Below are 144,179 nucleotides of genomic sequence, written 5' to 3'. Positions count from 1 at the left end.
TCTTCTTGGAGTCACTGCGAGTCCTGTAGGGTTTGGTCACTAAGTAAAGAACCTCCTCCATCTTCTGTGGAGGGGGGAAACCTGCAGTTCAGCACACCCAAGCACCTTTCCAGGTGACAGAAAAGTTGTGGAGAAAAGAATACAGTAGGAAAAATGAATAAAATGGGAGTTTCTGGTAATTAAATGAACAAAGGAAAAAAACCCAGAATTTGTCATTTTGGTCCTGTTAACTTCAATTTTTGTCAGGTACGGGTTGCTTCAATAGGCAAGTTCCTTGCTATGTAGCTTGTATCTAAAAACTCCCAATCAGCTGGCTCCCACAGGCCTGGAGTGCAGAAATCCTGGAGAAATGTAAGAAATCCCAAAGAAATCCAGTCAGACAGGGCTCCTGGTTGAAAAAAAATGAAGATGTCAAAGAAGACAGGGTGTTTCCAAGCCCAGGAGAGCCACAGCAGACCTTTCACTTGAATGCAATCTCTGGGCCTTGTGATGGTAAGACATGTATGTAACAAGGCATGTGTTCCATCAGCATGTTGTCCAAATTAAGTTCTTTCACCCACTGTGCAAGAGGCCAATCCACACACAGAGTCAGGTATTTGATTTATTTACAGTTCTGCACTGGAAGGGGTGCTGGCTGGCAAATCGACTATCAAAACACTTCACTACTTATACATTTTAGCAAAGGCATTAATGTTCCTTGGCTACAAGTTACATAGTTCTCCTATTACTTAGTATTCTATTTTTTATTGGTTAAGTTTAAGTGAGTCCCTCTCTTCTTGCGCTAATAAGACCACACGCTCAGTCTTTCCCTTCCTTTGAGTCAGGGGGCCGTGAGGGTTATGATGTCCCTCTGCCAGAATTACCTTTCACCCAGCTGGAGCTGATTTCAGCATAGTTGCTGAGTTGGCTTTGTTAGTTTCCTTCTTATCATGGGAGTTCTGCCAAACCTCCTTGTGGCCTGTAAATTCTGCATTCTTTGTACCCACTATCAGCGGGACATTCTTCTTCCCAAGGTTTTTTAACACCACCCCCTCCCCACCAAGTCTGAGAACACTAAAGCACACCAAGCCCTATAGTTTAACAAGGCAGTTCTTCCAACAAGTAATTTATCTTTCTAATATTTTATGCTGATTTTGGCTGATGTGGGGTTAATTTTCTTCACAATGGCTGGCATGGGGCTGTGTTTTGGATTTGTGGTGAACACAGGGTTGATGACATAGAGATGTTTTTGTTATTGCTGAGCAGGGCTTACACAGAGCCAAGGCCTTTTCTGATTTTTGTGCAGCTGGGGAGGGGGCTGGGGGTGCTTGGGAGGAGACACAGCCAGGACAGGTGACCCAAACTGACCAAAGGGACATTCCAGACCATGTGGCATCATGGATAGAAGGCAGGGGAAGAAGGAGGAATGGGGCCAATGTTTGCAGTGATGGCGTTTGTCTTCCCAAGCCACCGTTAGGTGTGATGGGGCCCTGCTCTCCTGGAGATGGCTGAACACCCACTCGCCCAGGGGAAGCACTGAATTCATTCCTTGCTTTGCTTGTGTGCCTGGCTTTTGCTTTCCCTATGGAACTGTCTATCTCAGCTCGTGAGTCTTCTACCTTTTATCCTTCCGATCTCTCCGCGATCCCACTGCCGGGGGAATAGGGGAACGAGCGAGCGGTGTCCGGGAGCACGGCCAGCACGGGCTACGGGCGGGCCCACGAAACTCCGCTGGCTGGCCGGGGGCGCCACACCGGGCACGCTGGGGCGAGGAGTTCCGACTGGGCGCCGCCTCCAGGCCAGGCCGGGATCACGAACTACATTTCCCATCGCGCCCCGCGGCGCGGCAGAGGCGATAAAAGGGGGTGGCAGCGCAGGTGTCAGGCCGGAGGGTAGGTGCGGGCGGCAGGTTCGGGTCGGGTGGGGACCGGTGTTCCCGAGGCCTCATGAAGCCGCAGGAGCCGCCGGAGAGCGGTCCCGCCACCGCGCTGGAGGCGCTGAAGCAGCGGGCGTGCGAGAGCGTGGATCTAAACGCGGCGCGTCTGGGTGCGCTGAGCCGCGACATCTGGAGCCGTCCCGAGCTGGCGTACGCGGAGCACCAGGCGCACGACGCCCTGACCCGCTTCTTCTCCGGCGGGGACCTGCCCGGCGCCGCCTGGGCCGTGCAGCCGCGCTACAAGCTGGGCACAGCTTTTCGCGCCGACTGGGGCACGGCGGCCCCACAGGACCCGCTCCGCGTCGCCTTCCTGTGCGAGTACGACGCGCTGCCCGGGCTCGGACACGCCTGCGGCCACAACCTCATCGCCGAGGTGGGAGCCGCCGCCGCGCTGGCGCTGAAGGCCGCCCTGGAGAGCCTGGCGGAGCCCGTGGCCGTGCAGGTGAGGGCCCTGCCGGGAGAGCGGTGGCGAACTCTCCCTGACAGCCCCTGACTGACTCTGTGCGTTTGTGCTGCAGATCACGGTGCTGGGGACGCCCGCGGAAGAGCAAGGAGGAGGCAAAATAGACCTGATTAAGGCTGGAGCGTTCGATGGCCTGGATGTGGTTTTCATGGCGCACCCCTCGCAAGAAAACGCGGCTTACTTGCCCGACGTGGCCGAGCATGAGTGAGTGGGGGGGTTCAGGTGGAAAGAGGTGGTTTGTTACTAGCCTTTTGTCCCCTTCCTGAGAAGGGAACCTGCTTTAGCAGTGGCTGAACCCAGAACCTTGCAGGTGCCCTTCAGACAAAGGTATTTGCTGTCAGCTAAGGAGCCAGGTTACTGTTAGGGAATGGCACTCTGAGCCATTCTTTCAAACTGCTGTGTTCAGCCTAGTGCTCAAATCCCTGACTGCTCTGAGATAATCTTCCATGTATCCCAAAAATCTGTTATTTGTTCTGATGTTTCTAGGCGTTTCTGTTAAACATGCTTGTGATTATGCCATCTGTTAAAGTAGAATTTAAAGATGCAGCTGCAGGGTCTCAAGGGTCATAGTTCTGTGCTTTCCTGGGTGCCAGCCATGTGGTCCACTGTGCATTTTAATCAGTTTGGAAGGTGTTTCAGGCTTGCCTTCCTCCTTTTGAAAAGAACTGGCCAGTTTAGCCTGACCGAAGTTTGGATTTGTAGTAACTTCCACGCTAAATTTAGTCATGGCCATGTTATGTGTATTAACTCTCACATCAACTTTTTGGTTTTGATCCAAAGTAGTTCCTGTCTTTCCTTCGTGTTCGTCCCCAGTGTAAGGATGGACAACAGTCCTACCCTCACACAGCTGCCTTTTTTGCCAGCCATGTAACTCTTTGAAAATTATACCTTGTCTTCTTCTGATTAGCCCTGATGTTCATGGACAGCACTGGCTCACTTGTACTTTGAGTCACTTGACTTGTCTTAAAGTACACCTTGCTGGATGTGCATCCCCAGAATTGTATACAGTACATGAGGTGCAATTTCTGTAGATCTTACTCAGCTGATGCAGGGACCGTAGTGTTTCCTTATAATTTTGGAGACAGCTGGCCCTTTTGGGACTTCATCTTCAGTCATCTTCAAGCAATCAACTCTTAGGCAAATGCTTGGTCTTTAAGTACATTATTTTTTTTGAATACTTTGGAGCTTCATTCTTTTCTTGCTCTACCAGTCTGCAAGGCCATGTTGTTCTTCCTTTGGTGTTACAAACATCTGTTTCCATAGTGTCCCAGCAGTAGTCTACCAGCAGGTTTTGTTCCTACGTTTTATGTGTTATGTGATTCCTGATCCCAGGGTCTTACCTTGCAGAGACCCTGCTAGTAAACTCCCTCCACTGCAACAGTTTTTTCAAGTATTACATTTGGCTGTCTCAGACTAAATTCTGAATTATTTAAATAACTAATTTTCCATTCATTTATGACTTGGTGTACTGGGAACTGTTTTCAGCTTGTTGTGCTACCATCCAGCTTTGATATGGTTGATTTTACTGACCACTTTGCTTTTACTAGGGCTGTTTCCAGTGGATAATTTGCTTCTGTTACTGCCAAGTGGAATGGTAAAACAGACGGGGTTAATCTTCATTACCTGGCCAGTTCTCTGCTATATTCTTTTGTCATTTTTCTAAAGAGTCTTAACTGGTTATTGTAATCTCCTTCAAGACTTAGCCCAACTTGCATTTACTTTACCTTAAGACTATATTTATAATCTTCAAGATGTAGTTTTCAATGGTAGTTTTGTCTTTCTGCTTGCAATAACCTTTTGAGTTTGATACAGTAAGATTTGGAAATCTCTCTTCAGAGATCAAGATCTGCAGTAGGATGCAAGTCCTAGATAGCCTTTAAACCTTCGAATGTGGAGGAGGCGCGTGGAATTGAAGTGCTGAGTGAAACAATATCTCCAAAAGCCTGAAATACTGAGTTTGTCATGTTTTATGTAATTATGAGGTTTCAAAGGTAGAAAGACAGTTTTTCTAATTTGTAATTGATCTTTGGTTGTTTGCAGGGAGTTTAAGGACTGGTGATCTCTAAGTTGCTAGTATTGCTGTGTCTGCAATTCTGAAAGCTGGCTCGTGCCTGAAATAAGATTAACACTAGTGAATACATGCCAAAGTTTGCTGATTCTTACTCACTTGCCCTTCACTTAATCAGCCTATTTATTGTTGGTCAAACAGGATCTACATTCTTTTGCTGGTATTCTTAAACTGGCTTAGGGTGTTCTGCAAAATCTCTTGCGTTTTCCTGAGCATCTCTGACATTTGTGTAGCAAAAGAAGTACAAGTAAAGGAATGCTGAAATAACTTTTTTTTAATAAGAAACACATGTTTCTTGTGGAAAAAAACATTGCAGCATGACTTTTTGCTGTACTTTGCCTTCTTTCCATTTTTTTGAGAATTTCCAGGGATCTTTGCGAGTTGATTTGAAGGGCTGCAGTCTAATACTTGGGATATTAATGGACAAGTTCCTTGTATTTCTTAATGATAATAAATTTTAAATGAAACTCAGTCTAGGGAATGGGTTCTATGATTGTCTTGGAAGATCAGTGGAGATGGAAAAAGGCATGTTTAATTTGGATTGCAGCAGTAGTAAGAGATGTTTCCTGTTGCAACAGTACACTGCATTGTCTCTCTCTTTACCATCCAGAATTTAAGTGCTGGTGTTAACTTGAAGCTGTGGCATGGTTGTGAGCACAAGAGGTCACTTCAGGATAACTGGTTAAGTTGGCCTTTGTGCCAACTTAAGGTACAAGTGCCAACTTGGAGGTACAAGTGAGTTAGTCTGGTCATAGCTGGATAAATGGTTGTAAAACTTGACTTTTGTTATTTAGACACGAGTTGTATGTGATCGTACATGCTTTTGCTATTTTACATACTGTACACATTTTATTTGATGAGAATTAGGACACTCAGATTCTAATCCTGAATCAGAGAAAAGGGTTTGTTATCCTCTGAGAAGAGTGTTAGTAACTTTAAGTCTCATAACAGTCAGGTAGTATAAAAAAAGCATTGGAGAAATTTAATTAGTATATGAGACGTGTACTCTTCAGGAAAAGGCTACATAATGGTATATTACCAGTAACTCCCTTGCCTGACTGGCTCTTGGTATCATTACATTTTGTTGGTTTCCTAGAAATCTTTCAGCGTTTTTCTGCAAAGATAGTTTAACTATATAACAGTCTAGTGCAAGGTAATTGTTTGGTGTTATGCTGCACAAAATTTAAATAACATACATTTGTGTGAACAAAAGGAACTTTTTTATTTCAAAGATTTTTTTTTTCACTGAATGAGAAACAAATAAGCAATGCCTTTTATTTCCTAGCGTGACTGTGAAATACTATGGAAAAGCTTCTCATGCTGCTGCTTATCCTTGGGAAGGAGTTAATGCATTAGATGCTGCTGTTCTTGCGTACAACAATCTGTCTGTTTTAAGACAGCAAATGAAACCGACCTGGAGAGTTCATGGTGAGATCTTCATTAAACCTAATGTCCAGCAAGTAAGAGTTTAGGCCGTTGAAGTACTAACATAGAATATCACACATTCCAAAGTATTGCACTAAAGCACTAAATTAGTATGGTCACTTCAAATATTATGAAACAGCACCATTTCATTTAAATGGTGTGTCTGCAGTCTTTAAAATCATGTCAGTGTCCAGAACTAACTGCTGAAAATAGGCTGAAAGGTCAGATTTGAAAAGGGACTCCGATGCCCAGGTGAAGGCTAGACAAAGTTTAAGTCTTGAAGTTGCAGTTCAGAAAGAAAGAAAAAAGTTCTAAGTTTATTTTGGTACATGATCTTCAACTCCTTAGTATATATGTGGATTTGCAAGGGTGTAAGATTAAATGCTTCCAAACAGTGAAGTACTACTTACTGCATCGCTTTTTTGGTAGATATTCCATTAATTAGATGGCATTTATTGGCAAGGTCTCGTGGTCTGCAATGAAATCTATTTGGCGAGGTACAAAAAAGGTGATGGCAGAAGATTATAGTTCTGATTAGTAGCCCAATCAACTAGATGTTCACTGGATTCTAATATTTAATATCTAGTAGGTTTGGGATTAGAAAGGCCATTTTGCAGTAAGACATTAACTATTAAGCTTGGCTCATACTCCTTCAAGGTCATGCATTTCTATCTGTAAAGTGAGAACGGTTCAAAAGGTGAGATGAAGCTGCCCTTTAGCTATAAATCCAGGTTTCCTTATTACACCCAACACAACTTTTTCCAAGTTGAAATTAAGAAACTTGGTTCTTAATCCAGTTCTACAGGACTTTTGAATGTAGAGCTGTTTATTTGGAATACTTGTTATGAGCTAAAAAACCTTCCAGAAGTTCTGAGCTAATCATTATGTGTCTTGGCTGCTTGTGCTGTATATAATACAAGTATGTGTTTCTCTCCAGGATATCTGGATGGAGTCCTAATCCTTTTGACTGTAGATGAAGCTGTTTGCAGTTCTGCTGTGCAGCATGCCCAAGTGAATTTCAGACAGCAGGCACAGCCTCTGTGTGCTATTTCTCTGTAGAAAACAAGGCACATAACTAAGAGTTTTGGTGTCTGCAACCCATGTGTTGCAGGTTTAAGGTTGAAGATGCCTAAGTCTTCTGTTGAATCTAAGCCTAAACCCCTAAATACTGCTTTCTTCATAGTTTATAAAGGCTACATGGGTAATATTGGCAAAAAATCCAAGTATCTAAGCAAGCCTTCTAGAGGTTATGTTTCCTGAACAGCAGCACAACTGAAATTACTGTGTTGATAAAACTGCTGTCATAAACCTGGTTTTCAATGTGGAAATATTTAAAATACTTCTGGGAAAGGACAAGCAGCCAGAATGAGATTTAATTTTAGGAATGCTTTCTTTACAACATTGTGTAGGAGATCTCATGTTGTAGACTTGCAGTATAATCAGTGGCTGAATTAAGTGATCCTAAAATAGTAGTGTTAACCCACTAACAAAAGCTGAAATAATTTCCATTGCTTGAAGTCTGGAATTTCTAACCAATGTTTCATGTACTGAAATATTGTTGTCCTGAGTTTATCTGAGATTTTGCTGTTATCTTTCTTCCCTGCTTATGAATGGAGTATATGTTGCCCCCTTGAAAAACAGGAATGTAGATTTTTTTTTTCCTGCTCAAGAAGTTGTATTAAACAGTTTGTAAAAAAAAAGTTTCCATCCAGAAGGGCAAATTGGGTGCTACTAATAGTGTGCAGGCAGCCTACTTTTAATCTAGGTCTGCTGTCCAGTCCATATTGCAGTTGTATTGAAATTTAACTGTAGACCTACTCAGACTCTCTCCAGTTCCATTTACAATTGTGCTGGACAGGACAAGTGAAAGCTGTTTATTCATGAAGCTGCTTGTTCTGAGAAAGCTTGTTATGGGTATGTGTCGTGCAAATTTGCATGAATACTCACTGCTTCCTTTCCTGTGATGTCTATGTCTCTCATCTGAGCTGTTCCTATTGTTACGGACAAATACTGATACTGGATTAATTCATTACTTTGTTTTTTATTTTGACTGTATTTGAGATTGGAGGTGAAGTTCATAATCTTAATAGGTTTTCTGCACCAAAAGTAAAGTTTTGTTGTCCATTTGCATCCCATAGATACTGTCTCTTCAGGCCTCAGTGACACATATCAGTAACTTCTGCAATATTTCCATTTAAGGTGGAAGTTTCTCAGGTACTACAGAAAACAAATCTAATTCCACATACAAGAATTTGAGTGTAGGAAGCCAGGGAAACAGCCTGTTGGAAGCATCTAGCTGTTAGTGCAATGAAATCTAATGTACAGCTGGGGATCCACAATGTTTTCTTGTCGAAATAGCTAAATATTATTGTCTTTTATGGTAATGTCTTTGATACCATAATGGTAAAAGATGTAGTCAATCACACTTTTCCTTGAGGGAGCACTTTCAACTCAAACTGCACTTGTGAATAAAGCTGCATGTATTATACATTCCAATATTTCTGAAGAATTAATATGAGCAATCTAATTAACTGTGCACTACAATACACACATTATTCCAGTATGGCTGAGAAATGCAATTTACTCAGCTTTTCTTCAAGCTTGCAAAGTAAGTGGGAAACATTCTAATTGAGGAAATGTTTAAAAGTTGGAGTCCAAGTTAGCCCTTACAGCATTTCTTTTTTCTTGTTAGCAGACAGATTGCTTTATGACTCCAATGCATTGAATTTTAGGGGATTAATTAGAAATGCTAGTTTGGCTTGACTCTGGGATTTAAAACAGATGTCTAACCAAAGAATGCTGTGAGATTGTGCTGAAAGACATGTACATTTTCCACTTAATCTGACATGATGAAGAAACTTTGTCCACATACTGCATTTTTTACATTCTTTGTATTTCATGCTCAGCTGATATTTTGTTGGTTTTGTTTATGTATTTATAGTTCTTGACTGGGGAATTTCATGACAGGGCTGAAGATCAAGCAATTGCATTTAACACTGACAACATGACTTTTCCCCTTCTGCAGGTGTAATAAAAAATGGTGGTGTGAAGCCTAACATCATTCCTTCTTACACTGAACTGGAGTTTTACTTGCGTGCTCCTTCAAGGAAAGAGCTTTCTGTTCTGACAGAGAAGGTTGAGAACTGCTTCAAATCTGCAGCACTGGCCACAGGGTGCAAGGTAAGAATATATTCGTTGTCATGTGTTTCTGTTACCCAGACCAGAACAGGAAATCAAAGTTTATGTTATTTGCCTGCATAGTGTTTAGCCGAAGTAAAACTAAATTACTGAGATACTTTTTGCTGTTCCGTTGCTTTGTGGCCTGAAAGAAAGCTTTGGTTTATAAATAGAATGCCAGAGAATCCTAGAAGAATCTGTGTTGGGAGAGACCTCTGGAGGTCATCTGGTCTAGTTCTCTGTTCAGAGCAGGACCTCTTAGAGCAGGTTGCTGAGTGCCATGTGGACTTTTGAGTACTTCCAAGGATGAAATTCTACCACCTCTCTCAACAAGTGCTCTACCCGCCTCCTGGTGAACAAGTACTTTCCTAATGTTTGCTGCAATTACATGAGCACTGGAACCGGTTGCCTGCAGAGGTTGCAGTGTTTCCATCTTTGGAGATATTCAAAAGCTGGCTCAGTATGGTTCTGGGCAACCAGCTCTAGGTGACCCTGACTGAGCAGGGGAACTGGACAAGATGACCTCTTGTAGGGGCTTTCCCACATCAACCACTCTGTGATTCTGTTGTATCCAGTGAGAATTTCCTTTGTTGTTTCTTGTTGCATCACTTTGACATCTGAGAAGTTGGGTTCTGCCTTGTCTGTACCCTTTCCATCAGGTAACTCTAGACCAGCAGTAAGATGCCCTGCTAACCTTCTGTTCTGTGGAGGCTCAGCAGATCAAGTTCTTCCAGCCTGTCCTTGTACGTCATGTTCTCCACTTAATCATTCTGGCGGCCTTCCCCTGGCCTAGCTCCAGTCTTGATTTAAGGAGAAACAAAACAAACACAGATGTTTTTTGAACAAAAAAAACCAGATGTGGTCTCACAGGGGTTGTCTACATCAGTTATAAAAATACTAAAACACTAATGGCACCAGTCTTGGTTGCAGATGAGTGCTACAAGTAACAGGAAGCAATGTGGTATTTTCTGCCACTGGTTGTAAACACTCGGAGCTTGTATGTGTTGTGTCATCTGAGCCGGACATGTTGTCATGCAAAGCTAGGTTCGGTCATGCACTATCTGCTTTTAAGTGAGTTCCATCTTGTATGCTGGATGTTTACAATCACCTTGTGATTCATGAGCCTGGGTATGAGTCCTAGGAGGATTTATTTGCTGTGTAATCCCTCTGGGAACTTGAGGATAGGATGGTCTGAGGAGTGTGTAGTTTTCAAGGACCTCCTCTTGGCCCTTCAAGAGGATGTGACCTTTAGCTCTGGTTCAGTGAGCTGGAACATCCCTCTGTTTCAGTGACACTTAAAAAATGATAGCTCCCAGTCTGCATTTTTACTTCTCTTACTCTGCATCCTTCGATGCCTCCTGCCTGATCCCATGTACATACAATTTCTCTAAGTGCCCTGTAATTTCTTTTTGTTTTGCTGTGGGTGATGCTTCTATCCTACAGATAGTGCTGCTAGGCTCAGAGACCTGGGAGGCTTGATGGCAAACCTCACCTGTAGAAACAAGCAAAACAGGTATTGGGTCTTCTGTCTGTTTTTTTCCCATATTCTTGGTCATTAGGTCCATTGCCCCATTAAATAGCAGGCTCATGTAGCAACCAAATGTGAAAAACTGAGTGATTTTTCAATAAGCATTCTCATTTCTTTTGCTTTTAGTAAATGGAAGTGTGTCTCTTCTAGCTGGTTCAAGCAATATGATTACCTTGTTTTGTGTTGCTAAAATAGATAGTTCTACTTGCTCTGTTAATTACAGGCTTATAACTAATTCAGCTGTAAAAAAAATGTATGTGATCATCAAAACAAATAGGTTCAGGGTATGTCAATATTAGCATGTCACTTTTATAGTCTATTTGAGGCATTAGATGTTGTTTTCCTACCATGTCCCCTTCCCTAGATCTAGAAAATGGTTTCAGAAAGTGCAATTTATGCAGAATGAAAGTTAAGATCTCTTTTGAAATTTGACATTGATAGGTTTTTTTCATGTGTTTTCAAATTTCTTACTTGTGTGAAGCCATTTCATGAATGGGGCTGTAATTATTGGAAGCATTCTAAGAAAAGGTAAAATACAGTTTGATAAAAGCCTACATTTACTTCTATGTAGTTTAGTAGTACCTGCAGGCAAAAGACACTGTTACAGGAAATACTTGTTTTCTGGTTTTGGAGAACATTTTGAAATCCTTGCTTCTGGAATTTCTCTGTCTTGTTGAAACTGAACAGAACACCAGCTGTGTTTTGATCAAGGATAATATTTGGCAGAATGTTGTATTTTTGAAAGAAACTTAGCATTTATGTCTGTTTTTCCTTGGGTTTGAAGTCTGGATATGGAGGGGTTTTTTTTGGCCTTCAGATTGTTTACATTGAACTGGTTTACACTGGCAAAAAACTTAAAATAATTTGGGGTTTTTGTCTAGGTGGAAATAAAAGGTGGTGAAAATGATTACTACAATGTGCTTCCAAATAAGAGCCTGCAGAAAATTTACAAGGAGAATGGAAAGAAGCTTGGAATAGATTTTATATCAGAAGATGCTGTCTTGAATGGTTTGTCAGGTAACTCCACCTGCATTTTCCTTGTGACTTAAGCTTAGGTTGATCAACCTTCAAGTGTATAAAATAACAAAATAGAGCTAAGTTAAACACAGTTTGGTCAGAAGAAAAAGCCAAATTACAAAGCTGAAGCTCTGTAAAAGCTGGCCTGTGTTTCTGTATTTGTTGTAGAAGCTAAGAACAGGTAAGAAAAGCAGTAAACACCTATTGATAATTGTTCTGAAAGTATTTCAAGTAATAAACAGTTTGGTTTGGGGAAAGGACAGAAAGCTAAGAGCAGTATTTCTGAGAACATCAGGATGTGTAATAAATTGTCTGATTCTGTGGCTTTAAAATACAGAATCCTGGATTGCTATGAATAGGGATGAGACTTTGTTTTTAGACCTTGTTTAGTAATATTTTCCAAGCTTACATATAAACAAGTCTACCAGAATCTAACAATTATTTTAGAGGCAGTTTTTGGAGAGATTTATAAATGGAAGTTTAAGCATCTCACTCACCCTAATTAATCTTTTCATTAACAGGTAATTAATTACATGCCTCTAATTTTAGTTCGTGAGTTCAATAGATTAGTTTTCCAAAGGGTGCTCTTCAAGTAGGTGTTCTCTTCTGGGTCTTGACTATGTCTCAAATGATTTAACTTTTTTGATCTCAGAGCTATAACAGAAATGGGAATTCTTGAATGCTTAGGTGGGTTTCTTGTTATCCTTAACGCTTTTTTTCAGACTCTTCCTACAGGAGCTCTGTTCAAGTCTCAACTTCTGCTCATACTTTTAGCCTTAACTACTGATCTTAATTGTATTTATGAACATTTTTACTCCATTCACGCTAAAGGTTTTTCTCTTAGAAGGAAAATACTGTTCTGAGTAGAAAGTTACTAGTTTGATTGTGGTACTTATCTTCTCTATATTAAATGCAGATTATCTTCGGAGTTTGGACAAACTTGGTGTTTAGGAACAGCTCTCCAACCTTTTTTTTGTGGGTAGGGGAACCATTGTATCTAATGGTATTCTTGGTATCTAATGGTAATGGATTTTTTCCCATTGCTTACTTCCCCTCCAAATTTAACACTGGTTCATTGTCTTGTGTTTAAAACCAAATTATAGCTAAAGGCAGATTTTTTCCTTCTTTCTTCAGTGTAATACAAATAAGATTTACTACTTTGCTCATTTAGCCAAAGATAGGGGCTGAGGAACCTTAAAATGTTTACTGTAGTGCAACTTTCTGGAGCTCTGCTAGTTGGTTCCTCCAAACCATTGTAATAAGGATGATCACGAATTTTGGTGATCTTGCATTTATTCAGAGGACTTGAAGTGAACTTTGCACAGACACCCAGTTGCAATAGGGCTTTCATATGTAAGTTACATGATATGCTAAATGTTAACTATTAACTTGCTTAAACCAACATTCCCTGTATGGCTGTCCTGTCTTTGAATTGCATGTCAGATGTCAAAATGTGCTTGAGCAATTGCTTTTTTATCTCGCACTGCAGCAGGTTTTACTGAATTTTCTTTCCACAGCTTCTCCTCTGAATATTTGCAGTGGGAATTCAGGAGAGATAACACAGCACAGTCTCCAGAGCCATAGGAGTGGAACTTTGTATGCTACCCTTTTCTGGGGGGGTTGAGTATTTTGTGTCGTCTTTTTCAAGACCTCTATTTCTGTTTAGTTTTCATGTGGTTTTCAATGTTTTCTTTTAGGATATCAGTTTCTTCTGTTGAAAGGGAAGGAAGATAGCTCAGTTGCTTCTCCATGTCTGTGCAGCAGAACAGTCGTTAAGAGATGAGCGTACTCGCTGCCACCTCTGCATGGGTATTAGTGTCGGTCTGCTCCCAGGTATCGCTCTAGGCAGATAAGCATCACCAAGGCTTCCTTGAGTACAGCAAATCACACGACTCTGGGTGTGCCCCACACAGCTCTGCTCGCTGGGCACATAGCCAGGGTGGTGTGACATAATGTGAAACTGAGCTAGCTTGGACCAGGTGCCAGCACCTGTTTCTCCTTCCACTGGTCGTAGGGTGGCTTTACTACAGGATATCCATAATCTCCTAAAGCAGATGGCTTAGTTAAACATGCCTTACTTGAGGCACCCACACATGTGATAACTTAGTCTGCTCAAAATTTAGTATTCATGAGGTTCATTGGCTTCCTGTACACAAGACTGATACAGAAAATCTTAAGAAGGTCTAGTATTTTTATAGGTGGTTTTGAAAATTCCACTTTTGAAGCTTGGGACTGTATCTAAACATTTCTTGGAATCATGTTTGTGGTAATACTGACTGCATTAAATATTCAGTGATTGAAGAGGCTTCAGGATATATTTTTAAGAGGCTGAAACTCCAATATCTCTCTGTTGAAGATAGTGCAGGATTATGTGTATTGCATTGATAACTGCAATTATTGATGCTTCTAGAAGGAATCCCAATCTGTACGTGTCTAGCAAGCATACAATTTCAGATGTTTGTATGGAAACCATTGGAACACCTGATGTTCTAAACATACCTCTATGTTATTCCCCTAAAGGATGTAACATTTTTTCTGATAGAGGAGAAGATTTAGCTGTCACCTTTTTATTAAAAGCTGTGTGGATTTTGCCTCTCCATATTACTAGAAAGTACCCAATTTAAATCCCTTCTATTCAGCAAAAATAACATGTTGACTGGTAGTGCATTGAATATGGATATAAATTTAGGAGGAATGACGTGACCGAGAGCTATGATGGAGTGAAATTTCTAATGTTTTGTTTGCTGAGTGAGAGTAGGGAAAAGGGCAACACAGTTTGCAGCAGTTCATGTATTGGGACTTAGTAAGGCAGGTCTAGAACCCTTGGTTTAGTCTGGAGTATGCACAACTACTGGTTTGTCGGTCCAGGTTGAGCAAAGAATGAATCAGTAGTGCAGACTACTGGAAATTAAATTAACTTGTTGCTGTGCCAAGAGTTGGATTTTCTTCAAATGCATCCTGAATTTATGGGAAGAGATGTTTTTGAACAAGCTTTGCTGTTTCCATTATCTGTAAGCAAAGTAAATAGCAAACTCTTGTCCTTATAACGTAGGCTCTGTGGACTCACTTTCACTACCTATAGGCTTCCAAATAAAATCTGTATTCTTCAATCATTTAATTATTAAATCTTAAGGCATTAGCAATATCTTCTCATCATGAAGTATCACTATATAGAGGCTATCTGATGTGCTTCAATTAATTTTAAATCTCTGGAACAGTCATTTTATACACCATTGCTAAAGAAACCAATTCTTGAATCTCTGGCCCCAAAAAGTTAAGTGAGATCTTAGTGCATCATCCCTATTTTTCCCTGCTACAAAACAATGCTTACTCTGGTATCTGGATTTCACAGTAACTGGTATGTTGATTTCCCCAGCTCCGAAATGTCATTTTAACAAATAATGAGGGGATTGCTTGTTTGGGTGAAAAAAAAGGCACTTGGGATGTAGTTGTAAACTCTTGGACGATTTACTATGAAAAATCTTCTACTTTGGGATGGTATCATTAAGTAGATAAGGCTGTGAGATAGGTGCTAGATAACATACTGAAAGTGATAGGCATGAAGGAATCATCATTAAAATCTGCAGTATTGGTATCAGATGTTTGTCTGCAAAGCCCTAGCATTTTGTCTGGAGTTTAGTTCTGATTTTATTTCAGGGGTGCTTGTGCCATTAGGATTTCCATAACTGAGAATAATCAAAACATATGGGGGAAAAAACTGCTGCCCTCAGTCTGTTTTTGTTTCAAGATGAGTAGTTTCTACTTCAGTGCCCTACAGAATGCTGAATATTTGCATATTGGTGAGAAGTAGGAATTGTTGGGCCTAGTTCTAAGGGCTCTAACAGGGTAATAGCTGAACTGCCTGAAACTCCCAAGGTTTGCAGCTTTCCTGTTTCTGAATTAACAGTTTACTATCAGGAGATGCTTGATAAAAAATGAGCAGTAAAAGGAATAGGAACATGCTGATACATCTTCCTTGCAGTCCAGTAACTGATCATTGATCAGAAGTGCACTGGAGAGCAGCACCTGAAGATGGTTAGTTAGGGAAAACACCTTGGTGACAGGAGATATTTGTATGGGTAATGACTCATTAGGATTGTTTTTATTCTAGTATTTGGGGCAAAGGATATTCCATTTTAGATATGGGCTGGAAAGAATCCCTATCATGCATTTTCTTACAGCATTCAAAACTGCATAACGCTTTTTCATTAAGAAAATCTCTATGCTGTTCTAGGTTCCACGGACTTTGGAAATGTCACATTTGTGGTCCCTGGGCTTCATCCTTATTTTTATATTGGCTCTGATGCACTGAATCATACTGAGCAGTACACAGAAGCTGCAGGTGAGTGGAAGTGAAAAGGGTTAGGGGTTTATATTTGGAATCCTTAAGCATTGTATAGACTGCTTGCTGACTGCTTACTACAGCAAATATAGAAATTAGAAATATTTCAAATTACAGAGAATTAAAACTTTCCCAAGTTTCATTGGTATTGAAAGCTACTGCATAGTAAATGTTTAAAAGTCTTAAGTTCTAGATCTGAAACTGGCTGCATGTGAATACCTTATAGAAACAAGGTTGCTTTTGTCAAGCATGATGTGGTCTGAGCTGAGTACAGACCCTGAAATAATTAACATTAATAGTAGAGTTGCAGAAAATGCTGACAATGTAGAATTTTTGTGTTGGTGTTTAAGATTACATGTATATGGGTATTATGACCACTCCTCATACTAAGAGCCTGATTTGATAGTACTATGTAGACAAAAGAAATTAGAAGGATTCTCCATAACAGCATATTCAGAAGAATTTCTAAATGTGAGCCAAAAGATAGAAGTCATTTTAACTCCTAAAACACAATACTTTGGAAACGTAATAGTGCTACCTTATAAAGCTCCACGTTTTCTACAGAGCGCAATGTGAACACTCACTTTCCTGTTCTCTTAGTTGTTTATATCAGTAGCAGAAAATTAAGTACTCGCAAGTGAAAAAAATGTTTTGAGGCATGGGAAAATCGGTATACTTCATGCAAGTTGATGTCTATGAAAATGTTCTTGCAGCTGAAACTTACAGATCTTATTTTATAAAATATGTCTTACGCAGAAAGCAAGTGTTTTAAACATTGGTAATCCAACCTGAAATTCCTCTTACTTCTTTTTGTGCAGGGTCACAGACTGCTCAGTTCTATGCCTTGCGCACAGCAAAAGCTTTGGCAATGACAGCACTGGATGTCATTTTCAAGCCAGGTCTGTTAGAAGAAGTCAGGGAAGACTTTAGAGAAGTGAAGCTGAAAGAAGAGGAGCAAGTAAATCCAGTAGAACCTAAAAAAGGATCTGGTGTCGGTGTAGGAGCATGTGCATCACACTAAACTTCATTAAAACTTTCTCAGTAGGACTGACTTAATGGAAATGCTGTATTTAAATCCCAGTAGGGGCTGAGCAAATACATAGCTGAAGAAATGATATTTTTATTTTATTTGGACTTTAGGAGAAGCAAATAGTATAATTGCTCTCAAAAATGTGCAATTTCATCTAGCTGTAATGTTTGTATTCAATATGGTGATGAATTTCATACAGAGATCTGAAATATGTTGTCTTTAATTAGCAGTGTTGTGTTGAATAAATTATAGTGATTAGATCCCTTGTCAGTGATTTGCTATTTAGTGCTATAGTAATATTCCTTATAAAGGAAGTATGGCAGTTTTCTGTTCTAAAATAAGCACTTTTCATTCAGTGATCATACGCTGAATCTGATCTGTGAAGCTTTTATGAAATTTCTGGTCAGTCACTTTTCTTGGCACAAGATGGAGATTTAAAACATGAGCTGGTTTCACTGGAGAGAAGGGGCTATGTTTGGAAATATACCTGGTTTTGATAATAGTAGCTTCTAGAAATGGAAGAGAACTGTTTTTGGAAATGAAATCTGTAAAGCTTGATTGTCCTGAAATGCACTGATTTTCTTCCTAAAAAATTTTGGAGGTGTTGTGGAGCAGTTATGGATCACAAAATTGGGAAGCAACTAAATGTTTATTTGTTTAAATTAACACATTTAAACTACTGTGGCAGAAATTCTGCTCTGAGGCAATACAGGTGTCCACATGAGGTGTTGCATTAGTGTAATTGGTCTGAAGGAGGTGTATAAATTTAGCTAAACCAGTGGAAATCTTTGTCACAAAGCTCCAAGTGTGGTGCCATGAAGCAGTAAGTGGTTGCGTGCAAGCCCCTCTAGTAAGCTCAGAGGAGCTTGCAGTGAGGATTGCTGGTGCAGTAACTGCCTTCTTTAACCTGTTTGTTCCCATGTCCTAAGCAGCAGATCTGTTAAGTCTTGCCAGTTGTCCTTTCTGTGTGTTGCATGGTTAGTCCATTTAATCCTTGGTTTTTTGCTTCCCAGAGACATTAATACTGCAATTTTCTTGAGGTGGTGTTCTGTGTGCCCAGAGGTATTAGGATGTCTTCTAATTCACTGGTTAAAGATCTCGTGAGTACACAGAAAATAAGTCAGTGGACAGATGGAGAGAGAAAGCAACTTGGTGATTAATGTTTTCCTAAGCACAGGTATTACTGTAAGCTTCAGAAAGGAAGGCAGGCAGGAAGTCAGAGTAACTGACTTTCAAAAACCTTTTTTTTTTTTAACGGTGTCTAAATTGTAAACTCTAAAATTCTATTCAGAATTTATAGTCTGTTGAGTTCTTCACTTTAATTTTACACCAGCGTCCTTGCTTTCATTAGCAAGTTCTCCTGGATGGATGCATGAAAGAGATGAAGGTGGGACTCTGAGCGATAGGTATGTCCAGGATAGTAAGTTGAATAATAAATCCAGCTGAAATTTGTTCTAATATTTGTCAAAGGAACTTTGTCCTTAACTTTTAATTTACAGTCTGCCTTGCCAGTTCTTGGACACAATTGCAATTCATTAATATCTCCTGGGTTAACAGGCTAGTGCATTGATTTCCTTAGCGCATATGAGTTTTTATTTCTTCCTGCATGAACTGCTTAACTCATTGCTTTGCTGTTTTTAAGATGGAGTGTTTGGATCCCACATAGATAGCACATGCTGTGGTGTTGTGTTTCCTACAAGCTGATGTACATTAGAGGCTTCTCAGTTCTCTTTGTCCAGACTTCTTGGTGGCATCATATCCAAGATCAGTTAATTAAACTTCTCTGAACTAAAACCATATCTTCATTTTGTTGTAATCATTGCTGGAATTAAAATGGGGTTGAAATACTGATTAAAGATGAGTTGATATTAATAAAGGAATTTAATTGCGATTGAATTTTCTTTGCTTAATATTGGGATGCTGCATGGTTTTATTCGAGTAGCATGTTTGAGTTTTTTTCTTTTTTCCTCCTAGTTATGATTATGTAAGATCAAGGGTGTTTTAAGCTTTCCATTTTGGTCTGCATTTGTGAGGGTTAATGCCTTTCAAACACAGTATTTAATGTTAGTCTTTATAATCTTAGGGCTGTTTTAACTGTTAAAACATGCTGGAATTGATAGAATAGTAGGAATGTGAGCTTGTGAGTGATCTCTGAAGGACCTCTGTTAGGCTAAAGCTAGTCTAGCCTTCAGTTTGAAGTGGGATTATTGCCAACACGTGGTCAAGGTAGTCTTGGCTTCATTTGCCAAATCCTTGAATCCTCATTCAGTCTTCTTTCTCAACTCCCCATGTGAGCTAATTCCAGTTTGTCTCAGAATGTTCCTTCTTGAACTAAAGAAGTTTGGGAATTAACCTTGCGATTTTGCTAGCACAGTGATACTACGGATGGGAGAAGCTTGGTTCCTGTGGGAATAAAACTTTGATTTTCAGTCATTTGTGCTCATAAATCACATGCACATGAAAATATCTGGCATGCTTTTTAAGTTGCCCTAACTGCAGTCTTCCCCAAGCTGTTTGTAATTTAAGAATATTGGAATATTTGTCAGGAATAGTATTATAAGTAATTAATCAAAATGTGGAGGTGATGAACTGTAATGGCTGAAATTATTCTGAACAGCTGATGGCAAGTCACAGCTGTGAAAAGATGAGGTGATTATGTCCAGATGTTTTGAAGAACTTAAAGCCTCTGCCCACCTACCAAGTTACTGTGTTTCCTTATTTAGTATCTGTCTTAGAACCTGAGTAAAAGATAGACGTGGTTTAAAGCAAAACAAAAAATGAAACATGAAATGTGATGGGTTTATTTTTTATGAAAATATTTGGAGGAGAGAACTTGCAACCTGCTGTGTTCCTGGTGTAGAAGAGCCCAGCAGCCTTTCTTCAAGCCGTAAGTGGGAAGAAGTTTAATGTTCTTGTCAATCTTATTTCTATAATCGTTTCCCCCCACTGTGAGTGCTCTGTACCTGCTCCCGTTGCAATCACAAGGACCAGAACTGTGTTCCTCTGAGGAAGAGTCACGACGCAAAAGCTGTCGAACTCTAGTATTCATTGAATGATCTCATAACTTGTTAACAGCATTCCTTGAAACATACATTTATTTAGAGCAAAATGTTTAGGAATAAATAATTTTGAAATAAAGAAAAAGTCAGTCTACATTATTTCCTTTTTACCCCTGAGATCTGCAATTTCCTTGTCCTGCAGATAGCAGCCTTCCACAGAGCCGTTGTCCACCAGACTCTTTCATTGGCTGCTGCTGCCCCCCACATTTTGTTCTTACTACAGAGCAAAAGTGAATCCTGCATAAGTGTTCTTACCCAAACTCTGCTAAGCCAAAGTTGGATAAGATTGCTGCTGATTTAGATTCCTCTAGGCACTAATGGTAGCCAAAAGTATCTGGCAAATGTCCTGAGGATTTTTCTCAAGCTACAACTGCATCTAATGTCCTTATTTAAAAATAAAGTGAGAAGCCAAATGCTTCAGTCCTAATGAAGCCCACATGGTTGAGGACAGTGTAAAAATATGGTGCTATTGTTTATGATAGCTCTAGAGTTTCAGAGAATCACAGAATAGTCTGGGTTGGAAGGGAGCTTAGAAGACCCTTTAGTTCTTCATGCCTTCTCACTACTCACAGAATCATATAATTTCTTTTCCTACTCCAGCCTGGCCCTGAACACTCTCAGGGGTGGGGTATTTGCAGCTTCTCAATTGCAGACTGAAGTTTGCCTCCTTGCTGCTTCACCCTATCAATAATTATCATCATCCTTAAAGGCCATCAAAGGCTTCAGCCTCCAAATCTAGAACCTAGCTAGATGTGCTCACAGATGGAACCTGTGTCTATCCACAATACACACAGACCTGCCCTCTGTAAATAGCCTCATTCCAGGCTGGGCTTTGGGTTAATCTCAAAGAAATTGCAGATTATTACCCAAAGCAAGAGGACCGAGGACTGTAATGTACACAAGTCTGAGATAAAAAGCTTAGCGTCATCATCGTGGTGATCTGGAGTATGCATGAGGCTTCTTATCAGAGCCTGCCTGTGAAACCCTGGGCCTCTCCAGCCCTACCAGATTTAAGGACATTTGGTATTCATCTGGATCAGGTCCTGAGCAAAAAGGTCTTACATACATGTATAAACTCATGGAGATCATGCTTTTGAAGGTAGAAAACACGTAATGCTGTACAAACGCGAAGTTTTATTGTGACTTGGGGTGTTTCTAGAAATAAACAAAAGCAGACAAACCTCTCTGCTTTCCTTAAGTGGAAAGGAGCAGAGTGTCAATGACTGGATACAAAACCCATACAGTGAAAGGTTAAAAGCTAAAAAGTGTGTATGTAAATATGTTTAATGAGTACAGTTGCTGATAGCAAATACTGACTGTATATGACATATCCTGTAGTTATAGAATACATGTATATACACATTTATATAAGACTGGAAAGGCACTAGAGTTTCTCAGATAAAACACAAGTAAATTAACCGTGTAAATCCAAACACTGAGGTTGGGGTATCAGTTTAGGGAGTTGTGCTGAAAGGGAAATTCTGAAAAATTGTATGGGAAGTTAGAAACCAGGTTCCCACTGAAAGCCAGAAGTCCAGCTCCCCTTTGTATCTTCAAAATCTCCCTTAATATACTGATCAGATGCCAAATAATGTATGTAGTATGAGATTAATGAGTCTATAAAGGAATGTACTGTACTGCAGCAAACTACAGAACATTAAGCTTCTTATGGAGCTGAAAAGCTTACTATAAAATCTGGCACTCCTGTTCATGCTATTCTCAAATTGTAGGAATAAATGGGTTCTTGCAATACTGAGAATCTAAGTACATTCCTGTGCAAGTTTGCCCAAGAAATCTTGGAGCTATTTGTGGGGAAAGGTGCCATCAGAATAAGGGGTAAGGTAGGGTGGGCAAACCTGGTGGTCAACCTTTCATCTGCTTTTGCCAGAGTGACCTTTTTACTTTCATTTGACTGAAATGTTTACAGGTTTTAAGAAAAAAAAAAAAAAAAGGCATTTTTTTAATCTCTTTAAAAAACTTACAGGAGAATAATATGATATGAAGGGGACTTGATAGAATGAAGGTATGATAGTATATGTGCATGTGAAAAAAAAACCTATGTAGAAATTAGTAGAACTATCTTATGAGTGGGTGTGTCTTTCAATGATTTTTAGCTTTTGTGGTTTTACTGCCTTACCTATGGAGTGTAGCTGTGAGATGAGTGTAGGTAGTTTTTCAGGTACAATTTTAGCAGTTGTAAGAAAAACTGAGTATGTTTATGTAACATTTATTTACATAGGAAATAAAAACAACAACCAGCAGTGTTCAAACAACTGCAATGACTGTGTCACATGCCTAATGGTAGAGTGACAGAACAGGTAGGCCAGGGCAGGTGTCATGTGAGAAGATTCACTCTCCTTTTGGAGTCACAACTGCTTTGGTCTGATGCTCAGATCAGCCCCACCTGTAAAACACAACAGTATCTGCTGTGCAGGCAGTAGTGAATTCTGCAACTGTGTGCAAAAGCGTGTGTGTGTTTAAAGTCCTGTGAATGCAAACCCTCAGGTAGCTTTGTGGACATAGGTGTATAACATGGCAGCAGAACAACTGAATGATCACAATTCTGAGACACCTTTGGTGCTGCTGGTGTTGTAAAGGCCCCTGATTCCATTCAACTGATTCTTGTTTTCCTGAACTATTTTATCACTTCTGCGTGACAGATTCTGCCTTTTCCATATGGAGTATTCACACTGAGTGGCTGCTCTGCAGACAGTGTTGGAGAGTTGGGACTTAAGTCAGTGCCAACTGCCCCCAGCTCCAGCTGTGTCCCCTTGCTCTGCCTTGGAAGGTGCTGAGCCTTCTCTGAGGCATGGTGGGCTGCAGGATGCTGGGGGACAATGCAGCATGAAAGCAGATCCTGTTAGTTGTACCTGTGTCTGCAGCGGAGCTGCTGTCTTATGGCGGAAGCTGTTTTCTTACTTAATTCCAAAGGTTTTGGCATGGTGTCTCTTGTGAAGTCCTTGCTACTGCTTCGTCAGCTGTTGAGCACCTTTCTATTATGCTTTTACTACAAACAGATGTACCTGGATTTTCCTGGAAGCGAGTACAACTACTACTGGCATTGCAGGCTGCAACAGGTTTTCAGGCTTATACAGACTGGTAATGCCCAGACTATATCAGAGGAAAAAGGATTCTCCTGAAATAGTTTGGGTTTTTTTTTTTTTTTTGTAGACAATGGACTGTCTTCACTGGATCATTTTGTAGAGAAACCTGTTCCCAGGAAACTCAAGAGCAAAACTACCAGTGACCCAAATAAGCAGATCCAAGGAGAACTCCTGTGTTTCCCAGAGGATTTGGTTAGCATTGCAGGAAGTCTGGCTTTTGTTCATTCCTTATTAAATGTACATTGCAACTCATATTTTTAAAACTTAGTCAAAACAGTTTGGAAATATTTCCATTATTTAAATACTATTAAGAAAAGCACAAGTCTGAAGGTATTGCTATGTGGACCTGTCAGTGCAGTACTGCTAATGAGTCATGGATTAAGCTGTGAAATCAAGATGTAGCCATCAATAACCTTGCCAAAGCGTTTTCCAGTACTGTGTAGTTTGTGTTTGTAATTAACATTTCTGACCTCATTCTGCAAACATGCAAGTATTTGCATATTCTTGTATTTATTGGTATTGAATGTGGTCAGTCTGCTGAATTGAGAGATGTATGCATGCACTCAGGTGCTCAGAGAATTAGGATTTCTGGGGTACAAAATGGAGGATGCACCATATATAAGCAATTGGAAATTATAGTCACTTGTTAAAATAGTTTACAGTGGCCTGTGAGGCACAAGAAGGAACATAGCACATCTTTAAATAAGTATAAAATTTTAGATTGTATATCCTACATTTTGCTGACATGTGAAACTTCCACAATTATTTATGCCACAGATGAGTTGCCTCTGATAAAAAAAAAATTAAATCCTGCAAAAAAATCAATCTTCCTTCCAATTAAAACAATTCTCTATTTTCTTTCTGTTAGCCTGTGAGACTGTACTTTCATTTAATGTCACAATGCTCTGTGACTACAGAAGTTGTGAATCTTTACGAAAAAATGGACCAGTATATCAAATTAAATAGAATGTATGCCCCAGGGAATATTATCCTGGAGTACTTGTCAATGGCATGGGTGTCGATCCGCATGCTGACGTATCTCTGGTTTTTCCTCCTGGCCGAGCCCCTCTCCGAGCCCAGCGCCAGCTGCACCATCATCCGGTCCTGTTTGTCCCCGTTCTCGGACATGAAGTGCCCCAGCTCGTTCACGTCCCCGTCGTTGTAGCTGCCGTCCACCATCATGGCCCGGGGCTGAGGTAGGCTGCACGCACAGGCAGGCTGCGGGCACAGACGGGGCAGCAAGGGTTTGAGCTGTGTCCACATAGTCACAGACATCCCTCTCCTCCTTCCATCCCACAGAGGAGGGGAAAGGCCTGGGGAATTCAGGCTGCTGGGATGCAAAAGGGAGAGCGAGAGGGTGGAGCTGCACAGCAGCTTTTTCCATCTCCACTACCATGTCTGCAAAGCACAGGTGCAGTCAGGGAGAGAGCAGGGCTGTCTGTGGAAAAGCTCCTTTGGCTTAGGCACAGGTATCAGGGTGTAAATAAATGTTGGACCTGCACCTTGCAGCTGAGAAAATCAGAGAGGAGGACAGAGGGAAACCACAAGAAGGAATGTACGAAGCCTGCCCCATTTGGAGAGACCTTAGGCTGAAATTTTAGTTCAAATTTAATGTAACAAGGGCAAAATGAGAAAATTGGGACCATTGTATAAGTTTAGATTGTGCATAGACAAAAGTGGGGGATATTTGTCATGTCACCTGAAACTCAAAATGCAGAATCCAACTGATTCTATCCACACGTTTTAATCTTCAGTATAAAAAACTATTTAAAGGTAAAATCCTAAAACCTATGCCATCTATCCAGGTATACTATATACATCTATACCTAGAGGGAGTTAGGGTGCTCAGACTCCAAAGAAAGAGCAGTGAGCTTGGCGTGGGCTTTGTGTCACAAAGCTTTGTAACCTGGAATGCCTCACTGCTGGTGTCTTTTTGCATGCACTGTGTTCTCCCCAGGCAGCTGAGAGCAGCACACTGCAGTTGCAAAGCTTTGAACATTTCCAGACTTTTGCCACACCTTTTCCCAGGGGCAATAAAATGACATTGCAGATAAAAAACCTCACCTTCTCCCGCAGTTTCCTCTCCTTCCGCTCTTGCACCGTTGTCAGGTAATTCACAGCCGCGTATTCCAACACCGAGAGGAACACAAACACAAAACTGACCCACAGGTAAATATCCACTGCTTTGATGTAGGAAACACGAGGCATGGAGGCATTCACCCCAGTGATGATCGTGGACATGGTCAGCACGGTGGTTATCCCTGGGAATACACCAGCAGAAGAGACCATAAGACACTTTCAAACCAGGCTCCTCATCACAAATATAGCAGTGGTTACGATTTCCTGACGTCTGAATTTATCTTGCAGTATCTTTTTCACATTTGGGTAATGGGTTTCACTGTCTAAGGAGGGTCCAAGCAGCCCTGATTTGTAACTGGGGTTTTCTTGTCTGTTTGGTGAGCACAGCTTTAATTCTGTTCACAGGGTGTTGCTAGTCTGGTTCCTCACCACACCACCAACCTCCTACCCCCTGGCCAGGCAGCAGCACTTTGACCCTGTGCTGGCTGCACCCCATTCCAGGCGCAGGACAGTCCCTGCAGGAGTACAAGTACATGGATTTGAACTCAGTGATCCTTATGGACCCCTTCCAACTCAAGACGTTCTATGACTCTATGATTCTGAGTGTCTCAGCTTCTAGTTCCACCCCTCTGCAGCATGGACACAAGCAAAGCTGCTGCTTTCACTGTTTTCCCCCGTGTCTTCTCTATGCTGGACTTCTCCTGGGAAGTCCTCCTTCATGGGAAGTCACAGAAGTCCCCAGTTGACTCTCACACCTGCTCTGTGCCTTCACTGGAGCAAAATCAGGGAATAATGGTGCCCCACTAGGCAGTGCTGTCCCATCTTACACACACAATGGGCACATGAGGAAGGGCAGGAGCCCCTGTAGTTCAGCGTTACCCCGGCTCTGAGAGAGCCTCTCCATGGCCCTCTCATTTCAGGGGCTAATTATGTCACATTAGTGATTACTTTGGGAGTTGAAATTATGTATATAAGCACAAAGGACTGAATTCACAGGAGTACCAAGGTGCTAAAAATACTGCTAAGGCAGTGCCTGCATCTTCTAAAAAGCCATGGCCCCCATCTTTTAATGATGTCTCGAGGCAATGGGTGCTGTTTCATGTTTTCAGACATGAAAAACTACCCTACTGCTGTCTCTATTATGTCTGTCTATAATCTCTCCACTGAAGAATAAGATTTTAAGAATAAATAAAATCCTGAGGCGTGTTGCCTGGAATAAGAGGAAGCAAGCTTGAGCTCAGAATCTGCAAAAAAACAAACAGCACTTTGCTGAGGGCAAAGCATCCACTTTAGAAGAAGATTTACATCCGTATCACAGTTCTGCTCCTATGGTGACTCCTGTGACATATGGCTTCATCTCTCTGAAAGATGCTGCAAAAGGGGAAGCTGAATCCCTCAGATTGCAGTGCAAACTCATTTAACAAGTAAAACTGCACGGCACGGTTCAACTGTGTTACCTCCACCCTGCCTCCTCTAGCAAAACTCAATAAGCTGAAATTTTGTCAGGGCTGCTGATACTGATTTTCACCTTCTCACTCACTGAAGTCTCTGAAGGATACTGACACCTTGGCTACACACGTGCCCTGTCTCTGTTTAGAGCAATAAAAGCAGGTGGGACATTTGCTCTCTGATTCATTCCAGGTGCATCTTGTGCAAACACGGAAAGCAACTCTCTTGGCACTGCAGAGTATGTGGAGAGTTTGTATCATGAGGGGACACATGCCCTGTTCCTGGGGCACACGTGTGTGGCATAGCTGATTTCCGTGCCTCAAGGCAGTGTGGGGGCAGTGCATGGCACCGGGGATTTCATCTTGATGGTCAAGGCTGTGGTTGCAGCCTTTGTCTCTCAGGTCTCCTGACTACAAGATTGTTTTTACCTAACGGGACTCTGGCAGGAACTGCTCGTCGGTCGATCCAGAAGGACACCCAGGACAACATGACCATGAGAGTGGCAGGGAAGTAGGTTTGAAGCAGGAAGAAGAAGATGTGTCGGCGTAAAGTGAAGTTTATATAGAGGCGATTGTACCACCCTGTGAAACAGAGAGAATGAAAAAGAGAAGTTACACCAACATCAGACTACTTTCAGATAGGGTGATACTGCATCAGGGGGAGAGTGACTAATTTTCTTTTATGAAAACAGTTAATGGCCGCAGATCATTGCGATTTACAGAAACAACTCCTTACTGAGCCAGCTATCAAAGTCAAAGCATCTCTCGGGCTGGTATCTTCCAGAAAATATAACCTATGCAATCAGAGACTTTAATTCAAGTTAAGACTTGGTGTGATCTTGAAGAGGGATTGTCTTTCCAGACTACATGACCACTAAGATGGAAGTGTGTGGCAGGGACAGCCAACTTGGTATAGAAAAGAGGCAGGTCTGATGGGACACAGAGAGAACCTGTGGACAATCCTCCACAGCCAAGGTCAAGAGTTTGCACCCCCTTCTTCCCCCAGTGCACTCTCTGGCAGGTGCTCTGGTTGCCCACCTGTGCTGCTGTAAAAGGCAAGCTTTGTGGTGGTGTGAAACTCCTGAATCAGGAACTGGGACAGCGATATCCTCTCATCTGTTTTTAGGGAATCATTCCCATTCTTCCAGTAGAGCATAAGGTCATCTTCAGTGTAGGCATCTAGGGAAGCAGAACAAACTCAGGATAGTGCACTAAGAGAGCTGCTACCACCCCCACAGCCCAGGGTGTGCCCAGACAGCCCTCCTGGCTACCTCAGAGCTGCCAGCTGAAAAGGTCTCAGATTCCTGAATGCCACCCACCTAGGTGGTGTATGGCTGTGGCAAGGAGTGGACTAGCTCATTGTCACAGCTCTCAGGCCTGAGGCCTTGTATGTTTTGTAAACCCTCCTGTTTCTCTAACCGTAGTTTCACACATGCAATATGTGTGTCAAGCAACCCACCACATCAGAACTTGAAAAACTATCTCTTGCAAACTCTTAAAATAAGAAGTAAAGAAAAGGAGCCTTAGCAGAAAGTACCTGCTTGGGGTGACAAGAGGAACAAACTATCAGTGGTCTGAGGCATGCAGGGGGAAAAACTCTTGGGTAAACTTTCCGCCTGTGATATACACATGAACATTACTTAGTTTTTTAATACATGTGGAAGTAACAGTAATGTTAATCCTTTCAGATGAGTTTAGTAGCAGCTCCTTTCAGACAGGGAGAAAAAAATCACATATAAATGTATTAAAACAGAATTAAGACTGCCATTTCTTATTGCAAGCTTAAGAAGGAGAAGAAAATGACTAGAAAAAGGCAAAAGTTTAAAATGCTGCTATATGAAATCTGGCCAATTCATATGTGCACCATACTTGGGACTAAGGGTATAAGCTGGGTTTATCTCAAATAGGACTAAGAAGCATAAGAGGAAGGCAATTAATGTCACCACCGCATTGTGTTTCTACGCCATGGATGAGCAGAAGGTGCCTGTGAAGGGCGTACGGCCATTTATCCTTGTGTTTGAGGGCACCTGGGCAAACAGGTGCTGTTGGAGACTGCTGACCTGCAGGCAAGTTGCCCAGGGGTGGGGTGACAGTGGGGCAGCCTGGCTGGCATTCAGGGCCACTGGCAAGACAGTGCTCACAGCTGGTTTTTAAAAACACTTACTGCAAGCACCATCTAATTCTAGTGAAAAAATAAAGGCAGGGAGCTTTCCTCAGTGTTGAAGACTGATGACTTTGTTAGAGCTCCCGTGAATGTAGCAGCAGTTTAACTATTGGTATAATTAATTATTGATATAATTAATTATTGGTATAACTGTCAGAGACTGAAATATTTTATGACTTAAACATTTTCTTAAAGGACTTTTAAAACTGTATTGCAAAAGCTGCAGAGAAGACTCCCACACCCTGAATGGGGCCCTGACAGAGGCCTGACACTGCTCGCTGATGAAGATAAGATAAAGTAACAACTCAGGGCTGGGGACATTCACTGAGCACAGGCTTAACACCTCCAAGATGAGGACCACAGCCCCAGGGCTATCAGCTGCCAGGCTCTCACAGACCCTCGAACCAAGGCGTGGAGGGAGGAGACGCTCTGGGTATGTGGGAAAAGCCTGTGGTCAGAGGTGCCGTGACTGCCCATCCTCCACTGTGCAGAGGAGCCCAGCTGAGGGGTCCTCACCAGGGGGGGAAGCTTATCCACAACAGAAGGGGGTGACATGGCTCATCACAGGGGCCCCCCTCAAAGGGGGCACCAGACCCTGCACCAGAGCACCAGAGATGATGCAACAGACCCTCAGTGTTGCAAGGGACAGTGTCAAGCTGGCCCCTGTAAGAAAGACACGTGGGCGTTCCCACCTGGCCCAAAGTGTATATTAGTCCACGGAATTCTGCACTCTGGTGTGTGGTGGTGTGTGGTGGTGTGGCCATAGTGGCAACAGGGGATCCTCATCCCCAGCAGACCGGATGGAGGAGAGCAACAAGAAGTCGTTGGGACCCTCGGATGGGTGATCTACTTCCACCTACCCCCTGTCATCTCTCCCTGTTCCCCCACCCCCACATGTACACTTCTTTTTTCTATTTCTTTCTTTCTTTTCTCTTCTCTTCCCTTCTCTTTGCCTCTCTACTATTAAATAAAATACGTCAATTTTTTGGCAACAACATCTAACCTCATTTGGTTTGAATCTTGCTTCTGGGGATATTTTGAACCTTCTAAGTTATTTCCGGTTTATGCACAGAGACTTAGCTTGCTTTGCTTTTCTGGGTTTAAACCGGATTGTAACAATAACACAGTTTGGGTGCCCGTGGGGTGCAGCCCTTTGCTCCCCTACACCTCCACTTTACTTACAGCTTTCAATCTCCAGGGAACACGTCTGTGTGTCCAGGGGAAAGCGACTAAAATCCATGTTGCACATTGCTGTTACTGTAACTCTAGGAACAATAAGAATCACTCAGTTAAAAACTTGTCTCCCTATGTGACTGAAAAATACTAAAGCTGTGAGTTTGGCCTTTTGTTAAACTGCTACAGCCAGTACCAGTCAACTGAAGATAAATTCCTTCTATTCAGCTAAAGCCATTCCACTTCAGGTAAAGCATTTCTTCCTCTCAGCAAACTATTGTTAAAAAAGATGACTAGAAAGGTAGGCCATTACAAATTGCTACTAGATGAGGAAAGTATTGGAGAAGAAAATGGGGAAGGGCAAAAAGAACACTTTTCCCCCTGACAATCAGCAAATATATCTCTGCAGACATCTGTCCTTAAACAGATGCTTTGTATGATAAAATAATTTCCATTTATCAAAGCCATCGTAGTGCCATGAGAGACACAGGTAATTTCCTTGCACGCCGCGAATTTCCAGGTGCTCGGTGGGAGCCTGGTGATCACACGTGGGAATCAGCCACCAGAGGGCACAGGCAGTGCCTTGAGTCAGGGCTGGAGCTGGAATGCAACAGCGACCACCGAAATGTTCTGGCCCATCAGTCAAAATCTCCGGCCTTGCTGTAGTCTGATTATCACATTTTTAATAGCATGATTTGGTGTTTGAACTGGAAACATCCATAAATCTTTACTCGACTAGTTTGGACTCTAGAGAAGTAAATGAAAATAAAAGTATAAATCATAATGGGGAAAGAATTAATAAGTTATGGAAAGGTTAGTGGTAGAGAGACATCTGTCACATAATGATAAAAACACAATGCCATCCCTTATGTTAGCAGTCCTTCTGCACGAGTGCATTTCATCTGCTCTTACTTTCCTGCCCTTGAGTGAAAGTGCTTGGCTCAGATAGAAGTTTAGGTGCCAGTGAGGTCTACAGTGGTTTCTGAGATGAGAAAACAATGTCTGGCAAAGAGCCCTAAAGAGGCAGACACCAAGGAAAAATGCAAACTGCAGGCAGAGGCATTCAGCAAGGCACCCAGGCAGTAATGACCTGTTCACTCTTATGGGGGCCTTCATCCTTCCCCAGCATTCACGAAGCACTGCAACCTGCACTTGCTGCTGAATAAAATACTGAAACTCTGCCAATTTGCTATTGAAGACAGTCACCACCATTTTGTAACAGGCAATTGTTTAAGCACAAGACTGTGCAGGATCTGTGTAGTCTGATGTTCTCCTGTTCTCATCTTCTTTTGATAACCATAAATGCTTGCAATGCAGATGATTGGCAGCTAAATGAGTGTGTAGGCATGCATGCTATAGCTGAACATTATGTCATATTATTGTCCTTTTTAATTGTACTCAGGACCTGACCAAACTTTGCAAAGGCCTAAAGAATACTTGAACTTTGTCTAATTTGCTGAGTGAAGAAAGAGCTTTGATAATGAGATGGCAGCCACTGTCCAGGCTATGAATTCAAATGAACTGTAAGATAAAAATATCAAATAACAAAAGAATGCTTGTCAAACAGATTCCCCCTAGGGAATCAAGAATTTCTTTGCTTGACTTTTTTTGTAGAATCATAAAACACCTTGGCAGGCTGAGAAGTTACCCCCTCACCTTGTGGCAGGCTCAGCTTCACCTCTGCCGCTACCAACATTCCCTAAAGACCTCTACAGCCTTCACAAGCAGTGTATTCTGAAACTTTCTCATTAGTTAAATCTATGAGTCTTGCTGATACTGACCTCCTATCAGACAGGTTTTCCTTCTTTTTGTCCTTCAGAATATATTATCTATCATCTGATGCTTTGTTTGTTTATCAGATATCTTGTTATTTCATTGCTGTGGAAGTGATGTTGACATTCTTGCATCAGAATATTGTACAGAAATTTCCACTCTAATAGGTTTTTGTGGGTTCTTTGACAATGTTTGTTTTCTAACTGGATGGAGCTGCAGCCAAGTAAAACAGAAGCACAGATTTAATTTTCTTTTGTAGAATGGCAAATCATGCTTGATTGTCTGGAATAGAGTTAATTTTTTTTCACAGTAGCTAGTGTGGGAATATATGTTGGATTTGTCCAGAAAACAGTGTTAATAACACAGGGATATTTTCATCAATGCTGAGCAGAGCTGGTGCATCATCAAGCCCTTTTCTGCTTCTTACCTCACTCCAACAGGGAGGAGGCTGAGGGTGCACAGGGAGTTTGGAGGGGACAGCTGATCCCAACTGACCAAAAGGACATTCCACAGCATATGGCATCATGCTCAGCATATGAAATGCGGGAAGAAGAAGGAAGGGGTGGAAGTTTGGAATAAAGGCATTTGCACTCCCAAGTTACTGTTACGAGTGATGGAGCCCTGCTTTTCTGGGGGTGGCTGAACACCTGCCTGCCCTTGGGAAACAGTGAATGAATTCCTTGATTTGCTTTGCCTGTGCGTGGGGCTTTTGCTTTACCTAATTATCTGCCTTTATCTCAACCCATGAGGCTTGTTTGCCTTTTACCATTCCAATTCTGTTCTCCCTCCCACCAGGAGGGAGTGAGCCAGCAGTTACATGGGGCTTAGTTGCCAGCTGGGGTTAAGTCAAGACACAGATGCTTCTCACATAGGATCTCCAAGCATGAAAGTGTTACTTATCAGAAATAAAAAAAATCCCAGTTTCAGACCTATGTCAGCAGATGAACTATTTGGAAAATAAGGGAGAAAGCCAGGGCTGGGACCACCTCTCAAGCCAGAGGACAAAATAATGTTTACCAAAAATGTCTCCTGCAAGGAGCTATAATGGATTTTACATGAAAGGTGAGCAAAACGCAGGAAGAGCCAAACCAAGAGTTTGGGCTGCTCTAACCATCACAGGAGTCACCAGAAGCTATATAGCTTTGCTTTGAAACTTGTCACTTTACATGCTGAAGGATGTTCCCCCTGTTTTTTTGCTTATCATAAAGTGGCACTCAGTATAATTTGTACTTCATCATTATTGCTTTCAGGCAATAATTTCAATTGCTCATTTTGCTAGGTCCAGAGACTTGGCTGTGTAGTGAAGTGGATAACTACAGCTGCCCTGGACTTCTCTTTATTATCAGACACTGCCCTTTTACTGAGAATGTGCCCTGCCTCTTCAGCAGTGTTCTGAGGGGATTGCAGCCTGCTGGCCCCTGCTGAGCTGCTCCGAGGTTCTGCCATGACTGACTGCAGCTTTCCAACAGGAACAGGGGCTGGCCATGCTCACGAGATAAAGGGACACTGGTGGAACCAGCAACACTGGCACAGAAATGTCTTTCTGCAACAGGCACTTAAATGTACTCACACAGGCACTCAGATGTCTGTGGATAGTCAGCACATTAATTCTTTTTTATGCTTTTCTTTTTAATATGAAGTCATGCAAAAAACACAATACAGGAATCAATTAAACCACTTTCTCTTTCCACTAATAGCTTGCATCGACCGAATGCAGCTTTACCTGAGGCTATAAAGTACCTTCCCATCTGGCTGGACCCGCAGCATGACATTGTCTGTGGTGGTGTCGTGGATGAAGGAACGCTTCGAGTGGACAAAGAACATGTCAGGGACCCAGATCTTCTTCACCAATCTGCCGTCAAAGGTCATGCTTTGGTTGTTGGTGCTGGGGAAGGACAGCCTCTCATCTTTCCAGTAGTGCCTCAGATAAAGCGTCATGGTGAAGTCCTGCAGCAAACAGGTTTCTGTCACAACTTACACCTTATCAGCTTAGCAGTGATTGCTCCTCTCTGGGACAAACCGTGAACTGTGAAGCACTTCTCCTGAGGGTACATCCACTCCCCGAGCTGCAAGGGGCATCACCAGCTGCAGCCTGTTTACTCATCAGGTCAGACAGATTTACTGGGTTCAGACACAACTCACTTCTCAAGCTTAAGCTTAATTCAGAATAAATAACTCTGTCACTGATGTCTTTTCCTTTAAAAAGCAAGTAATGATCTTGCTAAGCACCATGGCTTTTTTCTATAAAAAAACTCTGCATGAGTTAAAAAGAATTGATTCTGAAAATATAAAATCTTCATTATTATTTTGCTATCAGCCAAAATTGATCCTGAATTTTGTTAACCCAAGGCCATCTAGTGGTTTTCCCATGTTGCTGAGTGTTGCAACATGACATTAGAGGAACAGGGACACTATACGAAAGCCAAGGGAACTAATTCAAAATTGTAATGTTTGTTTAAAAAAAAACAAGAATGGTTTTTTTGTTTGGGTTTTGTTTTTTTCATGGTTTGTTTTGGGGGCTTGGGTTTTTTCTTTAACTTCTATGTCCTCTATGTTAGTTCTTGCACTTTGCTTTCAATTCCCAAAGCTTTTTAGGGGCCCTCTTGACCTTCACAAGCTTTCTCCTCAACCAGGACACGTGAAAGCTCAGGATACCCATGACTATCTGTTGGGGTGCCAAGAGCACTGGAGTCAGCTGAAGGGGTTCCCAGTTCTAGGGAGAATGCTCACCCCTGATGTCGGATGACAGCAGATGTCCCAGCCCACTCGAGCTGAAATAGCTGCAGTGAGAGGAGCCTGACATGACACCAGTGTGCCTGCCAAACACCAGCTGTGCTGCCACACAGCCCTGCTCCTGGCTCAGGCATGGGAGGAGGTCCAGTGCAGGCTCTTTAACCCTCTGTCTGTTAATGAGGAGCACCAAGAATTTGGGGCTTCCCATGAAACCTTCAGAGCTATTTGATAATTTTGTTGAAAAGTCGAAACATTTTAAATAATATTCTGTATTGGGGAGTGATTTTTTCTCTTCCAAAGCAAAACCTGAGTTACTGAGAGACTCTTTGAGTCATAAAATAATAGAATGGTTTGGATTGGAAAAGTGCTCTCAAAGACCATTTTGTTCCAAGCCCCCCACCATGGGTAGAGATATCTTCCACTAAACCAAGTTGCTCAAAGCCCTCTCCAGCCTGACCTTGAGTGGGATGGGGCATCCACAACTTCTCTGGGCAGTCGGTTCCAGTGCCTCACCATGCTCTGTGTAAAGAATGTCCCCCTTATAGCTGATTGAAAACTACGATCCTTCAGTTTAAAGCCACTCCCCTTTTCCCTTGGGAGGTGTCTGGCCACTGACCACCCTAGAACATGTCCAAAGTGACATTATGTCACTTTAAGTGCCTTAAAACTAACCCATTCATAGGTCTCCTCAGAGCTTTTAAGTATGTTATCACTATTCAAGAAAATATAGAAACCTAAATCCTTTGAGACAGTATTGGCAGTGTTTTATCATTTTGTCCTAGAGAAGAGAAAGGGTCAGATTTCTCCCTTCTGCTTCAAGGGACATGAAATGGTAGCATGAGGTCAATAGAAGTAACTGTTGGCAGATTGAGATCAAACCTGAACCTGCCTTTGGAGGCTATGGGGTATTTGTCCTTGGGAGTATTCAAACCCCACGGACACAAACCCAGGTAGCCTGAAGAGTTTTGTTCTCCAGAGGTCCCATCTGTGACTCTTACCATGTCCACCTCAGAAATGCTGTCCAGACTTTCAACTTGGACATCCACCCCAACAGGAATTGCAGGGCCTAGGGAAAAAAAAAAAAAGCATTGTCAAAGTACAAACCTAGTGAGATAAAGTAATCCTCTCACTTTACTATCTTACAGATAGAAATAGATGCTCAATCTGAAATAGAAACAACAGCAAACCAATAGAAAGTATAAATGATTGGAATTCACAACAAAAACATCCTAATAACAATTGAAGTCAGTAATAAGACTGACCTAGTAATAACCTTCTCTTTTTATTGTGTCATCCTACATGTGTCCCTTCAAAATTTACAAGCAATTTTAATTGTTTTTAGCTCTAATGCCTGGGTCCAGGACTGGTGAGACAGATTACTGCAAGAGGATCCATTCACAGGGCGAGCAGTGGGAGGAATTGTAAGGGAATGTGGGAGATTTTCCCTCACTTCTGCTCCCCTTGCAGGCTAATAACATCCATGAGAGCTACTATGTGTATTTGAATTTTACAAGGCTCAGCGCTCAGCTGTGGAAAAGAAAGGGTGACAAGAGGGGATCCATTGCAGGACACAGGCATGTACCACTGAGGCTCCTGAGGGGAAGGATCCAACTGTGACCCCAGGTAATAGGCATTCTGAACTATTTTCCCTCCTCCAGGCTTTGACTAGTCCCTCGTATACCTCTGGCAATTACAGTCCAGGAGAGCTGTCAAGTGAAATAATGCTCACATTAGTGAACTGCTATGAAACTGAAATGTTTTTAAATTAATTGAACATGCTGGTATTTGCTATATTGAGCATTTAGCGATAAAATCTTCTTTCATCAGAGTATATAATGGTATCCTGGATTTGAATGACCATCTGTCAGCCAGAAAGGGTAGATAAATTACAACATTCTCTAATCCGATGGGCTGAAAGAAAACGTGTTCCCATGTTCTCCTTCATCCATTTCCCTGAAAGCTTAGGTTGCTCTAGCACACAGCCACAAAACTGTGAGCAAGCATTAATACAGGCAGTCAAAATATTTTCTTTTGGGTTATAAATGAAGTAAGTATGGTACATCATTTGATTATGCACACGCATGGCCATAGTAAGACAAAATTCTTAGAATTTCCCCCATCATTCAGGAATAAACATAAGGTGTATTTGTAGATTTTTATCAGAAGAAAGTGTCACTGTACACCAGGAATATTACATTGCCTGTTAATCACGTTTCCATGCCTTTGACTATTATTTTTGCTCATCCAGAAGGCAATTTCATTGCACCTCTATTCCCCTGAGTATGCCATGAATTCACAACTCAAAATAACAGAAATCTGCTTCTTCACTGCTGTACATGTTACAGTATAAAGAAGTGACAGTGTAAAACAGGAACAGTGACAAATGTGCACATTTCATACCTCCAAAACCCGGTCTCATGCTGAAGTCATGGTCATCTATTCGCAGCAGCTGCTCTGACTTCGTCAGGGGAGATTTGGTGATGTCAGGGCTTCGTTTCAAGATTGGGCTACCAGGAGGAGAGAAACACAGGCATGAGCCCTGAGCAGTGCCTGCGAGGAATATGTGCTCGTTTCACTCCATTTACTCTCAGAACATCCCCCCTTAGACCATGACCCTGTGATTGTGGCAGTGGTTGGCAGCATGTCATTTAAAACTGATTCCTGCACTCAGCATACAGCTTTGGCACCTGTGATAATTTTAGCACTGAGAAAACCTTTGTTTGGTAACTTTTTGTCCCTGTAAAATTCTCTCTGCATACATCAGTTTGGGGACAGTCATTAAAAAATGTGGGCTGGAGGAATAGCATGTGTGGGTAAGTGGAGAGGGGCAGGCATTCCTGACATTGAGTTATGATAGAGTGTGAGGCCAGGAATTAGGGAAACAATATATCAAATAAGCTACTGGCTGTTGCCCAGGAACAAAATGGAGACAGTCTGGGAAACAGGCCAGGAGGCAGGCCATCCCCTAACTTGGGATAAAATGATTAGCTTCTGTCCCAGATTTCCATCAAGGATAAAAAGGAGCCTTACAGACCTGAGAGGTCTCTGAGCGTTAAAGAGCCTGGGAGGGTAATTCCAGAAGCTGTTGGTGTTGCACCAAGTGCTGGACAGAGGAGGCTCTGATCCCCTTCCACATCCAAAATGCAAACTGCTGTTCAGGGCCCCAGTGCTTCGGCTGGGATGGTGGTGGCAGCAGCTCCTTGGTTGCTCCCTTGTGTAAGGGAAGCCTTTGCTGCCCTCAGAGGCAGCTGCACGCCAGCCACTTGAGTGGCAGGAGGGCACCAAAAAAGGAGGAAATGTTTTGCTGGTTCTTGACTTTAGAAAAGATGGCACACTCAGAGAGGCACTCATCTGAATATACGCAAGACAAGTAAGAAATAGATTAAAGGAAAACAGGTTGACAAAGAAACTTGATGAGGAATAAGTTCCTGAGATAAAGTTTCTCCTAAACGAGACTGCTTAGCTATGCTGTACTACTCACAGACTTGTGGTTAGCTTTATCTGGACTACAAAGTATCTTAGAAAGATGCTTAGTCTGAGTTCAATAATTTCTACAAGAGGTGAATTTTCTACTTCCATCAGTGGGTTCTAGTCATGAATTATCCCTCAGGCATTTTAAAAGGTGGGCCCTGCTTCTGCTTTAGGTTTAATTCAGCCTCTGAAAGACCTGTGAGTGCACATTAGGGAAGGTTTATGCCTGTCCAAGACAGAGGAGCAACGTTAGCAGGCCACTGGCAAAGCAAACATTTGTGAGCTGGTTTGACTGTGCTCAGAAAGGTGCTTTCTCCCTGCCAGTGGCAGTGGGAGGGACAAGTGGCACGATGGAGAGCCCATGGAGCAGGCTCAGCTCTGCAGAAGGGATTCTTGGAAGGGAGGCACCCACTCCCACAAAACCGCACTTCAGTGCCACATGAAGCCTGAGGGGGTGTGGCAAATGGCCATGGCATCACACCTCAGCCCCATGAGGGTGTCAGCCAGCGGGGCTTCCCCTGGGGCCTGCTGGATCCCGCTAATGGCATGACCAATGCCTAAAGACTACTGGCTTGTCCAAGTGGTGCCCCCTTCCCCTGCCCAGCCCAGCCGCGGGTGTGTGGCTGACAGGCCTGGGCCAGCAGCAGCCTCCTGCGGGTTCTGCTTACCTGCCTTGCTTCTGCACCTCACCGTGGGCTTCCCGTCTCTGCCGCTGCAGCCGGCTGCATGGAAACAGTGGGAAAAGGGAGAGCTGAGACAGGTGGACAGGTGGGAGAGGATGTCAGGAGGGATGCAGCGAATCCCTGCAGCATTGCCTTCTGTCACACATGAGAAATGGTGCTTACCTTTTTTTTGCCCTTTCGCCAAAGGCCAGTGTTAGGCTGGGCATGGCAGAGGGTGGGGAGGGTGGGGATGCCTGGGCTCACGGCAGGGTCAGGGCAAAAAGAGGGGAACCATGATTTTTGTAAGACGGGGTGCCCCTGTTTTTGACTGTCTGGCAAAATATCCAGGCAGGCAGCTCAGGTCCCACCTGCCCAGCTATGTTGGCAACACCAGGAGTTTTGGACACACGATGAGCTGCCATGGGGCCTCTGGTGGTGGGGGGCACAGCCATTACACCTACAGACCAGAGTCAGCCAGGTATGTTCATGAGAAGAAAATATTTTCAAATTATTTCAGGGGGAAAAAAAAGAAAAAAAATCTGTGAAAATTGTTTCTGTCTTCATACCATCTCCCAGCTGGCTGTCAAGAAAGGTCTTCTCAGGTCTTTGGCCAATATTTTATTTAATCATTAAAGGCAAGAATATTGCTTCTGGCAATGGAAGTGCTAGCTTGAGCAAAAGTAACATTTCAAACATTTAACAGTTCTAAATCATCTTTAACTAAAAGTAAAAAAATTAGCTTCTCTCTGTAATAAATGCTAGCTCAAATCAGCTAATGAGGCTTTTGCCCATTAGCGTGCGTTTCAAATCCCTCTGTAGAGATTTACAGTGGCAAAACTCCTTTTGCAGTAATGGTAGTCAGCCTCTGAGCACCATCATCCCTTTGGTGCGCAGTGGAGGAACCCCAGGCCTTGTGGGACAGCTCCTTTCTGGGCTGGGAACACTCCAAAAGCCGATAGTATCAGAGGGGAATTCATCTTGCTACTGCCACAGAGAAGCAGACAACCAGGCCAGGAATGGGCATGTGGGGCTGTAGCATTGACTCACCCTGAGGTGAAGCACTGGATGAGGAGGATTGTTTTTTCCAGAATCTGCTGTGTGCTTCCGGATGGAAGGCTGGGAATAAATGCACAGGCAGACCAGTGTTTGGGGGAGTCTTTGGCCATGCAGCACCACTGCCATTACAAGAAGCAGCTTCTGTGGCACTGCTTGGACCTGGGCATCACACAGAAAAACACTTGCAAATGCAAAATGCCCTTTCTGGAGTCTTCTGCCTTGTTCTACACCCTTGCTGATATGTCTCATTGCTGCCTGCTTCTCATCTGGCTGTCAGGAAGTAATTTCTCGTGTTTTGGGGATAAGCAGATTCTGCCAACAAGCTGACCGATTTACATGACTTTAAAGTGCCCTAGTAAACTCCTGGCTGTTCAGGAATAATGCTGGTATTCGAACAGGGATGAAGCAGGCCATGTTCTTGCAATTTCTAATTTTCATTTATTTTTTAGGTCTTATCTAATGTTCCATAGTGGCTCTGTCCCTATTCTGCTTGTCAAGAGAGACTTCAAGTCATGGCCATCAAGGATTCATGGCCAAATCATCCCCACCCTCTTCACTCAGCAATCCTCGGTGCTTCTTTTTATTTCCTCCAAGTGTTTCTCCATCTCCTGTAAAACGAACTTTATTTCCTTGTCACAAACAAGTACAAAGTGTCCCCCATGCTCTATCCACTGCAGGGTACCATGTTCATTAGAGCTTTGGTTCGAGTATTTAGTATTTCTTTTTGCCAGTCCTGTTCCCCTTGTCACAGCTCTGTGGCAGCAAAAGATTTTTACCTGTTACCCAGTTACTGCAATTTGAAGCCCCATTTCTTTCTACTCAATAAATATCTTTTCTGCTCTGGTTCCTGGGCAGTCCTCTGCTGGCTCAGTGATCAATGGCAGCTCCATCATGGGACCCCATTACCCTGCCTGTCTGGGCTGTGGATCGATGGAAAGCTGCTGTGGCTTCCCCTTGCATGTCTGCTGTCCCTGGGTGTTTGCGCTGACAGCCGCACCTGGGAGATTCAGCCCAGACATTGCACACAGATTGCTCATCACGACCTGCTGTGAGTGTCACTCCTGCCTTCACTGGGGTGACAGGCTGTCTTTAAAACTCAACCATCATTCCTGAGGTAAAATATACTGAATAATGAACAATCCTTTTCTCCCCCCCTACAATGTCAATATTTATCTCCTAGCCATTACAATGCCAAAAGGCATTTCATGTCTCATGAAGCTCACAGAGATGCTTTGTGAAAAAGCAACAACTGGAGCAGAGTGGCATTTATTCACAGTGCTCCCTGTGCATTGCTAGAATAGCTCTAGGGGCCCTGATGGCAGCTGGGGTGATGCAAGCTCTTCAAAGTCATTGTTATTGCCCCAGATCTACCCACTGAGGATCTTGAGATGCCTCTGCCTCAAAGTCTGAGGCTTGCTGGGGCTGGGAGGCAGCGAGGTGGCTGAAGCTTAGGAAAGCTGGGGAAGAAAATCAGCCAACCTAGATTTTGGTCACTACTGCTACAGACACAAGACAAAAAGCAGTTACTCTTTTTGTATTTTAAAGCATGATACTTCCTATGGCTCCTACAGTCACTCCAACACAGCAAAAAGGTTTGCACGGTTAGGGTTAACAGTGTCTGATTTTCAGAAGAAACAGCCCAACCATGACATCTGAAAGTCCCAGCAGGCATTTCCAAATGCCCAGCTTCACAGGACATGTGCCAGAGGAATGTCAGGTCCACACTTGCAATGTGCACCAGAAACCCCCCAGTATTCTTCGTCTTTGAAATAAGAGCTTTTGAAAGGAACCAAAACAAATGTGCGAGAGGTCATTACCCATTGTAGCATTTTAGTTTGCAATTACTTCTGGAACATGCATTTCCCACCTATAAACTGTACTCTCTTTTCTCTATGGAAGGCAATGCATCAGTAGTAGATAGCAACCTATTTTACACTCTTAGTAGGATAACCTAATTATGACTGAGAACATTTCTTCCTTGAGGAGTTAAATCAAGATACAGTTTCAGTTCTTCAGGAAAAAGCAAGAACTAATGTATTTTCCTCAAGAGAAAAATGAAAGCTGCTGAAGTACTGCAGCCAGATTCATACAGTTTTCCTGGGTCCAAGGGGTGACATCCTTGAGGAACACTGCTGCTGGGTTTGGCAGAATGATCTAATGCTAACATTATTATTATCAGATTTCTTTAAATTCTGGAACAGTCTGCTCTCTCCATCCTGTTTGGTGTTCTTAGATCTGCAGGGAAGACCTCAGACCAGAGAAGAGATGTCAGAACAGATCCTGACTCTGGAAATACTGCTGAGATGTGACTGTGGCAAAATCTTTGTCACTTTGTACAAAGTGTCATCAACAATATTTTAGCAGGGGGATGTAGCTGCAACTCACCCCAAACCTCCTACCCTGAGCAGAAGTGCCTGCCTCCCCAGGAAGCCTGGCAGCAGCTTTTGGGGCTGAGCCACTCAGGGGGCCCTCTTCCTTTCTGCTTATCTCATGCTTGGGAGATACCCCCAGCCCTTCTCTGGGGCAGAGACTGTGGAATTCCCATCACCACACTCTGAGACCACCACATACTTAAATTTTGTCAGATATGAGCTCTGCAGCTCATTCTGTACTGAGCTGTGGCTGATCCACAGCCTCCCTTACCACTGAGGCAAGGCAACAGGGGATATGGAGCTTGCTGGTCCAGTTTTCAGCAGGACTTTTAACTGGAAAGTAATGAAAGTGATGGGACTCCCTCATCCCTGCCAGCTGTGCCATGGCACTCAGCTCTGGGCCCCCCATCCCTGTGTGAGCTTGTGCTGTGCCTCCCGTCCTGCACCTGCTGTGCTGTACAGACCTCATGCCATGATGGACAGGCAAATGCCAGTGATGCCATGATGATTTTTTTTTCCTTTCCTTTTATACCCCTTTTATACCTTTTTATAACTTCTGTATTCTTAGTGGGTTTTTTGCCAACATTCTTAGACTTGTTTGTCAAGCTAAGAGATGAAACATTTTAGAAGCTTAGTAGTTAAAGATCAGTGTGCCCCAGACACCAAGGTCATCTCCAGAACACATTTTATAAACTAAGATAGAACCATCCAGGGGAAGGTTCCTTAGAGAAGAGGGCTCATTCGAGCCTCTCATTAGAGAATCTTTGATAGATATGCTAATTAGTAAAACCTATAATGTTATACCAGATTTTTGTAGAGTGGGCATTGCAGTGTGCATTGCGGTGTGCCTTTCGATGCATTCAACCTGGATGTAGTGCACCTAATGATCCTTAAAATAAATACAAAGGTAAAATCCCTTTTCCCTTCTAACCGTGTTTGACTCTTGATTATAAGACCAAGAAAAAGCACCACCAGCACCCGTGTTCTCCTTGGTCTTCCCATCAAATTACACCTGGGCAAGGCAGAAGAGGGCAGCAGAGGCAGTACAAGTCCCTGCAGGGAGCAAAGACTTGGCAGGATGGACATGGGATTGGCAAAGATGTATTGGTACTATAAAGATCTGTGAGAAGAGTAAAAATCTTATTAAATACCTATTAAGTGCCTTCATATTTGACTAAGCTTTGCTTCTCCCTGTTTTATGCTTCTCCCATTAGTGACTGGGGTTCATACCACATCAGCATCCTGTTAAAGGCCAAAACCACACAGAGGAGTGCTGGGTTAGGGAATGGGGGAGGGGTAAAAAGGAGCTGGTGAATGCTGGTGGATAGGTGTTGCAGCAGGTCCAGTCCTGAGCCCAGAGAAGAGCTTTGAAGGGGGAGGAAAAGTGAGGCAGCTAAATGGGAAGAAAACCCACTTAGCACCTGAGGGAGAAAGAGCAATCTTGAAATGTGAGGAAGCTGCTCTTACCTGGTGATAAGCACTTCACCAGACATGATCCACTGTGTAACACAGGGATAATGTAGGATAGAAACCCACTGATTTGTACTCAAATTGAGAGCCTTGCAAAGCTGCGAGCTGTAAACCAGACTCTAAGTACTGAGGAAAATTTATCATGAAATGTATTTTTTTTGGCATTTGTCAAGCGCTTGTTTGTTTGTAATTATGTTGGGCCATATGTCCTTATTAGTAGTAGGTTTAAAGATGGTGAAGAAAGGTGATAAATTGCTATTATAAGCTGTTAAATATATGAAAAGAAAGGGGGAAATGGCACTATTTTTGATGTTCACATCACAAAGTCTGAGAAACAGTGGGATTCAGAGCTCTTCTACCATCTTTTTTTTTTCTGAGTGATACAGAAAATTCAATGAGAACCCCATTTTGATCCTTTACGACTTGAATACAGGTCAGTCTCAGAATTCAAAATACGCAGAGGCAGGATATATATACACCCTTTAAAAGTTGCACTTCTTTTGTTCTTTGCCTGAACATAAGCACTGACTAAAGAAAAAAGGGGAACATACGTACACATATTGATTATTCACAGAAAAGTTGTGCCACCTGAGGTCTTGACACTGTACATGATATTGCAAAAATGAAAGTGCCCTATGGTGCAGGAATTGCATCCAGTGCGTGGGTGTGTGTTGAGTTTTGTGTTACATATGTTGAAAGGAAGAGTTGGAGGAAGCAGAAGGTCCATCCTGCCAGCTGGGAGGAGGCAGGCATGGTGCCAGGGCTCAGCCAAGTGAAAAAGAGAAACAGATGAAGGGAAGGGAAAACTAATGGGGGCAATGCATAACGTGCTGAAAGGTTTCATGTCTGACCCAGTCACAGAAGAAAAGCTGACTTGCAAGCAGACATCAGCACACTGCAGATCAGGGAAGGGCATTTTAAAGAGTATTTAGGTTGTTGGAGGTATTTAAGTCAACAGAGGCTGATGGCACTTCCCCAGGAGCACTGGGAGTACCAGCTGCTACAGACTCTGAGCTGTAAGACATCACCTCCAAGGACTCCTTAGAGATGGGTGATGCCCCTGGGAGAGCATGAGGGTGAAAAAAACCACCTGGTTTTAAGGACGGTACAGAAGAAGGAAGTCAGAGTTTTGAGATCTGAAAATAAATTGTGACAAACTCAAGTGATCCGTTGGTCTGCCTCTCCCCCAGGGAATAATGAGATTATAAAGATCAGTCAATGAGAATCTTTGCAATAATTGGCGTCAAACCAGTCTAATGTCCTGTCTGACAGTGTAACTGGCTGCCTTTGTGTAAGCAGGAGGAAAAGTAGATTTGAGTGAGGTTTTTAATATTTCATTACTAAACAACGGAAATAGGGTTAAGATGAAACTGTGACTTTGAACATGGTTGAAATGTAATTAATGTAATGCTATTAATTTGCTGCTGAGAGACATTAACATTTCACAGGTTTCATCCTGGAAAGAGCTGCTCAATATTTTCAATAATAAGACAGATGACAGAACTATTAAACTCAGACATGAGGGGATGCTTGAAAGAGAAACAGGCATTTGGGGATCTAGGGTCAAGATTCACAGCCACCGCAACATGTTGGAGAAAAGATCTGGTGTCAATACGATGGATTGCAGTAAAAGATAATACTAAGAACTGTGTGGAATATGGAGAAATAGTTGCATAAATGATGAATGGGGAATAACTAGCTAAAAAAAAGTAGAATTGTAATAGAACAGAACAGAAAAAGCAGAATTGTAACAATTCTGTTGTTGGGGCAATGTTAAGAAATACTCATATTGACACAGGATCAGAGATAGATTTAAAGTAAATGGATTGAACAGTAACAAGTCAACAGGCTTTTACCTAGAAGAAAGCCAAGTAAGAAACTGTTGAACCAATTGTCATTGGTGTCACAGGAGTGGAAGGTGACAGCTTTCCACTTCTTTGGAACTCTAAAAAGCTACCAACTGTTCCACTGGACTAATTAGCTACAAAGATAGTAAAACCACCAAAAGTAGACACCAGATAAACATAGAATGTACTGAAGAAGAGCGAGAAGCAGTTTGACTTTTCTTGAAGGATATTACGCACTTTAGAACCATGGAATCATTAAGTTTGGAAAAGACCTTTAAAATCATAAAGTCCAACCATCAACCTGGGACCACCACCACATTCACCATTAAACCATGTCCTCAAATGCCACATCCACATGTTTTTTGAACATTTCCAGGAGCTGTGACTCTACCACTTCCCTGGGAAGCCTGTTTCAATGCTTTACAACCGTTGCCCTGAAAATATTTTTTCCAAATATCTGATCTAAACCTCTCCTGGTGCAACTTGAGGCCACTCCTCTTGCCCTGCCACTTGTTACCTAAGAGAAGAGACTGGCGCCCACCTCACTACAATCTCCTTGCAGGCAGTTGTTGTAAATATAATGGCCTTTTCTAAAAAGTTAGTGACCTTGTAGACAAGAGTGATCGAGACAACACATTGTACCTCAAATTCCAAGAGTGTTGACAGGTTCTTCTTGTAAAGAAGTCAATCAGTCAGAAAGAAGCTCCCCACATGTGAATGGTTACAAAACAGGATACAAGAAGAGGAGTAATGGAGAGTTTTTACCATGAAGATAGTTTCTCATTGTAGTCCCATTACACCTATGATGGAATCACTGTTGTTCAATAGCTTTATAAATTATTTTGGATAAAAGAGTAATTACTGGAAATAATACTTACTGAGGATATGTAACTGTTCAAGGTAGTTAAAATCAGAACTATGGGTCAAGAATTGCAGCAGAATCTCATGATGCCAAGCAACTTCAGAAAAATTCAGTGCTAGCAAATTCAGAAAAGTGTACATTGATTTCTACTCTGCATTTTTAATTTTTTCCAGTGTGCTTTCAGAAATGATGTTCAAATAGTGATGGCCTCCAAACCAACTCTCAGTGCTGAGGAAGAAGGTATCAGCGTCATTGTGGAATTTTTTGGTAAACATCAGCTTAAAGATGCACAATGCTCAAGAGGACAAACGGATGGCTCAGCATTATGGGGAATAGAGCAGCAAACCAGACAGAAGGCATTTCAGTGCTGTTAGCAACACCATGGCATGTCCACATCTCGCATATCCAATGTCCATAGCTGGAAAAAAATAGAAGAGTAAGAGAAGAGCTCTTGGAGGTGGAGAAGACTTCCAGGCAGCCTGAGCAGGGGTCTCAGAGTGGGAAAGGAGAAGGCAGCCAAGTGATATGGTGCAAGCATGCAAATTCAGGAGTGGTTTGGTGCAGGTGAACAGGAATCTGTCACTCAAGACTTTCCACAATGCATAGCAAGGAGAAGAAATTCGAAAGAAAGTAGATGAACATGGCATGTCATCATGCTGCGAAATTCACTCTGAAAGCTGAGAGTGCTTTCACACAAGTGAGTTTGGAAGGTGACTGAGCATTTTTTAGAAGAAAAACCATCACCATTTTAGACGTGAACTCAACATTGGAATGAAAAAATCAATTTATAGGCACTCAGGAGGGAAGAAACTACCTTGCAGCATCTTTGGATTGGTTTGGGGTTGGTTTTTTTTATAGCTGGGCTGCACACAGCCTGTTACGTCTCCTCACACCAGCTCATAAAACACATTGCAGTAATGGTGGGCCAGAAGATAACATGAAGTTGCTGATCCTCAGCAAGTTCAATGTTGCCTGGAGCTTCTATCACGAGGGGCCAAGTAAAGTTGCAGAGTACTTGGGTGTATGAACATAGCTACAGAAGTACCAGTAGAGACTGTTCTGCCATGAACAACATGATTAAAGATAGGAAGCTGTGTGATGCATAGACCCAAAGTAAGTTCTAGAAGGGATGAAAGGAGGCTGGTGATTATGACGAAAGTAGAAAATACAGCTTTCAAAGCATCATCAGTTGCTATGAGAAGCAGAGGGGAGACACTTCTGGCTGGTCCAAGAAAAGGTGTAATGCACAATTGAAATTTCTTGAAAGAACAACAGGGGTGAAAAGGCAAATGAGAGAAATAGCCAAGCAACAACAAAAAATAAGCTAATGTATAACAAGACAAAGAAGAGAAAGATGAGGAGCCCTGTTGCACAGAAGAAAAGGGTTTGAAGTAAGCCACAAAGTAGTATGAAGTTAAAAGCAACAGGGAATATCTTGGCAGATCTGTGTGACAAGGGCAAGAGATGTGGCTAGGGACAAGAAAAAAATGAGGCAGGTGAAGCAGAGGGCAGAGGGCAGAGAAAGGAACAGGGAAAAAAAAGAGAAACAGCTTACTGAAGAAGAGGAGAAACCTTGAAAGAGGGGAAAAAAAAGAATGAAGGAGATGAAGATAAAAGGAGGAAAGGGAAAGGGAAGTTACCGACTGGGGAGATGGAGAGATACCAGTTGCTCTGGCCTGAAGCCCACACTGGGTCTTTTGCTCTCCTGAGACCCAGCACTGCTGGAGCAAATGGTGTCCAGACACAACTCAAACTGATCCTGAAAAGCCATGTCTTGAGAGCTGAGGGCTCACTGGATCTGGCTCACCACTGATAATGTGGCAATGCCTTCAACAGGCATTTTACAGGCTCACTGTGCACTCCAGAAGTCTCATCTAAAGACAGCTTGCATCAGTAAGATTTGTTTATGCAACTAAATGCTGTCAATATGAAACCTGAAGATATAAAAGAAAACTCTAAGAGAAGAGAACAGCACAAGGACTGCTAGAAGGTAAAGGAAGAAGTCCTGTTAGGGATGAATTTGTAAGGCCAGAAGAAGCATTAGGAGGGCAGGAAGATGGGAGCTGCCTGTGTGTAGGGGACATCCTCAGGGAAGGTACCAGGATAGCCACATGTGACTTGCAAACCACAGACAGCTCACACACAGAGGAGCTGACAACACAGAAGCCCTACCCAAATTCAAGAAGAGAAGGGAAAGTAACTTTAATGTTGAAAATGTTCATTATGATGCAGGGTGGCTCCTATTGCTTAGTAAGAGTGTCACTAATTGTAATAGCATTTGAAAACATCATAAAGAGAAAGGTCTTTGGCCATGAGAGAGACACTGTGATAACAAGACCAAGGCTTATTGTAGAGGATCTCATTCAACTACTGTAAAAGGTAGCTCTTACAAACAGAAACATGGACAGGGTGCTCTTAAGGAGAAGAAAATGGATTACTATTTGGGGACAAGAGTGAGGCAAAATTATTACAACATGGTCAGGGAATGGTAGGGACATGACTGACAACAGGAAGCAAGTCTCTTAGGTAAGATTAAGCGTACATGACCTGTATATCTTTTACAGTGAAATCTCTTCTGCTGAGAGCTGGTTGTCTGAAAGGTGATTGTAATGCTGTCCAGGGAGATTTTAGTGTTAAAAGAGGGTTTTTTTTCCCCCCCAGCAGTTAGCTCTGGCAGAACAACATGGCTCAGCTCCAAGACAGTTCTTTTCCTATCGCTCATCCTCTCTAGCAGATTCTGCAAGTCTAATTAGCAACACAGGCTTTGGCCCTTTTGTTGGCACAGAGATGCTGTGACTTTCAGTGAGCCTTTACATCATTCTAGTGACCCCCCTGCAGCCTGGTGGCTTTGTAAGAGCCTGAGCAGTTGGCAAAACAGCAGACAGCTCTCTTGCCAGTGCTCTGGAACTCATCTCCTTCCTGTAGGAGTTTTGGCACTCTGAATCTAGCAGGCATAAAAAGCCTTGCAGTCCCTGCAGGTTTTGCACACGGCTGACTGCAAACTGTGAACAGGTCTGCAAGGTGAGAAAGGTTTTCTTTTTATATTGCTGCTCTTTGAAGTGAAATTCCTTTGAGGTGATTTGTCCTGGAGATTAGCAAAAATAAGTAGTTGAGTCTTTGACTGGCACACAGACATTTTTACAGTGAATTACAGTATTGGAGGGCTCTGTAGTAAGTCCCATGCAATAAAGCTATCTACTATGCTGCTTTCACTGTGACTGTCTGCATACGTTGACCTAGACTGATTTGCCATTTTCTTGTCACACTATGTCCTAAAGCTTCAGCGGCTTTATTTAAGAAATTATCTGGAACCTTTCTCAAAATTCCTGTCATGCAAACCCAGTCCTCTTAAGACTGTGGTGCATGCATGAACTCTTGGGGAAAAGCTTGCCTGTCTGCTTACTCTTCTTCACAGCTTTTGTGTCTCATGCTAGAATGGGGTACCTGCAGTGACAAAAATTGTGACAGAGAAGGTGTCTGACCCTGCAGCTCCCCATATATTCCATTCACCATGTCTCTAGAATGTGAAGGCTGTGGATGTGAGCTCAGCTGGATCTGAGCAGGTGAAAAGATCTGGAGCTGAAACTGCAGATCCAGTGGTGAGTTTTAATTTGAAAGCAGAGTTCAGAGCAAGTGAGTCTCCTTGGAAGAAACTAACACACTGTCCAAAGAAACAAGATAAAAGCCTATGTATTCCTCCATCAGCTGCACCATGAGAATCAGGAGCAAATCTGGAAATGTCTGTCAGGGACAGCAGGATGCTGGCAGCCCACCCAGTGTGGCAGGTCTTTACAGCAGGTGCCTCTGCTATGTGCCAACACCGGTAGCTGGCACTGAGCCCTGGCAGTAGGACAAAAGGATGATTTTGTGGTCCTGAAGGGATTTTGGGGGCTAGGGAAGGCATGGGTGCAAACCAAGCCATCCTGAGCATCCTGTGATGGCGTGGAGCCAGCCTTTTCCACTTCAAATAGATTTTCCCATCAATCTCCACTGAGGCCTCTGTCTTTCTTCAGAAGGAAAAGGCTACAGCGAAAGGATGGATTTCCATCCTGGTCCTTACCACAAGCCTTATGCAGCAAGAGATAAGAGTGTTCAGAGAGGAGTAAAGAGGTCAATTACTCTAACTTCTGCTCCTGCATAAAGGCTGTTCAGACCTGGGTGTTGAAGGGAGGGGGAAAGAGAGTCAAACTCAAAATGTTCAGGAGCAATGTTTTCTGCAAGTTTTCTTGATGTTACATAGCATCTTCCATTGGTCTGTTTTGAATCCAGGATCTAACTCTGTGACAGAAAAAGGTGTGGACATTAACTGAAGTACTAAGGAATCATGCCTACTTCAAAACTGTTTTATATTACCAGCATCTTAACATATAAGGGACCTCCCCATGAGGGCAAAGAGGCTTGGCTGTACCTCTGAGATGAGGTGTCCTGCCTTACACAGATGCCTGGTAATGCTGGGCAGGCATGAGCTCCCACTGGGAGATCCTGACTGCAGTCCCAGAAGGTCAGGGGGATTACCTCTGCATAGAGCACCTACAGGAGGGCTGTACAAATACTGCACCTTGTCCTGATGTCAATCCTGAAAAAGCAGTGAAGGGACAGAGGAAAACAAGCAAATGGCTGAATCAAAGCTTGGGAAACATCCCGCACTGAGAAATGTAAGAAGTCTTATCTCCTGAATGTATGTAAGCAGAGATGAATGGGGGCTTGATCCACCTGCAAGTACCTTGATGGAGAGGAGACAAGATACCATAGAACAGGACCAAATGAATGGAAGCCAGAGTTAAAAAATACTTGCAGTCCCATTTGGAGTTTGACATTGAAGGTTAGGGGTTTGGTACAGAAGGGTTTGTTGTTTGTGCTTGGGAGGAAATCCTAAGGTCCTGTGGTCATCCTATGGATGGCCATAATCATCTTTTTTTACCTTACATGGGTGTCTCACAGGCTGTCCTGTGACAGGGCAAAGTGGGCACTGTACTGGGCACCAGGCTGCTGATGGACAACCCTACAGCCACAGGCCAGCTTTGTTCCTCTCTCCCCATCAGCTCTCCTCAACATCACTGTGCCCTACTGAGGAAGAAATGGGCCAGAAGTGACCTCCCAGGCCAGCGTGGGCATGCTGGGAGGGCAGTGAAGCTAGCCCCCCACAGCCACACCACCTCAGGGCTTTCTGGTGGGCTCATCCTGGAACAATTACACCTTATATACAAAGTATGGGTGAAGAGTGCATTTACTGAATAAGTATTTCTTTTCCATTTTCACACATTTTTACACTATTCTGCTTTGGTTTGTTATATTGTCACTTCATTGCACTGACACTTAAGCATTTAGTGCAGTGTAGAGCTTTCCTTAAAGATGATAAACAAGAACAAGGCTGTGTGTGCACATTTCTCTCGTCTGGATGCTTGCAAGCTCACACGGTGGTACCTTGCTTCTCACCCCTTTAATCTGTTACAGCCAGCACATCACCTCTACTGTCACTGTCATGAAGCTTCAGCAAAAAGAGGGATTTTGTGCCTGTCTTGCACCCATACTGCCTCTGGTAATGCATCCCCTGGGGGCTGGTCATGAAGAGAGCACTGCATCCATTTTTCCAGTTATACCTTCATGGAGGTGGTGTCACTGCTAAAGCCACTTCCTACGTATGAAATGGTTCATGGACGCCCAAGTGCCAACCAGGACACTGCAGTCACTCTGTAACGTGCCCCTCACCTGCTGCAAGGGGCTGTAGGAAAACAGAAAGGCACAGCACTTTCCATCCTTTCCACCTTTTAGTTACCTTTTCTGAAGGCTAATAGGAGTGGTCTGAATTCCTCAGGACTGTGACATTCCTGCATTTCCATCCCTATACACTTTACAGTACTGATGATGATACTGAGCCTTTACAGAACAGCACTGTAGCCAAGCAGAGACAACACAGGTTCAGTCCGTCACAAGCAGAAGTACACAGCATTTAAACAAAATTAAATGTGTCAGCTATATTCTTACAAAAAAAGAAAAAAGAAAAAAAAAAGAAAAAGAAAAAAAAGAGTATTTTTCCTCCAGGTGTACGTTGTTTTGTGCCTGAACATAAAAATCCTCACACAAAGTTCCAAATATTTCCCAAACAGAATATAAATAATCAGAACTCAGTTGTAGCAAAAACCCTTCCTCAACTCAAATCCTCCTAAAATGGCTGTCTACAAGATAGTGAGAGCGCAATATCACATAGTCTTTTTGTAAGAGAGAGATAGACAAAGAGAAGAACAGACAACATTTTAAATAATTTTAGCATCTTAATTCAATACACTGAATGCTCTTTCTGTTTCTTCTGATAAGTGACCATAGCCTTGCTTAGAGACCTTAACTTTTTCCTCTCAAGAGCTCTATAAAAAAATTACATGGGAACAATAAAACAGATTCTGAATGTTTCCATCTGAGCTCTCAAGTCCATCTAATCTTCAATCCAACAATTCTCATGGACCTAAATTTCATCTTCAATTTCATGTAAATATTATACCACATTTTAACTACCATAAATATAAATACTTCTTTTTTTGTACCCTTTCAAGCTTTGAGACACTTCAGAAACCTATTTTTTGAAAGAAGCTGTGATTTTCACTGCAGAAAATGCATTAAAACTTACTCATTGGCAAAAGAAACAACAGAAAATATTTTTGCCTGAGAGATCACAGTATGCAAATGAAATCTCAAATTAACTGTTAGTCATTTTATCGTCACCCTAAACATTACATTTGTCCAAACTGTAGCTACTTGAGTGGAAAAAAATTAGACTTACCTTCCTTTTTTGTATACCTCATGTATTTCTCTTCCTTGTCGGTGTGTTCTGCATTCAGTGGATAAAATCCATCCCCACAGCAGGAGGAAGATGCTAAAATGCATTTTATGGACAGTCAACATGTTACCTGAAGGTCCTGTATCCAGAAATAGTCCATACAAGAAAAAGAAAACCTAAATGTAGATCCTGTTTCTCTTTTTAAGACATTATCGGTCTGATCGTTATTGGAAGGATGTTTACTCATACAAAAAATCATCCTGCAGTATTTAATCTGGACAGTGGGGAAAGCAATTTCCACTAAACCTATAAATCCTTCTACGTCAGATGGCAGGGATTTTCTAGCAGTGTTGAATTCACGTATTCTCAGACAACAATTATTTTTAGTCCAAACAGGCTATTTTATTAATTGGTTTAAATGGAACCCTATTCAGATATCTGTGGCACATATATATATATATATATATTTCTGCCTTGTTAAGTGAAGTAGTGCATTTGGTCAAGCAGGTGTCACTGGTAATTCTTTCATCACCAAACTTATCTGTGTGGCAGTAATGTTTGTTACAAGCATTGCAATAAATTGAAAAGTACTAATAAACATATATCAGTTTCCAGAAAAAAATAATGTTTACTTAGCTCTACAAGCGTCATTTGATCCTGTGTGTTCTTCTACATTACTTTAGTATAGAGTGGTGCTGTGGCCAGAGTGGTTGGTGCTTTCACAACTTGGGCTCTGCTGAGCACCTTCTCTGGAAAGTATCCAGTGTTCACAGGAACAGGGAAAGACAGAATGGGGGAGATGGCTCTGCCCTCTGCTTAGGGATGTTTGGAGAGATCCTGCCAAAATCAAGCGGCAAACACCCACCAGAGCTGCAGGAAAACTTGGGGGTGTCAGGTCTCATGTGGCTGACAAGATGCTCATTTGTGGTAAAGAAAAGACAGCGTGGGCAGAAATATGAGTGGTTGAGTCAGCCACATTGCCCATCAGTTTGGAGCTCACACCCTCCCCGCATGACCCACAGCTCCGTGTTTATCCTCCTTCTCCTCTGTGCCTCTCCCCAAAGCCTCACAGCTCTGGTTCCTACTTGTGCCTTACGGAGACCTCGCCCGTGCTCTGCTGACACCACCAGCCTTGTCCTGTCCCTCTGCTGACAAGGCTCTTCTTCCTCTGCCTGTTACCCATGGATTTCTATTTCAGAGCAGTTTGCAGGTCACCCATCTCTTTCTACAAACCCTGGGGAGCAGATCTCTACCTGGTCTAAGCTGCTGTGGCTTTATTGACTTCGGTGAGCCTTTACACTGCCTTGGGATCCACGGGAATGACACACTGAAAGGCACTAACATTGCATTCAATCAATGAAGATTCAGCTCCATGATTTGCGGGGATAAAACATTTCCTACACCAACTCACACAGGTTTCAAGAGATGGGCAATCAGTCACTGGCAGTTTGTTGAGCTGACTGATCAATGCTGCTGCTCAAAGAAGTTGTGCCCATTTAACTTTGAAAATTACCTATATTCCATTTACACTGATTCACATATCCTTCTCAAAAAAGCACCAAAATAACTGTTCTTTTCATCTGTGGGAATATTAGATATACTCTTCTCAGTCTTTGCAATAATTGATATAAATATATTTTTGATTTATACACATATTTTAAAAATATTAGTCCCTTTCTTATGCACCAGAGGAGCAATGGGGACTGACAAGCAATGGATAGCTATGAATTCACTTAATTCCCCTAGAACAGCTGGAGGTGCCTTGGTACACACGAGAGGAGGGAAACAATTCTTTCACTAACAGAGGGAATTTGCTAAAGGAATATATTGAGAAGGCAAACAAATGTGTTCAATTTCCCTTTTTTTGGATGGTTGTTCATAGAAAAGTTCAAATATGAGCAATTCATAGAAAAATCATGGAACAAATCATCAGACAACTTCTAAACTCATTAAAGAAAATGTCTAGATGAAGAATAGACATGGGCTCATGAAGAATAAACATGTGGAAGAAACTTCTTTCCCTGACAGGCCAGCAGGCTTCAGAGCTAGGGGAGAAGGAGTAGATTTAGATAAGCTTTCAACACCGTCTCACACAGCACTCTCATAAGCAAGACAGAGGAGCATGCTCTTGCTGAAATATCTGTAGGACTGATGCAAAACATTGCAAGCTTTAGCCCAGTTTATCTTGCTGTACCTCAAGAGCAGCCATCCATGACTCACTCCTAGCACGAAAGGGGTAACACATTTTGCAAATGATCTGCCAAGGAAGCTGCAAACCACCTGGGTGGTAACCCAAAGGGAAGGCTGGAAAATGTAGGAATGGCACGGTGTATGTCTCCAGGTATGTAAAGTCACTTCAAACAGAAAAATACTCTGCTCCAAATGGCCATGGCATACAGAACAAAAAGTAGCTGTGAGATCAATAAGGGAAAAATGAGGTAAAAATGAGGTTAGATAATAGATTAGATACTAGGAATATTTTCTAACAATAAGGACAGGGAAGCGTTGCAGCAGATTATATAGAAAGAGTTTGCAATTGCCATCATAGAAATGATAGAATTAAGACAGATATAGTGGATCTTGTCTTAGGACCAAAGGTTAGACTACATTACTTCCCAAGGTCACTTCCAGCACTATTTCTTTCTGGTTTTCCCAGAGGAAAACCGATGGAATGCTCGCATACCAGAAGCAGAAAGAATGTAAAAGTTCAGACATCCAGGAACGAGAAAAGAGATGGCCAAGTGCCTTATATATGAAAAATAAGACAGAAAAATTGAACAAAAGAACTTTTAAAAAGTTTGTCCTCCGGTTTTGCTTAATCTTGATCGTGAGCAGATGGAGAATTAATTTTGCCTGTGTTCTCCATGAGTATGCCTAGAGATTAAAGATACAGCACTATTTTCATTCAGTAGATAAAACCCCCTGGATACCAAATATGAAAAGAATGAATACTTTGCAGTACTTTTAACAAGTTCATCTGGTTTTATATTTTGTGGGCTAGCTGTGAGCTGACTCCTCAAATGACTTTACTATTTATCTTATCAGCTGTTAGATTTGGTGGGAAGATACGTGGCAAAATATCTGCATTTTGAGTTATTATTTGGTTTTATTTGATTTGGTAATTCCTTGGCATTTAATTTCTTGTTGACCCATTAAATGAGTGTTCACAAATATAAAATTTAACATACACTCTGCTTTCCAGATACCCAACTAGTAATAACGTAAGTACTAACTTTCCACTGACATCTGACGTTCACCAGATCTCAGAGCAAATTTTAAAATGGAAAAGCTACAATACTGTTGACTTTCCTAACTTTAACACCAGTTCTATGGATAGGAGACAGCCATTCAAATGTGAAATGATTGCATCAAATCCCTCAAAGCCAGCCAGCAGCTGATTCAGCAATAGACCAAGAAGTGGGCATGGACTGTAGCCATGAAGTTAACTGAGCAATGTTGAGTTTTGCAGTAGGAAAGGCTAGCTAATACCTTTTTATAGCAGAAGCCATCTTTCCTGGAATGCTTTAGTGCTTGAAGACAGATACTAGACCTGCTTGGGTCAGAGTAGGAGCTGAATGCAACTGATAATCCACAAGAAAAATATAAAAGCATCTCAAACAGATGAAACAAATGATCCTGAACAGGAAAGGTGAAAGAAGTTCTTGAGTAAGTAGCAATGAATAAGGTATAAAGTTGCATTGGAGGGCAGTCCCCAGCAGCTGCCCTCACTTAGAGCAGCTTGATCTCCCTGCAGGAATGCCACTCCCAGCTCCTGTTCAGCTCAGGGCCTGCTCAACATCTGCCCCCTGGTGATGCTTTCCCGGCTCCAGGACTTTATCACTTTGATCAGTGTGTTCCTCAGAGTTCAACAGGGTCTTGGGCTTTTACTTAGTTACTGAGGCATAGAAATACAGGTTTCCCAGACTGTTTAGGACTTTAATCCTGGATTTCCTGGATTTTCATTAACAAATGGTAATAAGAAATGTCACAAAAATAAACTTTTCATTCACTTTGGCCCAACCAAATTATTATAATTTGTTAAATACACACTTTTTCCATTTGATCTCAGAAGAGTAAATTATTTGTCCAGTTCTATTTATAACCTATCCATCTCCAAAATTAGAACATAATCAGAAGAATAAATTGAGACATATTTTTTTGCCTTTGAGTCAACCATATACTGAGATGCTGATCTTGTCAGGAGCAGAAATCCAGTCTGGAGAACAGTCACACAAGCCACCAGACACCACAGGAACCCAGGAGTACTTTCAGTGCCTTCAGGGCAAGGCACGATGCAGTGAAAGTGTCTGACACAACAATATCTCCAGTCAAATCACAACCCAGCCTTCTCTTGTTTAACTAACTACCCAAAGCTTCAAATAGTGCAGTAATACACAGACACCCTGTAAATACTCCTGGAGCTATAATCAAGCTACAGCACACACACATAAAAGAGCCCATAGGATTTACACGTTCCAACCTCTTCCTAGCAGGTGTCTGCCTTTATCTAAAAGCTGTTGATGCAAGCACGGACAACTGCGTCACTGTATCCCTGGTGTGATTTACATTTGCAGGAGCTGGAGGAGCACAAGAGTTCCCGTGTAACAGATGAGGTGCTGCTTGATTTCTGGAAAGTTATTTCCCCTCTACAGCTCTGCTTCTTTCTGATATGGTACTCTGTGCTCCAAGACACAATGGTGAGACAATAGTTTTTCACTTCTTTAGTGTCTTCTATCATGGGTGTTGTCAGAGACTTTACAAATCTGGCCTAATATGAAGTTAGCGGGGGTTTCTGCATCCATTACTTATGTTGTTTCTAAGAAGTATACTTCCATTCTTGGGGACATTCACAGGAGATCCATGCTCATTCTCTGTAAGGTGAAATATGCCAACTGGATCCCTCATGTTTATTGGATTATAGGACCATATCCAAGGAGAATGTTAGTACAGATGAGGAATAAAATTTGAGCCCATTGGGGATAAGTGTCATTTCCACTGAGTTTCACTCTGGTGGTGTCAGCAGAGCTGGTGGCTGTTCCTAGCTCTTGTAGCTCTGCTCTTTGTATGACTCTAAATCAAACTCTCCAGGAAGCTGAGAGAATGAGAGAAGTGTGAAGATATGTATTTACACCAGAATGGTTAAAGCTAAAGAAGCCCACACAGAAAAGGAAAGAAGACAGTATTGTCTCTGCGGGCACAAGAGGCAAATACACCCTTTTCCAGGCTGTAGCAAGATGTGCTGTGATTGTGGAGAGCAGAGGTAGGGAGCAACTGGCTGGAGCAGGGCAGAGAAAATGTCCTAACAGGAAGATTTTAGTTTTCAGTGTTAAAGATCATCATATGATCTGGCAAAAGTGTGCACCAGGGTGGGAATCACATCACTTTATACTGGCCAAGGTTTTCACTACAAATAGCTTTTGCACTTTGTTATCACATTTGTTTTCATGCCCCTGCTCCTCTCTGCTGTCTCTTGCACCCCTTGCTTACAACATCACATCAGAGCAGATTCACAGGCTTTTGGTGACAAACCCTGGAACTTCTCCAAGCAGTGATGAGGACATCGGTGGATGAACCAATGAAAGACTCAATAAATCATAAACGCTAATGAATAATTAGATTTCTGTGCAACTTGAATGGCAAGGAGGAGCAAGCGCCAATGAACCTGTGACCCCAAGCCTTCTTATCACAGAATAAAAATCAGATAGAGACAAGGCAGTGTACATGGGCCTCTAAGCCGCTATAAATCCCTAAATGGATTGTGCACTGCATGAGAGAAAAGGGAAATAGGCCAAGCCCGCATTGAGCAGAAACCTGAATGGCTACAGCAAACAATGTGCCTAAGTGAATTGCACTGCTTGGGGACTAATGCATTGAGCTGCTGTTCCTCCCTGCCGAAATGAATAACAATGCCACAACACCCCAACGAGGCACGTCTTTAATTCCACTCTCCTTTCATTACAGCTCTTCCCTCAGGGTTGTCTTTCTCCACCAATGTGTCTTTTCGCCCGACACGATGTGTCTCTGTGCCCGTGGAGGCGTTTTTGGGTTTGCCAGTGCCTCTCCGTGGCCCTGCACTCTGTCTGAGGGATTATGTGCGTTGCGTGCTGAGCTGTGTCCTTTTGTTTCAGCCCCTTCTGCAGTTCCCCGGAGCTGCCTTAGCTGGATTAGACGGCTTTGTGTGTGCTTGGCCGTGGGGCACCTGACCTTTTGTGTGGAGGTTCTGCTACCAAAACTGAAGAAAAGATAAAAAAAAAAAAAAAAAAAAGTGAAAGATAAATGAGAGACAAAAAGACACTTTCAGAAGTATACTTTGCTGTTAGCAGTTTAACAGGGTTGAATTAAAATATTGAAACCACGTACCAGTGCCTGGTGCAGCCTGGTGGAAAGGATTTTTGTCTGCTCCTAGCAGATATACTAGGAAAGGCAGACGTGGGATGCTACGGATGTCAAGGATTCCCCTGATGCTCCCCAGTACCTAATCCCCAGAGCACACAGCACTCATTTACTAAGAGGGACTGCTCCCTTAAAGGGAGTTCTGTTGGAAGGCCCAGAACTAAAAAATTTTAAAGCATTCAGACTGGATCGAAGTTATGCTCTGGACATTGTAGACAGGGACTATTTTCACTCCAACTCCTAGATTCTGGTCCTTAGTCCTCTTATCCAGCCCATGCCATTCCACTTTTTTGTATATAGTAAATTTCTTACACATACAACCCTAGCTAAAAAGGGTTTCCCAGTTTCCTCTACTGTTCTCACAGCTCATCCGTAGCACCCCATGGGAAATTCCAGCACCAATATGCTAAGGGCCTCTGCCTGTCGACCAAGAAATTGTTCCAAATGTTTTTCAAAAAACAGCAACAAAATGGAAGAAAAAACAAAGGCGAAGAGTCTGAAATTCTTACGCACAAACACTGAGATTCCAGCAGGACCATCGCAAGGTAAAAGCTGACATGGGTATGAGTAACATCTACAGAACTGTCAACAGCAATTCAGAGAAGGCAGTAGTGCTTAATAAAAGAGCTGTTCTGCCAATATTCAGAGGGGATTAAAGGAACAACTGGACTAATTACAGCCCTCAGCCTGACAAAATATTGGAAAGGCTGACATGGCATTCAATAAATGAAGAGTTAGTGAATAATTTGATTAATGTCAATTAGCATGGCTTTAAAGAAAAATAGATCTTTCCAAGTTAATTCTTTTTTGATTAATTTAAAATGTGTTTGCCAGAGGAAATGGAGCTATGTGGTGTGCTTCTATAAGGCATTTAATGTTGTAGCACATGGCATTTTTATTAAGGGACTGCTACATTTCAGTACCAAGATAAAATATGGAAAATATTTTAAAACTGGATAAACTCCCCCATATTGAGTATGACTGTAAATGGCAAATCTTCATCAGGTAATGCAATTATCTCCCCAAAGAGACTGGTTCTTTATCCTATGCTGTTCTTGAATTCAGGAATAAAACACAGACTGCTTCCTGAATAAGCATGCAATGGCACAAAGCAGATCAGAAAAACTGAAGGATAACTTGACAAGGAGTAAATGAAATACCATAGGGGAAGGCCCAGAAACTACTAGTGTCATTTGACTACAGCTTGCTACAAAACTGTTTCCTTTGTAGATACTAGACTGTATCTAACAGTCAAGAATGTGCCTCATAATTTTAGGATAAGGAGGAGAAATTCTAGACACCAATGGAGAGTTTTCTTGGAAAACAAGCTGACCTTACTGTAGCAAAAAAAAAAAAAAGAAAAGAAAAAAAAAAAAAGAGGAAAAAGAAATAGCAGGGACAGAGTTTGCTAGCTTTTGTGTTTCAAAAAGGAATATTGTAAGAGTATGAAGTATGAAGCTTAAATTTCCTCTTTTGGTGTTGAAACAAACTGGGCAAGTATTGAAAGTGAGAGTTCTCTATCCATCAAGCTAAAGATTTATTCAAATAGCTTTATTAATTTTATTACAAGATCCAGTGCCTGGAAGACCACAGAACACAAATTTGAAATAGAATTTTTTTTCACCATAGCCATGAAGTTAGTTTCACTATACATGTATTTATTAACTAAAGATAGTATGATTTTCTAGGGGATTTGGACTAATACTCAGACAGGGATAAATACGAGGAAGTCCAATACTAGGACCATAACAAAGAGATGATTAGATGATCAAATAATGAGCCAGGCTGAGAACCATCAACTATTGGCACCAGATAAGTGATAAATTTGAACAGTGCTTTTGAAAGACAAATTTGTTTGGATGTGACAACCTTTGCTAAATTTGGCAGTGAATTAACTTCAGAGGGCAGGATGTTATAACAGTTAAGCTTTACAAAATGATTGGCCAAAAAGAATTTCCTAAATGAATAATAGGCTATAACAGTTTGTATTTTTTAAAATAAAGACAAAAAAAGTCACAATATTCTCCCTTGATAGATGTATTCTGAGGCACATGGTGGTTGTCAGCTAGCTCCTTCTGTCCATCTGGTGGACCCACCTGCCAGTCCCAAATGGTGTCTGGCCATTGCACACAGGACTCACACAGCTCATACGTGGCTGCAGAGTCAATGACATGATTAATGTCAGCAAGTCTCACCTTTCTAGTCTTGTTTTGTTCTGATGGAGTCTCGTATGAGGAATGCCCATGGGCAACCTGTCCTATGGCTTCCTGCATATTTTCCCTCACTGGAGTCACTGCAGTTTAGTTTTGGCACGAAGAAATCCAGTAGGTTTTGTTTTCCTCTGTGAATATGCTGCAGCATCTCCAGCTCTGTCAGTTCTGAGATATTTCAATTTTGCACTAACATTGAATCATGACTGCAGGCTGGGGCAACTCTAACAACAATATTCCCTGAATTTCTGTGTGGAAACAATATTAGCTGGCATTTAGATATACTGAAGCTCTGTGAATTATACATGGTCATTTGGAAAATTACTGGTTGGGTCCTTTCCTTCTGCTACTGATCTTCACTGTAACAATGATGCCTCAAAGCAACAGTAAAAACGAAACTGAACAGGTAGTATGAGCTGCACTGAAACAAACCAGGAAGAGAACAACAAACAGGAGCCACTAATTCACATGCAATTCTGCAATTTCAGCGGCAACCTCTAAAAGCTGCTAGGTGGGTATCACAAATAAACTTGCCTGACACAGCTTCACCAGCATGGCTGGTGCTGTTCACTGCCTCTGGATCTCAGACTCCTGCAGTCCTTCCAGGTCTTCAGATCTGTGGTTAAACAGAAATGCCTCAGCAGACATTTCAGACAATGTCTCCCTTTAGCCCGTTGCCCAGAAGCGTAACCCCACTGGTGCTCATTTGCTCTGTCCTCCAGGTTTATGGAGATGAACTGGAGTTCTTTTAGACCATTTCCTCAACCAAAAAATTCCCTGTCAAAAATTCTTGTACAGGATACATCTAGGATTTCCGTATGTTTTTTAAATTTTATTGAAATTGGAACAATTGACTTTTTAATTGTCTCTCAGGATCTCAATTTAGCAAAATGCTCATTTGCTCAGTTTGTCTTACTGCTGTTGTTAGTGTCTTTATAGAAATAGTGGGCTGAATACAGTGAAACGTTTTGTGTTTCTCCACCAGATTAGCTTCTGCCTCCTGTCTGCAGATACCATATGGTGTAATATGGGAAGAGACAAGACTGTAATTAGTAGACCATTAGTCTGATTGCAATATTTAACTGAAATAAAATGCTAGTAAGAGGTCTTGTTCTGCAGACATTGACTGCAAGTGTGCAGGAATCAACAGATGATTGTGTAGTGTAGAAATCACTGCCACTGGCAAATGACCAAGCTTAGAATGTAAAGATTCTTGTCAGAGCATCCTGCTTTCCCTCTGCAGAGTGAGGGAGTTCATGACTTTTAGTCCTGTCGTTTCCCAAACTGCATGGTCAGTAACAACTGTTATTTGTCAAGTCTTAGTGGCATAATAGATTTGTGTTTGGAATAGAGGTTTTATAAATTTTGGTCTTCATATAATTTACAATCTTTTATTAGCATCATTTTGATGTTCCTTTTGCAGCACAAATTATCATTGATCTCTTGAGATGTAATTGAAGGTTTTGATAGGCTCTTTTCACATCAAAGTCTTAAAGCAGTTTTCCTTTATTGGATGTGAGACAACTGGCCTTGGTATCTGGCTTCTTGCTCTACCAAGAAATTGTCTGGGATCCAGACTTATTATTAACACAACCACTGTCTGGAGATGATGTATTTATCCCATGCCATGGGTTTAATTTTTTCTTGTGGTTTGCAAAAATATTTGAATTAAGTATTTACTGTTCAGTATGAACTGAGCCTTAAGAGGAAGTCCTGATGTTAGTGTGTCTTTTCTGATGACCATACACTGGTGAACTGGCCTATTTTCCTGTACAACCTACTAAAAAGTTTTGATGGTACTTTATGGTCTCCAGCCTGAAAGATCCAATTAGATCAGGCTTCTCAGAACCCTGTACAGTTGAATTTTTTGTACCTCCAAGGGTGAAGTTTCTACAGCCTCTCTAAACAGCTTTCTCTTTGTACCTTGCTGCAGCTTGTCACTATTGCCACTTGCCTTCTGCTGAGCATCGCTGAGAACAGGTCTACACCTCACAGAAAGCAGATCAGCCATATCAGCCCCCAGCCTGTATCCGTGCTCAGGGCTATCCTTCCCTGAGTGCAGGACCCTGCATTTGCCTTCGATGAATTTCAGATGACTCCTCTCTCCACCCCATTGGGGTCCTTCTGAAGGGCTGCACAGCCCTCTGGGTTATCAGCCACTCCTCCAGCTTTGTGTCATCAGTGAACTTGCTGAGGAGGAATCTGCCCCTTCATGCAAGTCATCGATGAACAAGTTAACTCAGCAGGGTCAACGATGCCTGGACCTGCTGTGAAGCAGAAGCTGCATAGGAAAAAGAGTGCCAGATGTTGAAAATAAAGGTGTACAGTGTTGAGCTTGTAATGTGTTAGGTGAGCTGTGTTACAGAAAAATCCAGTCCTTTTATTTTTTACCTTTTCCACATCATTTCACCATTGTTTCCTCTTTCCCCCTTCCAAACCAGGTCAATCCCAGTTATATGAATCCATGCATGTACCACTAAAGCCATTGTGTGGAGGCCATTGAAAAGAGTCACTGAAGTATATGAGCAAGCATAAGGCGCATCACCAGGAGGACCAGGGCACAAAAGATCTATTAGAAAGGTCTCAGCAGCTCACTGAGGTGGAATAGATAGAAGAGGCAGTCTTTATCTTAGTGGTTTTATTTCCAGATAAAATAGAGAAAACTGGATGTACACTTCGCTGCAAGCACACTAGCAAATGGCAGACTTTAAAAAGGATTATTCAGACCATAGAAGAGGAAAAACACAAACATAATTAGTACAGTTTTTGCTATGACAATTTTGGTTTCTCAAGTCATCGATTTCTGCACATATTTCCTCTTCCACGCATTTATTCCCTTTAGCTTCTCATAGCTAGCACATTCCCTTTCTAGTTCAGTTTCTTGCTCTCATTTCTTGACACATCCAAGCCAAGGTAAGCAGAAGTGAACAAGCCACAGCAGTTGCAGGACAGCTCAGCCCTGAGCAGCTGCCTGTCCCCAGGACTTGTGTCCACATCAGGGCTGCCCCACTTCTGCCACCAGTGCCATTTGCTTGTGTCACATCTGGGGACTGATCTAGGGAATGAGACAGGGTGGGGGTGAGCCTTACACCCAGCACTGCCCAGACAGATCAAGTCCTGTAGTGTCAGTCAGGGGAACAGAATCATCTGCATTTTTTCTTTCCACTGCAGTACAGAGACATGGAGGTTAGGGAAAAGAAAGGGACAAATTTTGCTGTCATTCACTCTATTCTTTCACGTGCTTTTCCATCTGGAATACCAACTTGGAATTTTTTCTTTGCCAGAGACTCCAACATTGCAATAGGCAGCTGCGTCAGGAGGCAGCACCGACTACGGCCGGGTCTCTGCCTCTTGGAGCATAACGTGGGCAGTGGGGCTGGCAGGGACATGGGAAGCAGCGGGAGCAGAGCGACAGCCAGGCGGCAGTGGTTGGGGCTGCGGGGCTGAGCGGCGGAGGCAGGCAGCCCGGCGGGCAGCGGCGCAAGCAGGCGGCAGCGCGGGCAGGCAGCATCGCTGCAGGCAGGCTTCCACCTGCTGGCCACCAGCGGTTCCACAGCTGCTTTTCCGCGCTGCCTGACGCCACGGATCCCAGCAGATGGGGGCCTCGCAGGAATGACCGCACAGTGAAGCCATCATGGCCCAAGGGCCAGGGTGGGTCAGCGAAGAAGTCTTTGTCATGCAGTTTGGTGTATCAGGGTGCAGTCATGCACCTTTGTCATGCAGTTTGGTGTATGCTGTATTACCCCAGCATGAAAGAGGCTGTAAAGAGATGTGTATTTGTATCTGGAAGGAAATGACACCTTCCTGATAGCCTCTGGCCAAGGCAGAGGATTGGAAAGGATGCTTACTGCCCAGGGTGGGGGAAGCGTCAAAAAAAAAATCCAGATTGCCATAGTCCACACTCGCTCCAATGTGCGGGTAACTGGAGGCTTCAGGAGAGCCAGCTGAGCAGCTTCCATGGGTGGTAAAACTCACCCAGAGATGCAACAAACCAGAATAAAATAGATCTATCTCTCCTTCCTCACTCCCTCTCCAAAAGGCATCACTCTCTAGCTATGGAAAGATGCTTAGCATTAGTAGGTTTGTTTATGGCTTTGATTTAAATGACAGTTTTTCCTTCATTGAACTCTCGGGCACCTGAAAATGGGCTCTGATTTCTTAGGCTAAATCCTTCCCACTCCCTCTCTGGCAACAGCAAATTTGTTGTCAGAGGTTTGATACTAATAGCATTTGAATGGTTTACGTTTAAAGGAAAATAAGGTCATTATTCCAGAGAGAAATCCAGAGCTAATAGAAGGAGAGATAGTGGTTTGAGATGCTCTGGGCAAGGACCCAAAAAGCAGACTATTAGCATGTGGAGTAGCAAGTTTATGGCTTTGCAGGACAGTGTGCTGTTGTCAGCCCAGAAACAGTCCAGGAAAATCAGAAATCTCCAGGAATGCAATCTGTGGTATGGAGGAACACAATGGATGAGGTTTGTGCTGAATATATAAAGCATGACATGTACAGGAATACATCATACCCTTCCCATGATTGTCATCAGTGGTCAGTGCAGGGTGTCCTATGCTACCACCCAGAGTTGAGCTCTGAGAATGCTGCTTTTCCAATATTAAAAAAAAAAAAAAAAAAAAAAAAGAGAGAGAGAGAGAGAGAGAGAGAAACCATCTTCCCCTCTACAATAAAATGTTTCTTTTCAATATTTGTCCTTGAAAGCTTTTCAAACTTTTTCCTTCTGATGACTTCCTTCATTTCCCTAGCTTCTCAGCAAAGGCTGAGCAAAGAAACTAAATAAATCCAGAAAAATACAGAGCAGACATATCTAAAGCAGCGTGTTTTGAGACAGAAAATGTTGGTGAACTTTTCTTTAAGATTTTTAAAACTGCAAAACTCAAGATTATATTGAGATTTCTAAAAAAAGGTTGTCTGTTTTTTTGTCTTTTTCTAGTGCTGGAGGTTGTTATTAATCTGTACATGCTTTTTGCACATGGATTCTGAATCTCTTATTGGAGCTTATCTCTTCATTTTACACTAAAGACATTGTCCAGAGTGCCAGACCCAAAAAAGCCATTAACAATCTTCAGACTGGCATCCCTTTAACAGTGACTTCTTTCATAGACCAGACAAAGTATTAGAAACCATTCAGCATTTTTGAGAGATGAGTAAGATGATCTAATGGGGCTGTTTCATCTCTGATGCCAACAGTTGGATGTTTTCATCTCGTTGCTCACTTTGTATTGGTGTCACAAATTTTCTCTCAGCTATAAATGTGGCCTGTAATTTCCATTACAGCACATGCAGAGTTGTCCATGAGTAAAAAGTAGGTGGATTTTGCCTTGTGCTGAGAAGCATAAAGCTGCTCAGAGACTTTACTGGTAAAAAGCAGTGTATGAAAAAGGCTCAGAGAGGGGCTGTTGACCATTTTCTCTGCTCATGTTAGTACCCAACCCGCATTGCTTGCATGGCAGCCTGCTGGGAAGCCTCCTTTGCACACCCAGGTACTATCAGCTGACAGACCTTTGGTAGTCAGGGACTTCTGGACATGTATTCCCTGGGCAGCAGCCCCGTGGTGTTTCTCTCCACCCCTCTCGTCTGCACAGCGTGTAGCTTAAGCTGCAGAGAAGTTTGGGGGTGCTGCTGGCTGGGCTGTTGCGTTGGAAGTACCCCAATGGAGGTGCTCCTGTCCTCCCATCCTCAGGATCTGGGAAGCCTCAGGGGCAACATCATGCTCCTAGACAGGAGAACAGGGCTCTTCCAGGTCCCCCTAACACAAGTGTACATGAACAACAAAAACTCTAAGGAGCCATTTAAACAGAAATCAGTAGAGTTCAGCCTCGCTCACGTGTACCCCGCTCTGGCCATGCCAATCAGCTGCAAATTCAATCATCTGCCATGCCTCTTTTGAAGTCTCTGCCTATGACAGTATCTCTGCCACCAGCCTCTCTCACTGTTTGAAGTCCTTTGGCTGCACAGAACTTACTTTGTTCTCACACTTCTTACAGATTTAATCTGCTTTCCGCAGCTTGGCATCACTGCAGAAACGCAAGGTGAAACAGAAAAGAGATGAAAGAATACCCCAGGATCTGAGAGATCCCATTTAATCTGCTGAGTATCCATGCTGCTGGGGAGATATGAGTCTCCTTTGCCTTCTCCTATTCACGTGTCACAAGTTGTGGAGCTTCTCCTGCTTCATGTACATTTATTTTGGGTAAGTCAGTGTTCCATAGAAGATAAAATGCTCAAGTAATATGGAATAATTCTTGCTTTAAGACATTATTGTCAAATTCCTCAGATCATCAGTAAATTAGTAGGAAGATTCTTATCAGATAATGAATAAAACTAGATGTAGTAAATAACCAGACCTCACAGGTACAAATCACCTGCCTGCATGTGAAGCAGTTTTATTGTATCCATACCTTAGGTCACAGGGTAACTATAGTGATTTTTAACTGGTAATTTTTGACACTATTTATCGGTATTCCAGGGGATTTAGCTTTTCAGTGAGTTTAGTTTTTGGTCCCATGACTTTGGGAGACTATCTCAGACCCTCTGCTGGGGTGGGTGCAAGCACCTCTGCAAGTTCCCCCTGCAAGGGTGACACTAGCACAAGCCTGGAAAGAAGGTGACACCTACAGAGTAGCCGAGGAACCAGCACCTAAGGCCTCCTCTCAGGGAATGTCTTAAGGGAGGGAGAGGAAAATCAGCGAGTCAGTGGAATGCCTTGCTTCCTTGCAAGTGGAAATAAAGGTCCCGGGAGCCTCCTGATGGCGAGGAGGGTGAAAATCTCTGTGTGTGCATCCACCACATCATCGGCTGCCTGGATCTGGGCAGCTGCACAGTCCCCTGCCAACACCCCTGCTGCTTAAGCTGCCTTTGACCTCCTGCTTTTCACAGCCCATCTCACAGCCTGGTACAGCTGCACCCCTGCTCCTTGCACCTTCCCAGGGCGACTCCTTTAACACAAGCACCCATCAGACAGCCCCAAACACCCGTGGCTGAGGTCAGGGAACCTTCATCATCCCTCCAGCTGTGAGAGCCCTGGTGTGCCCCACAAGGCCATCTTCTGCATCCCTGGGGCTCCAGGTCCACACCTTGCCCTACTCCTGCCTCACACCACCTCCTCTGCCACATCTGCGTCACCAGGCCATGGTGTAACATATTGTACTCTTTAGGAAACAAGCTCAGCGCTCCTGGAATTAGAATCTGAGTGACACTGGCTGAATCATAACCTTTAAAAAAATAGCAGGTTTGGTTTTTTGGGGGTTTTTTTTGTCTGTTTTTCCTGCAGTGGAACAAAGCCGGATTTAAAGGTCTGCTGTGGGTGGATGATTGCAACCCTTGATCCCCAGCCAGAAGCATTACATTACATAAAGAGTTTTTTCTTCATTAGGAATTAATCTGTGCTAACCAACTGTCAGCTGCTGGTAACGACTGTTTATTAACATGCTGCCCTCCCCAGACTAGGGGCATTTAACTGACTTATTACATTAGATGTAATATGAAAATGCACTTATCCATATCCCAGGCATTCACGTGGCACAGCTTTCCGCCTGTCTGCCCGCGCGTGTGCTGGTGCAGGGGAGCGAGGGCAGCCGGGCAGGGCAGGGCAGGGCAGGGCAGGGCCTCAGCCATCCTCCTGCCTCCCTGCTGCCTGGCTGCAGGGTGTAACCTCAGCTCACCAGCAGCTGAGCTGATAAAAGAGACTTGTCTGTGAAAGTCCTGCTTTGGATTATACTGGGAGCATTATTTGCCTCCATGGCAGGAACCAAAGTTTGCAGCAATGCTGTAGGCATGGAAAAGCCCTTCTATGCATTTATGGAACGCACGAGTTCATTGGTGGTTAAGTCATTGGTTTATTCTGCCTGGTGGGAGTTTTTTGAATGTTCAAAACTAGTCACTTCTGGGCTACAGGTAATCTTAACAGGTATTATGGAAAAGCTGGGGATGTTGCTCATGTACACACCAAAAAAAAAAAAAAAAAAAAAAAAAAAAGTCAAATTCCAGTCTCAAATCATGCCACTTCTTCTTTTGCAGAAGGAAATGGTGGATGCAAGCAGGACTTGTATGCCTTGATAGCAATAGGACAAGGAGAAACAGTTTTAAACTAAGAGACAGTAGTTTTAGATTAGACATTAGGAAGAAATTCTTTCCTGTGAGGGTGGTGAGGCACTGGAGCAGGTTGCCCAGAGAAGTTGTGAATGCCCCAACCCTGGAGATGTTCAAGGCCAGGTTGGATGGGGCTTTGAGTGATCTGGTCTAGTGGAAGGTGTCCCTGCCCGTGACAGGGGAGTTGGAACTAAATGATCTTTAAGGTCTCTTGCAACCCAGACCATTCTACAACTGAAGTAAGGCTGTTGTAAGATTTTTCTGTAAACAACTCAGGGGACTCTGAGGAGGATCTCAGACAAAGTGGAGGTCACTTAGTCCAGGGAAGTGAAGAGCAGAGGAAACATGGGATATATCAGCACAAATTTAGGTACATAAACTTTCCTTCATACCCACAGGGCATAACAGACCTGGCAAGGGAGATTCAGCTGGGCTACCGGTGAATACTTCCTAATTTTGAGGCTGGTTAATCACTGGTAGAAGCTCCCTGGTGAGGCTGTGGCATTGCAGGTTTTTAAGAGAAGCCTGCACAAGCACCTGCCAGAAGTGGTTTGAATGTGGTCAATGATGCCTCCAGGCACAGGAGCATCAGCTGCCTGGTCCTCCCCACAGCCCTGTTTGGCCTGACTGTTGTGGCAGCACTTGGCATGGCAGCCTTGTCCTGGTGGTGGGGACGTGCCCCAAGACTATCATTCCTTGGCCAGAAAGGTGTTGGTGCTGGAGCTGTGCTGAGCCTTGCTGTGCTGTGCCTGAGGACCTGGCACACACTGAGCCCTAGTGCCATGTGTGTGTGCTCTGCCCAAGCACTCAGGGAACCCAGCTCAGCAGCTTCACCCTCCTTATACTTCCTGACCCTTGACAAAAATTTTTCAGCCTCTTTCTCTCTTCAGCTTGTTTCTGGGTCATTGCTGATCTCCTCTCACAGCCTTATGGAGAGCAGAAACAAGGATCAGGGTAGATACGAGGAGACAGTTGAAGGGGTGTCTGTTTGGCATGTGAAGCCTTTGACTCCATCACCTGCTCTACTGACAGCAGAAGCTCATGAGGCTGGGATGAGAGATGAATGAGGTCCTTGAGGTGTTTAGGGACCTCCAGATTCAGGGAGGCAGCTGGGAAATGGCACCAGGGGCAGTTTAACACCACAGTGCTGAGCCTGGACAGGAAGCTGAGCCTGGAGGCTCATGAGAAATGAACATCATGGCATTCTGCTCCATACAGGCTGAGCCAGGGCCCAAAGACATGCTTTAGAGTGGACATGAAGCTTTGGGGCAGCCTCCGTACTGGAAATGGATGTGCCTGGAAGCAACTGTGAGCATTTTAGAGCTTAGGTGGCAGCTTAGCAGCCATGGGATGGAGAGACTGAGGAATGAAACTCTGGGTCTAAGGTTCATCCTGCGTGTCTGCTTCAGTCCTGGGTGCAGTCCTGGGCAGCCCACAGGTGTTTCTCCTGTGGGAAGCCTCCTGGACCTGCACCCACCATGCAGCTGGGCCATGACACCTCTCCACCATTGTGTGTCATGCATCCGCACAGCCTTGACTGAGACCCTGAAGTGAGGGTAAGACGCAGACTTCAGACTTTCTGAGGCTGCTTCCTTCTCCGTGAAATCAAACAAATTTTAATTTTTATTATTTTACCAAGCTGTTTTACCACTTCCCAATTAAATAGCTTCAGCTAATTGGATTCATATAGTAAGGAAACCTTACAGAGTTTGTATTTGTGAAGCCTTGATGGTTCCTTCCCTTGGCAGAACACCAGCACAAAGGTGTTTTGCACTGGAGTTGTTAGTCACTTGTTTTTATGACTTTTGTCACCAGCTGAGACGTGGGAAGAATACTGACATTCTGTAATATTTACGTCAGCTGCCAAAGAACTGAGGAGGAGAAAGCACAAATATTACAGCTGTGATTAAAGAAAAGCTGGAGAACCAAGGAGCAGCTAATGGCTTGGCAAAAATACTGCCTTTGGCACAGTCACAAAAATACTTTCATTTTGGGGGGAGGACTTTTTTCCTCTTCTTGCCTCTTTTGCTACTTTTTCCTCTTTTTTAAGGAAGCCATGTCCTGCTAAGCACTGCTGCATTTGCAGGAGGGTGGGTAAGAGATGTGGAGTGCCCTTCAGTGGGAGGCTGAGTGTGGGGAAGGGAAAGCTGATGGGCAGCATTGTTCCTGGACAGCATCACCAGACAGCTCCAGGCATTCCTGTACAGGTTAATGTGGTACAGAATCGCACAGAGCTGCTGCCCCAACCTTACTCTGTGAGTGGTGGTGAAGGCTTATGGCAGCTCAGCAAGTGCCATTTCCATTTAGCAGCTCAGTTCAAAATCGAGTTGCATCTCCTGCATAATTTAGGACATAGAGTGCCCAAGAGCCTGGGACAGACCCCCTGACCCCCAGTAATCAGCAGGGCCTCCCATTTCAGTAATTTCATTTGCTTTCTGTGCCATACACCAGCCCTTCTCCAAACAAAGGAGCCCTTTGAAGCAAGAGCTCCTCCTCCTCTTCCTCTCCTAGGTCACCACTGGGATGAAAGGAAAGTCTGATGTGGGAGGAATCTGACAGGAAGATCCTGCAAACAGACACCACCTTTTCAGACCGAGCACCAGCCTCCCTCATGGATGAAGAGAGAGCCCCCACCTCAGCCCCAGAATAAGAGAAACACTTCTTTCAGTGTGCCACCCTGGGAGCACCTCAGAGACCTTTGGGGCAGGGGCACGCTGATCCCATAAAGAAAGTATCTCACAGAGGCACAGAACATGGACCAAGTCCTGAGGAAAACTCCTTTGTCACCTTGCCCGGGGTGGCAGTTTGCATCCACGGCACCATCATGGATGGTGGCTGTGGTTAGGGTGATGACCACCTAGGTGGTTAGTGTCTCCAGGTCTGGCCAAGCAGGAGTTTCCTTTCTTCCTCAGAGAGCCTTACAAAGTGCCCCCCAACACCACACTTGAGCACCCAGAAATATGTGTTAGATGTCAAGGCCTCTATCTGGTGCAAATGATAGGATCTTTCTCCTATGCAGCTCCCTGGAGAGCATCTTGTGTCCCTGCCCAACAGGTGAATAATTCTGCCTTTCCTGTTTTGTGGAACAGCAGCTCTCCTGAAATTCCAGACACAAAATGAGCAGGTTTTTTACTTGGATACTGCTGCAATTACAATCTGTGCAGAGCACTGAAGGTCTCCTCCCATCTGTACCTATAAAAATGTGGTCATTATGCACCTTAATAAGAAAGCTTTAAAATTCCATGGTTGAAATGAATTTGGACCCTAATAGAAATCCAGATAAAATGGAAAGAGCCAGGAGGCTAGAGAGTTTTACAGCTCTAATGTTCTGTCCCTTTTCCCAAAATATATTTGTTCAAGTAATTCAAACTGTCGTTACAATTAACTTGTCCTTTCATTTCTCTCTCTGAATTCCCTCTAAGCTAAACACACAATTTTCTTCTATAAATCTGTGTGACAAGTAGAGCAGTAAAATCTTTCCTTCTTTTTTTTTCCACATCATTTATATGCATTTTGCATGGGTTGAGTTGCCAGGCATTTCTCCTAAGCTAATTTCTATGGTTGCAAGTGCACATATCCACACTTAGAGACCCCTAAAAGACTTGTGGAATAAGTCCAATTTGGACAACTGGCCAAAAGGAGTCTTCAGCATTTTCTCCAAGGGACGAAATCTTAAAAATCAGGTGTTGTATTATCTGCTAAGGGCTTTGCTTCTTGCTCTGGGCAGTGGGCAATTCAGGGCTGTCCTGATTCCTGGCTGCCTTGCAAATGGAGTGCTGGGGCACACATTCTTGATGTAGCCCCTATCTCTTTAGTGCTGCAGGATGAGCTGGGGGGGAGGGGGGGGACACCTGGGAGCTGTGCATGTCTGTCTGTGTTGGTGTGGAGGGGACTCTGCCCATGGCTACCACAGGCACGTGGCACCTGTGTGAAACCCTGACCAAGGACCAGCTAAAAATACACACGGCCAGAACGGAACCCAAACCTCTGGCCAAAATAGCTACACCACCTGCACTGCACCACCTCTCATGACTACCCTATGGCTGGTGGGGATCCCACCCCTTCTGGCAGAATATAACCTTTCCATGCCCAAATCAAGGAGAGGCACATGATGATGTGTGATTCCCAGGCACCAAGTGCCTTGGGAAAATTGGATCCCCTCACCTTTGCCTCCACAGCAGGCTCTGCTCAGCCTGGTGGTCACTCCTGTACTTCCACAAGAGCTGGATGCCAAGAGTGGCACCTTTCCCCTGCTTGAGCACAATTTCCCTTCTCTCTTCATCTGAAATGATAATTCCTCTGACCAGGAAAGTAATGACCCTGATACATTATTTCAAATGTCATTTTTGCAAAGTAATTAATCAGCTTAATGTGGGACTGGATTACATTTTAATTTTAATAGTGCTAAATTCTTGCTTTTTTAAAATAAATTTTCCTGCTCTTTACATTTTAGCAGGGCAGTATCTCACTTAGTTAGGCTGTACCTTGCTGTAATCTCTTCACTGTGGAAACTTGACAGACAATAACCATTATTCAGTGGTTCGGGCATCAGCCTCACCCATGCACATTTATTTTTGTTCCATAAGTTGGCATTAGGGATAATAGCTGAGATCTGGTAGCTGGGACCTCAGAGCAGTTTTATCTTCCATTGGGAAGTGTGGAGACAATGTTTTCAAAGGCACACAGCAGGAACTAAATGAAAAGTTCTCATTTGTAGTCAAATGGAGATTGAGATATATACCTGTCACTTGATCTTTTGAAAATGTGCCATCAATTGTAAAGCAATTACTAAACTTTCTTCAGTGTGGGTTGCAGTTTTCACAAAAGGTCTCCATAGCTTATAACTGTGATTAACAGCTCCCTTTTCCCGAAGAGCTTTGCATACTTCAAAGTACTCACACGCTTCCACTACATTCCTTCCACCTTTTGAAATGTTTTTCACTTGAAATCAATTACAAATGAGGTGTTTATTCAAATCCTTTGCCCCTGGATATCAACTCATAGATAACAGATTTCCAAACAGAATTAAAATCACATTTTAAAGTTCACACCATGAAATGAACTCTTTTCCACTCTTTCCATCTGTTATTTTATTACCAGGTTTGATTACAACAACCAGCACAGTGGATTGTACCCATTGCACAAGTTTAGCCTCAGCATTGCTTGCATCCTTCTCAACACTTCCTTTTTCAGAAAAAAAAAGGTAAGAGAACCCATATTTTTTGCCAATACCTCACTTCTTGGCCCTTGGCTGACAATAAGAGCTTTTCTCCATTCAATGTAGTAAGTTTTCTGGGCATAATAAATGGTAGTTTACATACAATATATTACAATTTCCCATATGGACACTATTTAATGTAGGTACATATCCCAGTGTCTTCCTTTGTTATAGATTATGCCTGCATACACATTATACATCTGTGCACATAGATATATAGTTACTTTTTCTCAAAGACATGATTTGGTCAGAAGTAAAAGTAAAATGGAGACAGACCTAGAATGAGCAGAGCTGGCGTTTTCTCTCGTTCCAATTGGACCAGGTTGTGCAGAGAAGGCATTTTCATCAGTGACCTCAATTTGCCCAAATCTCCTGTGCACTTCTGAAAATCCTGTCCTTCAGTAGGTTCATTGTCCATCTGCTCAGTGCCTCCCAGGATTGGGTTGTATCCATCAAACAGCATTCAGAGCCCAGCTTCAGGCACTCCCTCTCAAAACGTTGGTTGGATCTGGCAACTGGAAGTTAGACAGTGCTCATGGAGTCTCTTGTAATCCAGGTGAAATCAAAGGTGAAATACATTGTCAATACCATACTTCAAATGTTTGTTCTAGCTTCATGCCTAGCCACTCTTCTCTGAATAAACAGAAAAATACAATTCATAATGCTGACTGAAGGAGAACTCTTGGCTTTATTTGCATCTATACTTTTCATTTTAATTAATAGTAAGCTTAAGTAGTGCCTAAGATAGAGGAGGGGTTTTTTTTGTTCTAGTGGAAAAATACCCTCTTGATAGTTTTATAGGCTGATAAAAGCAGACATCAATATCAGTTATGTACACATGCAAATAAAATAACAGTAAGGTATCCTCTCCAAAAGATGCTTATTAGGCTTTAAAACTACAGGGAATACTAGTACAAAGATGGTCGGACCTAAAGGATGTCTTTGCCATCACATAACTTCTAAGGGAACAGGAGGTGTAATAAAAAGAAATGGCAAAGTAAAGCACTAGGACTTCCTGGGTTTTGTGTGCCAGGAGGCATTATTCATCAACAGCCCTCACTTTTTGGCTATTTGTCTACATTTATCCCTGGTTTAATGTCATTATAATGCAGGGGAGTTGTAATAGCATCATAAGGCAGGAGAGATACCTGCTTTCTGCCAGCTGGACTGGTTCAGAGGATGCATTTAAGAACTCACTGATAAGTAATACAAAATTGGATTCCCACTGGATAACCTGCTCAGAAATCATAAGCATGCCCCCCCCACATGCTAACTAAGCACATTAAGCCCCTCGGCACCTTATGAGGTAGGTAAATCCTAGTGCTCCTCGCTTTCTAGATGGAGGAGCTGAGGCACTGAGAGGTTAAATGGCATGTGCCATGGGTAATGCCGAAAGACTGGCAAAACAGGGGAGCACAGGAACCAAGTTTCTCACTCCCTGAACTTTCTGGTGACTTCATAGTGCAGTTCTGCTTCCTTTCCCCAGCAAAGGTCCCTCTGCTGCACTGTTCTGCTGCCAGCTGGGACATTGGCTCCTGTTTTACACTCAAAACTGCTAATGCTGAAGAACACACTTATGCCCAGGCTTTAACATCTCAAAAAATGAGTGATCTATTTCTTTCATATTTTTTGTGTTTTTCTTGTAGTGATCTCTGCCTGCCAACGTGAGAAGTATCCATGTTTCAGCTGCAGGAGCAATGAGTGGTAAATGCACTGAGCTGGTGGTGGCTCAGGAGACAGTGACAGGCTGGGCAATCCTGCCCCTCATATACTGTCCTTCCTCTTCTTGCCAGCAATTTCAGGGCTGTGTTTCCTTACTTCCATGACCAGACGGAACTCCATTCATGTCAGTTATTAACATGGCTGATTAAAGGGAAACGTAGTTGTTAATTTTAGCTTCTCTCATCAATTTTGTTTCCACTAAATAGGTGCCATCATCAGCTTGACTTAGGCAGTAATATTTGAGGCACAAGGGAAAATCTGGGTATTGTTGACAGCCAAGAGTTGACATTTCTCTGCCACCTTCTACGTCCCCTGAGATTTAGGATGTAAGAATTCCTGCTATGGTTAAGAAGAAAATTTAATGTGCCAACAAATACTTACAGTTACATCAGCATTCTTTGTTTGTTTTTTCTTTATTCTAACCTCAGTCCTGGCACTTCAAGCTCAGCCCCCACTGCTCAGTTTCAGCTTGGTAAACAAGTGTTTTGATGTACATAATCTCCACGACAGCCAAAAACTCATGGTGTTTTCTTAAAATAAGGAGCACACAAACTTGAGCATCACTGTCTTGTTGGTGTTGTGCTTCTACATTTGGGTTTTGCTGTCAGCATTGTTAGCAAAGAGAAGGGAGATATCACAGGATAGGAAAAGAACTGCCAAGCACGTAAATTTGTTACAATGCTGTGCATTGCAGCTTCAAAGGACTTACACAGACCTTGGACCAACAGTATTACTCTTGGCCATTTAATCTCTGACATGCCTCTGTTTCTGCAGAGAGGTTCTGGCAGACATATATCCCTTTTGATCCCAAATGCCTGAACAGAAGGGCATTGTGTTGACTGGGAGAGGCACATTGGGATGTGCAGTTTGTCTGTGGACTGCACTTTGTAATCTAGAAAAAAAGCCTGCTGACTCAAACATACCACCTGTGCTCTGTAACCAGCCCAGCTGATCCTGGCCAGTCAGCTGTCCTAATGGTACTGATGAAGGTCCTATCCAGAGAGAAAGCAGAATCCGTACCCTTAAAGGTGGTGTTCTTCAGAAAACAATGGAAAAAAAATTACATTTGTATGCCAAAGAAAAAACAAAAGAATTTGCTCAAAAGCAGAGATTTTGTAAAAGGAAATGCTCATTCAGTTTCCTTACAGGAGCTGCACTGTCCAGACCTCCCCATGCAAGTTGCATTTATTTAATTCCTTACAGCTCACATGAGCACTGTCTTTGGTTGTCCATTGCACAGCAGGCACCACCAGCGTGGCCAGCCCCAAACGAGCATCCAGCACATTTGGGTGTATGGTGGACACGTATTTTCATGTATGAGAAATGGCATGTGTCATAAAGCAAACGGGAGCAGGGGTGTGGGTTGGAAATCAACCAGCACAGCACCTTCCTCCATGAGGTCTGTGCATGGAATTGCCTTCTGGAGGATGTGTCCTCCCCTTTACCCTTTGAAGAAGCAATAAAATAATCAGGTTTCTGGCTTTGTGTCCAGATTAGACAAAAAAAATACCAACAAAAGAGTGTTTTGTAGCCATCTTCTGATTCAGTCACTGCTGTGCCAGCATGCTTAGCTAAAGACAGACCAATATATCAAATTAAAAACTATGTAGGTGCCTGGGAATATTAATCTTGAATATTTATCAATTGCATGAGTGTTCTGGATGATGCGCAAGCCCACATAGCCCCTCAGGCCTCTCTTCCTTGATGAATTAGATTCATTGCTCATAGCTAAATGCACAACCACCTTTTCTGGTTTTTCTTCTTCTGGTACCATCTGGTTTCTTGTATATCCTGCCAGGCTGTTGGCATCAGATTCACTGTAGTTTCCATCCAGCATCATAGTTTTCGAGTGAGGTATTCCACATGAACATGAAAACTAGGGACATAAGCAAGAAATACAGCTGAATATTGGAAAAACATGTCAGCAACAGAAATTATGCCTTTCTATTAACAGACAGATGTAAACAGTGGAGTTCAAAATTTTGATTGAGATATTTTAAATTTCTCTTTGAACAAAAAAGTCACTTTTTTTTTCTTGTTTTCAAAAGGAAGAAACAGGGTTTATCTCCACTGCTTGGACGAGCAGCTTCAGAAAAGATTAGAACAATGCTTTAGCAGACATATAGTCTAAGCAAAAGATTTTCTTAGCTAGCTGTTGTTCAGGCTTACTGTCTTGAGGTTCCTTATTTTGCATTCTTTGCTTTTATAAATATTCATGGACAAGATGCAGTTTAATCTGTGGAAATGGCTTATCCAGTACATGTTATGGGAAGAAAAGGGCCAAGTTCTGGTTTCACAGATACACGTTTTCTTCATAAATCTGATTTTAAACCAAGCAGAGGACCAGCTAAAAGCATAATGTAAAATCCCAGCTCTGTTGGAGCTAACATCAAAACTTTCATTGGCTTCAGCAGCACTAGCATGCATCCCACAAAAAAATCCAATGAATACATATAGAATTTTGAATGGGAAATGCAGTCTTCTATCATTCAAAACCTTCAAAACCTTTTCCTGTCCCAGCAATATCGATTATGTATTTATGCACAATGAAAATGGACTCCAAAACCTCCTTTCTGTTAGGAGCTCCTGCCTCTGATTTCCCACAGACCAATTTCCTCACCTAGTAATACTTTGCACCCTCCACCAACTTTGTTGTGTGAGTTTTCCAAGAACTTGTTTTCAAGGATATGTTCAGCTAAAGCAAATGTCTATATCTGAATATACATATATGTGTGTGTGTGTGTGTGTGTGTGTGTAAAAATGTATATAACATCAATATGTAATATTCAGGATGCCATTGGAAGACACTACAGTCAAGGCTTTTCCTTCAAATTATTTAAACAACAGATCACATTGCTTATTGAAAACCTTAAAATCAACTTAAGGATTGTTTTCTATGTTCTTGACATAACCAAAAGATTTGGTATCAGCAGGTTATGTTCAGAAAAACATGACAAGTTAGTAGCCCACTTACTTTACTTTTTTTGAGCACTCCGTGAGTACAACTGAACACCAATTGGATTTTAAGACATATTTTATTCTAAGCACACACACTTAAAAAACCACACACCCCAAAACCAACATAACCAAACCAAAACAGAACAAAACCAGAGTGAAGCTCCCCAAAAAGGACTGTCATGATTTAATCCCAGCTGGCATCTAAGCATCATGCAGTCACTCACTCAACCCACCCTCTCCCCTGAACTCCGGAGGGTTGTGGAGAAGAATCAGAAGTAAAACTTGTAGATTGAGATAAGAACAGTTTAATAACTGAAATGTGTTCTGTGGAATATCCCTTTGGCTAGTTTGGGTCACCTGTTCTGGTCATGTTCCCTCCCAACTTTTTTTATTTGCCTCCTCACTGGCAGAGCATAAGACACAAAAACATCCTTGACACAGGACAAACACAACTTAGCAACAACATCAGTGTGTTACATTATCCTCACACTGAATTCAAAACACAGCACTGTACCAGCTACTGAAAAGACACTAATTCTATGCCAGCCAAAACCAGAATAATACCAAACAACAAAAAAACCACAGGGAAGAGTTACACATCAGGTTCTTTATCATGAACTGACAGGTCCAGGAGATGGTGGCTGACCGTGAGGGACAGCAGTTGCAATAACAAGCTAATTGCTGCAGGACTCAGCAGAGAAAGCAATTCTGCAGATTTACTGTCAGCCCCCAGGTCAAATTACAGTTCCCATGGCTTCATGCACACGATGACAGCCACCTCTATGGACAGGAGAGCCTGACAAGCTAGAAACCCACCTCCACAGATCCTAAAATTACGCTCATCCTCACATAGGCACGTACCCATGGAGGTGCACTACATAATTTCACCCTGCAGAAATTTTAGCCTATGTCTACAGCAATAATTCAAAGACTGCCAAAGAGCCTCTTTGGGCATAGGAATGCAGCTGACACTACATTTAGAGTGTCAGAAATGTCTCTGGCCTGAATTTTGTCCAGCCCAGCTGATGCCTTAGGATTTCAGCTTTTATATTTTTCATATCCTGTAATTCCTTAGTGTATAATTCTAAACTCCATGTAGCCTGTTAGCTACAGTTCTCCCATTTTGGTCAGACAAAACAATTTCTCTCTAAGTCTAAAACTCAAGGACACCTTACTGTCTCAGGCCCTGAGATATGTAAACAAAAGTGAGTTGGGGGGAAGCAAACCTGGGGTAAATGACTTCATTACCTGAAGCTGTAATTGGAGGATTAACCCCCAATATGCAAATGGACCAAACTTATAAAAGTGAAAACCTGTGACCTCTTGTTCATTTTGGGTGTAGCCCCTGTACACCCTGACTGCCCTAACGTACCTGAAAGCCCTTCAATAAATATAACTGCTTTTCACTCTCTTAATTTTGTCTAGCCTCTGTAGCCTTACGTAGTCCCAACAAGGCATCATAGCAAGCTCTGAAAAATTTCCAGGTATGGGCTGGGAATAAGCATAGGGCCACAGACCTTTTGACACAGGCATTTCACAGCAGCTCCTGTTACCTTGAGGAAGAGAAGGCTTCGTTTTAGACACTGCATCCCTTTGTCCCTGGCACACTGAATTTCTTAATGTAGACATAACACAGCTCTTCTCTGGGTAGCCTTACATGTTTGTTCTGGACTTTTTAGATCTTTCATAGGGGAGTAGCACTGGCTGACAAGATCTACATTTACTGTGAGAAATGTGTCTTCTGCTTCTTCAAGAGCTTCCTCCTCAAATAATGCTCTTTATTATCTCTGTTCCCATTTCCCTACTGAGGAATAATATCATCACACACTGAAGACTGGGTACAATATTTTCCCTGTTGTAGTAAAAAGGCATTTGCTGAATATAGAATTCAGTGTACAAAACTCAGTAAAGGGCAGATTTATGATATAAATAACAAATTACACCATCACTGGATGTGGGAAAACATTCCAGAAAACTTAGCAGAAAATTAACAAACCCTCTCAAGTTCATTTCATCCCTCTAGTAGAGTTAAAAACAAAGGAGAAGAGTTTTCATCTTTAAAAAAAACCATACAGGTTTATTCTAGGCAAGTCAAACCTAGCAAGGATGTTTCTTGTTATTTCCCATGACATGTCAAGACACTGTATTCTTTGGACTTGGGAAGCCTGAGCATGGCTGGCTAAAATGCCACAGATCACTGCTCACATGCAGCAAGTCAGACACACTGGAGTCACTGTGCTTGCATAGAGCATCTCTGCCTTGTGTTGCAGAGAATTGCTGGGCCCCAGGTGGGGACTAGGAAGGGCGTAGATAAATTAAGAATCTCAGGACCTGTTCAAGTAGCTTTCCAGAATCATAATGCTGTTGAGAAGGCCTTGAAGAGAGGCAAAATTTCATCACATAAGTCTGGTAAATTTATCCAGTTGTTTTTTTAAGTATATCTAATGATATTCTTTTACAGTATGTCAACTGGGAAAGGTGCTGGGATGTTATGTGGCTTGTGCTGCTCTTCAAGAAAGTCATAGGAAGAAGAGGAAGGGAAGAGAAGGACATGCAAAACCAAAAGAGTAGTTCAGAGAGGGAAATAGCATGCTTAAATTGTATCAAAGATGATGTCTGCATTGGCATTTCCAACAAGCTTGTACAAATTTCTCCAGGAGTCAAAGACAGTAGGTTACCAATATTACCAGTAGACTGATGTGGTGCGTTCCTACTGGGAAGAAAGAAACTGTAAAACATGGTGATGTCCTGGGTGCATGGGGACTGAAAAAATTTGGTCCCAAGCCTTAGTGTTAAAAAGGAGAGGGTGCTTTGTGTAATCACAAAGAAGAAGGGCTTATAGGTCTGTAAGATACTTCAGGCTGGAAAGGACTTCAGGGGATCTCTAGTCCTATGTCCTGCTCCCAGCAGGGCCAAGCTGCTCAGGACTGTCTCTGGTCAGGTCTTGAAACACTCTAGGGATGCAGGATAAGACCTTTCATGGTACATTAAAAAGTACAAGCATAAGCTTGGCTGAGCATTGTTTGTGCTTGATAATGGGTAACACCTCCACTATTACATCCATTAAATCCAGTTTCCAGAGTAAAGCTGCCTATAGAGAGAGGAAATTAATTTGCTCCAAATAACCCCTTTAGCTTACTAAACAGGAATCGTGGCAGCTGCAGGGAAGATTTTCTACTTTCCCGTCTTGCCATTCCCTTGCAGTTCCAGGCTGCACTCTTTTCCAGTTCAGATCACACTCTCCTTTCTGATGTTTCTATGAAGATCCATAAGATCGAATCCTGTTTTTCTGTGTTAGTAATTCAGCCTGAGGTGGAGCAGTCTAAACAGACCCAATTACACACATGGTTGTCAGTGTTTTCCCATTAACAGACAGTCAATATAAAGACCAGATCAGCTGTAAGGAAAAAAAAGGAATAAATGGATGAACAAAAGTTTTTCTCACCCTCTCCTGCAGTTTCCTCTCCTTCCGCTCTTGCACCGTTGTCAGGTAATTCACAGCCGCATATTCCAGCACCGAGAGGAACACAAACACAAAACTGACCCACAGGTAAATATCTACTGCTTTGATGTAGGAAACACGAGGCATGGAGGCATTCACCCCAGTGATGATCGTGGACATGGTCAGCACGGTGGTTATCCCTGAAAGGAACCAAGAGAAAGAAATGTTATTGACTGATACAGTCCATAAAGTTTTTTTGTTTTCAGAAAAGCAGAAATTACAGTCTACATGATGATCTAAAAGATGTTCAATATGAAATAAATGTGCATTAAGTACCTGTTCTGCCAGTGCAGAACTGCTCCCCTGCCTACATTTTTGTGCTCATGATGGGTTGAGTTTTGAGGAGTAATGGAGCAGTCAACATTTTGCATTTAACAAACAGCATTTAACTCCTTCCTTAACCTCGAGGGTTTAAACACAATGCTGTTAAAACACATTTTTAACACACCTAATCCTAAGGTCAGGTCTGCTAAGACCAGTGGAGACAAGGACTCCTGTTTCCTAGCTGTACCAATCTGTGTTACAGCTTCATTTTTAAGACCACAGCACTTTCTGTCCTGAGCTACAGAAAAGTGAGGAAGACAGCTTAGTGATGAATGACTTAAAGTGCAAGTTATACATTATATTAATCATCAGATAATACCACCATTTGCTTGCACAATATCTTTAACCATCAAAATGAACAGTTCCCTTTCCTGCCAAAACTTTGATGTTCAAAGTTTTCACACAGCCATGGCTTGTTGCAGCTGTTCTCACCCAAAGAGACTCTGGCAGGAACTGCTCGTCGGTCGATCCAGAAGGATACCCAGGACAACATGACCATGAGAGTGGCAGGGAAGTAGGTTTGGAGCAAGAAGAAAAAGATGTGTCGACGTAAAGTGAAATTTATATAGAGTCGATTGTACCAACCTTTGAGAGAGGAGGAAAGCCAGAATCAGTGAGAACAGCCTGGACAGTAGGCACAGAGACAAGATCTTTCTTTTGTTCTTTTATTTTTAAGACTAGTAAAACAAGAAACTGAACTTTCAAACAGACTCTGAAGACTACATTTCAGTGACATAATCTCTCACAAGCAGTTAATGCAGCATTAGGTTTAGCAATAGTAGGAAATCGGAAAAGGTCAATACCCGTGCTACTGTAGAAAGCCAGTCTTGATGTGGTGTGGAATTTTTGTATCAAAAACTGAGATAAAGAAATTTTTTCATCAGTTTTCAGAGATTCATTGCCATTTTTCCAATATAGCATCAGATCTTCATCAGTGTAAGCATCTTAGGAAAAGAAGAAATACAATGTTCAACAAAAGTTAATACATCCAGTCTTTGGCATGAAGTAATGGCACAAATAAGTTTGCCAACAGCAAGGGAGTTCAAAAGATCTTCTCATATAATGTACCATGACAACAACAAAAATCCAGGTCATCCTGATTCAAGAAAACAAATCCTCTTTTCGCTCATCATTGAAATGACAGCTAGAATGGCACTCCTCTGAACATCACAGACCAAAAATAGATAATAGCTCAGGAAATAATCATGGGTAAAACACCTTAATTTAGAGGAAGGAGGAAGCATGGACACTTCAAACTATCTTAGAATGATAAAAGCAAAGAGGACAGGTGAGAAGCAAGAGCCCAGAAATATGTTAAAACTGTAAAGAAAAACTTAGAGAATTTGTACACTAACAGGAACAGGGAATGAGAAGAGGGTTATCAAGATGGTCAGGGACTGGAGCACATGGCTTAAGACAAGAGGCTGGGGGAGCAGGGCTTGTTCTCTTGGGAGAAGAGCAGTCTGTGGTGGGGTCCTGTCATGCAGAAGGCGGCAGAAGCCTTTTCCCAGACACTTTGACAAAATGGCGAATGAAAGGACGAGAGGCAAGGGATGCAAGTCTCAGCAAAGGATTGTTCCCAATTAAGTAAAAGGAAACATTTTCAGGATCAGGGCTGTCAAATATTTGAGCAAGTTGCAGAGAAAAGTTGTGGATACAGCCCCAAGCAACCCATCATAAAGAGCTCCCTGCTCTTAGGAGAGTATTTGGGCAGCTGATCTCAAGGTCAATGAAAATTATCCTCTGATTCTGATTCTGGCTTTTTGCAGAGGAACATTCAGTTAACAGCTGGAAGGACCTCAAAACAACTGGATACTAGTCTTGCCATACAATGGAGAAAGTCTACAAAAACCCTTACTGTTCACATTACTTTCTCCACAGAAAAACTCCTTCCCAAAGAAGTTGAGCCCAGATCACAGTGTTTGCAGAATCAGGATTATGACATAGGACACTTTCCTTGCAAATTCCTGTCTTGCAGCATAAGGGCTAGATACACAATACTGCTGAGTCAATAGAAGGACTCCTAGTAACTGATGAACTATTTTTTCAGGCTCTAAAACAGACAGTATTCTGAAATGTGTCCAGTGGAATGTCTGTGCAGCCAGCCATGGAGCACATCTAGCTACAAACACAGATACAACATACAGCTTTCCAGCTCCAGAGAACATGTCTGAGAGTCCAGGGGGAAGCGGCTGAAGTCCATGTTGCACATTGCTGTCACTGTGACCCTAGAAATTGAAAACGAGAAAAGCTGGTTTCTATGAGGAGCAATCAAGCAAGAATGTTATTGCAGATAATTATTCTGCAGCTTTAAAGCCAGCAATCATGCACGACGTAAGCAAAAAATCCACAGGAAAATGCCTACCAATTCTCCAAGTTCAAACCAGAGGGATTATACACAGAAACTCCAAAGAAAAATATAATATCTAGCCAGGAATTAAAGTGCTGTCTTGGGCATTACTGTTATACTAATATCAGTACAGATATTTCCACTATGTTTAATATCCAACTATTTGCCTACCAGACTACAATGTAAAGTAACTTCACCATTTACATTTGAAGATTCCCTTATGTGCAGTTTGATTAAGGTTTCCTCATTTTCCCTATTGCTCAGTTCGCTCCATAGTCACCCCCAGAATGACCCAAGCCTGAGGAATATGACCACCCTTATTGCAAGCCACAAAATTCCTCCAGTACATACATGATTAAGGCAAAAGCAGTTTCTTACAGCACTCAATAAACCCTTTTAATCTGAGGGGTGTATTTCCGGGACAGGGGTTGTAAAATGGGTGCAGCTGGTTTTCAGCAAGTGAGATTTGCTTCTGTTAAGTTTGTGTCTTAGCTAAAGAGCTGCAGCAATCACAGCTCTGGTTTTTAAACTAGTCCAGTTGTGCACAACCTTACATAAGAAATTTTCCAGTGGATCAGTGAACTTTCTCTTGCAGACAGATTTGCAGTGGAGCTCTCGATTTAGGAGGGGCAAATCAGCTGTGACTCATCATTTCAGAGGACAACTTATGTTGGCTGTGAACATTTTCTGGATTCTTGCAGATGTCGATGAAGAACTTTTCCTCTGTTCCAGGGAGTGTGATCCAAATCCTACCCTGACCTACGCACTCATCACCTCTGAAAGGCACATGCTGTTCATTTTGACTATAAACCAGAGCAAAATTTTGCCATATTTGCAAAATTTAAAGAATGTTTTTGGGGATACACTCCAGAAGGTATCCTGCAAAAATGACCTCCCCTAACTGTGTGTAGCATTTAAGCATTGTATAACTCAGTCTCATTAAAATGTGTTATTTTCTTTCCTTGGCATCGCCTGTGGCACAACCTGTGGTCAATAACAGTTTGTTAGTCAGGGACAGCACAGAAACTTGCCTCATCAATATGATATTCCTCAATTAGAGTGCAGTGTCCAGGTGGCTTTTAATGCCCAAGGCACAAAACAGGAATGAAATGTTCCTCAGTCCAGTGTTAATCCCATGCAGACATCTCAAGATATCTGAGGGCATTTCCAGCGCCACAGGACACTCATGTTTTTTCAGCTGGATATTGTTCTGAGTGCTCTAAAGCATCACCAGGCTCAAATGCTATTGAGATTTTCTTTCTCCTTGGATTTTACGTATCAAATGATCAATTTGAGTCTTGTGCAATCAGCTGTTGCTTACTTACAGACTTGTCTCTTTTGGGTAACATTAAAAAGTCACATCACCTCCTCAACAGATCACAGAATCAAACTTTATAGACAACCTTTCCTAGTTTTTGAAAATCATTTTACCATAGCTGAAGTGAATAAGTTCCAGAAAGATCCTAGAACAGAAATCCTTGGCTACAAAACATTCAAAGGTCACTGTACACTTAGAGCATGCTTTCTGTCCTGAGGAAATATCCTTTTGTTTGGGCTCTTGAGCTTTTCTCCTCTGGCACTGTGTTTTTCTCTGCTTCTCTTTTTTCATTCATCTGAAGGAAATTAAATCTGCAGGGATGCTGATGTGAGCAGCCATAAAGGTAGCCTGGTTAGAAGGAAAAACTACTGAGCAAAAAACCTGTCTGCTGAAAAATATGGGCAGAGGTCTGCCAAGCCTACCAGCCTGGGAACAAGACAAATCCTTGAGAAGCACAGCCAGCCTCTTTGACATGCAGATAGGGTACCTAGAAACTGGAGACATCCTGAAATAACATCAATAACTGCCAAAAAAAGTGATTTTAAAGGCAATTGATTGTCAGAAAAGGTAGGAAATTACATTGAAAATAAAAAAGGGTCTGAGAGAGCAGAAAACCTCATTATCTATTGACCATCACAGGTGAAAACCAGAAATTACCAGCATCTACTGCCTGTTCAAAGTGGTGGCATCCTACACCCTCTTATCTCTCTGGATATAAGGAGGATATAATTTTTATCCAAAATGAAGCCTTCCTCTGAGAACTTCCCATACTACACATACTTTTCTGTTCCTTAGAAGGTTGAATTCAGTGCATGAACTTTCTACCATCTCTTGGACACCCACCAAGGACACCTGGCTGGCTCCACACCCTATGACTCAGAGCATCTCTGAAATGAGATTCTGCTGTCTCACTGGTCCCCTCTGAGCCCACTTTGGAGTCTGTTTCAGTTTTCCCTTCCATCTGTTGGATGATTTGTATCACTTGGTGGTATCTCTATGCACCCACACAAGCAACCTGTCCTAAGTGTACCTGAGGGTATATTGTGGACGAGTTGCTCCACCAATGCTAAGTAACCTGTAACAGTGTATAACCTGGTTAGTTAATGGCTGTTGCCACATAATTGATGGATGCTAAATTATTAACTGCTAATAGTAATTTGCAATAGCATGATACGTATATATAGTCACTTTATTAATCACAGGCATAGTTGCCAGTGGTGATTTTGTGGTAGTTTACTGGCTAGTGGTGATTTCTGTGGTATTTTTGATAATCTGTAATAAGGTAGAGAAGTTTAGAGGATTAAGTCTCCGTGTCCTTGTGTATTACAGAATCCTGCAAATCCACAGTCATGGTCTGGGTATACCTGCAGGATGGATAACTGTCCAGGTTATGACAGATATCCCTCAGGATTCTTCTGGCCAACAAATCTACTAGAAAACCAGGATGTCTTTAATACTGCCATTTCAGCTTCAATAAACTTAAACGCTTACATCAACAGGAAAGCACCACAACTACAAAAAAAAAAAAAAAAAAAAAATTCTAGACAAACAAGAAGGAAAATAGGATAATTATAGAGGTCACCATCTGGTACATCAGCAGCTTCCAGTTTAATCACACACTGACCCTGGGATGAACACTCCAGCTTGACTAAGCCCTGCACTGACTGCAAAGAGTTGGGGCCATGCTTCCCCCTGGCTTCCCCCAGCATGGTTTCTCAGAGTTTCCTGCAAAGCATTTTGCACTGGACATTGTGGAAACAGAGCACCAGCAGCAGGAGTAGCAGGATTGGCAGTAGCAATCCTGGTGATCACCAAAGTCAAGCCTAGAGCAAAACTGGCAGCAAAGCCCCAGGGGATGCTCAGGGGCAGCAGGGCTGCTCCCTCACCTCATGCTGTAGAGGACGTGCCCATCAGGGAACACTCGCAGCATGATGTTGTCTGTGGTGGTATCATGAATGAAGGATCTCTTGGAATGCACGAAGAAGACATCAGGGACCCAGATCTTCTTCACCAGCCTGCCGTCGAAGGTCCTGCTCTTGTTATTGGTGCTGGAAAATGAGAGACGCTCATCCTTCCAGTAGTGCCTTAAGTACAAGGTCATAGTGAAATCCTTCAAAAAAGGGAAGAGAACAAAGAAAAGGAAGAGAGGGGTCTGTCAGTGCTGGACTCTACAACTAGAACACATCAGAAAGAAAACTCACTCCCAGCAGATAGATGAAATCTCTCCACTCTCAGCTCCTGATTCTTTCCTAGGTCAATGCTCTCTGGGAATAGATTTTCCTGACAAAATAATTTCAGCCAAAACAAAGCATAACTAACTAACGAATTTATTACAGTACGCAGCAATGTTCAGTCCCAAATGGGATATAAATATGCCCCAACAGAAGCAATGCCCTGCAGAAATCATTCTTCAATTCTGGCAAAATTATCTTACAGAACTATGGTAGCAAAAATATGGTCAAGAGGAAAAAATTGAAAGTTAGCTTAATGCTCAGGCTAAACACTAAACAATTTATCCCCAAAAGGACTAAATTGTTGCAAACACCAACCAAGCGAGGGAACTGTGTTTCCTGCCATATAAGTGTGTAAATAAAGTTGCCTTTTAAGCTTGTTGATGGGGCAGGAACTTCAGTCACATAAACAAAAACATCTGTTTGTTGATCCCAACCTGGCAGCTCCTGCTTTTAGAGCTGAATCCACTCTCATGCTGAGAGATCAAATACACTTCTTTTCTTTAGATTCCCAATAAAGCAAGTGGTTGTGGGAGCTGCAGCCGCCAAGCCCAAGCAGGCAGCAACACAAGCCAGGGTCTCTCCCTAACCATGTGGCAACCACTTTCTCAAACCACAACTGATCAGTTTGGTGACAGTGACAATCAGTTACCCTGACTCTGCTTCAAAGGGCTGTTTCACCACTGCCTTGCATTGCCAGGAGGTTTTTCATTAATTTGTCAAAGAAGGCTTTAGTGCCAGTCCTCACCTTGCAGCCCTGCACAGTACAGAGCTGGCCAGACACCCACCTCTCTGACCATGGCAGAGACTGGCCCGGGGGACACTTCTGCTCACCCACCTGCAGGTCCCCAGACTGGTCCCAGGCTCCCTTCACTGCTCATCCCAGGGATGCTGCCAGCTCCTGTTTCCTACTGTACACTGGACACCTTCCCCTTACATATATAGTCCCAAAGAAACACTTTCAGCAACCACAGCCACTGACAGAGCTTAGGTTGCAACCTGGCTAGAAGAGTAAGCCTCAGGGGCCAGACATCAAACTCATCAGTTTGACTAGGGCTGGGAAAAAGGAAACCAAGGAAGAGGCACAGTTGCTGCTTTCTTAGGAGACAGGGCAAGTTATGGTAGAAGTCAAAAAAGGAGTAAAGAAGAGCCTGGCTATTCAGGGTTACCAGTTGCTTGGCCATGACATGAGATAGAGGGGCACGGGACTCCAGGAGAGGAGGACCATTCTCATGGTTTAACCCCAGCCAGCAACTCAGTACAACACCGACACTTGCTTACTCCTCCCTCCCCCCACCTCCAGCTGATGGGTTGGGGAATAGACTCAGAAGAAGCTGGATTGAGATAAAAACAGTTTAATAATTAAAATAAAGTAAATATTAATAAGAATAGTAATGAAAAGGAAGATAAAAAGAGAGAGAGGGGCAAAACTCCAGAAAAACAAATGATGCACAAGACAATTGCTGACAGATGTCCAGCCTGTCCCCCAGCAGCGATTGGCCCCTCCCAGCCAATCTCTCTCCCAGTTCATACTCTGGACATGACATTCTATAGTGGGGAATATCCCTTTGGCCAGTTCAGGTCAGCTCTCCTGGCCATGCTCCCTCACAGCTTCTTGTGCCCCTCCTCACTGGCAGAGCATGAGACACTGAAAAGTCCTGACTCAGAGTAAGCACTACTGAGCCACAACCAAAGCATCTGTGTGTTACCAACATGATTCTCATATTAAATCCAAAACACAGCACTGGACCTGCTACTAAGAAGAAAATTAGCTCTGTTCCGGCCAAAACCAGGACAGCTGTAAAATGCCTCTGGGCAGCTCCATCATCAGAGCACAGGGAAACAGGAACCATCAGCCAGGCACTCTCAGCATGGCTTACAGCTGCTGGAGAGGAAGGGAAAGAGACTGTCTAAAGGCACAACATGGGAAGGAGCCCACTGCTTTCCAGGTCACCCCTTTCCCCATCCTACCATACAGGAGCTTTTCATCTTTCACCTTCAGCCCCTTTCTCTCTCCAAACAGCCAACGCAGTGGCCTCTGCAATGGCCAGCTCTCCTCTCTCTCCAGTGGCCAACATAGTGCACCAAATGCTGCAAACACAGAGCCAAAGTGGCAGCTGACAACAGCTTCTAAGTATAAAATCCAACTTAAGGAGTCTTTTTCATGGCATGACTCAAAAGAGGCAGTGTGCTGATGGCTTGTTCCTTTCTGACCAGCACACACACTATTTAAAAGCAAGAAAAGGGGTTTACTTCAGCACTCACAAATAGGAAAGTCCCTTGGAAAACAAGGTTTTACAACAAACTGGGAGAACGATAGTACCTGCCAGAGGCACAGCCAATGAGTCTACACAAGTACCTCGACTTCGGCAGCACATTTCATGTTTGTTCCATGCTCCAGGCAGCCTCAAGAGCATGCCCCACCACTGCACACAGCACAGCCCATCCACATCAACCAGACAGGCACCAGTTTTAAACTCACACGCTTTAAACAGCCCCTGGCTGCTCTCATTGGCACGCACAGTCTTGCAGATACAGTGGGTTGTGGTTGGTGATGCTCTTCTTTGGGGCACCAGCTGCCTGCTCAAGCAGTGATAGGTAAGGACTGCCCAGCCAAGAATACCTGATTTGCAGGGCCACTTCAGAGCAGTTTGAAACAAGCCCTGCCTGCAATGGGAAGACAAAGAGGGCACCTTGTTGCAGGCACAGCCAGCCCTGGTCCCCTGGCCAGGCAGACAGCTTACTGCCCACTCTCCTCCCTGCAAACACACATGCTGGGACAGTCTGTTGGAAAAACATACCAACATAACTCAGACCGACCTGGGACAACATTCTTCTACCCCAAACACATGTCAGCAACTGCTCTAGAAAGTACTTGAGCTGGGAAAACAGGAACTATCAACAGCTAAGGGAGAGAACTGACCTCAAAGACTTCTGACGGGCAAGATTTTTGTTGAATCCTGACAGAAAGCACTGTGAGTTATTTACTTGTGCTAATTAGGCCTCTTTGCTGCTCTGACATTATCTTGATATACTGGAGCCCCAGTTCTCCTCCTGGCAGCCATTTCCTATACTGACAGCTCCCTCCCACACACCTCACTGCATGCATACCCCCAAACCCTTTCTTTCAATATCCAGGCATGCGAACTCCCTGGTTTTAATCACACAACACAGAATAGTTTGGGTTGGAAAGAACGTTTAAAGGTCATCTAAACCAAGCCCTCCAAAATGGGATGAAGATGTAACTGTAGCATAGTAAAAAACACTCAACCTAAAGCTCTTCCTCTATCTTTACGTTTTGTCTAGACCACAAAATGTGCACAAGAACAGGGAGGAAAAGGCACAAAGAGGGAGGAGCCAAGAAGCTTCCTCTTCTCCTCTGTGTTCCCCTTTCCACTTCTCTTTCAAGTGTTTTTATTACATTTCCTACAATTAAAAAAAAAAATCACCATGAAACAACCCAAAACCAAACAGTGAAATGTGTGTGAGCACTCATGTTATGTCATGAATGGTTCCCTAAGGAAGAAAACTCCTGCAGCAAGTGCAGCTTATGTGAATTTTACCATATAGCTTCAAACCTTCACATGCAGCTGCTTATATTTTAGTTGTGACAGATCTTTCATAGCATTGATTATTCTCCCATTCAAGGTCCCTTTTCCCTTCATGCTTTTTATCTTTATCTGGAGATACAGAGGTAAGACTTTGATCACCTGGTTTTATTAAGTCTTTGGCTCTGAATATCAGCCTCTTTGAATTTCAGAGGTGCTGCTAGTACTTTCATCTGACCAATGATTACAAGCCCACAGATTTCAAGTCAGAAGGTCTTTTTATGACTAGAAGTAATTGAGGCTTAGAAGAGGATTACATACCATGTCAACCTCAGAAATGCTGTCCAAGCTTTCAACTTGCACATCCACCCCAACAGGAATCGCAGGGCCTGAAAGAGAATGAGATTTAGATATGTAAATAAATGTTCTCTCACATCATCTGCATTTAATTAGCACTTCTAAGGTGACATGCAAACATTTCTGAGCTAATGTTGTACGTTTCTGTCAATGGTTCTTCATGAGGGGGCTGGGGAAAGAGTCAGTGAATAATCATGTAAGGGCCCTTTCGAAACATTGAATTATCTTCCCCTTGGCATATGCTGCAATGTTGACACTTTGCCAGTTAATCCAGAGCTTGGATGAAACATTTGCATATGTTTTTAAAAACTAAGCCATCCCACCTTAAATTTTAGGCCTTTTTGAACAAATTTAGCCCCAAGGACAGGGGACTCAGATGAAGAAATGGCAAGCAATGAGCTCTTCCTTGGAGGTTTCTCATTTTTACCAACAAGACAAGTCACATTAATCTCTCAAGAGCCCATCATCATTTTGATTCATGTTACTCACTGATGATATCACTAGTTTTCCACAATAGTTTTAAACTTAGCAGCCAGAGAGTTCACAAAGAGTAAATAAGCAGAAAACATCCCATAATGAATGCCCACTCCTCTATTACTAGAAGCCCTGTATCAAAACTTTGTTGTAGACTGCTGCTCATTAATGGCCAGGATCTGTTCAGACGACTCAAGATTCCTGTAGTGTGTTTTCATGCAGCTTTTCCCAAATTCTGGTGGTAGGCGCCTCCTGAGACATGCACACCAAGCACGACCCAGCGGGGCAGCTCAGCAGGAACTGCTGAGGAGCAGTGCAGGTGGATTCAGTGTTGCCTGGTGGTCTCAGTGTGTGGCAGTGGGTCTCACAGGACTCACACCAATGACCCTGCCCGGGTCGTGTCTCCAGCCTGGGCACTGTCAGTGAGTGTGACCATGCCAAAGGAAGCAGAAGCTCTGAAGACGTGTCTGGGACTTGACCAGCAGAAATTAATTTTCCAAGGACCATAGTAGCCTCCATGAAGATATGCAAAGACTTTTAGCAGCTAGATTTTGAACCTGCTTAGCAGTCAGATAATACGTAAGATGCACCACAGTCCCTTTGTGGACTCAGACCCATATTTGCAGTGCCACAAACAGCAGGGCCTGCTGCATGCACATATTTAGCTAGAGTAGCATCTTCCTCGAGACTATATTGAAGCTCTGAATACACCACAAGCCTAACCAGAGAGCAGAAATGCTGCTGAGAGAGCAGCACACTTTTGCAAGCTGATATCCATCCTGCTCCTGTACCTGCAGCAGCACGTACAGACTCCCACACATCTTCAGGGCTTTTGAACACAGCCTTATGTTTGCCTCTGCTGGGGGAGAAAGAAGCACCAACTCAGCCTCAGTAGGGAAAGGCTGATCCCCATGCCCTTGAGACAAGATATGACCAACCCCACAGCAGGTTTGCCAGGGCTTTGATAAGCCAGCCTCACCTGATTCCAGCAGAGCACACTGTCCCCTTCCCACGTGCCCAGCTCCAGCCTGTTATGCCCACAGTGTCTGTCAGCAGCTGTGCTGGGAACAGGTACCTCGAAGCAAGCCCTGTGGAGCAGGACCAGGCTCCTCAGAATGACCAATTCCAGTCTGAGTGACTGTTGCCCCCAGCAGTGAAGCTTTAACAGGGCTAACCCAGCACTCTGAGATGACTCCCAGATGCTTACAAGCACCTACATGACACATTCAGATGCACGGCTCTGCGCTACGTACTTTAAAAAAACTGCCAGCAAACATTTGCAACTGAGAGAAAGAATTTTTCTATGACATTTCTCTTGCTCAGTAAAACATGCTTTGTTTTATTGGGCTTTTTTTTTTAAACAAGATAGCAAAAAGCACTGTATCTGTGGTGACGAGACATTTTGATGTGCAGTACAATCAACAGAGAAACAACACAAGCCTGCTGATGGCAATATCCTGTTGGTAGCCAATTAGACTTGTTTTGCTCAGATACCTTGTGAAGTCATACATGGTAGTCAAGAAGAGCTTGAGCAATAATTCAAATACTTATCTATTTCCTTAATGCATTCAAGTACCTAATAGCTCTTCAGTGTGGTCATGCCAGTGACACTGATCTTGGGCCTGTGCTACAGCGAGGCTCGATGCTCAGAGAAGTCTCTTCAGAAAGGTTCCACAGCCCAGCACAATCCACTTCAGGGCAGGCCCAAGGCTGCCCTCAGCACTGCCCTGTCTGGCAGCAGAGAAAGCATGTGTGACTAACATTACCATTGCCACATCCAGCTGGGGACATCGCAGCCATACCCCCCGCAGACGTGCCGTGGCAGGCAGGGCACTAATGGAGGAGAATCGAGGTCTCTGCCAGGATGGCCTCACACTGCAATCAGGCTGTGCCAGACGAGGATGGCAGCAGCTGGCCGTGGTACTTCCCACCACATCTCCCTGGTGGGAGCTGAGGAACACATGGTGGGCTGCCCCCCACAGCTCCCAGACTGCAAGAGAGACTCTCTGTGTATGGATCCTTAATTTAGCCTTGATTCAGGAAATCAACACCCACCCATACTCTATTTACTGCTGCGATTTCTATGCTTCTCTGAACACTAATCACAGATTTAAAAATACCCAAAAAACAAACAACTAAAAACCAAACCCATAAACATAAGAACACTGCCAAGCTGGTATTTGTCCCGCCCTCCTATTCCTTCCCTATCTGCTCTTGAAGATAAAATACTATGTCCATGTTCTTTTCTTTGTTCATGTTCCTGCATCAAACACTCAATAACCAGAAGTTATCTCATTGCAAGGACAAAGCCTAAGGTTCAGTTTGGGGCTGACACAAAGCTTTGTTAACCCCAAAATAAAGGGTGTTCTTTGTTAAGGTGGATGGTCTGGAAAGCCCTTGAGAGAAGAGGTCCTAGGCTGGATTAGGTGTCTTTTCGGCAGCTGATCACAAATTTGGGGGGGATGATAAAATAGTGATTGTAATAGAGAGAGGGAGAAATTATTTGAACATTGGACTCAAATGTTTAGTACTTAATACAGAAATGTAAAGATGAGACTGCAAAACCAATTTATCAGCAGAAATATTTACTCTGTCTTTTTTTGGGCAAACTCCTACTACAATCAGCTGGAGTAATCACTACTTTTTCCTTCTCCCTGCTCCTCTTTCAGCACCTGGGGCTGAGGCAATGAGAGAGCACACAAATAGGATATGTTGAGACACCACGACCCTTTGGAGGAGGTTTAGACAAGAAGATGGACCGAGCAGGGAAGGGTGAGTGAAGGGCCAGTGGGGACAGCCTGTGAGGTAGTGACAGGAATCAAATGATCACCAAGTCCTGCTCTCAGCGATGAGCATAACTGATAATGATAATTGTGAATTCACTCGGCCCATCACTCTACAAAACTTCAAGCAAGATGTGGTTTTGCAGAAGCACTTGATGCAAGCAACACTGAAAGTGCATACAGCTTCTGAGGCAAAACAGAAGCCCTGTCTAGAAATTACCTCTTTAAACCACAGAAACAAACCCTGTGTTTCCTTGAAGGTCACGTTGGCTACAGCACATACCATTGAATTAAATGGCTGTTGATCACTCAGAGAGAAATATCAGGAGATCTTTGGTCTCACTAACCCATGGAGTCAATTAGGAACTCCCAGCTTTTTTAATCCTGTCCCTCTGGCAACTAAACTGTTGAACCACAGAGGCTCTGGGTGTTTTGCCAAAATCCTCATCAAATGCCACTAGGGATGAACAAAAAGAAAAAAAAAACCTCTGTATTGAGAGGGAGCAGGGTATGATGAGGGTGTGAATGTGTACAAACAAGAACAGCTGAGATGGCATATGACAAACTGAACTGGTAGACAGAACAATTAACTTAGATTACAGCATTAGATACAAAATAGCCCTCATCAACCAGCCTTTCTTTGTCATAAGCAATATTTTATCATTATTCACTTTTTCTTCAGAAAGAGGAAATACAGAAGGATCATCCTAGAGAAATAGAAGCAACAAAAGACTCGAACACTTTAACACCGGAGAGATCTCAAAGCTCAGGCTCCTCTCTAAGATGTTCACTGCTGGACAGGCAGCTAAGTGGATCCATGTGAAAGCTGGGGATATGGCTGACAAAAGGAAGCAGTGCTGCTTTGCTCAAAGACTGCAGTCCAGCAGAGTTTTTCAGATCACAGTTTAGAGTCTCTGAAAAATATCAGCCAAATTCATGGAATTATCTGAATTAAACAAGTATTTACGGTACAAGGTCTAGAGATAACTTGTATAGCCTTCAACTGAAACATTTCTTCCAGAAACAGCAAACATGTCAACATCCTTTATCCCCATCACTGTCTACAGCAATATCTTGTAGAACACAAATCCTAATTCAACAGGACCGATAAAGTCAGGAAACAAACCCTGGACTCTTAAGGCTTCATAGAAGTCACAGGATTCTCTACAACACAGAAATGAACCCACCAATAAACACAGCACAGTGACAACTTCCAACAAACTCAAGACACTTGCACCATCATTAGCAAATTTGACAATTTAAAAATTGGAAATGGAAAATAGGAGATTTTCCTTTTGATGGAGATATTTATATTTGTGTGTTGAGGGAGGATTTAAGTGACCTGAAGCACAAACTGGGGCTGATGGGAGGGAGAGCACTGCTTTCTCTCTTTTATTGGGCAGTATCTGTTAGCCCCACAATTTCTGCATGGGATTTACATGCAACATGATGGAGCATCCTTGCACCTTCTCACCATAAAGGTACTGCCTTCTGAAACTAGCCTCAGCTCAAACTTTGATGTTAAAAAGATACTCAGGAACCAGCCTGTCAAGGTCCTTGTGGCTTCAAATATTCATTCCTTTGCCAAGCTCACAAACTGGTGTGCTGACAATCAGTGGCTCCCTTATTTCCCTTTCCCTTGCAGCAAACTGCTCTGTCTTGAGACCTGCTCTTCAGTGAAAGCCATTACCCATTCAGCCTAGGTCCTGCACACAGAAAAGATGGTGTTCAGAATACCTTTAGAGAAGACCCACCTCGCATCTGCATTCAGTGGTTGTACAAGGAGAAGAGATGTACCCAAAAAGCCTCCGTTTTGGGTGGGTTCTGTCATGAAGAAGACTTTGTGGCTTGTTTCATATTGCAGAAACTCCTGTTTGAGTATCAAACTGCCCCAGATAGAATGGGATGTCTGGCCTGTGGCTAACCTCTCCAGGGAACCCAGGAGGTTTCCACAAGTCCTGTGCAGGAATGACTTCAGAGAAAGTCCAGCATTAAAGCCTGTTACATCCCAGTGTGTCTCCACACCTGAAAACACCCACCAGTGAGCAGCATGAAAGCTTCAAAGGGTGAGTCAGTTCCCAGTCAGAACTGGGCACAAACATGGTTTCTATTTCTGACCACTGGAGCAGGCTTTGGAAGATAGGGACGAGTGTGCTACCATGAAGATGCCTGGAGTCAGTTTTCCACTCCAGCTGTGAGAATAAAGCTTTGTGACGTCTCTGATTTTTCTCTTTGGCAGTGCTTTCAAAGGCATGTTTGTTTCTCTCTGAGACAGTGTCTCAGTCCACTCATCTATCTTGGAAGGAGGGAGGCCCTGATATAAAAATATCTACATGGGAAACAAGCAGGTTTGAGATTTCCTTCCTGATGAGTATCTCATGCACACCCAGAGAGACTGCAAACATCCGTAAGAGATCCATCCCATGTCTGCAAGAAGCAAAACAGCTTTCAATGTATCTTCATTTATGTGTGTGTGTGTATATTTACTTTTTAATGAATGTATATCTGATTGGGACCTCTTAGGTGTGGGCAGCTTCCAGGCAGAGATGACCAGGACGTGCTCATCACCTGCCTCATGCCTGCAGAGCTTCGTGTCTCTGCATCTCACCAACAGCTGTTCATCAGCAGAGAAGCAAGTTCTATTCCAGTTCTTGATACAAACACTCAGTGAACTGCTCGTGCTTTATTCACCCCACTGTTCACCCATCCTGGCAAAAGCACTGCCCAGAAAGGGCAGTGAGAACCAGCTGACGTTAAGCTACTAGGCTATGAGCAAATATAATACAAGTAAAGCATTAGGCTGGTCCTCAATAAAGAAGATACAGCTATTTTAAGTATCAACTAAAGCTGCTTATTCACAGGCTCCCTGTAAAATACGAGATGTCATAAATGAAATGCTTAAAATGGGTGTTTAAGGAAGGCAGGAAAACAAACATTTACATAATCTTTAAATATTAATAATAGTAAATAATACCTGAACATCTGCTAGCTAGAACAAGGTCACTGACATGGAGATAACTCCCTAAGGGTCAAAACCCCTGCAGTCTCTTTTAGCTTAGGGAGGCTCTTTGACCATCAGCAAAGCAAAAGAACTTTGTCATTGCCTCTGTACCCAATTGCCTGTCTCTAATGGGCTGAGGGCAGGCAAGACAACCATGCTTATTGGGCTGTTAATAACACAACTTACACAACATTTGTTTGCTCACTTGCTCTTTACAAAAATACTTTTTCTTGAAAAACCCTTCACCTTTCTCTAACATTGGGTTTTTTTTCTCCATTTCACCTTGCATAACCTGAGCCTTCTCTGCCCAGTGGTCACAGCTATGTTGGGCTGGCAGCTTGCTGACTGTCATCTGCAGACCAGCAATAGTCACTGTGGCCACCATAAAGCAGCCCATACCCCTGTCCCCTTTTTAGCTTAAGGTGAAGTTGCAGGCAGGCCCACCAAGCTTGGGAACCATCATCATCACAGTACTGGGTTTCTTTTAGTGTTAATACCACTCACAATTTACTTAGGGTATTATTTAAATTTTCTAGAACTGAGGTGCCTTTCCCACCTGCAAGGTAACATCACAGGCCCATTGCAATGCCACAGAGCTGGAATCACAATTAGACCAGAGAGGGTCTTAGGGCAGCAACCCATCACAGCCACATGTATCCCACAGCCTTCTCTTCTCCACTTCCACATTACAAAAGCCTTTTTATCCTCCACAGGTCAGATTACATCAATTTGACTGACATTGCCGCAACAAAAAGCTGGAAGCACTCATGGTCCATAGCAAATCACTGTGACTGCCTGACGAATAACATTACAGACAGAAATATGAGGATCACCTCCTACCAGACTTTTGTTTCCTTTCCTTTATGTTTTTTTCCATCAGGCTTATCATCTGTCACTAAAACCACACCGTGCAGTTCTGCAGCTGAGCAAGAACCTGTAGCACCTGCTAGGTCCGTGTGTCTGAGTCAGGCTTTCCAAGGCTGGAGCCTCAACAAAGCTGTTTCCATGCTTTGCTGCTTCTCACATGCAATTTTAGTACACCTTTGTCCCAAGAATCTCTGCAAGTTAAGGAGGTTTTAAGCAAATTTTTTTTTTTAATGATGAATTTCCATTATAAAAAAGGGAACCTTCTCAGCAAAGCCTCTTAGGATATTTCTCAATTTTATAGACATTTTTCCAAATTTTGGCTCTAAAAGAATCTTGATGCCGTGATGGGAGGTAGCATGGGAAAACAACGCATAAGAGAGATTAAAATACAGTTCCATTAACACTAGAGGAATGACTGTGTAATTCAGCATGTCTGTTTGCTGTGACCTGTGCTCAAATGTGTTCTTCAAGGACTCTGTGACACTGACGAAAATAGTTAAATTCAGATCTGTTTCCAGAAATACAATGCAGTGGCGCCACTAGGCATCAAACCATCAGCACAACAAAACAAAACCCCACAGCTTCCCCCCAAAACAGGTATGATGGCCTGGCATACATCCAGTTAGGGGGAAAAAAGTTAAAAAATCACCATGGCCCCCCAGCTGTCTCCAACTGAGTCAAGGTAAGGAGTCCAAATATTCTCCCAGAGAAGCCCTATCATCCCACCCATCAGACCAGCACGTCTTTTGTCCAGAGGACAGATCAGCTGCAGAGGGGACAGATCAGCACTTCTAGTTTTTCCATATCAGGCACTCAGGAGTCAACAGCCAAGCTCCAAAAATTGAGGTTGGCTGGAAAAAAAAAAAAAAAAAAAAAAGATCTGAAAACCTAGGACAGCATCCTCTGAGCTTATAGCAGGGGAGGACATACTTGGGATTTAGGGTGGCTTGTGCACTTCGGTGAATTCACACTTTTCCAGCCTATTCATAAAGGAGCCCAGTGCCTCCAGGGCCAGCTCCCAAACCTCATCCCTGAGCCTCAGCTGCACCCAGGGCTCTGTGTGTTCCCACTAGCCCCAGGGAGATCTGCCTATGCTGCACCTAGAGGCCAATTTAGGGCAGACCCTTCAACCCTACAAGTAGCAGATCAAGGTTACCACTGATTAGCAAAAACTTACCTCCAATGGTCAGGCTGGACTACAACTTGCTAGTAAATAACATTGTGGGGGCAGGAAACACTGGTGATGACAGGTTTTGAACTCTGGAGTTTGAAAATATATATATATATAAATTGTGAGCAGGGGTCAGCGCTGTGCTCTCAGAATGGCACATGTGCACTGAGGGGCAAAAAACATCTTTTCAGCCATGCCAGGAACGGGCAGGTCTGAGAAGCTCTGTTCTACGGACCAGGTGCAAAGGGCACAACACTCGTGTGTCCCACTGGGCAGGGAGAGGTAGCACTTCACCCTAGATGGCCAAGTGACAAAGGATACAGCATTAGTCCTTCAAGGAAAACTATAGCAAACGCTGTCCTTAGCTCTGGAAGGGCTTGGTGATTGATCTAATCAGAAAAGGGGTTGTCATACTGGTATTCCAGCAGTTTTTGTTCAGGTACGCTCATCTCTGCAGTAGTGAATCTAGAAAGGTCAGGCAAGCACATTCCTGTAACTGGGTGTGACCGAAGGCAGAAGTGAAGGTGGCAGAGGTCTTCCCTCCCACTCTTTTATTCACTTATGAGCATTTGAGACAAGATTTTTTCTGGACAAAAGTATTCCATTTTCTCCTAGCAATGATGGGCTGTGATTCACCCAGTGAGTTCTTTACTCTGCAATTTAATCCCATCAGCTGAAAAGCTCATTGCAACTTCACAACCACAAGTGAATATTAAAACCTGCAGCTTGCTCCTCTTCTCATTAGAGTGAAACACTTACTGGGAGGGTCCATCCTCAGCTCGGGGGAATGCCAGCCAAAACCAGAGCCAACTGCAGTAACAGGAAGGAATGTAGGAACTGTACAGAGCGCAGAGGGCAATGAGAATGAGTATGAGGCCTCTCTGAATTGGCACCAAGTCTGTTTCCTTCACACTGATGCATCTGGACAGAGGTTGGTTTGTTTGTTTTAATTAGATTGTTAATTGGATAATTAGATTATTCTTAATTAGATTAGCATAAAATCAAGAGAACCATTTTATTCTCACCTCCAAAGGCCGGCCTCATGGTGAAATCATGTTCGTCGATTTTGAGAAGCTGCTCTGTCTTTCCTTTCCAGGCTTTGGTCAAGTCCTCATTCTTCTTAGAGATGTGGCTGCAAAAGACAGCAATAGCATTGTTCTGAGGTTTCTGTGCCCAAGTGCCACAAGTACCAGCCCGATTTCGGAGCTACAGGAGCAGCAGCCTTGCAGGCACCGTCCCAGGGACTGTGGGGAGACTGCCAGCACCAAAACACAGACACAGCGCTGCCTTCCCCCAGCATTAGTTCAGACCTTTGTACCCCACAGGCAGCCCTGCTGCCTCTGTCCCCCGCCAAGGACATGGGGCTCACTCTGCTCCAGACACCAAGGCTCCCAGGGAGGCACAAGGCAGAGAGCACAGCATCTCACGGGGGAGCTGGATGCAGCGAATGTCGCAGCTCAGAGCAAGCAGCAGTAGAAGCAGCTGGCTGCTCCGTGTTACCTGGCCAGGATTTGGCCAGGTACCAAGGCAACATTGTCATGAGAAAGCTCTTTTCAATGGTGGTCACGCAATGTCATGCACTGCTTGGAAACTGCCCCACAAACTTCAATTCAGTGCTGGCAGTTTGTGTGGACAGAGGGTCTTCTGGCTTTCAGCAACAACAAAACCACCCATTCCTCCCCACAACAGCAGGAAGAGAAGAGTTTTATCTAAAGAAGCCTTCAGTCCTTCACTTTTCTGAATATTAAGGTAGGAAAAATTCTTACTTTTTATTTGAGATACAATATGATGAGTGGGAGAAGGATGACAACATACCCCTGAGAACAGTGCAAGATAGTCACTAAAATCACGTAAGGGGATAACTAACCAGCAGGCAAACATACTGCATGCACTTCTGGAAGAAAATCCAGATCAGCATCCCTGGCTTTTCTCCAGTGGTGCAGAATGGAAGACTTGGACTGTTAAGGTTCCTCAATCCCTTTGTGCTCTGGACATAAGATCTGATGAAATTATAAATACTGCCACAATTAGCTGATTTCCAGTAACTCACTAAAAATAATTATGATAAATAGAAAGAACTTTATACAAAAGGGTTCAGGTTCCTTTTCCTGTATGGAAGAAATATTACTGAAAATAAAGAACAGAAAATCTTGGAGGAAAAATAGAGAGACTACTTAGGCTTAAAGTATTGGTCAAAAATTCAGAACTTATAAAACAATCACACCTCTCATAGGTGTGGGTATGGAAAGGGGTTCTTAGCTTCATTAAAATATAAAGCACGATAAGTATGAGCCAAAGGGAGCATAAATCACAAATTAGATGAAAAGTTTCCCATCAGAGCACTCATTTCAAGAAAGAAATGATGAAACCTAAAGGGTGTGGATAGCTGCTGCTAACATAAATAATCCTATTCCTTATAAAAAGGAGGTGAAAAGGAAGCAACAGAATTTTAAAATAATTATATCAAATAGATGTTTTGAAGGAATATAACCCCTTGTACCCCAGGGCACATGCTACATAGGAAAAGTTGGATCTCCCTCAGGTGACTTTGGGCTCCTGTTTCACTCGGGATGTCAGGGCTTCTCCCCTCGCCGGCTGTGAGAAAGAGCCAGCCGGAGCAAGTGCCCGGACAAAGCTGCATTAATGGTTACCTAAACGCAGGGGTGTAAAACCAAGCACAGCCATTAATGGGAATGGTTGGAGGCAAAAGTTTAGCTTTTAACTGCTTGCTGCAGGGGGGAAGCTTTGTTTTGCTGCAGAGGTTACGGCTGCTGCCAAAGCGCTCCGCTTCACCATCCACAGCGCAGCCTCTGCGCCCGAAAAGCTGCAAGTCGGGAAGAAGGATCTGCCTGTGTCTGCTTGACTTTAATTATCAGGGAAAAGCCAAAGTACCCGTGAATGTTCAACCAAGTCTCTCTCCTCAAAGAAGGGGGTAAAAAAAATCTAATTAAAATCCGCTAAAACATTGGATTGCACATTGTATGAGGAATTAGTATGGAAAACCCTGGCAGTGTTATCTTGTAAATCAATGGCTCAGCCTCACTGAAATGCTACATTTTGATCAATTCTTTAAAAATCATCAAATGGCAAAGAGCACACAGGAGAGCTGCTGAAAACAGTCTGTGGCTGCAGAGGCTTCAGCGGGATGGTTGGGGACACAGACACTGTTCTAGGAAGAAAAGAGGTTTTCAGGCACATCCTGAGCCAGGGGTTGCATTTAATAACCATCATTTAATCATCAGTTTGTGCCCAATCCTTCAGGTATTATGACGGCCGATTCAGATTTTATAGAAAGAGCTCTGTCAGCCCCTTTTAAATCAATTTAATCCATTTAAAAAGTTTTTATGTTGAGATATTTTTAATGACAGGAAGTCTACACAGCCTTTAAAGTTTATTACTACTTTTGTCTATTTAATCCAATTCAAGACCAAGTTTGTTTGAAAAAAAAAATCTTTATAACACAGCTTTTATAACAGCTGATGTTTGACATCAGCTCTGCTGTATCTTCTGCTCTCCTCTGGCAGGCACCCCGTGCCAGCCCCACTGCTGTTTAGCATTGGGAGCATCTCATTACCTGCAGCAAAGGTGACACCAGCTGCTAATGCTCTTGCAGAGCAAAGGATGCTCTGAACACTGCTGCCTGCCGGGTGCCTTTACTGACAATCTGATCACCAGTATCTCATAAATCCTCCCTGATGTACTTATGGTCTTTAGCATTTCTGATTATAGATTTGTCAGGGTTTCTTTCAGCTTTATGCACACTCTGCAATTCACCACTATTCATTTAAATCCACCCATCTCCCTTTGTCTTTTTTTGCCACATTTTTCATATATAATTTTATTGCTGTTTAGATTTCATTCAAGGGGCATGAATTTGATAAATCTGACTTCTGTGAAGAATTGTTTCTGTTCAAAGAGGAGAGAACTTTTTTAACCAACAATGCTGTTACAGTTCTAGAGCCCTTGGTTTCGTGCACCATTTGTATATCTTGCACATCAGCAAGAACACCCTCAGCTTCATACAAACAAGTATCACTGATACCCTTCAAACAGTTTCTCAATATAAGTGGCAGAGACTCTACACCCTGGAAAATGTGAAAAACTACTGTCAAAGTACAAAGCTGAGAGCTGCTACTTGATGAGCACACACCAATTTCCTACACAAAGCCTGGGCTCTCCAGAGCGTAACATGAAGCAGTGTCGGGCAACAGTCAGGGCAGTGATGCACAGAGGCAGCTGTTTCTTTATGTTATACCTCAATGTGTAGGAGGAGAGATGTGTTAGCAGTGAGGGGGGGATGCAGGAGTAAGAGAAAATTAAATGCAAGGCAGTTTCTAATCAAGCAAGGATTATGCATTCAGCATGCTGAGCGAGGCACCACTCACTGAAAAAATAATGTACTACAATTTATTAACACAAACCACTGCAAGTAATTAAGGATGCACAGGCAACCCTTAACCTGGCATTTGTTAATTTGTGTTCCTAACCTGACTTTCCCCATGTTCCTTTCCCACTTAGGCACAGGCTCAACAACTCCTCTGCAGAACGGTGGCAGAGAGCTGCCCCAGAACCTGCAGGACCAGCCACCCCAAGCTCCCAGAGCTCCGTGAGGAAGGACCTCTGCACCAGGGGAACCTCTGTGCAATGCCCACGTAAGAAACTACAGCACTGAAGGGGTTCTGCACCTGCACAACCCAAGCTATCTTCTTCAAGTCAGTATAAAGGTCTTTAGACCAGGCTGATTTATCACCTTAGTGGACACAAAATATCAAACTTACCAAATGTACATTCCCAAACACAGGAATAAATTTTCTTGAATAAGAAAAGTTTACAGTAAAATTTACTCTATTTCTTACGGTAAGTCAGCAAGAGAAATACTAGGCAGAAAATGTGATGAAATCATTTAAAAGATCATTCTTTTAATTTCTCTTACATGATTAGGAAAACAGCCTAGGAACTAGTTTTAGTTTCCTTTTACTAGAACAGTCCACTATTCATTGTTGGTTTAGGGACAACAAAATTTTTTCTACATAACTAAAAATTAAAATATTAATGACACTGCTCCATACACTTCTTTTTGTTGCAACATTGCAGAATTCTCTGAATTTAAAATGTAATTCGCATTTGACAATCCCTAAAATCTGATTTTATAAAATTTTAAATAACTACATTGCATAGGAATTGTAGGGGGGGGTGTGCGTGTATATATCTCTATATCTGGCATATAGTTCCTCAGGTCCTACCTAGATGGAAAATTGTTCATTAATCATTACATCACAGAAAACGAAATAGTATTGTTATTCTTTACAGTATTTTTATAAAAATAATTTTAGCAGTGCTTCGACTGCCACAGTCACAGCTCATGAAAATATCGGCACTGTAAAAACTGTAAATTATTTTCACCATATTCAAATAAAGTACAAAACTTTTAACCCAGGGAATAGCTCTACTTCAGGGTAAATTAATATTTAAAGAAGGATTTATACTCTTTTGTTACTTCAAAGCACATGATCTCTACTACACAGAAAAAAGGTTTGCAAGGAAGTGCTAGTGTTCAATCCCCCGCATTCCTCAGAATACAGACTTTGAAATATTTTCAGAGTTCAGTGAAAGATTTCACTCAATAATTGAGATTCTGTGAACATCAGTGGTAAAACTTCAGTAGACTTTAGGATTTCAGGGTCAGGCCCAGGCTGTTTCAGCTTTTTAACATTTACGTCACTAAAAGCATATGCCACTGTATTTTTTCAATACGTAGTGTAAACCTGATAGCATATTATGTTTTCTTTGCTTCCAATTACATCATATTTCTTTTCAAAACATTCAAGTAACACTGCTCCCTATAAAAGTGTTGAGTGATAAACCAAGAAATTCACAAAAATAAATGAAAATATGAAAGTTTACTGCCATAGTAAACCACTTAATAAGATGGATTAACCCAATTTTATTTTTGAGCCCTTCAAACAATGAATAGTCTTGCAAGATACAATTGCCACTGGATGACATAACCACAAAACAGGATAACATACTTTGGACTGTCTGACAGGTTTGGAAGATTATCTGTTCTAATGTAAACCTCTGGACAAATCTCAGCAGCAGTAAATCTAATAAACTTTACTAAGACCTTTAACTCTTTCTTGTGCTTTCACTTAACTTTTTTTTAAAGCTTCCATGTATTTCTTCAAAATATATTTCTAATTTTACAATCCCTGGGTAACTTCCAGGATTTATTTTGTTATTAATTACCACAATGTGTGCAAACCAACATCCCCATCTCAAATTATCAGAGCATAATGGGCAATTCCAAGTGAATGTAAGTAACACAGACATTCCAGCAAGCAGGTAAATAACCTGCCCCTGAAACAGCGCTGAAACATTAAACAGTACGCACATTTGAACACCTCTGTTAACTGCAACTCCTCTGAATTCTCTCAGTAATTTGCATTTATGGCTAAGAATAATTTTACCACAATCCGTGCTGAAGTAGTCAACTTCTCTGCTAAACCTGCCTCGCTCACAGTTAATCAAGGTTAGCATTAGAAGTGTCCACTTACAGATAAAACTGATTATACTACCAGACACTGCTATAAAGACATTACCTATAAAGCTGTTTGCACACACAATGCACACAAAGACATTGACAGAGTGGGTTTTTATTTCCCTGTAGTAATATATTTGTAACACTCCAGGAAAAGACACATACATGGTTTAGCAACCCTTACCTTGCCCTCTGCATACCCAGATGGGTCCACCTCCTCCTCCTGTGTTTTCTGCTTTCCACAACAAGAACTAAGCAGAATATTAATAAAAGGAGTTTTGTGAAATAAGGCATCTTGCTGGAAATGGGAGCCGGGCACTCTGCACTCCAGTGACCTCCTGTAGTACAAGATCCCCCAGGCTTAAACATTGAATCAACTCTAATTCTGGCGTGGCGCGTTGGTCGGCGATCAGTGTCAGAAACGCTGCGCTCCCGGTGATGCGTTCGACAGGCTTTCAAGGGGCTTCGCACTCAGAGCTTTTCCCTCATCACCGCTAAATGATTGGCCATTACTCACCAAGTTTGCCTCACTAAACATTTCCACTGGGTCCTAAAGGATACTTACTAAAGCCATTATATAAAAACCTGCAATTCTGCATGCCGGCTTTTTGCTCAATCCCCTAATCTCAGTGCTATCCTGCTGCCAGACTGCAAAACCAGGCTGTCCCTTTTCATTAGGCTTTCTACATTTTTTGATCCTCTGTACGGCATCTTTTTCAGCTGGTAACTGCCTGTGCCGCGTTTCAGGCATGTATCTCATTGTAATATGAGCGGATTTTAATGGATTTAGGGCAGGTGAAGTTTTATTTTCTGTCTGGCTCTTCATGCTGTTGAAGACAGAACATGAGCTACGTCCCCTGAAAATGCTGACTTTATTTACAGTTAACTTCAAAGGAAAATTAAAACAGTAACTCCCAATCTATACATGCAATTGCATTCACATAAACCAAGTCACCTTTTTTTTTTTTTTCAAATAGTTACTTGCACAATCAGGCATTTTAACTTTTATCAAAGAAGATCAAAACTAAAATTAAAAGACACAAAGCAGCTATTTCTCTAATCACAAGGAAGAGGCTGTTTCCAAAATCCATTCAAGGCCTATTTCCTCAGAGCCTGGTCACAGGGCAATGCTGATTTGGCCTCTCTGCGGAACACCAGGCTGTGTTAACAACAGCTGGTGTGTGGTACTCACAGGAGGGCAGAAGTCTGCTTGGCACAGCAGGGATTCTGCAGGAAAAGCAGAGCACATTCAGAGCAAACACTCCAGAGCAGCAAGCGACTCAAAATCCAGCAGGATGTCTAGTGGGTCATACCTCTTCCAGAACTCTCTTCCGTGAGCCCATGTTTGCAGTACTTGAATTGAACAGGGATTCAAGCACCACACAACAAGGAAACACAGTACTTCTATTTTAGAGGCTACAGGACCTGAACAGGTTTTTGCTGTGTGATTTTAGGGGGGAATTTGTGTAGTGGTTTCTGCTTGTTTTTATTTAATTTCTAATGAAATAGACAAATCAGGTTAAAAGATGTTAATATATTGACATCAAATTAGCCTGCAGCACAAAGTGTAACTGCTGAACAAATATATACTTTTGTCTGAACTTCTTACAGAAATTATTTTTTCACCTTTGCTCCCTTATACCTGCAAACAAGATTACCAACAATACAGAGAAACTCTAAAAGACTCAGATTTCGGGGTTTTTATATATTTACACATCCCCCTTAGACGCAAAATGGGCTTTCCTTATTTTGGAAGTTGTTATAGCTACTTTAGTGTTGCAAAACAGTAATATATAGTATAGTTGACAAAATTTAGGAAAGCTCTAGGTAGCTTGATAAATACTTGCTGAAAAACAGGATGAGAATCTCACTTAAGTCATTGGTATTGATGCCTTAGGTTTTAACTTTCGTATTTTTCAAATCCCGTACTGCCTGGTGTGTAACTGAAGTTTCCTGTAGCCTGTTAACTTCTGCTCTCTCCTGCTAGGTAGACATAACAAAGACTCTCCGGCCCTGCTCTCCAAGGACACCCAAACCATCCCCAGGCCCAAAAAGTATAAACCAGAAGCCTCTAAAGGGGGGGCAGGCTTGGGGAAATTACATCATTAACTGAAGCTGTAATTGGAGAATTAGCCCTGACATGCAAATGAACGAAACCTATAAAAGTGTGAAGAACTCGTGACCTGTTGTCCATCTTGGGGTCCATCTTGGCAGCAGCCTCTGGCTCCCCAGGGTGTTACCTCTGAAGGCCCTTCAAATAAACACCTACCTTTATTCCCTTACTCCTGTCTACCTGTCTAGTCTCAAATGTTTTTAGGTAGCCACTTCAGGCATCACTACCATGTTTGACAGCAACAAAATGAAAGCTAGCTAAATTTCCTTGTCTTTGAAATAAACATGCTGAACAATAATTTGAACAGTAATAATACAAGAGGAAGATTATCCCACCCATTGCTGTCTTCTACTTCAGTATTTAAACAGTCACAGATGAAACTTCTCAAAACCCTAATAATTGTAGGCCTACTGCTTGTACATGCTTTTTCACAATATTCATGAATATTACCAGGGACTTTTAAAATAAACTTATTATAAGAAGATCTCCGGGTCCAAAGTATTGATTTTAGGTTAAACAAAAAAAAAAAGAACACATTAAAAAAAGCCCCAAAAGTAACAAAGAAAAAAACCAACCAACCAAAAGAAACCCCCACACAAAAACCCAACCAACCAAAAAAAACCCCAGACAAACAAGAACCCAACTACCATGTGATATGTGAAACATATCCAAAGACTGGCTTGAAACTTTATTACTAGCAGGGTTGTAATAAATATTTCTCTTAAGCATGTTCATATATATGAGAATTTAAGTATAATAAGGTTTAAATTTTCTTTAGTAAATAAAACTACATATGAAACATTCAGTTCAACACATTATGTATATTTCTGGTATAATTAAAAGACAATAGCTCTGGGTAAATAATTATATTACATATTTATAACTATTGCAAGAATAGACATGTTTCGTATAATCTTCAAATTTTAAAAACAAGATATACAATTGAAAGTACTAGAAGAGGACATTCAAATCTTTCAAAAGATTATCCAATCTTTGTTCCGAAAAATAAAAATCAAAATAATGCAAGTAGTTTTCTGGCACCTACTTTCCTCCCATACTCCTTTCCCCCTTCCACACACACAAAGCAGCATCACAACCAATTTGTATGTGTTTCCCCTCTGGAAATGTGTCATGGCAAACTAAAGTGGTTACAAAACTGTATTCCCTCTAAATTAGGAGTTCACCAGACACAAACACATAGTAGTGTTTCATTTTATAATCCCCTCTCCAATGTCAAATCTCATACTAACTTAGGGTACTTAGATGGGTGTTTATGCCCCATAAAAAACTTAATCAACCACTTCTTAAAAATTGTCTTTTTCTAGTTTATAAATGACACAAATTTAGTCCCATTCCACATGCCTTAATGTTACTACTCCACTGCACTGTTTCTCCAAGTATCTAGCGGGCACTCAATTAAAACTTGTAGCTGCATGTCCAACTTTGCTTTTCTTACAAGTAATGTATCCGTAGGTACATTAACATTCATAAGGATTTAAGCGTAAATACAAAAGTAACCTTTGTAAACAGTTTCCATGTCATAGCCAATACAGAATGTTCAGTGAAGCATTCAAGTCACTGCTGTTATGACAAACCACCTTACAACTCAAATATATACTCGTTAGCCAAACATATTCTACGAAATATGAGAGCTGCCAGCGCAAAGGTCAGCAGGACAATGAGCACAGTTGAGCCCGTGTGGTTCGTGTTGACCCTCGGCTGCTGTGCCCGGTTGAAGTCGGTTGAAGTCGGGGCCCGTCTCTGGCTCTGCTGCTGCGCACGGCGCTGCCGAGGACTCATCGAGGTGGTGGTAGTGGACACAGCTGGAGCGCGCTCCTGGCCAGCCACTGCACTGCTGTTCTGAGTTTCAGACTGGAAATGAAATGTTGGGAGTTGTGAGACAATACAGCACATAAGATTAGCAAGAGATAAAATCATAAGGACTAAAATGTACTCTTCAGATAACTGTTAATACATGTCACTAATAATTACAAGATTGTTACAGCTGAAAATTAGCAGTCCTATGGACAAGAAAAGGCTGAAGGAATTCTGTCAAACCGTATTTGTATTAAAGAGATTTCAAATATCTTTGTCTAGGATTTGTTTTAACTCTTTGCTGCTCACGAAATCTTTAATAATCCTCCAGATAGTTAAATCTCTGAGGATTTGCAATGTCACCTATACTGAAGGGGAAACAAGTTGGGGAAGCCAAAGGAAGGATGGAGGGAAGTCCAAGTACTGTAATTAAGCAGTGCTGCAGTGCTTCCTTTGGACAGCTGGGCTCAGAAGCCTGTTCTCATCACCACCACCACCACTGAAAAAAAAAAATCACAACGAAAGTCCTAACCACAAACCACCTACGTGATACCAGCAGGCGTTCCCAAGCACAGCACGTGTGCAGGCACTTATCTATTGCCCTCTACTGGTCGAATTCGGTGTGACATTACAAGTACTAAAAAAGAAACTTCAGCGAATCATGTTCTCCTCACGAGAGTTTTACACTGAATAAAACAAGTTTCAATCTTATGAACTAGAAAATATGACATCTGATCTTCCACCAGTCTAATCCTTCTTGCAAGACTAAAAAGCTCAAACTTCCAACATTTAATATCAAAAATAGTGATACAGGACAGTCATAAGAAATAAGCATTTGACAAGGTTCAACTTTGAAGTGTTTAAAAAAAAAAAAGAAGCTCTGAGAAAAAATCGCAGATTTTAAAATTTTTAAGTCTTATTTTCAGTCCTCAGAACAGTTTTCTGGTATTCCTATTTAAAGCAACTTGCAGCTACTTTCCAGAGTTAGCTTTCTCCCCCTTTCCTTCTAAAAGATTATCATTACAGCAGGTAAAACTAGAACTCTGGACATTTTATATTTGTTTCCAAAGCCTTTTAATGGACACAATACCCATAACCTTAAGCACTGCTTCAGCCATCTACGATATCCATAAAAGATAACCTTTCCACACGACCAGATAGGGAATGTCCTCAACTGCGCATCAGGTTTGACAATCCACAAAACAGTAAATATCACTTGGTCTGTGTGTGGACAAATTTTCACCTCATCAGTGATTTGTCTAGCCCATGGAAGAGGCTTTCCATTCCTACCTCCTCATCATTATTATTTCCCACTGTTTATCACTGGCAAGGAAGTACTTATGCAATTACTTGCCACATTTGACAACTTGCCTGTTTACACAGGTGTCTTGCCTAAATAAGCAAAGCAGCTTGGGTAGCTTCAAAGAAAAATGTTTTTAAAAGACACATTTTATCAGCAGAGACAGCCACTAACACCCCAAGCAGCCTGTCATGATTTCCAGTACACTGCAAAAAAAAAAAAAATTGCTTCACACTGAACTCACTTGAAAGCTCCTCATGCCAAGGAAAATAAAGACTTAGGGAAGCCAAGTCTTTGAAAAATGAAGTTCCTAGACTCATCTACATTCCCATCATCCAGAAGGTGAGAGGGACAGAAGTGAATTCAGGACACAAGAACTACCAATTCAAGTAGGCAGTGTTTTTCTTCTTCTAATAATTTTTAAAGAAATTTTTAAAATCTATAAATATTCCTAGTCCATCTTACTAACAAAAGTAACTAGCACTGGCTGTCCCACACATCTTCTCATCACTCCAAAACTTTAATAATAAAACAGAAAGACCCTGTTCTGAACAGAACAAGCTGTCATACACTGACATGAACAGATCTGTGATTCAAGAGAAATCTCACTGAGAATTTCAAGGTTTTAAGCTATTTTTCTGAGGAAATTATAGATGGATTGGGGTGGCAGCAGACCAATGGCTTCACCCAAAGCTCAGCTAATGCACCACCTTGAGATTCTCAATCAGTGGCCAACTATTACCAGACATGCAGAAGAAAGATAAGAAATGAGTGATTATGATCCAATATAAATTTGAGTCCTGGTGCTACAGTATCTTAAATGAGAGATAGATAGATAGATAGATAGATAGATAGATAGATAGATAGATAGATTTTTTGTTTGTTTGAAGACTAAATTGTTAAGAATCCTAAAAGTGGCAGATGTACTGTACTAGCAAAAAAAATCAAAATCATCTTGTCTTCACCCTAATGGCAAGTCTTTAAACTTTTCATAAGCAAACATTACAAGTTTTTTAGACTAACACAAAACCTCACATAACACAAGTTCCATTAATTATTTCTGCCAAATCATGGTTTTTGCCAAACCACACTGGAAGTATGGATGAGGTCTTAACAGACTAAAAATAGAAATATTTAATAATAGTTACATTGTAGCCACCTTTAGCAGCTGATCTTATCTTTACAGACATTTAATACACACATGTAATATTATAACATACTATTTATATTACTACATGTCATATTATTTCTGAAACTTCTGAAACTGTTTGGACTGATAGAAAACTTTGCTCCAAGGACATCTGATTAATTATTTGATGAATAAGCTATTTCAGTAAAATATACTTATATCAGAGTTAACAAAAACTTGTATCGTCTAACAAAATGCAAGTAAGGAAATTTGTAACATGTTCAGTCTACTGAAGAATGGTGAAATTCATTGCATCCTTTATATCTCCAGGCCATTATTTAAAAAAATTTTATCAGAATACTAGAAGGATTAAATAATCATCTTAGAAGGGATGTTTTAAAAATACAGCAAACTCTAGGAACACAGAACCATATAAATCGTCTGGGTTACTGAAGTCTCTTTCACTTATACTAATGATCTGGGGACAGATGCAGATATCAGGGTAGGTGTTTGTTTGTGTAACTTCCAACTGAAGAAAAGCCAAAGTTTGACACAGCATGGCTTAATGGCTAATATGAAAAACATCTATTTTTTAATGAATCCAAGTTGGGACAAGTATTGTCAATTGCCAAGACATTTAAAATTGTTGCTGTAGTATTACAAAACTAAGACACCCCTTAACAGAGATAAAGGGAAACACTTTTTACCAATATATCATTCAGAACTTATGATTAAAGGGCTTCTATAATTCTCATGCATCAGAACACAGCCTCATTTTCTGACAGAAACCTCCTTCATCAGCTCAAGAGTAGCTGGCTTCAGTTACACTGTTTATTGGCCCTCATAATGCCTCATCCAGCCACTACTATCAGGGCAGCTCACTACTGTAGGATATTGTTTACTAACAGGTGTACTGAGGCTTAACGTATTCCCAGCTTATCAGAAAACAGCCTAACCACAGTTTTTACCTTGTTCCTTGATAAAGCTTATCAAGCATCAACTTTATTCATTAGCTATAAGCCCCAAGGTGGGACATCATTCCATATCAATATACCAAATGTACTGCTGCAGATTCGGTGGGAGTTCAGACACCCATAATCCACATGGATTTAGTCAGTGCTATCAGGGGGGAAGACAGAGAAATGCAGCCTACCAGCCTCTGCTGCTGAGTAAACTGCAGTACTCTCCAGCCTCCACCAAAGAGTCCCATGGACTGTGATCAGAGTTTTGGTACCAAAATTTAGGTGACCACTGGACCTGAGTCCAACCCAAGTCAAACCTGAATATCTATAATATATTCCTTCAAAAACATTGTTTTGCTCAGATGTGGAAGGATCTCACCTTAATACTAAGGGCAATTACTTTTATCAAGCCAACTTTCAGAAGTACCTTGCCTGCAATTTGAATACTCAAACAGGAATAATGTACCACTACTTTGCCCTGAGCAGACAGCAACCACAAATTAAAAGAAAAAAAAAAAAAAGAAAAAAAAAATATTGTCAGAAGTAGTCCAGAGGTGTTCTCTGCACTGGGTTTAGACTCCTCAGAAGTACTGTGTCGCATAATGCCTTGGACAGCCTGGTGTTTTAGTCTTTTTAATGCCTAAAGACGGTTCTTTGCAGCTCTGTATCCTTTTATACAGGTTGCTGTGGCAGCATTTTCCAGAGTAGTGTTGTTCCTTTTCTTGCTCTCATGCTGTTGTACTCGTTGCCTTGCACCTGGCAAACCTCAATAATGTTGTTGTGACAAGCTCTATTGGGAAGCAGCTCTCACTGGCATGAGAGCCAACCCCTTCCCCTTCTTCTTCTTCCTTGAAAAATAAGCTGTTTAAAGTCTCGATAAATGTTTAATAATACAGGCACATAAAACTTAGCAGCCAGTGTGCAACATCTGCACCAGTGTTGCACATTCCAGTCATTACTAACAGGGCTGTGAATGGGAACAACCACAGCTGGTGTGGCAAAAAGACAAGAGAAGGTGGGGAGGAAGGGAAGTGACCTGGACGACATGGTCATGTAGGGAAAGCACGAAAGTCAAGAACTCTGAGTGCACCTCTCCCACAGCATAGACAAACACATCCATGAGGCAACTACACAGCACGTATCTTCAAAGGGCAAGAATCTGTAAGACTGAAGTACTGAGTAACACAATGACAGCCAAAATATAAACAGTAGTTTCAAACTGAGTTTTGAAATTGGAAAAACACATGCTTAACTGAAACACTGTAAGTCTTGGTCCTTCTTTAGTCAGTGGGCATACAATCCTTTCCCCAAGTGAAAGCTGACAGAAGGGAGAGCTAATTGAAAATATATTTTCTTCTGATGGAATGAAAAATTCTCTCTTCAGGAATAAGGGCCCCCATAGAACAAAGGAATGGACACAAAGTGATGCCATGCCAGAGACACGTTTCAGCGTGCTCTTCATACAAGAATTATGTTAAGCCTGTCCCAGAAAGAACATCACTGTGCTCACAAATATATTGCCATTAATACATTTTAAAAATCCCTGTCCTTTCAAGCAACTTAAAGGTATAAAACATTATGGAATGGAGAACTGTTGCTGGAGAGAACAAACATGAAGCAGTCACATAGTAAAACACAGTCTAGAGATTCCTTAACCTTCACGTAGAGATGAGCCTTTCCTTAGCACCTATTTACCATTGTGTCTTTAATGAAGACTGGTTACAACTGTTCTAGGAGCAAAAGAAAGGTAACACTCCATTTTTTCTGCATGATTACTTCTAGTATTCACCTCTGTATTGTTTAGAAAGACAAAAGGTCCCATGGCTTCAGAGTGAGACACATTAATCTACTGTACCAGAAGGAATTACACAAACTAATACAAGAATTCAGCACTGGGCCTACCTCTCCCCTTTATACTCTTTTCAAAGAGAGTAAACCCAGCAAATTTCCTACAATAGCTTTTAATTAAACACACATTGTAGAGTACATGGCAAACATTTATTTTATCCACGAAGAGAGGATAATACGTTTTGGTGCTGCCTACATCTAACACAACTTAATAAGGCAGACTTAATCAGGTCTTTACATAACAAGAACTCAATAAACAGATTTTACACATCCAAGAAACCCAGCTAAGTAGAAAAGATCTGAGGTTAGCATGGGTACTCTTTCACACATCTAAACAGAAAAAGGCCCAGAGTGCCCTACTTTGAAAAGATTTCTATTAACTTTCACATGAATAAGAACACAAAAATAGCAAGCTCAAATTCCTTAAAATAGTCTTTCCTGTTACACATTTCTTTCTTCCACTTTGTGGCTGCTTTCACTACTGAATGGCTCCAGATAATTCCTAACACTCAAAATGTGACAGCTCAGAAACACAGGTGTTAGTTCAAGCTAAAACTAAAAATCCCGAATATTAACTCCCTAAAACATGAACCTGCTTATCATTTACAGTTAATCATATATAAAAATATTTTACATGCATTTATATGTTTAAAGGTCTGATTTCCCATGGGCCTGTTCTTCTGGAAATTAAATTTATCATTAATTATTAAATCAGTATAATTGATAAAACCAGTTTTCTTAAAAGTGTGATTAATTTTAAAAAGTTTCTCTCCTCAAGAAAACACCAGCAATGCCTTGGTATGTCAGCTCTTTCTACTATATTAGCCAGGACTTGTAACAAGAAGAATAAAATAAAATGGTTTATTAAATCCTGAACAATCTGGAAAAATTCTTCTTGTGGGGAAAAAAAGTATGCTATTAGCATGTTTATATTTCTACATAGCTTGAAAATATGTTGCAAACACACAACAGATGTTCTGACGTTATTTGACATGTTTTAGGTTTTTTAACCAATCTGCAGCCCCATCCTCTCTAAAAAAGGCAGCTTAGCTGGGATTTGCCTGCAATTTATCAGTGAATTTAGATTGCATTTCCAACAGTTATATCAGCAGCTGCCTTGGCCCATCACCAGACCTCAGTCACTTCTGAAACCTTTATGTAAGCCCTACACCTAGCAGTATTAAAACATAAGTGTCATACTTCAAATGGTAAGAATATTTTAGACTTACTTAAGAGGTTATAAAAGGCAGGGAGATAGTATTGATTAATATTTAAAAGCTACAGGTTATCACTGAAACATTTTTTGCCTCTGGCTAAGAATTCTGTTGAAAAAAACCCATGCTACATTATGCAGATGGTAAATTGTAGTGCTTCAGACACCATAAAATTTTAATCAACACTTAATGTAATTAAAGGAAACATTGGGAAGAAGAACTGCTAAAAGAACTTTATTTATTGTTTTAAGGGAAGGAAGTGAAAGCAGAGATTGCTATTTCTAAAAGTTATACAGCACACTATTTGCTAATAGATTTTATATAAAAGTATGCAAGAGTTCCAGAATAAATATGTGAACTACATACTCTTAATCAGGACTCAGCTTAAAAGAACCAATTTCATGTTCAGACTATGCCCAATAAAGCTCAAAGATGGACCATACCGTCGCACTTGTTGGATCTGGGAATGCTCTAGCTGCACCATCCTGCTGAGGCTCACGTGAAGCAGCAGAGTGTTTCAGTCCTGATGCATTTGAGGGTCCAGCCTCAGACCTCCTGGATGAATTGACCTCTGCCTACAAGAAGCACATATGTACACTTCACAGACAAGATCAAAGTTGCTCCAAAAACATCTGGCTTATTGTGGAATGTGTATTTTATTGTAGAGAATATGAGGCTTACCAAAACGTAATAATCAGATGTGCCAGTTGCATCTCAATCACACAGCAATATGTTAAAGAAATTTTCATTCTTTAAAAAAGACTGCAAACGTGCAGTTTAAAATGCAATTTTGAAGTTTGTTTGCACGTAAAAACAAATACAACATTCAAAAAAAGCACAGATGTAGAGAGCAAAAAATAAAATTCTTTAGAAGATCCAGGACATTATGTCAGAATAACACCATTTTTAAAACTTGTGTTTTGCATGTCCTTAAGACAATGCTGACCTACTGTTGATACAAGTGAAGTAGCACAGCCTGTTTCCCCACAAGACTAAGGAGCCTCTTGTGAGTGCTAATGTAATGTGGCTATACTGGTTTCAGTACCAAAGTTGCCTCACAGACAGAGTGGGCATATATGCATGACACTACATTGGGTAGTATATGCATACCAATGTTCAGTATTTAAATTTCAGCACAGAGTAAAACAAAAAATGTATCTTATGATACTGCTTTCGTGTACATTTACAAAATGTCTACTAGGCATTATTTCCCAGAATTTAGGTTTCATGCCTAGGAAATCTGAGACAAGAAATCAGTAGTATCATGTAGGAGAACACAAACCCTAGTATACATGCTAGCAATAATCTCTTGGGAATGGAAAAGTACGTACCATCATAGTGCTGAACTGAAATACTTTTAAAATCGACACATTTCAAATAAAAAAAGAAGTCATGACCAGACCAATTGTTATCAGTAAGCAAGTCACCTCCCAAGTCATGTGTCTAGATCCCAATTTATTACAAAGATGACAACTTCAAATCTAGTAACTGTCTTCAAATGCAGATATAAGTAGTGGTGGTAGTAGTAGCAAGAAATACAAACGGTGTATTAGAAAACAACCAGTTACGGTGACAACAAACTGATAAGATCACAGTATAATATTCTTTCATTATACTATTTAGTGTGAGGAAATTAAGTTCTCTCTTTCTTCATGTGCATTACCTCAAGAGAATCCAAGAAATACGGCACCGAAACAATCTGGAGATGGATTTAACATTTGAAAATTTAGAAGCTGACAACACTGCTTTCCCCTTGCATTTGACTATTATGAACAGTAATATCAGACAGGAAATGTTATGATTCAAAAATGGATCATCAACAAAGCAACACAGAATTAAGAAAAATTTAGACTGGAATAGACCTCTAGATGTCCCTGGTCCAACTCTCTCTAGAGTCACGTCCAGACAAGTTTTGAGCATCTCCAAAGCTGGGGATTCCACAGCCTGTCTGGGTAGTCTGCTCCAGCATTTGAAAACACTTCTTTCCTACATTCAATCATAAGTTCCCTGGAACCTGTGAGTACTGATTTTCATACTCTTCCTTTTTCCAAGATGAGCTTATTTAACCTTTACTGTTAATCTCTATAAAGGACTACAAAATGTGCATATGATTTACTTTAGTTTATGAAAGTACTAAGTCTAGTATCTAGACTGAAGTCAGACTAACATTCAAAAGATGACCAACATATTTAAACATAATAATGATGGTGAGCAGAGAATTAATTTTGCTGCAAAATATGCTTTGTAATGGCAACATGAAGGTAAACTATACTGTTTTACAGTGATACATATGCTATCAGTAATTTCTTTTTCTTTATCCTTTTTTAAGCAAAATGGAATTTCTGTTATATAACACCTAAAATGCAGAAAAAATTTTGGAAGTCAATATAAAACTAATACAAAATATAATTTCCTATTAAACCAGACAGGAACAAAGGTGGATATTCACAGAAGCAGGAAAACCGTAATGAGAAAATGTGTTGGATTTTTTTTCCCTCCTGAATTTCATATTCCTATCTCAATACCACACATGGGGCTTTTTTTAAAATTACCACTTTGTTTAAAGCTGGTACGAAACACAATAATCCTGGGATCACCTACACAAAGTTAGGAAACCTCTTCTTTAAGGATGAAGCTAATGCAGAGTTTGCTAGTATGTTTGCTAGCAGAGAGACTCTCTCACATTATACACTCAATCAGCAATCTGATGTTAAATCTTACCCCATAAATTGACATGAAATGTATCCAAATGATTAAAAACTTCTGTATTTCCTGCTAGTAATTCATACTATTAGTTTATTACAAACACATCAATTGAACACCTCAGCCTAACATCAAACAGATAAGAAAGTCAAGCAAAGCAGAGAAGCAGGAAGCTTAGAAAACCCCAACCCCTAAAATTTGATTTGAGATGGGAAGAAGGATGTAATCAGAGGACAGAACTGTTTTACCTTACTAAAAAAACCCCACAACGGATTGTAAAAGGCTGTAGAAACCTAAGACTTTTGTTCATTTTTTCCCTGACAAGTGTTTGTTCTTAGGAGGTGGTGTCAAGCATATAGGCACACGGAAAGCACCAATGTTCTTTAAAGACTGATGTCCCTAAGTCTTTCATTTTAAATCTGAAAAAGGTATGAAATGTAAGCTACGAATTTTCTCTCACAGAAGAAGCCCAAATAAAAACATACTCTGATATTTCTAGAATTTCTCTGATGAAGATTAGCAGCTCTTAAGTAAAAATCAATCCTACAATTTTAAACCCTTATATATTTTTTAAAAGCCAGGAAAAAGCAGTCCATTGCTTCTCCAAGTAGCTCAGCTTTAGAACTCTGTCCCTCTATCTCATCTTTGTAAAATATTTGGAGATGTTTTTATCATAAGCGTTATGGCATGAGAACATGCATGTCCTGCAAAATTGGCAGGAATGCTCAGAAGATGACCATCTTTGCTTTCATGGCACACAAAAAAAGTAAAAGTAGCCTTTAGGACAGCGTTAGAAGAACATGGGTGACAAAAGGGGACATATTGCCAGCCTTGGCCTTAGTGAGGATGTGCTCTGCACTAATGCCACATTGTCATAAAATAACTGTAGGTCCCTGCCCTCATGCACAGTAGTCTTCCTCAGTGGCTGACTTAAGAGTTTAGTGGTAAACCCAGTGAAAAACAACACTGTGCATGCAAGACATGCAATTCTCTAAGGAATGTATTTGTCTAAACAAACCTTGCTTTCACTGAAACACAAGCTAGAGAACACATTTTTCGGTCACAGCAACTTCCATACCAGAGTTCAACTTTCAGTATCTTCAGATAGTAGCAGAGTAGTTCAAAAGAATTTGCAACCATTTTTCAGTAGTAACATGTTTTATTCCTTCCATAAGCCAAAAGAGGAAAAAAAAAAATCACAAAGGTAAAAAATTTAGGTTAGCTCTGCCCAAACTTTCCTAGCACTTTCATGATAAGACTAATTCTGGAGAATTCAATCAAGTTATTAGTGTCTGAAAACAGGGAAGTAAAAGGTAGTTTTTACCACACTGGTCACCACTAAAATTAAAATTAACCAATCAATGCTTGAGATGCACAACTTATTAACTAGCAAATTTCAAGAGATCCACTCTTATTTTTCTCTTTCAGACTATACCAAGAAAAAAGGCTTCCAAATAGCCATAGATGAAGGTTTTCTGAAATTATGAATGTTTCTGCGATTTACAAGTTTTTCCTCAGTATTTTTTTTCTAATTTTATACAAGAGAGATAAAAGTTTAAACAGTGACTTCACCTTGAAGCTAATTTGCCTGGCAAGTTCTTTAGCCTCCTTGTCTGCCTGGCTTGACACGCTTCCGGACGTCAGTGGTAAGAGGGCTGTCTTCATAGACGTGCCACACATTTCACAACAGAAGTCTTGTGACCTGCCCACAAATGACAGAATAGCATGTTCTCAGTGTTCCTGTGTGCTTGTTTAAACAAACTTTTTGCAGAACAATCCATACAAAGTCAAGTGGTGGCAAGGCCAGTAGCTTAGAAACACTTCCCTCTGCCTCAAATCACATTATCTTGAAAAAATATGTTGACAATTACCTATATTACTAACACAAATTCTCTCATGTCATTTAGGGAAGTATTAACAACTGACTTACATAACACGATTATTTATACTTTATTAATAATTTCTTACAATTAAAAAACCTATTTTATATCTGCAGCAAATAAAAATGACAAGTGATAAAGACTTAACTATTATTACAAATGTTATACTGGACCCAGGAGCTTGCACCTCCAATCCAGGAATTTCGGTTTCTAGGAAAACATTACCTTCCCTCTCTTGCACACATCATTGGTCTATGGGGCACACTGCAGGCAGCTCTCCAGGCCAGTGAGGAACCGTAGAGCCTTGACAGCACAATATCAAGACCAACCCACCCCACTGACTCACTCCAGTTACTGAATGCCACTGAGAAGAGTCTGGTTCTGCCTTCTTTACAGCCTCCTTTCAGATATTAGTACACATAGATATAATCCCCTGAACCTTCTCCAGGCTGAACACTCCCAGCTCTTTCACTATCTCCCTGTATGAAACATGTTCCAGCCCTCAATCACCTTTGTGGCACAGCACTGAATTAGCTCCAGGAAGTCCTTATCTTTCTTGTACCCTGACCTGGTCACAGCCCTGACCTGAACCCAGCACTCCTGATGTCTCACCAGTGCTGAGTACTGAAGTGGGATCACTTCCCTTGACCGGCTGGCAATGCTTCTCCTCATGCAACCCAGGACACCATCAGCCTTCTTTTCTGCAAGGGCATGCTGCTCCCTCATGATCAGTTTGGTCTCCACCAGAACCTTCTCTTCCAAGCTCTCTTCCAGATAATCAGCTGGTGTTATTCCTCTCCAGGGGCAGGACTTTACTGTGACATTCCTCCAGCCCGCTGAGGCTCCTCTGAACGGCAGCACAACCTTCTGGCATATCAGCTACTCTGCTCTGTTCACCTGCAAACTTGCTGAGGGTGCACCCTGTCCCAGCATCCAGGTTGTTAATGCCACTAATGACACTGAATAGCACTGGCTCCAGTAATGACACCGGGAATACACCAGTAGTGACCAGCCTGCAGTTGGATATTGTGTTAGTTATCACAGTCCTTTGAGCCAGGCAGCTCAGCCAGTTCTTAATCCACCTTACCGTCCCCACCTACCAAGGCTGTACTTCATAACTGAGGATAAGGGAAAAAACACCAAAAGCCTTGATAAAGTCCCTATAAACAACACCCACTGCTTTCCATTTGTCCACTAAGCTAATAATTTCATCATAGTAACCTCATCTAAAGCTAATTTCCTCGAGATCATTTAGAAGCAGTTGCTTCAGAATTTTGCCATTATTTCATTATTATTATTATTTACTTAAGGGCAATGATACATTATTGTCTTGGTTGTTTTCTCCCCCACTTACTATCAATTCCATCATACCCACTTTCCCTCCATGCTGCAATTAGTACAGTATCACAATGTTAATTACATCTTCAAGCCTGAATTTCCGACAAACCTCTAATATGACCACACAATGCTGGAAAGAACAGAGCCCACTCAAAGTATTTTGTTTGACTGCAAGTTCCAAGTTTGCACAATATTCAGAGAAAAAAACCCAACTACATATGCAAGGCATCAAACTTGTTTTATATTTGGAATAAATGCAAGATAATAGACTGAAGTACCTTATTTTCTACTCAATGCATTACTCTAAAAGTGAGTGAATATATATGTACCTACAGTAACAAACTTAGCACTTACTTCTTTGCAAGAGCTCTTCTTTCTTCTGGTGTGTAATCTAGAGATCCTATTGCTCCTTCACCTTTGGTTGGCATAAAACCAATGATGGCTAATAAAGCTGTTCTTACTAAAATGGGAAAACAGAGCTATAAACAAGGTGGCAGAAACAACAGTCATGTAATCTCATTCTACACTCAGAAAAGTTGCAGCTCTGATTGCAAAACTTCATTCTGCCAAGTCTGAATTTCATACAAGCAGCTCTGGTTTGGGGTTTTTTTTTGGTACACTGCAAGGCTTTCTTAGTTTTGTTTTAATATCATAGTGTAAATAAAGAGAAGGCCATCAGGCAACAGAGAAGAAAAAATCAATTGTCACAAAAATGTTGCATCAAGGAGAGTGTTCCATACTTTAAAAATGATCCAAAAAAGGTAAGGCAGAACTGGCATATAAAGGGGAGGGGGACAGGGAGGGGAGGGGAGGCAGGGGGAGAAGAAGAAGGTAAGAAGGTTCACAGGGAATTCTTTTTGTGTGTGCTTTCCATTAGACATTAATTCTGCACTTTACCGTATACATGCTCAGTGTTTTTCTTTTATGTAAAGTATCACAGAGTTTGTTCCTTTTATGTCATCATAATAGGGGAAGGAGCTCACTTAAAATATTAATAACTACTTGTAACAGAATTGTCATCTAAAGCATCTCTCTTGACAACATCTATACTTGGATTTTGTTTTACAGAAGTAATAACATTTTAGAATTCACTTTGCTAATAGATTTAGTAAACAAATACCACATCAAAATAAGTACCACAGAAAAGAGACAGGTATTTACAACTCCTATTTAGAAACACAGCGTTTTCTGTGCTTTAAAAAAACATAAGACACCTAACAAAAGTTGAAGAGTGGTCTGCTAGAAAAGTCCTAAGATCTTACCAACATATTTTAAAAGTGAAACTGATATGTCAAGAAATAATTGATATATTGTACTCAGCAAAACTAAAATTACTTTAACACAAGCATATTGCCTTGGATGAACTGTGCCAACTCTCAATTTCTGTGATAATAGTGTTTTAAAAAATAGAGCAGATTCAGTTATTCTGAACTCAGACCACATTATCTTTCCTCTTAGTGCTCAGAACCACACCATTAGACTTGAAAACTCCCCTCTATTAATATTCAAGCTGGCTTTAGTGATCATACAAAAACAGGGCAAAGTAATAGCATTTATTTTCATAAGAACAATTTAAATAAAATCCACAAAGAATATTCTAACAGTCTGAGAATTCTTAATGCTTACGCATCCAAGTAAAGTAGAGCTTACCATCACCCCTCAGTTTCTCAGCCCTGGCTTTTACTTAATATCATTTCCAAATCCATCTATTTTGCTCTTTCATAACCTTACATTTGACAAATTCCCCCACAATTTTACATCCCCAAAATCTGTCTCCGTTTCCACTATAAATATTCTTCATGAGATTTTTTTTAGTTTAAGAAACAAGTAGTTTGACAGGGGTAACATTTTCCAAATAATTGTTACTTACTACTCCACGAAGGCTGCCATGTTTCAGGATGATGCCCTGAGATGCTTAAACAAATTTTCTTCCCCACTTCAAACCTGCCATTTGCCTTCAAAGGAAGAAGGAGGATACAAAAAAATATGCTAGAAGTTAACTCTTGAGTTCTGGTAAAAGTTGCAAAAATCATGATCAAAAGAATTCCATATGCAAACAATAAGTGACAACTGTATTACTGCCACCTCACAAAATTGGCATTCAGCTTCCTGAACACAGAACTCTGTCATCTGACTCTATTAGTGCATTAAGAAAACCTTCTACAAAAGTATGCACAAAGGAAGGCCTTTGCCCCAAACTACAGGTCTGCCTTCCTACATCTGTGCAATGTTTTCAACAGAAACCCAGCAGGCCCATGAGGAGAACAAAATGTTAGACAATCACATCAGCAATGTGATTTCTCCCAAAGGAAAAAACTTCAATTTATTAGGCATAAAGCTTCATGCAATTAGAGATTACCAAAATCATCCTGGAAGACTTTGGATCTTCAATTATACTGTACTATGCAACCTTTCTTACAAAAACAACATTATGTTAAATGCCAAGAATCTCTCTCTCTCTCCACCTGTGATAAAATTGATGACATGAAAATGAAAAACTAGTAAGCATGCTTACTTACCGTCAGCAAAATAATGCTGGGTGGTTTCATGGGATATTCAGGTGGTAGCACTATTCGCCCATGATAAATCCCTCCATCAAAATCTGAATCTGGAGGGCCTCTAACAGTGAAGTGCCATTCAAAAAGATTATCCTAAAATGCCCCCATCAATCGAAGAAGTAGAACAAAAAAAAAAAAAAAAAAAAGGGTTTTGTCACAGAAATCGACAACTCAATGCCATTTTCTTGAACAAGGACAGGCTGAAGAAACAGTGCTCAGCAGAAGTTTTAAAAAGTCAAAATCAAGTGGAGAGTTACTAGAATGCAGCACTAAGGATAAAACATTATAGTTTTCTGGTAATTTTCTTACACAATAATTCGCCAAAACCCTCAAATTCATTATCCAAATTTTTTACGCTAGCTGTATAAATTATGACAAGAGTTTTATTACCCCACAGATGGAAAACTGAGTCAATGAAGAGAAAACTGGATCTTTGCCTCAGTTAACAAAAATCTCTGGAGAACCAAGGGGAGACCTACACCAAGAAGAACACTAATGACAGCCTCCCCAAAGCTCCTTCTGTGCCCAGGTCAACACAGGGACTTGACTCACACCCCAGAGAATTCCTATTCTTCCTCTTCCACTAACAGTTTTGAAACAGCTACTGTGCCTTATTGCACAACAGGTACACTTTGAAATGTAGAGTATTATTTTCATTGGACATATAAACAACTTCTCTTTAAACATTATTTCTTTGGGGTTTTGAGCTGGTTTTTGTGTAGCAGACCTTGTGCTGCCAATAACTTCCTAAGTATTTACAAGCAGAACAACTCCTCCTGTTAGGACAGGAGCCCAAAAGAGGCTTGCTGCCAGTGAACGAAATCCCTCAGCTAATCCTAAACACTGGCATTACAGCGTTGGGACTGCCCACCTAGTTACAATTTTTCAAGTACAGGAGATAACTGTTAAGATTTCCAGCATTTCCTTTCATCTGCCACTGTTCTCTTCCCAGTGAGACACTGTTCCAATCCAGAAGTAAGACCTTCATGTAGGTTACAAATAATAGCAAGAATTAAACCTTTCATTTCACCACAGGAAGGGGAAACAAGGTACAGATAAAAACTAGTAGACAATAAGGTATATTTTATAGCATCTAGGAACATGCATCATTACGTGAGCATGTTTAGCATGTTATACATTTCTGCAAACAGCTAAAAATCAAACCTCCCAACTGATACCACAGGACAGTGCCTTTTTTTAATTAATCCAGTGAAATTAGAAGGGTTTTCTGTTTAAGCTTCTAACCACCAGAACTTCGTTGTCCTCTCAGCCCAAAAACTTAACCGGGTGTTTAGGCAAGAAGCTACTCCTTACATGAAATCCCTCTCTCTTACAATGCATCCAGAATTGCACACATTTATGTTTTTCACAGGTTTTCTTAAATGCAAAACAGCAGTCCTCAGAGATCACTTTGGGTTAAGTATTTCAGTGAGCAACGCAACAACTGAGCCCGATTTCAGGTTTGGGTACAAAAAACTTGACTTAAATATTATGTATTTACACAGTCTTGGAAAGGAGATGGGGGAATAAACACATCCATGCCATAAAACTACTCAGGTGCAATGTAAAACTATTATGTACTTTCACCAAAAACCTGGAACTACAAGACCATTGAATTCTGCTGCTGATTTCCATCATAGGGAAAAAAAGAGGTTTGCTAGCACTTAAATATGTACATTTTAAATATATATGCATTTTAGAGAAGTATATATTAATTAAGAGTATATGTGATAAAACTGCCTAACTACAAGCTCTTGCAAACATATAGAGAAACAAACCTCCAAAGGCTGTGCATGATAATGATCTGTAGGATCCTTCAGTTCCGCAGCCTCTTTCATCAAACGTTTGACAGCTGAAAAAAAAAAGGCGTAAGATATGAAAATGAAGAAAATAAATTAATATGCATTGCATAGAAAAATACATAAAACATTTATTGAAGAACTCTACTCAGCTAACTAATCTTTTCCAGCATATTCCAGCTCCTTCACTAGAGTTCATAATTCAAGACACGATATAATTACTTACGATGAATAAAACTTAAATGGGTTATACAAGCATAAAGTTATGAAAAATATGTTGCATGGTCACAGAGTTTCTCAACACTGAACACTGGGACTGAAGTAGTTTTATATTAGTAACTGCACCAGACAGGAGGAAAAACATACGTATCATTAACAGAGTTTCAGACTACAAGATATACATGGCTAACAACCTCAATATTTTATGATACAGGACATCAAAGATGTGCATCTTTAACAACTGCTGAAAAGCTTTATCCTGATACTTCCCGTAACAATTATGTGACTACTCCCCGAGTTGTTCAAAGGGAGGTCACAGTAATACTGGACAGAAACCAACACATCACCAGTGAGAGGAGATGAAGTTTTTATTTGGTTTGGAAACACATATGCCTAGCCATAAAAATTTACCCAGGGCCTCTGCAGTTGAAACCTGCCACTGAGTGTGAATGCCCAGGTATTTTTCTATCATAACTTCAGGATAGTCATTAGTAACCTTCTCCAACTTCTACTTCAGAAATACCAGCATCATCTGTATTTTCTGCATCTCCTTCTTCTGGCCACTTTGTAAGCTGCTACAACACTTGTACTTCCAGGTGCCCTCATGTGCACCATACATTAGTGTCTAATAAAAAACTCTAACCACCCCACAGAGGAATTTTCCTTCCAGTCTACTGTGAGAAGTTCTTTTCCTCCTTCACGCTTTTGGACAGCTATAAACAATGGCTCAAAGTTTGAGAATTTCACTTCTTACAACCCAAAAAGAACAACGATTATGTGGAAATTTGCTGCCGCCAGTTACCCCAGTTATGCTGCTGCCACAGGGAAGTGTCAATTAAACAATTTACAAATCCCACCAGGTCATGTCACGGGTAGCAGCATTCTGCTGAATAACAGTTTGTCTCTTTCATCTTCATTAAGGTTTACCAGTTCATTAGAGAGGAATAATAAGATAACCAGTCTGGACCAGAAAAGGCTTTGGACTCAGCATTGGCTCACAGCCAACAAGCCTGGACACTTGCCTTCAGAAGAAGAGTGGCATGCACCAGGATGAGCTAATTCAGGAGCAAACACCCCATGAAGCAAAAGGGTGACCATGAGAAAACTGAGAATATATGTAACGAAGCCTAATAAAGACAGAGCAGTCATGGACAAGGCAGACAACTGTTTCTGAGATTTCCCAGCTGAGGCACCAAGACAGAAAAGAAGAAATACAGTCTCCCATAACAGCATCATATGCAGTCACCCATGTTCACTGCAGGCAAGCTATTAGAGCATAATACTATTCCACTCTTGGGGCATGAAACACAGCAAAATCTAATTTAGCTCTCATATACCACAGAGATAATTTGCTTATAAGAAGTTTTCAGTATTAAGCAACCCAGGACATCTTAAAAATCTATCAGATGACATAACTTCAGCCTTCCAGTACCTGAAGAGAGCCTACAAGAAAGATGGGAAAGGGACTTTTATAAGAGCATGTAGCAACAGGACAGGGGGAATGAGAGCAGATTTTGATTAGATATTAGGAAAAATTTCTTTCCTGTGAGGGTGGTGAGGTGCTGGAACAAATTATCCAGTGAAGTTGTGGATGCCCCATCCCTGGAAGTGTTCCAGGCCAGGTTGGATGGAGCTCTGAGCAACCTGGTATAATGAAAGGTGCCCCTACCCATGGCAGGGGTGTTGGAAGCAGGTGATCTTTAAGGCACTTTCCAACCCAAGCCTTTCTATTATTCCATGATTCTAAGCAGCACATGTGTATGCAGAAAGGCTGAGAACTGGGGTTGTTCAGCCTGAAGAAAAGGCTCTGGGGAGACTTTAGTGTGACCTTTCAATACCTGAAAGATGCTTGTAAGAAAGAAGAAACTTTTTACCACAGCCTGTAGGGACAAGACAAGAGGCAATGGTTTAAAACTCAGAGTAGGTTTAGATTGGACATATGGAAGGAATTCTCTACAGTGAGGGCAATGAGGCACTGGAACAAGTTGCCCAGAGAACAAGTTGTGGATGCCTCATCCCTGGAAGCACTGAAGGTCAAATTGGACACATCTTTGAGCTGCAATCTAACTGGAAGTGTCCCTGCCAGAGGCAGGGAGGCTGAACTAGAAGACCTTTAAAGATCCCTTCCAACCCAAACCATTCTGTGCTTCTCTTCCCACATTGCTGAAAAATGCCAACTGAGAGGCTGCAAAGAAAAGCCTGGAGCAATAAAGGTTCATTCTGAGAACATGTGATCCAGTGAAGAAGGCATGAAACTGTTTCTTCTTTAAGCACTGCTGCAGTGTTCATGAACACAGCTCCTCCTCTGGCTACCAAAAACTGTGGTGGAAGAAACAAGCATAATTCACAAAGTCTGCCTTCAAGAAGTTATGGTATTTCAACCCAATTAAGTCACACTGAGTCACTGAGTAAACATTTGGCAATAGCAATTCTGAAAAATCAGAATGGTTTGGGCCCATTTGAAATAAAGAACTGCAGACTATCAATGAAGTCAAAGAGTATCACTAATTCAGCCAAAAAAAGAGAAGTCAAGACACTGAATTTGTCTAAGACAGGTTTTAGAGACACAATTATCAATTTATTTTTTAATGTGGCATAATCATCAGCATGAAAAATAACCACACTTTCACAGATACACTCAGCAACACTTTATCAATGTTCATCAAAATTAAATGCTGAGGAAATTAAGTTCCTGGACTAGAGATTACAGGAGAGTTCCTACCCAGCAGGAAGTGTGGGAACTGTCTACTGCCCTGAGGATGAAAGAGAATACTACAGGTCAGAGACTCTGCCTGACAGCCCGCCTCTTGTGTTACACTGAACTTATCAAAATTTTCTGAAAAGCAAAATATGGATATTAAAAATCTGAGAATCAAATTTAAAGCCCCCAGCATGCTTTAGGATTGAGTGGTGTAATAACAGTTAATGAACAGAATCTGTACAATATATGCATATATGATTCGTAGATTTATTTCTGCCAAAAGCCACGTCCAGTCAAATTCCAGTTTCATCATCACTTACTTTAAGCTACCCTGAAACTTCAGTTCACACAACTGCTTCTCTTGGATATGTCTGGAGGTCACATTCAAGTACTCCTGCTATGTGGAGCTGGCTATGTGCCCAACTAGACAAGTCTGCACCTAGTGGCTCAGGACACCTTCTGGACACAGAAAACGCAAGTGATCAGTCTTTGTAAATGTCAGTATTATTGCTTAAAGGGATGACAGGATTTGAACATCCACGGTGTTCTCTTAGTAAATCATTATGCCTTTTCTTTAGAAAAAAAAAAAGAAGGTTGTTCATGACAGTATCTTCCTCAAATGCATAGCAAACCTTTCATTCTGAAATGAATTCCCAAACCAAAATTTCAATTGTACTGTTTGAAAAAGGAAGTACATAATGAACAAATAAATAATGGAATCCAAAACAGCTGGCATAAAGCTAGAGATCGCTCAATCTTTCAAGTTGACTTACCTAATCTGGGGAAAGAGGAATAAAACAACTTGACAGCTTTTACTGCTTTGGCAAATGTTTCCTACCTTTTTATTTATGACGGCTATTTTTTTTTTTTCACTTTAAGCAAGATTTAGAGGTCTACTCAGAAGAAACATAGAAGTAGTAGTAATTTTTCCCTATGGCTCTGCTGACCAAAACAGCACAAGTAAGGATGCAACCTATTTACTGAATACAGGTTTTCCAATGAAAGTAAAACTCTCATAAAACCCTTCATCTCAGAGAAACTTCTATAACTACTCAATCCACTTAAGCTATTAGTAAAACACAGGTCATCTTTGTTACATGTTTGTCTATTAATGAGGCTACTATCTACAATTACAAAAAACAGACAACAATAAGAAAAATTTTAAAAATTGAAATCACATAAACCATTTGAGACAAGCATCAAGTCCCTTCAATTACATGCATGTGTCATGGATGACATGTTGGGAGGGTCTTCTTAACTCCAGCTAGCTTTGTTTTCTTCCCCCCTCCACTCTATACCTGACCATCAAGCCAGGAGTGCCTGACCCACGGCTGGTGTAACCATCAAGTGACTGCAGAGGTCAAAGTGCAGAGAGTCACCTGCTGAATCACCAGTCCCCACAGCAGCCCAAAGCACTAGGGAACCCAAACTGCATTGGCATTCAAAAGAAAATCCCATTTACTAAAGGTAATGTTTAAATTTCTTGTAAGGGGAAAAAATAACAGTGAATCACACTGTCAGTAGTTCCACTGCATAAAGAATGGATCACATCACTAAAAAAAGTTAGGATTAAGTTCATGTGTAAAGTACACAGGATTTCTTGTAAGATGACAATACTTGAAGAGCTTTGACATTTTAAGCAAAAAACCCCCACCTTTAGTGATGTAAGGAAACATATTTAAAGTAAAGAGTCACAGTAGCTCTTTGATATGGAAAACAGTATTTTTCAATAGTGGGGTTTTTTGCTGGACTCTGTAGAGAATGGCTTATTAAATCTAAACACAAAGCAACTCTAACAGGTTCACAGCGACCCACACAGTGTCACCAGGTACCTGTGTGTTACCTGTTCCTTGTGGATGTGATTCTCCTGGACAGCTTAGAACCTGTGAATGATGTGCAATCATTTGTGAACTAAAAATAATAGAAGAGGGGGAAAGGGGGCTTGAGACAACTACTCTGAAATACCAGAAAATCCTTTTGCAGAACAGAGTGTTAAATGGTATCTACTCTAGAAATTAATCCAAGGTACCATATTTTCAAGTGAGCTCTGTATCACTTGAGTGATGCAGTGCTTTTCTCCTCTACCTCTGCATTCCTTCTGCCTATTCAAGAAGCCCCCATCTTAACCCTTCCAAGTTTGCACCTGTCTTTAAATAGATTTTTGAGCTCCTGTACATATTTTTGTATGCTATTTCACAAAAATGTGACTATATTTTCATAAAAATTTGCACAGTAGTTTATAGTAAATTAATTTTGAATCAAGACTACAATTAAAGTTTCATTAGGACCCAGATACCTGATCCTTCTTCACAAAAAAAAAAAAAAAGCTCACACAACATCCCAGTCACAGCCAAAAATAAAATCCCTGGAAGACAGACAAAGCTTCAGTTGGGCAAGTCCTTCAAACCACTGATGAGGAGAATATACTATATATTCTGTACCTTTAAATCTCTTTTACAAAGTATTCCCTACCATCTCTGTGATGGGACTACACAAATCTTTGCTCTGACAACTCAGCAGCCATGCAAAGATGTACAGATACTTACACATTTTTCAGTCTTCTGGCACCAGAAAGACAGCAGTAGAAGAAGCAACCCATAATGCTAACGATCCTTGCCATACTACCAGTGATCACCTTATTAAAACTACATCCTCCTGTGCTAGAGGAATGGGCAAAATGAAGAAGAATTAAAATTTCAGTCTCAATCTCTTGAAAACGGTGAACAACATAATTTTAAAATCACCACCTATAGTTTCCACATGATTTTAAACATCATGAAGTACAGAACACTATTCTTCATACTAAAGAAACTACACTTCTTTGTCTAAATGAAAGCAAATGGAGACAATTAAGTTGCTGATCATTGAACGTCAGTACTGCTGTGATGTTCTTTATTAATCAAGTTCCCATTTTATTTTGATCTCACGTAACAAGACAAAGCAATTGTTCTTACAAAACCAAAATGTCTAACTGCAGAACTGGAACAACTGTCTGGGGCAGCCATAGCTTCCAAAATTGCTTTTATTTTCAAATTTGATGTTTTGGTTTAACCCCACACAGCTACTAGAAATTACACAGCTGCTTGCTCATTCCCTCCCAGTGCTCTACTCTGGTGGCAAGGAGTATCGGGAGTGAGAAAAAGTAAATCTTCTGGGCTGAGATAAGAACAGTTTAATAACTGAAGCAAAGTAAAATATAAAACTACTAATGATAATTTTAAAATCATGATAATAATGGTAACGAAAAAGAGAGAGAGAAATAAAATCCCAGAAAAACAAAGGATGCTCACCACCCACTGAACAATGCCCAGCACATACTCCAGCAGCGATTGGCCCCTCCCAGCCAATCTCTCTCCCAGTTCATACTCTGGACATGACATTCTATAGTGGGGAATATCCCTTTGGCCAGTTCAGGTCAGCTCTCCTGGCCATGCTCCCTCACAGCTTCTTGTGCCCCTCCTCACTGGCAGAGCATGAGACACTGAAAAGTCCTGACTCAGAGTAAGCACTACTGAGCCACAACCAAAGCATCTGTGTGTTACCAACACGATTCTCATATTAAATCCAAAACACAGCACTGGACCAGCTACTAGGAAGAAAATTAACTCCATCCCAGCTGAGACCAGGACATTTCTTTGGCAGTTCCTTCGACTTCTGCTACAAAACAAATGGAACCACCATTTCTGAAGAAAAAGGCCAGCTGTTTTCCGCCCTCAGGGTCTCAGATACATCCTTTCTCAAGACCCATAAGCCTCCTGAATAGCTGCTTTACATCTTCACAGCCTCACATACATTCTTTCACACAACAAACAAGCCTCCTGTACTCACACAAAGTATTAAAAACTACTAAAAAAAACAAAAAAACCCTTTAAATTAGTCTTGTCTTGCTTTCCTCTCACCCTCAGAAACAGCCAACCTTAAGTACTCATTTCCCTCAGGGCAGCAGCAAGTACAGTACTCTTCTTGTAGTTGCAATTCAAAACAACTGGTTTTTTTGTTGTTGTTAACAACGGGAGGTTAAACTTACAAAATGCAAGGTGCTTGTTGAACACACTAAGATCAAACAATATCTTCAGCCTTAATAAAATTTTAACATCTGTTCAACTTTTTGTTTTTAAACAATCTATCCTTATTTAATACACAGAAGACACTAAGCAGCACAATAGCTACTAGCTACTTCCTATTTGCTCTGTTTTGTTAAAAAAGAACTGACGTGTGCTTGTTGGCACAGAACACTTACTTGTACAAAATATGGAGTGGAGAAAGAAGTACAGTTTGTAGAAAAAGCCGCAATCTTATTGAAGATGACAGCTAAGAGGATCACAATCTCAGCATTGTTATTTTTCCTATGCCTCCAAGAACCCAAAGCACTGCCCTGGGCAAAAATGCAGGACAGCTTGCCGTGCCTCCCTCCACGTGCTCTCCCTATGCCTCCAGTGCCCTTGCTAATCAAATAATCGATGAGGTGGTCTGCTAAAAACAAAACAAACCCTGCCCAGAAAAAAAAAAAAACAAACCCCACTGCTGTTTGTAGGCTCTGTGTGAGGCACCGTAAGTAGCTCTTCATAATTCAAGTGTCTGTGCTAATACCGGCTCAGATGCCTGGTCACAGCCTACGCAAAAGCGAGAGATTGTCACTACAAGAGCAGTGACTACAAGATTTGGTGTCTGATCTTACAGCAGGCTAAGGGTCACAGCTCTTGGGGAAAAAAAAAGTTGAGAGATTATTCCAAGTAGCTGTCTTATAAATTTCAAAAAATAGGGATGTTCCTGAGGCATGAAGAGGATGAAGTCTGTGCTTTAGTCAGCTGAGCTTTAATATTGATGGGAGAGGTTTATCAGCCATGTGGTAGCAGGCTGATATACACTGACTAAACCATTTTGAAATCCTATGACAGAAAATAGCCTGCCCTTTTACAAGTGCTAAAAATACACACAAAAATATGAAGTAACAGCTTACAAGGCTTTGCCTTATTGAAGCAATACAAAGAAGCCTGAAGTGTGAAATTTCATCCCTTCCAAAATTACCGGTCTTTTTGGGAAGAAATAAAAAAGAAACTCAAGTTCATGGGCAGTGTGAGAAGACAGCATCACGTGAATTCTTCCATGGCCCCTTGCTCTTACAAAGAGTAACTGGCAGGAAACAGGAGCCACTTGACCATCCCAGACCTGCACTGGCCACGGCCTGTACCTATGGCAAACTGAGACCTGTCAAGAGCTGCGCTGCCTCTCATTGACACAGATGTGGTGTGCAGCGGAACAACGTGCTTTGTGTTGTGGAGAGTTACCATCTTTCAGATATGTTGGGATGAACTAATATTAGCTGTAGAAACAGGGATAAGGATGAAGATGAACACATTGCCTAGGAGCAATCAGCAGCAGGACAAAGCTGTGCAGCAATATTGCTCTTTTGTGGTCTGCTTGAGAGCACACAAAAAGTACGGCACTGGAGAGCCTAAATGATACCCACTCATCAATCTGGCCCAGCATATTCATAGAAGAGGAATCCAGGTATTAACCACAGATGAACCTCAGGTGCTTCATAATTCTACAGCAGAATTTGGCTTAAAAATAAAGATCAATTAAAAACTCATGTTTCTTTTACCGAAATTTTCCTATTTAAAGTGTATTTTCATCTCTAACATTACATTAAAGCAACTTATACTAAAAGGGTTACTAGGATTTGCCCTTTTAAAAACTACTGAGCAGATGGAAGTCACCATTTGCAGTTTGCTCAAGTCCAAAAGCAGATTTCAACAGTAGAAGCCTCTTGTACAGGTACAAAACGATTACTTTTTTCACTCTGTCTCAAGATAGCATGTTCCAAATCCCTAAAGCTGACCTAAAGGTTAGCAGCTTGGTTCTTCCTCTATTACAGGCAAAGGAACAACAACAGGCACAAGGACAGTTACTTGTTCTAAAGCCCTAGAAGGCTCAGTTACCAAAATAATCCCTTTAGTTCGGAGATGACACAACCCCTTGAAATAGAAAATATGGTGGACTTCTTTTTATGTATTTTAGTGCATTTACATTAATTGAAACCACCTTAATATTAGAATATTCTACAGTTCCATCTTAAGCCTGTAGTCGAATGGCAAGAGTAAGATACCACCACTAAACTGCACATGTAACTGTAACAAGATCAGAATTTGTAAAACATGCACAGAACTATTAAGTAATTACATATGCTTATCTACCTGGTTAGCAAGTAAAGTGCCAGACTAAAAGCAGTGGCTATACATAATTACAGTCAACTCATTTTAATGGACAAGTGTTGAAGAAACAATATTTATTTAAAATATTTTTTTATACTTATTCAACACCTTTCTGCCCATCTGTTCAGTGAACGATTTCACACATATTGACTATTGAAATCAATATTTTAAATTGTTATAGAGGTTTTAAAAGTTATTTATATAATTTATAAACTGTCAGTATCTATATAGAAAGAAATAGTTTAATATATTAATATGCAACCAAACATGTTTAATTGGGAGAAGTAATACTGATCCATTGTACGAATTATTTGTCTTTGCCGCAAAAAGTTCATTTTGCTATAGAATAACACAGGTGCCGAAAATTAATTCCAGTAAAGGTAATTTTCTCGTGAATATACGGGAGACAAGTAACAACAAAGGGGAAGAACAGTTCTAAATTAAGCCACAAGTATTTGTCCTCTCCACCCAGATCCCAGGTGCTTGTCATACAGCACACCACCACTGTTTCCCATGACGTGGCGAACCACAACTAGTGAGCGTGTTTGTGTGGCCTTGTAAATTCACATATGGCACACATCCTGCATGTCTCCCTAAAAAAAGTATTCCTTCCTGGTATTTTAAATGGCAACAAGTTCATCATTTGCTTAGTGATTCTTCTTATCTTTGGGTTATGCAACTTGGGTTGGGTGAGGCTAAATGACATAATTTAGCAATAGACACATCATCTGCATGAGATATGTTTGTAAACAAGCCTGTCACTGACATTTGTAAAGTACAACTCACCGTAACATTCAGTTTCTCCCCACCTCCCACGCTGGTAACAGGACGGTATGATTAAAAAATAAAGCCACTATTCATCATAATAACATGAAGCCGATAATGCCTATTTCTCAACAGCTGGTTAGGGGAAAGCAGGGGCAGGACAACAGCCGACACACAAACCCGACCAGCCCTTACAAGCTGCGGATGAGGTTTTGCTTCGGCAGTGTCAGGCCTCTGGCTGGGCAAGCAGCTCTCAGAAGGGGAAGCCCTGGCACAGCCGGTCAGAAGCCACTGCTCCAACACAGCCACACGGGCGGACATTGCCTGTGCACTATTTGCTTCCTAGGAATCAAAACCTTCCCTTCTAGCGCTGTTTCTCCAGGCATCACCCACATCTCTTGAGGCGTCCCTCTCACTTCAAGGATTCAAAGGAAAGGCCAGGAGTTACAGGCATGAATTCTAACATGCAAACTTGTCAAACCAGACATGTGAACAAACACAGACACACAAGTGAATAGAGCCTGTACAGCAACACTTCTGCAAAACAAACTGACGGCACACAGGCCAAGTTATCCTTGGCAGTCTGTCCCCTCACACGCACCTAGTCGGAGAGGAGGCGATGCCCCGGGGAACAGGGCACGGCCACCTGACTAAACGTTCAAAGGTACGTTTCCACGAACCACCAAAAAATGCGTGGGCACACAGACTTGGCGGTCAGGGTGTTTTGAACCGAATTACAGCTCGGAGGAAGGTTTCAACGCCATCGCACTGCGAAGGCTAGGCGAACCGATCCCGGCCGGCCTCCGCCTGAACGCCGCCACCGCCCCGGCGCAGGGGACCCGCCGCCGCGGCCCCCGGCCCTCCTCCCGGCCGCGGCCCCGGCCCCCGACCCCTCCGCGACCCGCGGTAGCCCCGAGGCGGGCGCGCCCGCCCGCAGCGGCCCGGGCAGCCCGTGAAGGAGCGGCCGCCACCCCCGCCCGGCCCCGCCGCCTACCCGGGCTCTTGAGGTTGTACCGGGCCTCCATGGCAGCGGGCACCGCTCGCTCCGTCCGCGGCGGCTCCGGCGGCGAGGGCGGAGGAGGAAGGCCGGGCCCGGCAGAGCCCGCCTCGCCTCGGGACACTCCCCTGACGTGGCAGCGGCGGCGACAGCCCCGCCGTGACCGTGGGGGGAGGCACCTGCCGCGCCGGCACCGCCCCGGGCCCGGCCCCGGAACCGCAGCCGGGAGGGGACGCGGTGCTGCCGTGCCCGGGCCGCGGTGGCTGGGCGGGTGGCAGTGTCCCTTCTGCGTCCCGGCCCGGCTCCGCCCCGACCCGCAGAGGTGATGGTGCCTCTGGACCTCGATGGGTTTGAAAACTGGGGACTCGGAAAGGGGGCTTTCAGGACCCCCACAGACCCAACGCCCACCCCGCCCAAAGGACTTCACTGTGAGACTTAGTAGGATCTTGTTTCTTGGTTTTCAGGATCATGAAAGACTGAAATAGTGTCATACGCCAATGATTATTATTTTAGGCAAGAATTACCAGCAAGAGTGTGACTTGATAGCCATCATTTCCATGCCACAGTGACAGAGGGATATTTGTATCTACAACTGTTTCTCTTCCACCTGGTTATAGGCATAATATGCTTGGGATAGCACTTTTAAGAATATATTGCTAAGAGAATATCTAAATTAAACTGGTCAGAATCTCAGGAGTCTCCGTTTCCTTTTGATTCAGTACAAGCTCTAAATAAGAAAAAAATGTGCTTGTCCTCATCAGAACTTTGAAGCTCATATCTAGCTCATATTGTCCTTCATTTCACCTGTGAAATTAATTGTCCCTAATTTCATGTTACTTTTATATTCTTCATAATCATACTAAGAAAAATAATTCTTTATGTTTTGATGTCTTAGTTCTCTTTTTCCCTCTTTGAACAGCAATGGCAAACAGTTGTAAATAAAAATATTTGAGTAGGTACATATTTTTCACCTTGCCATGTTCTCAAACGCAAAACAATGTGTTAGTCTTCCTTTCCATAAGTAAAGAAAGGGACTTTACTCCTGAACAACTAGCAGAATTTTGAAAGGGAAGAAGTGATCATCGTTTTTACAGGACAAAGCACTATGAATAATAGAAAGGGTTATTAATGTATAGAGATGGGAAAAGAGGGCATCAGACCTTGGGGTTCCCTCTTGAAATGAAAGCACCCTAAGGTACATTAAATGGCCATCAACTCTTGATGACATTTCAGCATTTCTGACCACTTGAGACAGTGAGCTGCAGGCACTGGTGTCAGGTTCACAAACTGTTTTGCCTCGTCGTTCCTTGTCTTCCAGAGCCACCTTGCTGTGCAGCTGGAGAAGGGCGTTGGGACGATCTGTCACTAAATCGTGCCCTTCCCCAAAGTATGAAAGAGATATTTTGCATTCAGAAATCTGGATTTCCATGTAAAAAGTTCTGGAATCTATTTTGGTTGAAGATAATTTTTGAAGTTGTGTTACAACATTAATAGGATAAAGTGGTACTACATGAGTGTCATGTGGAGTTCAGCTTTGCCTTCTGGGCTCTGGCCTTTGACCCTGGATGCACAGTGTCATTTTTTATAGTTCAAGGAGGAAGCACCTGCAGTTAATGTGAAACTTGGGCTTTCAGCTAAAAAAAGATAGTCACTCGAACTGCATGACAGCTAAGCACTATTGAAAATAAGCTGAATAGACTTAAAGCAAGAGAAATAACACTGAAAGGAGGTGCACATTTTCCCCATTTAAGTAAGCTACAGTGTGGCTTGGCTGGGAGCTGGGGGAATCGCCATGAGATATTGTGCAGAGCTAGCAGTACAAGACTGTTTTCATTTTCAGATGTACCATTAGTTAAAAGTCAGAGCTGCAGGACATGAATGCTGCCAGATGAAACTGCTGATTCCTGCAAGGTAGTCAGCATACAGTTAGAGATCTGGGGATTAATTCCCAGCCCCATATCCCAGCAGCTGCTTGGGGCTGGCACTGCAGAGCTCTTGCACAGTCAGTGTTGCCAGTCCAGAAGCAGGAGCCTCCCTCCTCTTCCTGCCTCTGGTTAAAAATACCCTTTGCATTTGTGTTTTCATCTGCCTTTTGTTTAGACTTTTGCAGGAAGAAGCCATTTTGTACTAGAACTTGTGGGTTTTAAAACCAAACACCAAATATAGTAGCAAAATTGCAGTCAAATCCTACATGCTGGCAGCACTTCATGTAGCTTGTGTATCCTGTCATATGATCTAACTTGGTGAAAAAATAAACATGCTCAGCTGAAGCACATAGAAACTGAAAGTTTGCCTGAACACTGCTGCAACAAAGATTTTGTTATTTAATGCCACACTGAATCTGTGCTGAATTTTTTTCTCATATTTCTATGTACTTTTCTGTAGTTATCTTTGGATGAAAACAGAGACTCTGATAGATCCACCCAGGTCCAGAGACTGATAGATCCACCTAGTAGCATATAGGCCCTTTTGGTGCAAAAAAAATTACAAAATTAATGACATCATAAGGTTTGATAAAATGAATAATTTTTCAGTTGAAGGTGTTTTTACTGTGAAAGAAAGGCCAAGTCAGAGTAAATAATGGGCAGAATTCTGCTGAACACTTGCAGACTATGGATACACATTTCTGAGCTGATTTCCTGAGGCTGGCTTTACAGCTGATTGAGAGAACTGGGAGTTCATCTTGCCTGGAATAGATGTTAGCTGTACACCCAACAAATCATGCTTTAAAAGTTCCTGCATTTTTCAGTGAGCTGCAAAGGGGGTTAAGCTAAGTCCTCTGTGTTCTAGACCACCCTAGTTAGGTATTTTTAGATGGATGTATATATATATAGCTGCATCTGATATACATAGCTCTCTATACCTGAGAGAAATGTATCCTGCATTTTCCCTCAGTTCAGAAGAATTACAAGCATTTCAGTCAATATAGTCTCTTGTTTTTAACAGTAAGATCCTTGAAGAACTGATTTTAAATGTCCTAGAAGGGAGCTCAGCCAGTATGGGAATCACAAAGGTCAGCATGCAGAGCTGGGGGGATGGACACTTCTCTAAGAAGAGTCCAGCAGGAGCCCCCAAAGAGGGAGTTACTCCCAAAACCTCCCCTTTCTCTGGGAGGCAGAACACCTGTGTGACATAGGGGTTCAGTTTTTGCACAAAGGTGTGATGCATCAGTGTATATTCTTACACATGTCAGGGAATTATGCTAGGTAATGTGACACTGAACTCCTATTTATTTCTCTGTGCGGACCGTGTAATTGTACGAGATGAGGTACATTTCAACAGTGTATAAATATTACCTAAAGTAAATTACCTGACGTGATTACCTAAAGTCAGTTAGGTAATGAGTGGGGTAAAGAGTGGGGCTTGTATGCTTTGTAGGCTGTGTCATAAACTCAGCTACAAACTATTTATTCTAGAGAAGGTTTGAGATCACAGAAGTTATAATACAATAGTTCTTTGTACAGAGTAATCACACCCTGCTTTTACGAATTCACAAAATGTAGAAGGGTTTGCCTCGTTTATAATACTAACCTTTCAATACAAGCAGTTGACTGCAGAATTAAACGGTAATGGAATTAAGGAATCTAATATTCATATGCCTATATTGTCAGTGCGAACAGATATGACTCACTTGCAAGAGAAATCATTGTGGTATTCATTGTGGCTGATACTGTCTCGGCTGTTAAAATCCTTTATGTGAATTCAGACGTTGTAAATCTGGATTCAACAAGCACACCTCCTCCTCACCCATACAAACTGGCATTGTGTAACCAATGCCCTGTAGCAATTGCACAGATGGATGGTGCTTCTCAGGAAAGCAATTACTGTCTGTTCTTCAAGCTTAGTTCTAAGGCAACCATCTCACAAAATGGGGGGCTTTGCCAGCTGACTTTTAATTATTAGCATTATTAGCATTATTTCAGAAATTAAGAAAGACAGTGGGGAAAGGAATTAACAGATTGCTTTAATTGATGAAGCAAGTGAGTGCCTGATCTGGACCATTGGTGCAGAGTTAGTGTGGACTAACAATATGTTCCACAATGTGAAGTCAAAATAAAGCTACAAATTTTTCACCTTTTCTTTACTCCCTGAAGAATGGGGAGAGTCACGACAATCAGTTGACTCACAGTCTTCTGGCATCATTGCTGTAATAGTTCAGATGGTTTCCTGGTTCAGAAGACATGTGCAAAGACCCAAGTCAAAGCTGAAGCTGTGTCCAAGTGACAGCTGTTCGTGACTCTGAACTTCCCTGATTTAGTTGCTCTATCTTTAGCAGCTACAGATAATGGCAGAAATTTTCTCTGGTGCGTATTCTTTACCATGCAAATTGCAGAGCACACCAGATAGTTGGAGGAAGTTGCAAACTACTCAGATTAAAAAATACTTTGCTCCTGTGCCACTATTTAAGGAGAAAAGGTTGAACATAGCCTTTGACTCATGCAACCAGGTCTCTTTAGGGCTTCAGGCCCCAGATTTTCTTTTTATCACTTTTTCCATGTTTGAGTGGCTCTACATGCCCCTTCACTTTAACTTACTCCCATACGC

At 41.9% G+C, this 144,179-nt stretch overlaps 4 protein-coding genes across 9 annotated transcripts; 1 reads left to right on the top strand and 3 right to left on the bottom strand.

Moving 5' to 3' along the window:
• Positions 1-1,868: 1,868 nt before the first annotated feature.
• Positions 1,869-18,861, top strand: PM20D2 (peptidase M20 domain containing 2). Of its 4 annotated transcripts, none has more exons than XR_014227371.1 (7): positions 1,869-2,357; positions 2,434-2,582; positions 5,732-5,874; positions 8,897-9,051; positions 11,458-11,593; positions 13,291-15,935; positions 16,754-16,795. XR_014227371.1 is itself a non-coding variant. In XM_082303270.1 (7 exons), exons 1-7 carry the CDS (start codon positions 1,926-1,928, stop codon positions 16,954-16,956), a joined length of 1,326 nt encoding a protein of 441 aa, XP_082159396.1. In that variant the 5' UTR covers positions 1,869-1,925; the 3' UTR covers positions 16,957-18,861. The 4 variants fall into 4 exon arrangements, 1 of the variants encoding a protein (XP_082159396.1); XR_014227372.1 differs by having other exon boundaries at positions 13,111-15,935; XR_014227373.1 differs by lacking the exon at positions 16,754-16,795 and having other exon boundaries at positions 13,291-13,426; positions 15,828-15,935.
• Positions 18,862-24,058: 5,197 nt separating this feature from the next.
• Positions 24,059-53,135, bottom strand: LOC309586216 (gamma-aminobutyric acid receptor subunit rho-1; the record flags this gene model as incomplete). 2 transcript variants are annotated; one of them, XM_082302839.1, is made up of 10 exons in its annotated part: positions 24,059-24,346; positions 25,193-25,389; positions 27,085-27,237; positions 27,694-27,834; positions 30,002-30,084; positions 33,489-33,712; positions 35,497-35,564; positions 36,899-37,005; positions 38,638-38,691; positions 53,014-53,135. In XM_082302839.1, 10 exons carry the CDS (start codon positions 53,133-53,135, stop codon positions 24,059-24,061), a joined length of 1,437 nt encoding a protein of 478 aa, XP_082158965.1. The 2 variants fall into 2 exon arrangements, with proteins under 2 accessions (XP_082158965.1, XP_082158966.1); XM_082302840.1 differs by lacking the exon at positions 38,638-38,691.
• Positions 53,136-78,223: 25,088 nt separating this feature from the next.
• On the bottom strand, positions 78,224-108,447 carry LOC309570312 (gamma-aminobutyric acid receptor subunit rho-2; the record flags this gene model as incomplete). Its single annotated transcript, XM_082277046.1, has 9 exons — positions 78,224-78,532; positions 83,060-83,256; positions 83,873-84,025; positions 84,244-84,384; positions 85,586-85,668; positions 88,995-89,218; positions 93,209-93,276; positions 102,566-102,672; positions 108,263-108,447. 9 exons carry the CDS (start codon positions 108,445-108,447, stop codon positions 78,224-78,226), a joined length of 1,467 nt encoding a protein of 488 aa, XP_082133172.1.
• A 2,395-nt stretch (positions 108,448-110,842) lies between these two features.
• On the bottom strand, positions 110,843-139,761 carry UBE2J1 (ubiquitin conjugating enzyme E2 J1). 2 transcript variants are annotated; one of them, XM_082303085.1, is made up of 8 exons: positions 139,632-139,761; positions 128,717-128,790; positions 126,900-127,031; positions 126,251-126,335; positions 124,735-124,840; positions 122,735-122,864; positions 118,903-119,034; positions 110,843-112,063 (listed from the first exon to the last, which is right to left on the bottom strand). In XM_082303085.1, the coding sequence occupies exons 1-8, from the start codon at positions 139,660-139,662 to the stop codon at positions 111,791-111,793; spliced, it is 963 nt and encodes a 320-aa protein (XP_082159211.1). In that variant the 5' UTR covers positions 139,663-139,761; the 3' UTR covers positions 110,843-111,790. The 2 variants fall into 2 exon arrangements, with proteins under 2 accessions (XP_082159211.1, XP_082159212.1); XM_082303086.1 differs by lacking the exon at positions 118,903-119,034.
• Positions 139,762-144,179: the final 4,418 nt, after the last annotated feature.

Source organism: Coloeus monedula (assembly GCF_965178545.1).
Source record: "Coloeus monedula genome assembly, chromosome: 2".
NCBI lineage: Eukaryota > Metazoa > Chordata > Aves > Passeriformes > Corvidae > Coloeus > Coloeus monedula.
This window is presented reverse-complemented; position numbering and strand designations above follow the sequence as displayed.

Bases quoted from the DNA above. Each gene is read 5' to 3' on its own strand.
- PM20D2 (XM_082303270.1), top strand. From the start codon at position 1,926: ATGAAGCCGCAGGAGCCGCCGGAGAGCGGTCCCGCCACCGCGCTGGAG. The intron at 9,052-11,457 runs GTAAGAATATAT...GTTTTTGTCTAG, and splicing joins CACTGGCCACAGGGTGCAAG to GTGGAAATAAAAGGTGGTGA. The intron at 11,594-15,827 runs GTAACTCCACCT...ATGCTGTTCTAG, and splicing joins TGTCTTGAATGGTTTGTCAG to GTTCCACGGACTTTGGAAAT.
- UBE2J1 (XM_082303085.1), bottom strand. From the start codon at position 139,662: ATGGAGGCCCGGTACAACCTCAAGAGCCCGG. The intron at 128,791-139,631 runs GTAGGCGGCGGG...TTTTTTTTTCAG, and splicing joins GTACAACCTCAAGAGCCCGG to CTGTCAAACGTTTGATGAAA. The intron at 127,032-128,716 runs GTTTGTTTCTCT...GGGGCATTTTAG, and splicing joins ATCATGCACAGCCTTTGGAG to GATAATCTTTTTGAATGGCA.